Source organism: Diadema antillarum, unplaced genomic scaffold, assembly GCF_040938485.1.
Source record: "Diadema antillarum isolate AM-2024a unplaced genomic scaffold, OU_Dant_1.0 seq00000248_RagTag, whole genome shotgun sequence".
NCBI classification, from domain to species: Eukaryota; Metazoa; Echinodermata; class Echinoidea; order Diadematoida; family Diadematidae; genus Diadema; species Diadema antillarum.
The window spans coordinates 2,484,226-2,628,404 of NW_027271292.1; the positions used below are offsets into that span (position 1 = coordinate 2,484,226).

Genomic DNA, 144,179 nt, shown 5'->3' on the forward strand with positions numbered 1-144,179 from the left:
ATGCTTTCTTGTGGATATGGTAGTACTTAGCAAAGAAAAAAAAGAAGAAGAAGAAGTATATGAGTTTGACTTAAGATGCCCAGCATTCCCGAGGGGAAATTTCATTTGGTATCAAAAGCGAGCCAATCTTAATAAGTGGCGATGGAAGTGCAATGACTCAAAATTTGATTAGAGCTGTCCATTGCGACACGTCACCAACTTGCGTGTGTCTGTCGGCACTCACTTAAAATGAGCATTCACAATGTGTACAAAGCTGTGTGAGTTGATTTTTTTTTTTGTACTGTACTTTTGAGTAGAACCTGTCTTTTCCTAGGCTGACTTTAAGATAACAGTTTTATTTATGCCATCTCTTGTCTGGAAATGAAACTCTATGGTATCATTGCCAATCAGATGTGTTCATCATGTGTAATACTACATCATAAATTTGATTTTTTAAAGGAAAATGTTTTTTTTTAAAATTCAATTTAGCATACAATACATGTGCAATTTTTCCATATTTGAACATAAAAATTATTTTGACTTTCAAAGTATTTCTTTTTTAAGTATGATTTTGTTTTTACTGTGCATCAGTATGTTTGTAGATCTGTCTGAGGTAGGCAGCCCTGGTATGGAAAGAGAGAACTGCTTACCTGTGAAAGATTTTATCTTTAACCTTTCATGAAGTGGAAGAAATGTTAGGGCAATAGGGCCATCTTTAAGGCGCTGATCCCCCAGTTTATTTTGGAGCCTAATATCACTAGAGGGCGTTGAAATGAAATTTCTTCTGTTGTAAATTTGTCCCTAGGGGCTCAGAGGTGTCTGCACTTAGTGGGTCCATTCACACAAAGAATTACTGCTTTTTTTGATCGAGATGCAAAAATCAATGTCATTTGCCCCAGTTCACACATTGGCAGTTCAAAAGCATTGTCGTATGTGGCTGCAAGCAAAGCAGTTTAAATCTCCAAACTGCGCCTGCCTAAACAATAATTGAAGCATGACCTCGGTCACCTTCACCTGAACAAGTTGAAGGTTCCAGGGATGAAACAAATTGATTTTGTGTTGCTCTTCACACACACTGCAAAAAGCAAGTTTTTGACCGATTTTAGCATCACGGCGGGTATCACAGTAGTTTGTGATTTGTGTGTCTACACTCAAGTATTATCTGTTTTTGCATAGTGTTAAAAAAATGAATTAAAAAAACCAACAATGCTATTTTTCGGTGTGTGTGAACATGCCCAGTAATGGGTTGTTTGTCCCCGCCGAACGAGTTCGAGCAGGGGACTATGAAACGGGCTCCGTACGTGTGTGTGTCCGTGTGTCCGTCCGTCTGTCCGTCCGTCCGTCCGTGTGTCCGTGTGTCCGTGTGTCCGTGTGTGCGTCCGTGTGTGATCAAAATCTTCAATTTGCTACTTCTCTGTCATTTATGAGCCAATTTTGATTCTGTTTGCTTTATATGATAGCACTACATGGGAGCTTTGAAACTTCTACACAGAATTTCAGTCGTGACCTTTGACCTTGACCTTTGACCTATATTGTACATTTTGCTACAAAATGCTACTCCTTCGCCATTTCTAACCCGATTTCGATTCCGTTTGCTTTATGTGATGGCACTAGGTGAGGGCTTCAAAACTTCTACACAGAATTTTGACCTTTGACTTCTTTGACCTTTGACCTTGATTTTTGACCTGTATTGTACATTTTGCTACAAAATGCTACTCCTTCGCCATTTCTAACCCGATTTCGATTCCGTTTGCTTTATGTGATGGCACTAGGTGAGGGCTTCAAAACTTCTACACAGAATTTTGACCTTAGACTTCTTTGACCTTTGACCTTGATTTTTTGACCTATATTGTACATTTTGCTACAAAATGCTACTCCTTCGCCATTTCTAACCCGATTTCGATTCCGTTTGCTTTATGTGATGGCACTAGGTGAGGGCTTCAAAACTTCTACACAGAATTTTGACCTTTGACTTCTTTGACCTTTGACCTTGATTTTTGACCTATATTGTACATTTTGCTACGAAATGCTACTCCTTCGCCATTTTTAACCCGATTTCGATTCCGTTTGCTTTATATGATGGCACTAGTTGAGGGCTTCAAAACTTCTACACAGAATCTTGACCTTTGACTTCTTTGACCTTTGACCTTGATTTTTGACCTATATTGTACATTTTGCTACAGAATGCTACTCCTTCGCCATTTCTAACCCGATTTCGATTCCGTTTGCTTTATGTGATAGCACTAGGTGAGGGCTTCAAAACATCTACACAGAATTTTGACCTTTGTCTTCTTTGACCTTTGACCTTGATTTTTGACCTATATTGTACATTGGCTACAAAATGCTACTCCTTCGCCATTTCTAACCCAATTTCGATTCCATTTGCTTTATGTGATGGCACTAGGTGAGGGCTTCAAAACTTCTACACAGAATTTCGACCTTAGACTTCTTTGACCTTTGACCTTGATTTTTTACCTATATTGCACATTTTGTTACAAAATGCTACTTCCGGCGGGGACATATGTTACGCACCGCGTAATTTCTACTTTTCCTTGTTTTAAATGAGATTATTCTTGCATGAGATATGATCGACCAACATGGTGCAAAAGACATTGAACTATAGGACAATTTTAAGTATGCTTGAATATGGAATCCCAGTGTAAGCTGTCTGCCATACAATTAAGGAACCTGGTTACTAATGTGGTTCCAAATTAAAACTAGATGCAAAGTGTTTAAAGCCAGCATAGATGATTGATAATACAGTTTGCTGGGTAGACTAATATGAAATAATCTACCAGGTATAGGCCTACTGGTATACCTGAAAGCAAAAGAGTCTTATCATTTATCATTTTATCTGCGCAAATGTCAGAAAACCATGTGAACAAAGTTTTCTATACTTACAATAGGCTATGTAGTGTTGAGGAAGGTCAGACTTCAGAAAATCATGTTGTACAGTACATGATTTATGAGGATTTCAGAGGACTTAAGGGAAATAGAGTAGATGGTAAGTGCTGCTTTTTTACTTCCCTTTCCTATCTCCCTCTGTGTCTTGTGCCATCTCGTTATCTCCCCCCCCCCCCCCCCACCTAAAATCATCTCCACTTTTCCATCTACATCTTTCAATTATGGCTGAGGTGTGTGATGCTTGCCTTTATTGCTGGGCAATCAACACATAACAACTTCGGTCCAAATGAGGACCCGTGTAGCCTGATTTAATGAGCTTGTTAATGGATGCAATTTGGTGATGCGTGAGGTACGGAACGATCTTGTTGTAGAAGATGAAAGCAGGATAGAAGGTTGATTCAGTCTTGGGCCATGATCACGTAAGATCTATCTAGTGGCAAAATGAAGATATCTAGTTTTCAGCTCAGTTGTTGATACGAGATTTGACTTGGGAAATGTGGTTAAGGTGAGTTATTTTGTTAATATGCATATTCTACAAATTTGATGCAGTTTTATGGATAGTTCTGTATGTTATTATCTGTTATGTAGATGATTTAAGATCAAAGGACATCTGTATTCATCATATAGAGATCTTGCTGTTGTTTGTGCAATGTAATTAGATAAGCAAGAATGATATGTAACCTATGTTGTGCTCGAGGAATTGTGCTGGAAAGGCAAGAATAATTGTGCAAGTGTTTTGAGGTGACCCATGAGACCATGAGAAAAGATATATTGCTAGAATATTTTCACCAAAGCTTTCTCTCAAGATGGATTGCAAAATGAGCGTGATATTGCCAGCTATTTCTGGCACGGGCCAAATATTGCACCATGTGTTCAATATGACATGCCAAATGATCAGTCCCAAAGGGCAATATGATGTTATCTGGTAGGCTTTCATCAAATTCACTGACAGTCTCTGTTATTGCCAAGAGCGTATTGACCAGGGGTAGAGGGGGAGAGGGAGAAATGGCAAACCAGGCAAGTTGTGTCTGCCATCAGCAAACACCATTTAGCGGAAAGAATGAGACATCCTTGCTACCGTCTCTTTATCAAATTCAGAAAATTGAGTTTGGCGGAGGAAATCCCGATTTTGACGTCACTCTGTTGGCCTCGGCCATACAATCTCACTTGCCCCTCTAAATTTGTCACCGACATGAACAAACTTCAGGCGCCTTCAATGTTGTATAAAATTAGTATGTACTTTCAGTGAACTTCACAGAGGTACTGTAAGAGATCATCATTTGATGTGAAGTCATGTTGTTTGTTGCAAATCAACTTACATTGCTGTCATTGGGGGAGTAGTGGAAGTCCCAGTCTTTAATTTCATGTTGGATTTTACCTGTAATGACTTGACATCACATTCATCACATAAATCCTTTAGGTCATTTTCAGTTCAGTTCAACTCGTCTAAACAGTCTAGCATGTGAATGTTTATGAATTTGTCTTATTTTGTCCTTTTTTGTATGCTGAGATAGATAAACAAAGTCTTCAGTTTGTATTGACATCATGATTGATTGAATGGCAACCATGAGAAGGATTGTCTTGAGCTACTCTCAGTATCTTAGAATGTGTCTTCAGTCTTTCTTTGTCCATTAAATTTTTAAGAAGATTGTAAAGGACAAGACAGCCACTTATTTTTGAGTATACTTCATATGTCACTGTAACATTCACAGGTATGGTATGATGTAGAAAAAAATACTCAAAGGTTGCACAAGTATATTTTGGCAAAAGGCTTAATTTCATAACACCTTCTCACTGTTCATTCTCCATTTTAGCAAAATATGCAAATGAATCGGAAATACATGTAATTGAGATCTTTACCCTAGAGTGATTTAGTTTGAGACATTCTTCATTTACATTTTACTGAAATTGCCATTTATACAGTGCAACCCCAGTCTGAATATAACAACTCCTGTGTACGTCAATATTTTGCAAGTCGAAATTTTTGTGATTCAGGGATCCCCCCGACGATTTCGCGAGTGGTTAGATTAGCGATGGTGGAGTCCTGTACTGAACAGAGATAATGTACAAGTGTACATCACATCCACATGGGGATCAGAGTCAATATTTTTGCGTGTCTTTAATTTCGCGAATAGCACCTGACTTGGGAAATTCGCGAAAATAGAAACCTAGTGAAATATTCAGCATATACAGTATGCCAATTAAGAAGCATTAATTTTGTAACCATGAGCAAGTGTTGATTGTAAAAAAATCTGAAAATCTTGATCAAAATTTTTATCATGAATTTTGCAAACTTCCAAAGAACTTTTTAAAAATTGTACACAGTCACCAGAGAGACATAGCAAAATATGCACACATACTCATACACATAAAGATGGGTATATATTAAAGTAAAAGAAGAGAGAGAGAGAGAAAAAAAAATAATAGTAATTATCCTAATGGATGTGTATTTGCTTCTCCATCATTCTAGTTTGAATTCTTTCTATTTGGGACCATACAACTCACACTGGAGTGATTCACGTGCCGTCAGTCATGCAGTATACTGTACGAGCTGAAATTTTCGCGGACAGATATTTTCGCGAATTGCTACTTGGAGGACATTTTTGCGTGTTGTTAATTTCGCGGTTGCAAGGGTCTAACTGAACCAAGTTATTGGCGCGTTGTTATTTTTGCGTGTTGTTATTTTCGTGGTTCAAAGGCGATTCGCGAAATTCGCGAAAATAAAACCACCACGAAAATTTCAGCTCGTACAGTATTCATTTTCATTTACTTTTTGGAAAACAAGTTGGTTGGTCCCTTTGTTATTTCCTGCATACTGTGAGGTACGAATGTTCGTGAAATTACCAACAGAATTGTGAGAAAAGGACCTGATTCGTTTCTCAGTACCAGCACAATTATATGATGGTCAATAATAATGAATAATATTGTGCAGAGGATAGTTTTCTCTGATGAATTTTCAAAATGAAATTTCCTTTTTAGTTTTGGTGTTTTTCCCATTAAGCTTGTCCATTCATGTCCATGTGCTCTATTTCCTCTGAAGTTGTAATCCAAAACAATTGACATTTTTTTTCCAATATAATGTGCAATTAGCAATGCTTTGCATACTTAAGGTTTTTATGTGTCAAGAGTGTGTAACTATTACCAAAATATATTTTTATTTGCAATTTTTACTCAGAGTTCTGCTACATCATGATTTTATGTTATATCCGTTACATTACATCTTTTGAAAGTGTGCTCTTTTTAATATGAATTCAAATATTTAAAGTAGTTGATGAATTTGTACAATGTGGACAATTATACTATAAATAGGCTAAGACATAGTATAATTGTCATCATCAGTAGAAAGATTACTTGATTGTAATAAGCTTTTTCTGTGAGCAGTATTCTCTCTTAAAATGAAAGGAAATACAATTCTGGTGGTAGCAAATGTATGCAATGACCCTTGCACACTTCCATCAGTTTATAAAAGTTTTATTCATCTTCCACTATGGGAAATGTATTGTAAGAGATGCAACATTTAAATTTGTTCACGACGTTTCTAGCATTTCAATGGTCTATATTCCTGAGGGTACGTGCCAAACTTGCCCTCCAAAATTTATGAGTTGAACGTCGCCAGGAGCTGGGGAGGAAATAGATAATCATTTCCTAATCTGAGATTGACATCCGTTTCCAGGACAGATGATCTCTGGTTTCTTTACACATCCCTCACATTCTCATCGGCTGAGGTGTGACCCAAGGACAGAGTAATATATCATTTCACATAGGGCATTCACGAAGTTAGATGCACAAAATGATTATACTACCTCTTAGAGGGCAATTGCTACACTGCTAAGTTTTATGATACCATATAACGTTAACCATATGAGTAAGACAATTAAAAGTGAGCGCTAAAATTAAAGGATCTTTATGTCTTGCTGACAAGCATCACCAAAACTTCCTGCAAGCTACACTCTCTTGTTTAGCCCCTCGTTATCCCTCCATCAGACTAGGTGATTTATACTGATGTTAAGCCTCTCAGGCCCACATCCTTGAACTTCCATTGACAACTTTAGTAGTTGCCAAAGTAATGGGAGAGTTAAACCCATTGACAACAGGTGCATCATAGCTCAACTGCCAGTGAATATTAATGTTACACTACAACGTGTTACAGGAATATGATGCATTTGCATCCTGCCTGTTCCAAAACAAAATAAAATCATGACAAAAACAGCATGAGTGTACAGAACATGCGGAGAGCTTGGTGTTGGGCAGTACTGGGTAATTTCATTTTCTTCCTGTCTTGCTGACTTTAATCAAGGGACTTCCCAGGAGCCCAAGTTAAGGTCAACTTGAACAATTTCCTCAAGATGTTGTCCAGATGTGTCAAAAATTATTGATTGACTTCCAGTCAAAGAGGTTTGTTTAAACCCTGTTTGTGGTTTAAAAAGCTTCCCTTACAGTCATCGTGAATCTGCAATTTCTTTCAGCACATCACTTTAAAGTTTGTTTTGAGCAGAATTAGTTATACAATGTGTGAAGAGATTTAAAAGCAAGGTAGGTATTCACATTATTTCAAGAAATGCAAGTTTTCCTCCATCAGTTTCATAACTGCATATTCCAAGGAGTTGAACCTTTGGTATACAGCTCACATGGACAGGTAATCCCCTTAGAAATGAAGAAGAATGTTAAAAAGTATTAACTAGAATCAATAGTTGTGCTGTATTTCAAGATAATGTGCCTCAATCTTAGCCTTATTCATTGGTTTAGAGAGTGGACATAAATACTGACCATGCCTTATTGGATACAAATGTCCATCACCATCTCCCTGCCAATGGTTATTTAAACTGTAACCCGTACATCAGGGTAGACTCAAGGGATCGCCTCATAGTTAAATAACTTGCATAGGTACTGTTTACCATTGGGGGCAGTGATTTAAAAAATGTTCGAGATATCATATTTGATGCATATATGTGAAGGTCAGTTGTATCATAACACATCCTACCATGTAAAAATTTTGTAGTAAAGCCTAAGATATTAACAGATATCTCTATTTTTTCCCATAAACCCTAACTGTAGACAGTTTAGTCTAGAAACATTTTTATTTCAACTATTGTTCACGTTTTGTACATTCAACTGATTCAAATTTTTACATTACTTGTTTCTATCCATAACTCAAATTTTAAAACTATTTTAAAGCTCTAAAGCAGGGTTTTTATTTCATCTGCAAATGGTATATTATGCCTTTTAAGGAGTGGAGTAATGTGCTGCATTCTGGCACTGGTCCAAAGGTCTGGGACTAGCAAAAATCACTGTTGGACCAGTAATTTTTTTCAGGAATGGACTAGTAAAATATAGAAAAACTAGGTAGAGTATCCTACCTACTGTTTTGACAGGGACAGGTCAGACCAGTAAAAAAAAAAATGGGTTAGTGTGCAGCCCTGTAATGATAACAGTTGTCATGCTCCTCAGAGCAATGAGACTTTCTGCAACAGATTGGCATGAAAAATAAGCATTGTGCATAGCCATTCTAGATTGTCTTTCTAAATTGAATTATTCCTACTGGCCATAATGTACCAAGTATCGGGTCATTCAGAGTTTCTTCAACTCGGTACAACCATCATCTTTGGGACAAACGCATGCTTGGAATGTCACGAAATGTCGAGCAGACCGCTAAGCGATTGCTTGTTGCGGTTTGAGAGGTGTCGTTTGGTAGAGCGCTTAGCACTGTCGTTCCTAATTGGCCAACGATGCATCTCGTATACACGCTCTGTGATCACCAATTACGGCCTTCTCTTTGATGGGCCATGATTACCGAAGTTGGCTTTGTGGCGGTGGTGATGGAACAATCACATTGTAAGTGGTTAAAGCTGTGGGTTATGACTGGTTTGTAATGAATGGATTGATTTCTTTCTTTCTGTTTTTAGTCGTCATTTGAAATTTCTCTTCATTACAAATGATCAGTCCATTCAAGAGGAATCAAACTGAATGGAGGGTAAAATAACCTTTGGAAGAAGGTGATATAGATGTCTTTATAATGTCGCAGATCATTTCCATGTTGATGTAGATGTAAATTTGTTCATAGAAACAAGATTAGGATAGTGACAATCATTGTAAGCAGAATGAGAATTCAGCAGCTTTTCTTCTGTGTGATATTATGGAATGTTTATTTCATTCTTTGCAGGAGTTGGATATTCAGATTTGACTTCTTTTTTTGTTTGATTCTTGCTTTATGTTTCCTATTATGGTTACCATATAAATGTTGGATATAAGGTAGTCCACATGTCAAAATGAGTAGATAATGTAGCTATCACAATCTGTTTTTCATATATATGGTGAGAAAAGCTATTCTGCTGTAAACACTTCAGAATTTCCACCTACATGATGGTAGAATCTTTAATTTCCTGTATGACACAATATTCACCATCCTCTTCTCTCAAGGATATAATCAAAATGTCTTGAATAATTCTTGCCTGTGATTCAAGGAGGACAAAGAAGGGATTGTGTGGCTTTACTCATACTATACATGGCTCTGCTTTTGTGTGATGTTGTGTTAACATTTTCTGCAGTATCTTTTATATCCCACATGATTCTACTGTAAGTCACCAAAATGCTAATCACCTAGCCCACAAGAGCTTATTGTGAAAGTCTTAGTGCCAAATCTCTGAGTGCGCTGTACAAATATGATAACATGAAACTCATGATAGATCGTTTGTGCATCCAAGTTGATATGCTGGGCAATGCCCTGCATAATGTGTGTGACAAAACAAACTTGACAAGCAGTGCATGGCAAATTTGAATTTTCTCACATGAAGTATATTCAATCTCAATCAAAGATGGTGGCTTTAAACCACTCCAATGGCTCAGGAGCTTATTAAATGCTATACTGGGCACACTCGATCTCGGCTGATTTCCAAGTACCAACGTTGACACTTCTCTACTTTGTGCTCCATCAAGCACATTACTGTGTATTTGTGGTTAGAAACCAACAAACATTCAATACGTTGAATTCGAATGAGATCTATCAATAATTTCTCCAAGGGAGCCAACATGCACTACAGCAAGTGAGTGTAGTGTATGGACTAGTGTTTTGACTTGCAAAAATAAAATGAAATAAAATAAACAAATAACCAAAGAGAGAAGTAACATTGAAACTGCTGTCAAAATTTGGTGCAAGCCAGTAGTACAAATCTCACACACATTAACTTTGTCCTTCTTAATGCATTTGAATATTTCAAAATGCACTGAAACACAAGCTTGCCTGAGATGTGCCACAGGAAATGAATTAGCAAAGATGGAATAGTCCTGCAGAACATCATCGCATAAAGAAGTTTTTGCCAAGAAGTTGTCAGGTGCTCATGTTATTTCTTCAGACAATTCTCTTAAAACGCAGTGTAATTATGTCTTTATGATGATCAGATTAAGTCGTTGAATGTCCATGATTTGTGATATTGTGTTGGCATAATTTTTAATGATGCAAAGCATTTGTATGGTACTGTATGCCATAAGATAAGAGAGTCTAAGGGTATTGCTGTCTACAATTCATATTAGAGTCAGTTCGTGTGTATATCTGTTGGTCAGTTAGGTTCTTACACATCCCACTAAAAAAGAAAGAAGGTGATAAATTGCTTCCAACTAGATGATAAAAAAAATTTGATGACTTGAGAAAAGATGGGTTGAGTTTAAGTTTCTCAAAGAGGCCATTACATACATTGTACAATGTACATTCATGCAATCACATTTATGCGTGTTCAGGTTTTGCTGAAATAGTAACAGGTCTGTCTGTTTTTCTTGTTCTACTGCTAGAGTCAGATATTAGCGTTATTTGTTTTGTTTTATGTTATTATTACTATTGTTCTCACTATTCATATCTTTACTCTCACTTTGTTTTGGAGGGAGGGGGAGGTAAATCCTCCAGTGGTTATACTTTTGATATATATATGATTATAAAAGGATATTTCCCCCAAACTAATACATGCCTTTACCTGTGCTCACTAATTTGGGTTATCCATGAAAATTCAAAAGATAACACTCCAACGTGACAGTGGATTCTTTGTAGCTGCCGACCTGCTTTGTATTCGCACTGCCACTGCGTCTGTGTTCTTGAAATATGTCGCGTCATGCTCATTATTTTTGCACGCCGGCAAATCGCCCCCTGAGATAAACCGTCTGTTGTCTTAGAGCAAATGAACAAACACGAGAGCCTCCGTAAGGTGGCGCCTTTTTCTTCTCCACGTATTGATCTCCTGTGCCCAGTGTCAAAGCACAGAAGTGTTGTTTTAATTAGTCCCTGGAGCATTTTCAGAGATCAGATATTAGCTCTGAGAAGCAGAAGGGCATTATTTCAAAAGGTTTTGAAAGCATTAATGCCCTTTTTGGTTTTCAGTTGGCAATTATATCTACAGAGAGATGACATCTTCGGCTGTTTGTCTCCTTTTAATGGAAACTTAGTTTGCATAGTAAGTAATCAAATTGGGATGAAACTTGTCTTATAGGGGAAGATGAAGTAATATTGGTGCAACCTATAATAGTTTTAAATAATAATTTTGTCCAATCAGGACGTTTTAATTTTACATTAAGTTGATTTACATACTTAATAGCAGTGAGGGTGGCATCTTTAAGGAATGAGTAAAATCTTCTTTGAATCTATCCCTGGAAGAAGATAAAACATTCTCCTTTCCATACCAAGAGTCATTCATTATATAAGTGATCACTGTATTAACCATTATCATACAATAAGTTGAAGAATCCTTACTTGCAGGTGATTTTGCAACTTCAGATGCTGTAGATTTGTGATATCAACATAGGAAATTCAATTCTTATTGGCCCTTGATCTATTTGAACAGCCATCTTGTCTCGGATTAGGTGATGTCCCTTCTACTGAAGATGTGATATCACTATGGTAAACATAGGTCATGTGACCTTAATATTGATTAGAAAGTTAAGCTGTATGTACGATGGCACTACACTCTCCTCGTGTCTGCGGACAATTGATAGGGCCAGTACACATGTGGATATGGTATCTGTAAACACACAATACAGCAGAAGGTTCTGGAATCTTTGAGCATAGATTCACGTGGCACTGTAGACAACTTGTCATTAGCATGCTCTACTGTTTTGCAACAGCACATGGCACCATTTGTGGATAGTAGTCTGCTGGCACAGACCCATTCAGCAAAAAGATGTTACATAAGATAGAAAAATGAAAAGGAATTAGACAGTCTGCATGGTAAAGGCAATCAATATTCTTGGTAGAACACATCCCATAGAAAAGGCAATTTTATATTTATAATCAGGCAGAAGGAAATGAGTGAAATAATTAATATTATGAAATATGCCCATTAGAAATAAATCATGTTTATAGTATCAGTACATCACTTTTTATATTACAGTGTCCTTCTGGGACCTTCAAAGACTCATCAATTCTTCACATGACTTCATAATGTTTTGCATACAATACCCCTCATTTTTTCCTTTTTTTTTAATTTCTTGGTATACAATAGGTATAGGTCCTGAAAAAAAGCATATAATCTCCGTGATTATCTGTATAAGATAAAGGCCATTTTGATCATGACATACTCATCCACCAGAACAGAAAAGGTCAAGCCTTTGTTTAGTCAGTATTATACATATGTAGGCCTTGTGTATATATTTTTTCTCTGTAGCAAAATGAAAGTGGACTGTTATTCCTTCAGAACATTATGTTAGATACAAGCAATATGACAACTGTGAAATCATTGTTTGTATCTTGCTTCAATTTGTCTAAATCTGATCAGAGGCTCCAGGTTTGATTACCTTTGAACATTAAAACACTTTTTGAGAATAAGTTTTTCTAGTATTTACATGAATACACAGGGTTTTTTTTAAAATACTGTATATGTATATATATGTATATATACAATTTATGCATAAAAATGTATTATGAAATTATATATACAGAAACACACATGCACACACACATTATTGTATACAGTTATACATGTTATATGTGACCCGCTACAACAAAATGATCCTAAAGTCGGGCGAGGTCGATTATTTGAAAATTGTATGACACAATTCCCTAATCTTTCTGATTTAAATTGATATATAACACATCTTATAAAAATAATCAGCTGCGGAGATATCGATGTTTAAAAGAGAGCATGTCGAGATGTCTGGGAAATCAATGTTTCGAGAAAAGCGCCCTAAAAGTTTTCCTTGCGACGTAATCATGGTCAAGGGACACGCAGGTCAGTATTCACCTCCGAACAATAGAAGGTAAGCCCTAGCAACTCCCGAAATGCTCATTCAAACACATCGTCGGCGATCTCCTCAACGACCAATCAGTGACCAGGATGCCAGGAGAAGCGGCTGGGCATAGCGCAACCCGCCAGCACGCACCAGTCGACTGGGCAGTGTGCGAACTTCACGCTTCGGTTAGCGGCAAGCAGCAAACTGACCAATGAGATCACTCTGGTCATTGTTAGGGGCGGAGCCTATCTGTGGCGCTCAATCCAAATGTTCGAACCAGTTTCTGCTTCGTTGAAACGCCAAAAAACATGGCCCAGAAAAACGCTATTTTTTGGTCTTTCCTTTCATCATTTTGCTTCAAAATTTCAACAGATGATAGAAGACATGTCATACTCTAATAATATGTCAAATTCAGAAAATCATAAGTTTTGACCAATTTTGATGCTCTGACTTCAAACTCGATTTTCAAGGCTTCGACCGTGCGCAACTTTAGGACCATTTTGTTGTAGCGGGTCACATATTCTCTCTGTGTATATAATGTGTGTGTCCACTTGCAGTATCTTGTTTATTATAGCTATTCTTGGGTGAATATTAAAGACAGGAGTTGATATTCAAGATACTAGTTATATATCACTTGTACTAGAAATTCAGCATTTGTGAATAGCTTCTAAAGTCTAATTTTATATATAACCATAGGCAATAAAATATGTTATTTACAGCAAATACTGGTAAACAAGTGAAATAAGTGTATATCAGAGTGACATACACTACCCTGTCACTGATAGCTTGATAATGAAAGGTGTTATGGGAAAGCAGCTCTGAATGAATTTCAATTGTAAGTGTGGTTGCAACAATGATGATGATGATCATAATAATAATGATAATAATAATAATAGTAATAATAATGAGAATAATATTAATAATGATAATGATAATAATGATAATAATAATAATAGTAATAATAATGATAATAATAATAATAATAATAATAATAATGATAATAATAATATTAATAACAACAACAACAACAAAAATGATAATAATATTAATAATAATAATAATAATAATATTAATAACAACAACAACAAAAATGATAATAATGATGGTAATAAGAGTAACCTCTTCAGTGTTGCCACTGCTCTACCACAGGGCCCTGCCATTCTTATTACCCTAGCGTTGCCAGGTACCCATTTATACACCTGGGTCGGGAGAAAAATTGTGGGTAAAAACATCTTATCCAAAGATGTAAGCACTGGGCGGGGATCGAACTCGGGTTCTCCGATCGGGAGTCAAGAGTCTTATCCACTATGCCACGGAGCCCCCATTCATACTAACAATTAAGTGCCTTTCGTGTGCACAGTGTGATGTAATAATAAATCTGTCACTGCTGTTGGGGTGTTGTATTTCTACATCAGTCCATGGTAACTAGTCTGTATAACAAATTACTGTATGCACTTTTTTTTGTATACAGATATTTTTGTGAATGAGGAGGTTATAGGCATTTTTGCGTGATGTTGTTTTCCCAAATTGATACAGAGGCCATCATATAGGTTGTAAGTGCATTATAACTTTAGCGCATGGTGAAATTTTGGTGTATAGTTAAATTTGCAATCCATCTGTGATTCACGAATTGCACAAAACTTAAACCCATTGCAAGAATGACAGCTTATAGAGTACATCAATACTCCTTTATTCATTACTATGTTCAAGCCAAGTATAAATTCTGGAATGAATCAGACAGGAGTTAAAGTGATAAAAGGAAATAGCATAAAGACAAATCATGCTCCAGTTTCTACAGAAAATCTTTCTTTCTCACCTTGATATATTGTGACTTAATGAGAGTGGATGAAGAAGTAAACTGTATCACAGATGAACAGAGAGACATTCCCAGTGTCACCTGAATTGTTTAGAGTGGATGCCGCCTGCTTGCGTGCAGCTGGAAGGCCATGGATCATTATATTCCAGAAGCATCAGATGAAAATCTGATTCGTATCTTTTCTCCCCTGGGTTCCATAATGAACCACACACAGCTCCTCTCATTCACTAATCATTGCTGTATCATGGGATGGTGATCGCTATGTCTAGCACAATTAACATCCTCCATAAAAGTCTATGGCATTGCTGCAGTCTTGGCTCAGATTCATTTTTATGAATGATATCATGAATGTGGGGGAGGGGGTTGTGGGAGAGAATCTGTTGGGAATTTGCTCATTGAGCATTGTATGAGAGTTTATTGCACCCTTGCGATTCAAAATTTTCCTTGTAAAATCATGATTTACTGGCCTCTCTGATTTTACTGCGTGACTGTTTGAAATCACAACAGATAATTGGATGATGTTCATGAAACAGCACAGGAATACAGCATCAACGCTAAAGTGTATCATTGATCGTCAAGCCAGTTACTGTATACATGGAAACAACTGCAATGCATTCGTTGAGTATATTTAATATGGAAACTGTGTGTAGTATTGAATGGAGGTGAGGGTGGTGGTAGAGCATTTGCTTTAACCACCTGTAATGTTTTTAGAGAGGAAATCCTCGTTATTGTTAGACCCACTGCTCAATCAGTTAGGTTATAATTCTGATGAGTGTTGCAGCCACTCAGGAAAGCCAGAACATGTTATGGTGATTGTCTTGCAATCATGAGACGACCATTGACTCACCGTGATTTCCTCCTTCTTCATGACATTCTCTGCTTCTGACAGTAATCTATTGGCGTTGTGCAAACATTTTATTGAGACCATATACAATTTTACTGATTGTCAGTCCAATTGGTCTGAGACTGATCTGTGCGTATTTAAGTCTTGATATGAAATCCACAAGTGCACACATTCCTGGGGGGGGGGGGGTGTTTTATCAACGTTTGTCAGCGCTGACAATTTCAGCAAAATCCTTGGTTTTGATTGGCTGAGATGCTCTGGTCACTGACTGTTACTATGGTGATTCAAGTTGTCAGCGCTGACAAACGTTGATGAAACACCCCCCTGGAAGTTGTCAATATGTGTGTTTACATACATGTACATGTGCGGAAGGTAATGTAGTGTCTATGTATGCAGGGCTGCACACTAACCCATTTTTTTTTTTCAGGTCGGACCAATAGGTACCCACTTTTTCCATGTTTTGCTAGTCCATTCCTGAAGAAAGTTACTGGTCCGACAGTGATTTTTACTGGTCAGGGACTGTCAGACCAGTGCCAGTGTGCAGCCATGATGTATGTCTAAGGGATACACAGTGAGTTCTAAAAGGATGTTGCAATAACGGTGTGCAAAACTACCCATTTCAGCTTGGATTTTCATGAAGACATGGCTCAGCTGTAATCAGATAACAGTCATAAACATCACTGTCAGACACAGCCCTGTCTATTCAACATGACATTGGTGTATTAAAAAAGCCAATTAAAAATGAATGATTTTTTGTGTACCGAGTCATTGTTATTTTTTTTATTGCAACTGATTGGGTAAGTGTCCTTTATTGATGCAAATACAAGCACCAAATAATTAACTGATTTTTATCAAATACGTAATAACCACAGCATGCTATATGGATCAGAAGTTCAGTACTGGCTGTTGAACAGAAGCTCTGTAGTCTAGTGGATATGACACCTGTCTAGTAATCAGATGATTGTTGGTTTGTGTCCAACCTGAGTATGTATATAAGCCCATGATTTTTTATCATGACTACTACTCATGCTATACTGCTACTACCAAAACACTCACTAATTGATGTTTATATTGCACATTGATGACAGGCAATTTGTCAAGCAGTTACAATGCATTACCAATATCTCACTCTGATGGTTGAACTAAAAAACCACTGAGGTTGCAAAAGAAAAATCAGAGTTCCTTTGCTCTCTGCAATATAGATTCACTCTGTGTTTTGAAAGGAAAACTTTGAAAGAAAAATTTGAAAGGAAAACCATGGAGTATACGTGATAAATAACATATTTCCTATCAACTCATGATTTTAAATAATATAACTATCAACTTTTATACATGTAGGTTTCCCTGTCAAATCTTTATCAGCATTCACTCTGGTGTCTTCTAATTAACCATATCGCACTTTCAAACTTTGTTCTTCTTGTTTTGGTGTGTGTGCACCTTTTTTGTGTGTGTGGTGTCATCTGTTTTACCATATTTCAGTTCCTAGCATCATTTTTTTTTTGGTGTGTGTGTATGCCTTTTTCTTACTTTCTGGCATGTGTTGATGCATCTGTCATGCTCTTTGTTTGATAAAAGGATGTCCGGCTCCGTAAATGTCCATATGTGGCACAGCCAGAATGTCTGTTTGGACAATAACAGTGCCTTTGCCTCGACTTCCCGTGTTTATATTGATGCCTAAAGACAGTATACCATAAAAGCATGGCCTTAATAAGCAGATGAGATATTCACATTTGGTGAGAATGATGATTATATCACATGTTTATCTTTTGAAAATCATTTCTGCAAATAATAGCATTCCTTCTTCTTACATCCTTGAGATCTTGACAAGGTAAAGTAAAAGCAAATTGCAACCAAACAACACTAGAATCTATCACCTGCAATTTACCTTAGGGCTGGAATTCTTTCTCATTGTACTCTTAAAACTTTCCATGGTTTCTTTTTACGAGTCACATAACTTGGGATTGATCACCTGAGACAGTGAGACACATATAGGTGAAACCATTCTAGATTCTGCCCCTAACTGGTGAATACTGAAAGGAATGATCACGTACTGACACTGGAGTGAACAGGGAAAGACTCCTGAATATGGTGAGGTCACAACAATTAAGGGTACTGTAACTTTATAAAGTGTCTCCTTACCAGAGGAAGATGTCTGAGGTTAGGAAGTGACTGAACTTACTTAAAGATTTTTTCACAGTAGTCCTGGGATCCATCATGCCAACAATAATTCTGGTTTCTCCTGGTTTATCTCCCATCTCTAGAGAAGATGAGTGATGATGGGAGTGAGAACCAACAGCGTTCGGTGAGAGACATGAGGACCGAGTCGGATATCTTTGGTGTCCAGCTTGAGGTAAGCTCAAATGGGGTCACTGGACTGACTCTTACCAGAAGACAAATGGTATTCAAAGAACAATAGTTTACATTGGTCATATAATTATGTAATTATCAAATAGGTTAGATTATCAAAATGAAAAAGGAGGGATTAGTGAGAGTATGTCTTCAGTCCATCAGATGTTCTATATGCTATAGAAATATAAGCTGATTAAAGCTGGGTTTAATTGGTCCCAAAAGACAATCCTTTGAGCATGGCCTGTCTCTCCATTAATAATTTTTTTGGTTTTGGCAGATCTGAATTCCTCAGATGTTAAGCTTTAATTGATCTATAATTTGCCATTACCTTATTCCATGGAAAATGTTTTTAAAAGGAATTAAAAAATCAGGAGACTGTAAGAGTTATTTTGCCATAGTCGGCTTTGCACGCATTTTTCTTCTTGATATGATATCCAACTTTACACGGGGTACATGATGACGCACAACATATTCAGTTTCTGTGAAGATGACATTACAGTGTTTGCACAGGCCTGAACCTGAAGGTGGAAAACTGTTAACAATTCAAATTGTGCACTCACAGAAAAGAACTGATGATGATGATAATGATAATGACAATGATGATAATGAAAATGAAAATGATAGTGATAGTGGTAATAACAAGAGTAGTATTGTTATCATCATTATTATGATACGTATAATGATTAAAAGCATAATTATGACAATAGCAACAGTAATCATAATGATATGATACTTAGAATGAGGTTACAATAATGATCGTAATCAGAAAACAAATATTCTTCAATGTTTCTAGTGCATAGTATTATCATCACACACTCACACGCTCATGCGTACACACACACACACACAAACACACATACAGGCACACGACTATATGCAGATGAAAATATTTCTTTATATAATCTCCACTAAGTTCAGTTTGACAATCACTAGCTTTGATGGCTAATATCCTGGACAGATCATCACAACCTTGGAGCTCTATCAATGAGACACAGAACATGACAGAACAGGGCCTTGAGGAAGGGGGGGGGGGGGGGGGGAGTTAACCCAGACAGAGCCCAGGCTAAAGAGAGCTTCGAGAAGATATACTCACGTATAATCGCATCTTCCTTACATTGTCCAATCATTCATCTATTCTCCATCAGAAATTTGTCTGCTAAAAATTAAAGTGACAGTAATATCCTCATGTGATGTTCAACCTCCTGTACTCTCAATGAATCAGTGGTAACTGTTTATTGTTTGGGTTCTGGTCACACTTACATAGAAATATGTATCATATGTGTGTTTGTGGTTTGTATGTATGATATAGTTAAATGTTCCTGTCAGCTACAGTTTGTAACATTAAATAAACTAGGCTCATAATCAAACCTTCACATGCCAAACATTTCACGTAAGCTCATTAAAAAAAGAAATTGCAAAAGTTTTTGCGTTCCCTAAATGATTGCAGAAATCACTAAATCTTCGATATTGCAAACAAATATGTAAAGGCCTCTACAAATCACAAACATTTAGACCAGAGCCATGTTTAGTGAGAACTTTGAAGTTATCCAGAAATGAGTGCTATTTCTGGATGTTTAATTGAGAACCAGAAAAAGAAAAAACTCTCTGGACTCTAAACAGTGCTTCTGTCCATCTCATTACAAAGTGACGATTTTTCATGACAACTACAAATCTCCATTGTCTCTGTCATCCATTCTTGGCGTACATAATATATGTGCTTGCTATCTCTTTTCCATGGTGCTGATGTGAAACGTTGAAGTGCAGCCGCAAGCCGCACGACACTAAGGATTCGATTTCTCTCAGTCATCATCTAAGGATTGTTAAGCCGGGATTATTCCGTCATTAGTGGCAGATACCTTACCTGATGAATGTATTCCTTACTAAGCCACATCTGCCACTGGTTTTGCGTGACAGAAATTCCCCACTTCCTGAATGGCTGATATATGAACAGGGACTGGAATGCGCTCCCTTCTCTCAGCATCCAGAAATAAACAACCTTCACTTACATCAGTCAAGGTGAAACATTCTGACGAATCTGAATCTGCATTCTCCCAGAAATGCAAAGTTAAAGGCATTTTTTACCATTTGCAGTTGAAACAAAACCCCAGGTTTACTGCTTTGAAGTAGTTCTAAAATGTGAGTAAGGGATAGAAATAATGAAAGTAAAAATTTGAATCAGTATAATTAAATGTTAAGTATTGTTAAATTTACAAAATGTGAACAATAGTTATAATGATAATGTGTCTTGACTAAACTGTCTACAGTTATGGTTCATTGAGAAAAATAGTGATATCTCTTTATATTTTAGGCTTTATTGCAAAAATTTTATGTGGTAGGATATTTTGTTGTGATACAACTGACCTACACATAATATGCATCAATTGTAATATCTCAGAACACTTGTTAAATCACTGCACTCCCAATGATTAACGGTACCTTTAAAGTATGAAGCTTGCTCTGTTTGGTGTTTACATTATTCATTATGTTCGATGCTATCAGGCCAGAAACTGAGCAAAATAACAACAACAACAACAACAAAACATTCAGGCAGAAACATTCAACTTTTGTTTTAAAGTTAAGATCACTCAGCTTTAAATCCAAGTTTAGTAACTGAGATTCATATTTGGTTTTTTTTCTGCTGGTTTGGAGTACAACTAAACATGCAAATTAAAACAAGCCAGACATGCCTTTCTTTTAGTTGTCAAAGCGTGTACCACTGGCTACTGGCAAAAAGCTGTAAATAGGATCATTCCACCACTGAGTAGTCAAGGTATCTGTGAATATGTTTCAAAATTGATAGAAAGAGAGAAAGAAAGAGAGAAACATACAGCAAGAAAAAGAGAAACAGATAGGGGAGAAAGAGAGATATGGGAACAGAGAAAGAAAACAGACAGGGGAAGGGGGGGGGGGGAGAGAAGTTGAAAGGAGCCAAGTATACCTTATCAGACTGTCATCACTTTCATTGTGGTTTCTGTGATGTAGATGATCATGTAGGCTACCAGGGGCTATTGACCCCATCATGTGACTTTGTGTCATGTGACTTAATTCCCTTCAATCTTCAACCAGGCAACACTTATGATTGTATCCATGGAAACGGAACAGAGCAGTGGCAGGGAAAATTTCTCTCACTGCCGGGAAATATTTCTATATATGTCTTCAAACAAAGGAGAAAAACATTTCTTGAGGACTCATTCTGCGTACTGAATACCTTCTGTTAATGTATGTTTGTGATGGAATTTGTCCATTTCATTTATGCTTTGCAATCTTTTGGCAATGTGACCAAGGCTTATGTAAGGTACAGTTCTTGACTTCATGTTGATGTTCATGAGATTTTGGTATTTTGGGAACATCATTTTCCCCTTCAAAAGGAGCTTATTTCATATCCTTCCCATGTTAACTGCTTGGTGGAAAAAGAAGATTATAAGGGTTAGAATTGTCCTTCACCAACTACAGCATGTCTTGTTAATAGGTGACTTGAACAAGGAGATGATCTTATCACATATTACATCATGGGGTCAAAAGTAAATCTTTGTGCTGAATGCATGCATGGACAGCGGTAAGTGGCGGGGGGGGGGGTGGGGGGTGGGGGGGGGGTTAGGCCGTGAAAGCTAGAGAGTGAATGATTTGGTATTACATTTTGGCAGACAATTCATGAACTACAATGTATGTGAAAATGTTAAGTCAAAATAATAAGGGGATACAATGAAAGACAAGATTTAGCATTTCATTTGTGACCTGCTGCCTTCGAAGTCAGAGTTCAAAGGTCAAGATGATTGTTTCAACAGAAATTCAGTGTCTAAATTGTGAATATCGGGGGCAGACAAATCAAGATGGTTGAATTGGGTAAGTTTATGTTGTATAAAGGAAGGTGTCAAACTGAATCTTTCAGTCAGAGAGTAGTAACTACTTAGAATAGCCTTTGTGCAGAAGCTTTTGAGGCGAAATCAGTTAACGTCTTCAAGTCTAAGCTCAATGATCAGTGGAAACAGAAACATAACAACTTTAATCCAGATTGCATGAATTCACCACCCCATGGATACATCACATGGAACTCCTCAGGCTCAGGATTGGATCCTTTGAATGGCCCTCTACAAGTCTTTGACTTTACTGGGTATCATCATAGGTAATTCAGGTAATATCCATGGACAGTTGGATGGTAAAGTTGCCTGATTTCAATACTAGATCCATTTTTCCCATGCCAATCACATGTCACAGCTGATAGTTAAGATAAACTGCAGAGATTGAGCAAAAAATCTCAGTACTGTATCATGAGTCTCCCAAGAGACAGTATTCATTCAACCAGAAAACCAACTCTCATCTTCCATGTGACTGAGTGCTGTGATTCACCAAACTGAGGCTGAGGCAGATGCTTGAAACATGAGAAAATGAAGCCTCCCTTTATTGACACCAGTGGTGTCTGATGCATTGAAGAGGAGCATAGAGCAGACAGACTTAGTGCTGTCTCCATGGCAACCGCATCGCACTGTTCCTGCTCTGCACAGAAGGGCTTGAAAAAAGGCGAACCCATCCAGCAGCAACATCCTTTATACCTCTCTCTGTTTTTTGAGTTGGCCTGGGACCACAATAATTGGGTGGATAAAGGACCATGATTCATGCCACATTAGCATTCACATCCTATCCTATCTCTTCGTCAACTGCCTCATTTGGAGAGAAAAAAAGAGCAGTATGCTTTCCACTGAATTTTTCCTTGTCTGCTATACACTCCTTGGACCATGGCACAAAGTATAGTGCTGTATGATGTAATCATGTACAGTCTATCCTTGGTTATCTGGTCATCACTTTTCCAATTTTTTCTGTTATCCGAACATGGACTGGCACATGATTGCCTTTGAAGATTCAGTGCAAAACTTTAAAAAAAAACCAATAATTTGCATGCAAATATAAGGAAATGAAGAAGATTTGAAGAAGAAGGAAGAGAAGAAGAAAAAGAAGAAGAAGAAGAAGAAGAAGAAGAAAAAGAAAAAGAAGAGGAGGAGGAAGGAATGTATGTTTGATTTAATTGTTGACTTGGAGTCTTGTGTCGTACAGACTTATTCTTGAATGTTTATCAGTCTAGGATTGAAAAAATTGTCTCAATTCTCCTCGACAGGCTATCATCTCGTAAAGCTTTTAAAGATGCTTTGCTTGTTTTCCTACAGCTGTGGAAGCAGAATGATGTTTTTCATGGATCTCTTCATGTAGAATGAACCTCCAAACCACTTTTAGCAATCAATCAAAATTATGAATGAAAAAGTTATTCTTAAATGTTGCTACTTCTGCAGTAGTAATTGGCTCGTTATACACACAAAATATTAGTCCGTTATGAAAAATACAATCATCTCCCAAGTTTTTTTGTTGTTGTTGTCACTGCAAGACAAGGGACTTGATTAACTTGTTATCATTATCCAGTCCACACTATAGGCTAGAGGGAGGGATAAAGTTTGAGGAAAGGGGGGTTTACCAGGCTGCATACTGTTTTTTTTTTCCTGCCTGAATGAAACAACAACTCACAAGGCCAGAGTAATCAAATGTACTCATTCTCTGAAAGATCCAAAGACCTACTCACATGTAAAAATTATCAATCCAGCGATCTCGTCACCAAATCTCAAAAATTCATAACTCTTGAGCAGATCGTCTGATTTTCCTCAAACTTTCACTGATGTATCAATGCTGATATGGCTGCATTCACTCAATCTACATGAATACTTGGGGTCAATTACCCTTTAATGAAGAAGAGACTCGCTAAAGTTACCACGGGCTTTATGACTAGCCCACAGCATGCATAAACAGCATTTCCCCCCCTGACTCCTCCAATGTAGCAACATTCTACGTAGAAAGAAAGGGGAGACATGTACAGACCGCGTGGAATTCCTCTCATCAGTGGGAAGTCTTAGCCACATAGAGACCTGATTACTCTATAGAAAAAAAAAAGAAGAAAAAACAGTAATTTAAATGAACATATCAATTTCAGTGGCCATGCATTATGATTATTTTCAATCACCTTTTGGGAATATATTCATATAACTTTGATATTTCAACCATTTTTTGGTTTTCTTTTTTAGTAAAACACAATGAAGAGGAAATAGATGACTGAAATTGCACACAGGTGTATCTTAGCAGCAATGCGCAGGGTGAGGGATTGTCAATAATCAGCTTATTATTTTACAAATGAAGAAGAAATCTTATGTTCTCTCGTAAGATTCATCTGAGATTGATCATTCTAACATTTTTTTTTTGATGTGAAGTATATCATAACCATTCAGTCACAGATTTTAATTCTTTGGAAGCACTCTTTCTTATATATTTCAACTTTTAAACACGGTATCACAGACCCTAAATATTAAGTAGAGTCTCACAGAGCTCTAACATTTTCAGATGAGAAATATCGTAAAATAGTGCCTTAAAGGTAGATCACAGTACCTTGCACTGTGAAAACCTTGAAAAGTCTATTGATTGCATCCTGTTCCCATCAAAATTCATCAATTTTTGTACAAGAAGAGCAGAGAATGGACATGTGAGGATTTGTGATTGACATCCTTTAGATGACAACACGTATGATGACATGACAGAAACTGTAATGGTTTTGAACCAGTGCCAAGTAAACCACAAAATTAGGTTGGAGTTGTTTTTACATCAGCTGGCATCCGTGCAGACTAGCAACCACCCAAAAACCTGCTGCACAAAGTCAAAACAGGTAATCAACCTATTTTCAGCTAGCACGGATAAATTTGGATCTGCCATTTTTTTCCAACCATGACCTTTTGTGGCATCCAGAGATTAACAGTTTGAGGCTGTTTTAAAGCCTCTAATTACACTCGTGTAACCACATTTTCCTTGTGGTGTAAACCATTCTCTGCTCTTCCACACTTTTGAGGTCCTTGTCATCCCTAGGTTCTAAAATGTCTCTTTTTGATAGAGGCTCAGAGACCAGGATCCCTGATCTATCTCTCTCATCAGTAATTAGTTTATTACATCCTGACAGAGTTGTGATATAGCCGAGTATTTGAATTTCCACTTTCCAATGGCTGTGAAGAGCATGCGGTTTGTTTATTTGCTCTATGTACATCACCCCACTGACTGCCGGTAGACTTGTCTCTGCAATGCCTTTAACTTTTGTCTTTAAAGGGGTGGTATAATTTTGTTTGAGATTGGGCTTCAGCTTTCCAGCTTTTTTGTGAGATAATAAGAACCTCTTATGAAATATTCAAGAGCACTTTGAACTTTGGGTCATTCTTCCTCGTTTTTGGAGCTTATTTTAAGTTGTCATAATGGGGATGAGATTTCATCATTACCATGACAGAAATTTTGCTAAAAATGATGAGAACAGAGAAAACAGGAGGAATGAGGTGAAGGTAACCTTTCATTCCCTATTTTCCACCGTGTAGTGGATACACAGAATTGTTTTTATCTTTTCCAGGTGTGCTCTGTTACAAAGCCTGATATGATGCAAAGCTAGGTCATGTAAAACATGCAAATGACATTTTAAAACATAAACACAGATCAGCTACACGTATAATACTGTAGCAATATTTGTTACATGAGTCAAGTCTTATGACAAAGATATATACTAAGAAGTATACCTCTGCTTATATTTTTGTGATGTTATCTCATGTCTGCAGGAGGGGTTGATGCCAGATTACACAATTGATATGAAAGTTTGACGATGATCATAGAAAAACAAATCAATCATTTTCATATCTAAAGTCTCTTTTTCTCTTGTCTTCTTCCGTAGGTGACCAGCCGTCTGCTGGATGCTGAGAAGAGACGACTCCAGGTTCTCTCCCGAGAGCTCCATCACAAGCAGCCTGATGTCATCCAGGATGCACGAAAGGTGAAGTAGCTTCTCTGGGGGGCACTTGCAGACATGCCGAGATATCATGTATTCAAACCATGCATGGATATATGACATTCTCATATAAGACCATCGAGGCACAATGTCCCTCTATACGATAATCGTATGGCAACATTCAGACCTCCAGACTGTCATGTTTTATGGGGAGCTCATGAATATGCACAAGTCTTTCCCTCGTGCAATATAAAGTTTGCCCTATATCTTCATCACACTTTACATTGGATTCATCTGGTAGTTTGCAAATAAGCCCCACCTTCTTATACGTCATATGGATATGAGAGCATGTAGATACAATATGCATAGTATATGATTAAATGTGATGAATTAACAAAATATGCTCAAGTCGTAAATGTGATATACATTGCATCAATGTATGGATATTCAGACACATAAATCATCCTGCAAGTGAATATCCATATGTCATACTATCTAAGACCCTGTTTACAGTGCGAGGTGAGGCCGCAGCTCGGCCGTGGCCGAGCCTGCCTTCATTTCAGTGTAAACACGCAAAAGGCTAAATGCGGGGCCAAAATTGGCCGCGCATTTGGCCACGCTCTGGAGGTGGTCTCGGCCGCGGCCAAGCCCGGCCTTTTCTCAGTGTAAACGCAAACTGGGCCAAATGCGCGGCCAATTTTAGTCTGGCTTCCAAACCCTCTGCCCGTACTATTTCGTTATTCAGGATATTAACCCCCTCAACGTCGAAAAACTAGTATAGTTTAAGGTGGTCGCCATGGTGTCGCCATGGAATCCAGTTGGCAAAGGGTCTGAAAGCCAAACTATGCCAAATTGCGTTTGTTTACAAGCAGAGCGCGACAACGACAAAATATTGAAAGGTTTGAATTAAAAGCGCGGCCGAGCCCGGCGGTGTAAATGGACAAAATTGCAGGGCTCGGCCATGGCTCGGCCCAGCCCCGCACTGTAAACGGGGTCTAAAGCTCTCTAGTCTAAAGGGGGGGGGGGAGGGAGTAGATCAGAAGGGTCTGATGTTAGAGATTTCACAGCTGTATATAATGGTCATTGCTCTTGGTGGTGGTCTGTATTAATTGTATGATAATCATGACTGATTTGCTGTGCAAATGGAATTCAGAAACCCAGAGGGCCCTACTGACTTTTTTTTTTTCTTTTTTTATGGCCGAGAAACCGTTGACGATCCGTAACGAGTCTCATTGCACTGTTATGGGAGATTTGATTGATAACAGTGGGAGCATACTGTGATTCATCAGTTTTTTTTGTAGCCAAATTATGATTTTATGCATACACCTCATATCCTTGTGATCTTTTGTTTCATTGTTGACGTATATCACTGGCAAGAGATGTATTTCCACACCTTCCACAAACCTACAACTTGTCTCAATCTATTAAGCTTTATATTCATTCAACTCTTTGTAATCTCATTTAAAAGTCACCTGAGTGGAAGAGAAATGTTCTCACTGAAGTTATAAATATCTCAAACATGTTGATTGCTCTCATTTCTCAGTCTTTTTTTATGAGACATTCTCTGGTACCGGATATAGACTTGAGCTGATTTTGTAAAAACTTTTATTTATTTATTTATTGGCCAGTATCCCCGTCATATTGTTAGATTCCTTTTGAATAGCTGTGTATTAAACTTCACTGATGAACAAAGGCTTTATGGCATAGGTTCACTTCAGAGTTAATGCGAATATTAAATTTCTCACACCAGAAATATGGTCTTGTCTCGCTCATGCCACTCATGTTATGGGGGTTGAATTAACAGCATTTTTTTTCAATCATCATGATTTCATGCTATGATTGATTAATTTCAGCCATCAAATTTATTGCTCCAAATATTGATGTTGCCACTCTGATGCAAATGAGAGAATTGCTGCATCAGTGTCATTTGCATTGCCAAGTTTGGGCAGCATGATTGATATGAGAGTCAAAGTCCAATGCCCGGTGAAATCACATCAATCTATTTTCACGGCTCATCAGTGCACAACATACGGTGGGGTGTGAAAACTTGCCGTACTCATTAAACGTGTTTCACTGGTTAACTATTAGCGGTATCCATGGTAACGAGCATGGAGTGTTGGTGAATATTTCACCATCTTTCCCCATCTGCTATATCACCTACTCCAAGAGGACACATCTTTTATCATGCGATGCTCACATTGTGATTCATGCCAAAATGTGATGATAGGAGGGCAGCCTTCACTCTTTATCCTTTTTTTCCAAGATATCAGTGTTTGATTTCAACATTCCAAAAGGAACACACAATAGATATATCTGCAAGTATACATACATGTTTTCAGTATAATCACTATATCAAGCATGTACTGAATTTTGAATACTGAATATTATGACTGTGTAGGTTTAAGAATACAGTCCAATGAGGACACTTTTTATGCAAGAGGAAACTTTTTCAAATAATTCTATTTACTGAGACAAGTGCACACTTTTACAAACTGAGCAAAATAGGCATATTGTTTTTATCTTTGATTTTCTGACATACTGTTTGAATTGGATATGGAAATTAAATTAAATAAATTAAATTGAATTGATTGAATTGAACTGAACTGAACTGAATTGAATTGAATTGAATTGAATTGAATAGAATTTAATTTAATTGAATAGAATAGAATTGAATTGAAGACTTGCCATCTTATGTCATGAGATATAATGGATAGGTAATGCATAAAAGTCAAGAAAAATACAGTTGTCAAAATAAAGTATCAGAAATACATTAAGTACTACCTACTGTCTTCCATAAAACACAGCGCAAAATTTTAAGTGCCATAGTTTGCCAGCGTGCCTTGTTTTCTTTTATTTTTTTGAAAGTCGGTTGTCTTTTAGTTGAGTCACCCGTCATCCTTGGCAGAATTGTTATCAGCTCGCATCCATAAGGAAGCGTAGAGAGGATGAAAATAATACCCCCTCTGTCTGAGCTGTGTACAGAAGTCACCATGTTCTGATTAATCCCTTGCATGCCACAGCTATCAATTGTTACACCTGCCGTCCAAACGCGTGGCTTTCGGTGAGATGCGCTCTTCTTCGCTAGACTGATGGATCCAGTGATATCAGTCTCAAGAGATTATCTTGTCAAGACATGTTTGTGAGGAGGAAGTTTTCTAATGTGAAAAGTTCAGCTGCTTGATTAGGCACAATGCAGCATTCCTCAGTGAAGACAGAATAAATTGTCTGCAGTTACGGAGTGTTTGCGGTTTACAGTGAGATTCAGCAATGCCTTTATTAGTGCCGTCAAGAGAAAATTGACATTTATGTATACCAACAAACCTGCCAAATACTATGTAACTTTATAAGCACTTTAGGTATTAAAGGGAAATATTCAGCTCCCTTATAAGTGTATGCTGTCAAGCGTCTCGTTTAGTTTGTACTGATAAAAGCTCATGAATTTGTTGACAGTGTAAACTTTAAAAAACGAAACAAAACAAGGTCAAAATGTTTGTCCTCCTGCTCACTAACTTGATGGTAATGTGACTTTCATTACTCAATAAATGTAAATGGGAAAGTGAATAAAACATGTCACTATTATTAACCCGATGAAGACTAGTCCTGAATATACTAGGGTACCTAGGTAGGTGTTTTGGGAAATGTTGATGTATCATAGCAAAATCTGCTCATCCTCAACATGTTAGAACTGTGAAGTTAGAAAAGCAGTCTGTTTATTTATAAATCATGCTGAGTAATCACTGAAAATAAGACCATAAAAGAACTGTCACCATCAAGAAATGCAGCATGTTAGATTCAATGACTTTAAACCTCGTTAAATGCTCTACCTCCTTCTAGGCATATTCCTGAACAGTTTCAGATGTCTAAATGACTTTATTTCAAGTAACACCACTTGATTAATCCACAGATAGCTTGACACATCCCGTGGGTCTTGTCAATAAAAGCCAAATTAGCTGATAGACCTAACGATGCCTGATGAGGTCTTGAGAGAGAGGTGTTAATATGTCAAAGTCACTTAATTAGTCTCAACACACGGATGAACATGCACAGAGACATGCAGAGATACAGACATACAGACACTGGCTTACACACACACACACACACACACGCACACACACACACACACACACACGTACACATGCACTGACGCAAAATATTGTCTAAATAATATGTTGTAGATCCATATGGCTTTTACATTCCATAGTATGTTTGATTTGACCTTCTGCATTTACTGGAGACACATGTACTTTGGAAGAATTTTAAATGGGGAAGTACTTTGTGACAAGCCAGAAATGGAAAAGAAATAAAGTTTAGTTGGACATGTTTTACGAACGTTGCTTAGTTTCTGAACAAATGCCCATGCCAGTGAATACATTCATTACAAAGCATCAAAATGGAAAGCTCTAAGAAATATCCAACATTTTATTTTTTTTTCTTCTGTTGTGATTGAATTGTGCATGCACATTGCTAAGTAATAAAAGCTAAAGAAATGTCTGACTTGGATTTCCTCTTTCTTTATCTTGTTAAATTTCAGCAAAAAGACTTTGAGAGGCGGAAATCATATCTTGCGTAAGTGTATATACTTGTCAATGAGTACTCTGTGAAGATGAATGTTATTTTCCGTTCTTTACCTTCATAATTTTTCATGTATCTCTTCATATCTTGCAGATTATGTAAGCAATATAATCTAGAAATGGAGTTTTTCTTGTAGTAGTGCATAACAACACTCTGCATCTAAATAGAGTGTTTATTGGAATGTAATGCTAAATCGTTTGATGTGGTATATGATAGTATGCAGTGTCCAAATGAATGGAGATATTTGTAGTATATAGACAGGAATAATACCAGATGTAATATAATAATAGCAGGTTTGATTTCAAGTTTGTAATTTTTTTTAATCATGTAAGTTATGCCTCTTTGGTTGATATGTTGTTTTGGTATTTTATAATCCATAGAGAGATATTAAAATGATAACAATCAAATTTACCTTTTGCCATACTTCACCTATTGAGAAATTTGCACTGATGCGGATTCTTCTTTTCAACGTTGGTTTTGATTGTTTTACAGTCGTCTCCAGCAGCAGCATGATGTTCTGGAGCGCGAGTTCCGGGATGCGGCGCTGGGGATGTACAAGCGGTATCACTACCGAGGAGCAAAGGTGAGATAGATCACCCATCAATGAAAAGATCCCCTTCCGTTCTATGAGATGCAGTGAGAGAAAAGTTACCAGTCCCTGTCTTTGGGCCTCTTGACTGTCTTACAAGATATTCAGATTTACTGATCTATTTTCAGTATTGAAAGGAAACCTGTGGAGTGCTCCTGTGTAGTTGTACTTCTTTTTTCTCTATATGCATCATTATTTCATAATTTGTTGAGACTAAACAATGCTGATTTGTCTGCCATGTTTTCAGTTTTCTTGCAGATTTCTATTTTAAGAAAAACATCTGAAAGGATTATTTGCATGGAGATACACAGAAAAAAAAAATCATTCTCTTTCCATCAGTACAATTTTTACTCCAGAATTCATTCTTCTCCTTTACAAAAAAGAAAAAAGAAAAAGTATGGTTGACAATAATGGAGTAGCATGGTTTGCATAGTAAGTCGGATATGGAACAGCTATGCGAATTATGTGTGAATAGTATTACAAAAAGAATCAGTATGAAATTGTTATAGAACCTTGTGAATCATTGATTACAATCACTTACTGGTGTAGGAAGATGTACTGACAATGTAAAGAGATTTAGGAGTAGGAAAAAAAAAAACCCAGACAGGTATGAAAAGGGAAAGACATTCTATAAAAGAGAGAAAGAAAGATACGGAAGGATAGATATGAGGAGAGAATGAGAGAGAAAGAGAATGAGAGAGAGAAAGAGAAGAAGAGTGATTGACAGGTAGAGAAGAAGAGAGAAAGACAGAAGAACAAGCCCTCTTTTCTTTTTCCCTCAACCATTTCCTTCCGTAGAGGGACATAACAATTTCCTTTCCATGAGCGGTACTCCTGCTTGTAGTCAGATAGTAGTCATCAGACTTTTAACCTGTCATAGTGCCCTCTGGTGTCAGACATTGGAGAAGGGGGGACTGACAGCTACTACAAACAGTGCATTTGTTTTTGCGATGCAAGGTGAATTCTTATCAGTTGGAAAGTGAGTGTGATATTGTTGTTATTGTCACAAACACAAGTCTTGATTCCCAATAGTGTTAATGCAAGGTACACAAGTCTTGATTCCCAATAGTGTTAATGCAAGGTACACAAGTCTTGATTCTCAATAGTGTTCATGCAAGGTACACCTTGTTTCCCAGTGGTTACGGGTAAAACAATCATGTTCATGACTGTCATCACCGTGTATGGATGACATGATCTTACACCTTTCCTCCAAGTTGGACAAAAGCATTGTCTTCAAACATAGTCAGTCAAGCAAACATTTCAGGTCTTTTCACCTTAAAAAGGCTTTGTAGATGATATGCAAACCTGCAAATGAGTGTGTTTGCCTATCTGGAGTTTAAAATTTAGTTTATATGAAGGTTACATCAAAGATCCTCTGAAATAGTTTTGGAATATTGATTGGATGACATACTTTTGCCCAGCACCCTCTCATGGCAATCAGTTCAGAAGCTATCTGCATACAATTGTAGTGTAAAGATTACCATAGGGCAAGCTGCCTGTCTATTACACCAGAATAAGGCAGAGTTTGATCTTTGCCCGAGATCCACAGATTACAAGAACGCCCTCTATAAACCTGATTATTATATTTGTTATAGCATTTTTCATGTATTGTAAACTCGACCTGAGTTCTGCGCGAGCCATGAGGGCAGGTAGGTTTAGTTGATGATGTCTTCAGTTTGTGAGTAAGGGAGCCCTCTTGTGACAAAATTAAGTTAAGCCCTGGTTACTTTTTATTCTGTTAACAGAGACCACTTTCCTCATTACTTAACCTGTTGAAGACTAGTCCCGAGTATACTCGGACAGGTGTCTATGGGAAATGAGCGCTATATCAAAATCTGTTCATTCTCAATGGGTTAAATAAAAGATAAAAGACATTTTGCCTGTATGGAGGTTAACTGTCCTGGGAGAAAGTTCAATATTGAATCAATGATTTAGATTATATTCAGTTTTTCTGAGAGTAATATTTTAGACATATGAGGTGTGGAGTATGGTTCGCTATTGCTGAATTAATCATAGACGTCGCCCTTCAGGCTGGCAATTTTGTCATTGCATATTGCCGTCAAATGGACGCAATGTTTATTTTGTAAAAAAGACTATCCTGCTTATTAAACGAAACATAGAGCACTATCATGAGTTGCATAGGGGATTCTGTTTTTATTGTAGTTGCTTTATGTGTTTTATATGTACCAACGCTTGAACCCTTCCCACAAACTGCCACATTGCTTTATTCAAATCGGCAAACCTGGTAACAATCTGCACTCTTTGGAAGTCGAGACGAATACATCACCTGTCGTCTTATTGTAGAGAAGAAAGCAGAAATGACGTGTCTCGCCCGTCCAGAGCATCCCTGAGCTGCTGCGTGATGCGGCTGGAGTCGGTTAGAGGTGACAGAACTTCCTTTGGAGGTTGAGTGGTTGTTGGAGATGGATAGACACCAGTGTACTTCCGGATGTCCCAGACCAATTGTGACTAAGGGAAACCTCTCCCCGCTCTCCTCAAAACTCAGTTGCACCTCTCATTGGTTGTCAATGGTAGTTTAATTGAGCACCTATGCATGCTGGATGAGCATTTACGTATGTAAAGAAGTGTGCGGGCATGCCCCTTCCTAATGATTCATATACGAGAGGGGAAAAAATCCCTTGTCGGGGACACAAATTGGATAATAATCCTGACCAATTCTCTGTTTTGTCTGCTCTGACTTGAGTTATAATAGAGTAAGGAAGCTAGAGCGAATAGATTGCTCATCCTCCACAAGGAGTCATTGCCTGCCTGATAAGTTGCCACAATGCGTCAGGCGATAATGAAGGGTGCCTTTATCAGTGTTTTAGTCAATAGGAGGTCTACACTAAACTTGCAGAAAATGCTTATCTTACCCCGACACTTTTTGGTGATCTTGACCCAAGTTATTTGTTAGTGATAGGTCATTATGTCAATTTTGTGCACAGCATTCTTGCTGCTATATATTCCCCTGATATTTCCGCGCTGTGTATTCTGCCGTTATATTTTCCCCTGATATTTTCCGCTACCAAATTGCCAATTTATGAGGTTTGTCTATTCATTAAATGAGTACAGTTAGGATGATTTGATTATTTTCAACTTTGGTGCTGTAGGATGAAAGCAAGATATGGTATTCAGTAGCATGCGAACCACATTTTTTCTCATAATCAACAGAAGTAATGCATTGCCCTTATTTCATTGTTAGAGACATCCTTGTAAAGGTAGCTAAGATTGTTATGAATTCCATCAGATGAAATTGAAGAACTTTGAAAGTCATAACAGAGAGAGAGGGAAATGAAACTCTACATTGTCTTTTTTTTAAAATGGTCATTAGGATTATATGTAGAAAGTGGCGCAGCTCAACCCTAGGATATCTTTATCTACACAGTACATTGCACAAACATATGCAGAGAGAGAGAGAGAAGAGATGGAGAGAGAGAATATATATGTAAAGAGAGATAAAGAGAGAGAGAGGTATGCATAAAGAAAGAGAAAAAGCCTTTTGTAGATATGTACCACAGGTGATGGGGAAGAAACGTTTTCTGCATTGCGTCATGGTCGGGCAGTTCTAGTTGCCAAGGAACCTTCAGACAATATATCCTCCATGGCAACTCATGTCACATGACAGATTTAGAAAGACACAGGTGAAGCCAGTTCTGTGCATGATGATGAAATGACCCCAAATGAGGACAATGTATTCATTTCCATTTAAAATTGGCACAGTTATATCTTCTGTCTATAAGAGTTGGCACTTTTATGTCTTCAACTATAGGATGGTATCATGGTCTCTATTTATAGATCATTGTCTCTTATCAGTGTATGTTTTTACTTATATCAATTATGAGATGTTCAAGACATTGATATTTTGTTAATTAGGAAACAACAAATTAAATAAATCCTTCACTTTTTGTGACCAAATCAGTATAAGATATACATACAGAAACTACCAGTCAAATTATTTTTCTTGCTGATGATTTATTTTGAAAGAATCATGTGATGCAGTGTTTATGTGTGGCATTCAGCTATATCTTGTTCAAATTTTGGGATTCCCAATATAGACTGGCAACAGCCACACATGCCTCGTGCCATTATGAAATGATTTTATATCAATACCTGAAATTATTTTTGTCACTGTTCTTTTGTGTTTGGTCAAGGCAACTCGGCAGTTCCATTATTTGCCTCTGAAAAAAAAAAATCCAATAAATTGACAAATTGAAACCGAAAACCATAAAGAATAACACTTAAATTCAGCTTAGTAAGTAAAGAATCAGGTTTCATGTGGTGTATACAAAGTAGGTGCATACACAACAATCAAAGATTAGTGTAAATATCGTCAAATTTGCCTATTTTAATAGTGTGAACATTTGTTTTAAATGCTCTGAACAAATGGGCATATGCCCATAAGTGAAATGTGTCCCCAGTTGCCTGCAGTGAAACACTACAATATCCCCAATTGAAGCTGTTTGTGAGAACATGCACACACACAAACACACACCCCCACACAGCTGAATATTCCCACTAATTTCATTTCATTTCATTTATTTCATTTCCAACAACATTTTCATACACAAAATAACACAACATCAATACAATGTCGTAACAAAGAAAAATACATGAAGTTAACAATAATACGCATGAAAAAAAGCAAGAGAATATTGAATCAAAACTAAAGTTGCAGTAATAGAATGATTGTGATGGCAAAAGTTATAGATGTTTGTTTGGTATACAGAAACATGATTCATACATAGATAAATAGACAGACAGATAGATAGGTAGATACAATGTATGTGGAGATAGATGGATAGATATTTGTAAAACATGATGGTTCATAGATGGACAAGATAGCAAGATTGATAAAATGATAGATACACACACGTAGACAAAATAATACAGATAGAATGCATTTCATGAGACATATGATGCATAGTGGTGCAAAAGGTTTGGAGGGAGAAAAGGAAGGGAAGAGATAGAGGAAAAAGTGAGAAAATGAAATACAGACAGAAAAAGACAGACAGACAAACAAACAGACAGACAGACAGGTGGTATAGGATCTCAGCCAGACAACACTTGCGAGTCAGAGGATATCTGGAACAAGTGCAAGGACTCCAGTCAGTAAATGAAGGAAATATGCAGACCCATATGCATTGAGTATCTATTGAGGACAAGTGTATCTTCCATGACAGCTAGTTTGGTGCAAAGTGGTTATTGTTGTTGTTTTCTGGGGGGTTGGAGAGGTAAGGTTACGCATGGTTTTGATTAAGTCTGAACTAGATAAAGCTGTGGTTCAGACTTAAATGGCAAAATGCACTTTGCAAGCCTAATTTTGTGACACCTGTGCTTATTATTGAATTTTCACCGTGATTCATACTTTTTATTCCACTAAAGCCAACAAAAGAGACCAACCACTGGGTCTGTATATTTTGGGTCATGATGTCATGTGCAGTAAGTGTTAAAAATCAGGCCTTTGATATGTCAAGTTTTGAATCTCTTTGTTAAAGGACAACGTAGGCTTTAAAGCTGTCAGAATTTCAACCTCTAAAGCCGAATGTTTTGTGCATAAAAATGACGTTTCTGTTCAACATGAATATGTAAATACTTGATTGATGAATGATACTATTTCACAGCTCTGTAGATTCTTTCTTAGTATTTGTAAAATCTAATTTTTAAAGACTGAAGAAAGAGTGGCAGATAAAAGTTAAGTGTGTGAAATCAGACTTTGAATATCACTGCAATATAGCTACACTGAGTTTGCATTCTATAGCAGTATTTACAGCAGGACTAGACTAATGGATGTAAGGGAACCATGGGGCTCAGAAGGATCTGGGTGAATGATGATGTGATAATGGTCATCATGAGGGGTGGAAGAGAGAGACCCTGGGGTGCAGCAGGTTGCCAAGTCATGCCACGCCCAAGGCTAGATTGGGTGCTCACTCATACCTCACTGAGATGGAGGGGGAGGGGAAGGGGGAGGGGGAGGGATAAGAGGGGTAATTCTGTATGAGCTGAAATTTTCATGGTGGTGTTATTTTCATGAATTCTGCAAATCGCCTCTCAACTGCAAAACTAACAACACACAAATATAAAAACATGCAAAAACAACAATGCATGAAAGTATCATAAAAAAAAAATAAAGCCCTGCAAGCACTGGATCGCACGCAACTGGCAACTACACTGTAAGTCTAGCACTTTGCATGGGCCGTGCTTAAACGTAGTGATTTCAGCAACAGTGCGGTAGATTGATAGATTGATTTGACGTATTGCAATGGCCAGACAAGAGTCTTAGCTCAAAGCCAGCACAGACCAGTACAGGAAATTCATATTGCCAGTTCAGAAGGCATTTCATAAATATATGTTCCCTCAAATTGTAACTGCTGAACAGCAATTCTTGGCACTGAGGTACACTGAAAATCAAATATATCAGATTTGCCAGTGGGGACTAGATTATATTTTGATTGGGGTCCATCTGAATCATACCATACTGATCCACAGATTAGAATCCATTTTTTGGAATGACTTGTGCATCTCGTTTCTTGGCAAAAAAGTGAATCAAAACCTGGAGAATCTTGGTTTAGCAAATTCCAGTGGATTTCCAGAAAGATTAAACAGGCTGGATGAGTAATCAGTTGGATTTGAAGCCATGTTCCACTTCACAGACATACAGTGTCTGAGCATGTGTCTCAACAAGTTTGAGAGATTTATTTTCCATTTTTAGGCAGTGCAGAAGATGGATTATATTAAATCAATCATGCTTTATAATCACTCATCTATGTACACGTACTGTACTCTAGTCTATGAAAACCTTGAGAAACTTATTCTGATTGAAGCACTTTAACAACATTTTGAGTATCTTCAGTTGTATTTCATCTGCAGCGCAGACTTCTTTTACAACCCTGAATCAAAATGTTCTTGGAAGAAAAACACATCTGTGAGATATGAATATATGACATTAGCGTAACAGTGTTACCATTGTTTTCATTTCAGAAGGCCTACTTGTTTGCTGAGCTCTCAGAACCACAATTATGTGGATACCCTAAGGATGCAGGGGTCGCACTTAACTTTTTTTTTAACTAGCCAGGCGGACTACTTAGAATCAATTTTGACAATGAAGCAATATTTTGGCTAGCCAGACGGACTAGTAACTTCAGAATTTTATGATTTTTAGCTAGTCCGACGTGATTTCGGGTGGCCAATGGCCAGCGGACCATCGCTAATTTCGAACCCTGGGATGGGTAAAACGTGGAGAAATAAATAGTGCAACAAGTTCTCTCTGAAATTGATTTAGGGAAAGATAGATGGATGGATAGATGGATAGATAGATAGATAGATAGATAGATAGATAGATAGATAGATAGATAGATGGATAAATAGATAGATTAAGAGAGAATGGGAGCAAAGGAGAGAGAAGAGAAATGGTAGGGATTACAGCATTTGAATACACAGAGGCCAAAGCATTACATCTGTTACATCAGATTTATTAGAAAACTTTCAAAAACTCATATTTTGATAGATTTACTGCAGACTCTTTCTTCTCACACTATCAAATTGAGAATTCATAGTTCAATTTCTTGATCATGAGCTTTCTCTTGAAATTAGAAGTAGTAGCCCTTACAAAAAAAGTTGTTTCTTTATTTGAGAAAAAAACCCAAACTCTACTGTAATGATAGCAATATTTCCTTAATAGAGATAATAGGCTAAAACAAAAGGACTTTCTTTCTTTCCAAAAGAGGAAATAGACAATAGATGCAAGGCACACCTGTTGCCGACTGTCAGACTGTAAAAAAAATGTCCTCAAATTGGTTGTCCTTTCTTGGTAATCACCCTTTCGATTTGTGGGATTAAAATAGTCAAATCACTGTGCTCAAAAGTCTAGACATTGGCTGGACCGTGGGATTTGAGGATAACTATAATATTCATCACTCCATTCTTTCCATCATGGGTGTTGGAAACGGCAGTTCTCTAATGAAACATTTTGCTCTAAAATTTTAAATATGGTAATACTAGAATGGTAACACTGTCCATTCAAATTTTCCAATTGCAAATAATATGTTTAATAGACTGTTTCCTATTCTGTTTTGTCATGTAATTGTCTTGAAGTAAATTGGTAAACATTGTTTTCCTTATCAATCCTTCTGTGTATCTGCGTGATGCATGTGTATTGTTTGATTCACTCTCTAGTCATATATGTGACTTGTGTATTTCATGTACATGATATGTTCCTTATATTTTAATGGTGTATAAATACATATAAAACTGCAGGGCACCTTTGGAAAGCAGTTTTGTGCAACTGAATAGGCCAACCCTGCAGGCTGACATAAAGAAAACAATTGTATAAATTGAAAAATAAGTCGGTAAGAGTACAGAGATAATGATGATAAGAATGATGATAACATGAATAATAAGAATTAGAGCCAGAACAAGAAACAATGATAATTACGATATCAATCATGATTATGTTAATTGAAACATCAGTAGTAGGGGATTATACAGTTTTAATAGTAAAAATGATTTTAATTGTAGAATGATATTCAATGCAGCATCAATGGCATTTAAAGTTATTGTTATGATAGACTGATTAATTGTGAAATCTATTTCATAAAAAATAAAAAAAAGGAAAGATGAAAAACCAATGCAGGAACTTCACAAGTAATGCTCCACTTCAGATCAAAACTTGATGGACTTTATTTTCATTAGATGTGCTTATCAAAGGTGTAAATGTATTCCATTATCTGGCTGACTAACAACCATTAAAACCAGACAGTTCTGACAGAATTATGATCTGTAGAAAGCCCTTTCCTGATCATAGGCTAACATCATTCTGTTCTGTTCATAGTGATAGGTTCCTGTTGATACTTTTTATGTCATTCTTTTATGATAACTGCTTTTCCCCAGATCGTTTAAAATGCCAAATATGGTAAAGATCCCATCTACAGGCTCTTATCATCGTTTGTTTATTTCGGTACCTGTCCGTAGCACCTGTATATTGCTACGGTGAGGGAAAGGAAGAAGAAATGAGTTGATTTGTTCCTGTGGTCTAGAAGGAGGGACTGGAACGATAGAATGTTTGCATACAAACATATTCCTAGCAACCTCTACCATCGTGAGTCGCTTTCCTCTCAAAAACATTATCTGGATTCAATCTGTCGTTGGCCGTGGCATTACTTCATCGAAACCTTTGTCTGAGGGGCACAATTTGCCCGTCTGACTCACACAGCACTGAGTGAAGGAAGAAGTTGAGAAATTTCTCCCTTTTTTGCACCAGTTCCAGCCGCTGTCGACATTGAAAATCAATCTTTTTGGTTTCAATGGATCAACGAGTGCGATATCTATATAAAGTAACTTTGCTGTCATTACAAATTGAATGATGCATGAAAATGAAAGAAGGTGTAAGGTACTGACATTAGAAAAATCATGTCCAAGATGATCAAATTATTTATAATTATCAGTTGTCGTAGATGAGACACATTAATCAGCCAGGTATAGATGGGCATAGGTCAACAAAGGGTAAGAATTGCTTCTCTTTCTTTTTTTTCTCTTTTTTTTTTGCTGCTCATCAACTAACCCTACGTGTCAGAAATAATTGTTAATTTCTTTACATCCTGTTGACCAACCCATTACATTCATAGCTGACCTTTGACCTTAAAATTTGCCTGTTTCACCACAACCATTTATATAAATGTCTTTATGTTTCTTATCTTCCTACCAAATGGCATTACCAATGTACACTTTCAAACAAAGTGACAATGCCATGTTTAACTTCAACAACCAAAGTTCAGTGAATTTTGACTTTTGAGCTGGAATGATTTTTCCTAAAATCTACAGCTGTACCTCGTGTAACATACCTGGACCAAATACTAAGCAAATCCAATGCATGGTACACTGTATGTCCCTGATCATGATGATAAGATCTAGGTTGGACAGACAAAACAGATGACTCAAAAACATGGTGTCTACTCTACTCTGGGGCAAAGATATAAAAAAGAGATTTTTTTTTTGTGTGTGTTTTGAGTACTGTATAGAACTCTGTAAGCTCTTCCTCTGAAAATTCCCCAAACAAATGTTATTGAAAGAAAACTAACAGAAGCATGGTATGTGAGCTTTATTTAGCCAGTCTATTTTGAGACATAAGTGTCAAGGCACAACAAAACATGTTGCAATCCGCTACATTGAGATGAACTTGTGTGCAATGTATAAACAAGGACAGATTTAGTATTTACAGCAAAAAATTGGAAGAATTGACAGAGACACTGCATACCTCAGTGAAATATCAGGGAAAAAAAATAATGAAAGCAAGCCAATTTTTTTCTCTCTCTCTGTTGTGGTTTTGAATAATTGTTTAGCATTGAAACTTATTCTTGTCTTTGTCAGTGTCTGTGTGTACATGTATTCTGCCACGGAAAAGGCTGTTTTTTGTAAGACACGTGATGATAATGTTCTCTTTAAGACAGTTATGAAGTAACAGGGGATTAGGCCTATACCTACGTTCTTCTGGAATATTTCGTCAAACTTTCTAACGCTCCTTAAAGAGCTCATCTCCTTTGCTTTATTTTTTTTCTTCTTGATCTGCTGAAATTTTTGTTTTCAAAGATAAAGATAAAGTGTCACAAACTTTGAATGAGATGAGCCTGACCTGAAGTGCTTTCATGGATGAAATTTATGGAACTTATAAAGCTTTCCCCGTGGGATAGTGTTTCATCTTCAAGAATGATGTCATGTATTTCAAATTCTGTTTTTGGCTTGACTCAAGACTAGAGTATGTCAAACACAATTCTAGGTCCCCATTCTACCATGGGGCATGCCAGGTGGGTTCTGGGTCTTCCAGCGCTATCTGGGGAGGCCGCCACTTCCTGTCTGATGGGTCAGTCAGGGTCAATAGTACACATGTTGCACGGTCAAACGTCTCCTTTGCAAATGTAAACAAACAACAGAATACCCCCCTCACCTGGCCAGCCCTGGCACAAGCCAAGGTTGCAGAGATTAGCATCTTTTAACATAATTATGCACAAATTTGCAAGTGGTTATTGGGCACGACACCAAAATTGTATGATTAATATTCCTTGTCAAGCAAACATGGGGGGGGGGGGGGGGAGTTGTTGGGGTATAAGAGGGACTAAGTCTGAACTGACTGGGCTTAGGATGTCTCCAATATCACAAGTAAAACAGAGTAAAATTAGAGGAAGCTATGCCTCAATGAAATAGGAACTGAACATCAAGCTGGGCTGTGACTCACTTCAATATGAATGGCACAGACCTGGGATCACTGTTTTCTTGCTTGCTCTGTCTTTTTTTTTTTTTTTTTTTAAACAGAACAAGTTTGGAATACAGGTGTTGATCAGGATTTGCCCTTTAAACTTGTTCCATACCATTAGCTACTGTAATGTATGAGACTTTGATGGTTTTTCAAAGTAACAGTCCCAGAAGGCTTTACATGAAATATAAGATCAAGGCTGAAAATAGGTCCATGTATCACAAACTTCAGTTTCTACTTAAAAAGAGAATTATAACATCTTTTCAGTCAATACTGCCCTTCAAAAGTTGATCTTGAACTCCATGTACACAAAGGCAGATACAGTTTTTTAAGTGGTCACACTGAAAAGGCACATGCTTCTTGTACACTCTATTTGCAATAAAGATTTAAAGCCACTTGTTAGCATTTATGGAAAAAACCCCCCACAGCTTTAGTATTTAGAGATAAAACAACCAACAAGAAAGTGTTAATCAGAAATATCAATGTGAAGTATTGTTAGATATACAAAATGTGAATAAAAAGTTTTATTAAAAACTGTTTCCAGAATAAACGATCACCATGACAGTTTGTTGAGAAAGTTAGTGATACCTCCTTGTGGCTTTATAGTGCTTTTATTGCAAAATTCTTGTACGGAAGGGTGTTTTGTGATAGGAATGAACGTGTGTACAATATGCATCAAATATGATAATTCGAACTTTTTTTTTTTAATCATCGCTCCCAATGTTAAATAGTGGCTTAAATAGAAGTTCTAATGTAAATGAAAATTGTTACTCTGATCATGTTTCTCTGAATGAATACATGCACAAGTTGTGAAAAAGTGTCTGCCATGACAGGGTTGGCAAGTAGATGTGGCAAATGAAATTACAATGAATCAGTTGCACTTGTAGAAAAGTGTCAGTCAGTACGGTAATAAGTCCATTGCTATTTGAGATTTTTATGATTCATGCTGAACAGGACTTATGTTTAACAGTTGCACTAAAAACCAATGTCAAACCCTCTTTGGATCTGTTGACCAAGTGTATGAGATTGTCATTACTTTGCAAAGTTAAAGGTGTTTCAAACTTTATCTGCTGACAGTGAAAGGTCATTTTGATGTGTTGGCCATGTCATGGATAACACTGCATCACGGGAAACACGAAAGAGGCGTGATGGCGCACGACGATAAGAACCCGACTTCAGGAGAGGGCAAATTTGCTGCCAGGGCACGTATCCTCACCCCTGTCTATTCAACCCTTTCCTATTCTTCCAACCCCCCTCCCACACCCTGTCTTTATGTTAGCATTGACTTGGTTTATTGCCACAGGAAATTAAGAAATGTTGCATAGCCTCATGACTAGGAATAATACATGTCATGTATGAGGTTGACGAAAGTAACAGAAGAGTGTCATGTGCGTACATGAGTAATGTTAATGTAGAAAACAAGAGGATGATATAAAGATCAAAGGAAATTCATTGAATTTAGATGCAGAAAGAGGAAAAAGAACAAGGCAAAATGATATGAAAAGAGAATGCATTATAAATGATGGAGAAATAGAATGACAAAAAGAATTATTCATGAAAGGAAGAGAAATACAACATTTGTAGGGAAACAGGAGAAGAATTTTGAGTCACTAGATGAGTTTCAGGCACATGTAAAGACTCCCAATTTTCAACACTCAATCACTTGTGACTTTCTGTGATTTTCAGGATTTACTCGAGTGGTCTGACACTTCCCTCTTGCTTAGAACACAGAGATATGCCATAGCCTAATTCTCTTCAGAAATCTACTTTTATTGTATATTATTGATATTATTAGTATCATTATCATAGCTTTTATTATCATTATCATTATTTTTATTATCATCATTATTAGCAGCAGTTTTATTGGCATTAGTAGTAGTAGTATTGTCATTGTTATGATACAGTCGTTATTACTTTTATAATCAAATCATATTTAGTATGTCATAGCTGAAAGGATGCATAAATGAAAAACTCCCCACAAAAGTAGAGAAGAAAAAAGAGTTAGTTAAAGACCTTGTAGAGTTTGGGGAATATGAGAACAAACACATTGATTGTTGTATTATTTCAAATTAAAGGCATAATTTACCATTTGCAGATGAAACAAAAACCCAGCATTAGTGCATCAAAATAGCTCTAAAATGTGAGTTAGTGAAAGAAACAACCAATGTAAAAATTTGAATTAGTGTAATTAATGTTAAATATTGTTAAATATACAAAGTATGAACAATAGTTCTAATAAAAATGTTTCTAGACTAAATCGTCTACAGTTATGGTTTATTGAGAAAAGCAGTGATATCTCCTTATATTTTAGGCTTTATTGCAAAAATTTTATATGGTAGGATGTTTTGTGATACAACTAACCTACACATATGCATCAAACGTGATGTCTTGAAAAAAATTTTAAATCACTGCTGCCAAAGGTAAACAGGACCTTTAATCTAAAAATCACTGTGTATGAAAAAGCCATTAGATCTGACAAATTTAGTAGACTGTAAACATGTTCCTGTGGGGCAGAAACTCTCCCCTTCCATCAAAGTGTTTCTGACAGAATGAGAAATGATGTCAGGAATGTGTGGCAATTTCATTCCGTATTTAGCATAGGGGGATTGGAAGAATATTTCTGTCACACTTCTTTCCTCACTTTTGGAACTGCCACATTTCACATTCATTCAAGTTAGTTTTCTTATCCTCAAGTGCACTGCACAGCAACCTGATAGCGACACGAGGGTTTCCAGGGCTGAAGGACGGTGAAGGAAGAAAGTTGGGGGCGTGTTTCATTAGAGCTTTCCCACCTTGTTTTAGAATAGCGTGATCCGAAGGTGTCTGGCAATTCGATAAGCACGTATGCTACCTGCCGCGGACCGTGGCTCCTAAGAAAGTGTAAGAGTATAACCTGTTTCCTTTGATAAAATGTGCTCTTAATTGGTGTGAAGAACTTCCTTGTTCTCGTCTTGAAAAAGGAAAGGAAATAGGGGGGAATGTTGCTTGATAATGGATGCCAGATTAATTGCATGCTTAATTTTAAAGAAACCAGTGATTGAAATTAAATTGGAAGTATAACTCGTAACTTTACTACGGTGAGTGCTGCAATTTGTATACATATATTCACACGCAAATACATTGAGAGATGCCCCCTTTTACAGATGCTATGTATACTGTAAAACAAGGAATGTTTGTGTGCATTTTAATTTCATGAATTTCACAAAAGCCAAGACTCGTGAAATTAAAATGCACATGGAAGTTCTTGTCTACACTACAACAGTTGTATATGCTTGAATGCCGTGGTATTCACAAAAATTCTATGCCACGAAAAAGGGCATCTGGGTCCAATTCGAGAAAATTTCATGCCGTGAACATGCCATGTTTTACAGTATCACAGTTGTGGTAACTTCTGCTTGAGTGAATTGATTCAGAATGCATTAAATCCACTTAGGAGAAATCAATAGTGGCAACTTTTGAGTGTAAGTAGAATGTATCATCCAGAAGGCTCTGATTTTGTGAAGCAGAAATAACTCGTTGTGTCTGTAATTGGAGTCATTTTATTCTGAAGCCTTGGTCTACACATGCTTTTCATCATTGACAAGTGATATTTCCACTGATGCAGAGATAGGATTCTGAAGCAGCGGGAGTGTGCTGAGTTGTTACAAACTTCCCGTGGTACAATACCAGACTGACAATAATTCTGTGGTCTTTATAACTGCAATAAAGTCCGATACTACGTTACTCCAGTCTTGACTTCTTGTTGCCAGGTCCCAACAGAGCAAAATCACCAAAAGCCATAAAAAATCACCAAATTTGGAAAAGCATACACTGTAGGTAAGGCTTCAATTTCAAGGTAAAATGATGTCAATAAACCTTTATCAAACACTCTGCGCGTGTCTCTGTGCAATTTACAGCGTGCCGTAGTGACACACACTAAATGCAAAATTTGTACGATATGTGTATGGATATATGAGTGTTTGTGTGTGGTCAGTGGTGGTGAGTGACAAAAAGGGGCACATGTTATGTTTCTACAGGAAATAAGGGGAAAACTTTGGGCAAAATGCATTTTCGTTTTCAATTAGTGTGATTATTTTTCTTTGGTCTCAAAATCACCAAAAAATTACCCAAAATCACCAAATTTTGATTTGGTTACCACTATACAGGCTAAAATTTTGTAACCAAACAACTTAAAAAAACACCAAATTTCACCCTTTTTGGTTACCGAAATCACCATCTGGCAGCACTGTAAATCTTTTGTCGAGAGTATCACATTAGCTGAAGCCTTGAATGCTTCTAATGATTCTTGTCATCAATAGGCCTCCCAGTAAAGGTGATTGTGTGAACATGAATACTGTTACACATGTAGATCTGTCATCCTAACAAACAGTAGAAGGCAAATTTAGTCATTTTTTGTATATGATTGATTAGTCCTGATGCTCAGAAATTAACCATGCTATTGGAAAAATGTTTGAAGACAACTGAAGGGGCCCCAATAGTGCATCTGTTTGACTGCAATGAACTTATTTGTTGGTGTTTCATCCTAGAGCCATTCAAGCTGCCAGGGAAAAATCATGACATTACAAATTGCAACATCTGGATTTGTGTTTGCTTTACTGTATTCAGTAATTTGTAATCATAATAGAAAAATAATACTACAGCTGTACTGTCTTTTGTTGTTACAGGACTGATTCTTGAATTGAGCACACATGTAACTGCCCTAAAGTTTGATTAGTTCACTCTTTAACCCATTGAGGACGGACTGATTTTGGTACAACACACATTTCCCATAGACACCTGCCCGGGTATACTCGGGACTCCTTCCTCAGTGGGTTAAAGTCAGCAATGCTCCTAGCCACAAATTTCTTGCGGTTAGGAGATGCACAAATTGATAACATGATGAGTGCCCCTGTTCACAAGCATATCGTAGATAGCGGCCGTGTGTATGCTGTTTACAACAAGCTCTTGGCTAGGCTTGACCCCTATGACCACAGAATTACTTCCTGTATTGGGACACCTGCACAAATGCTCAGTAAGTTCACAAAATGGGGGTCACTGCACGAGGTGTATTGCATTTTCGGGATTTGATCATCAAGTGTTGCTCGTTGTTAACCCATTGATTATGGTTTGATTTTGCTAAAACATGCATTTCCCATGGACACTTGTCAGACTATACTCGGGACTCGTCCTCAACAGGTTAACAAAGCACCATGCCAACACAACTCATAGTTGGGAGCTAAATTGCCTATCATTGATGTGAACATGGCTTCTGTGTTTATGCACTTCTTTTGCTTTTTAATTTCTTCTTGGCCTTCTTAATGAACCATCTCCTCCTTAATTCTCCTCTTTCTTTTCCTTTTCCTCTTCCTTTTCTTCGCACCCTCCATATTCTTCATCTTCTCATCCTGCGTCTTATACCTCTTTCTTGCGTAGCAGCTTTTGCCCGACATCTCCCAGAAACTCACGGGTGATGCTGTAGCATGAAGGGCATCATGGGTAAACTTCTATGTAAAATGCAGGTTGACTTTTCAGAAAATTTGAATTAGCCCTGGTAAACTCCCATTGTCCCTGTGAACCCTTGGGTTACCCTGTAGCGTGAAAGGCATTGTGGGTAAACTCCATGGTGAAAAGAGAAGGGGTCAGCATACCAACAATGTCTTGCGGTCCGTTTCACACATTTGCCATCATGTGCACTTGTCCTGCAGAAGAGCGGACAAGAGGAATTCAACCGGGAGCTCGTTTGCTAGCACGAAAGAAATTTTTTGTGGGTGTTCCACAATTGATTCCCTGGTGAATCTCCTGAATGACCCCTTTAGTGATTACATGAAAGGATCATTAGCACTTTTCTATGACTGGTCTACACTCAAACCAGTGCTATGACTACTCGTGTGATGCAGTGTCTGCATTTTGATATAGCATCATATTTCATTATTCACCAATTTTTTGAAATTCGAGACGGTGTCATCGAATATTCTGTTGTCTGCATTGCTATACCAAGGATTCCACAAAACCCAATCCCGTACCCCTCAAATAATCCTCTTTTATAAATCACGTGCCACTGAACTCTTCCAGAGAATAGTTCCCCAATTCTGGGTCATGATACACTTGGTAAGCTTGAGGCCCTGTAGACAAAAGGCTTAGGGAAGGGGATAACGAGTTCAGATTTCTGCCATGTTTTCTGCCACTATTTTTAGCCAAACATTCAATTAAAAGATTGTCTAGGATTAGCCCTGCACTTGCTATGAACAAGTGCTGAAAATAGGTCCAAAATGACTCAATCAGTAATTTTTGTTTGATTGGAAAGTCTGACTGAAAAAAATAGTATGTTAGGAACTTGACAACTATCTTACTTGTTTTACACATGAATGGTTGAAGAGGGGGTTAATGCTTTTGTTTTATAAATATGAATGGCATCACACATTTTACATCAGTGTTACATCTACAGCAACTACACATCTTATAGAGATATAATGCATACCTATTTCTCAAATCTAAACTGCAGAAAAACTATCATCCAGTAACATTTCTTTATTGTCGTAATAATCATTGTTATTATTATTATTATAATTATTATTATAATCATAATTATTATTATTATTATTATTCTTATTATTTTTATTATTATTATTATTATTGTTATTATTATTATTATTATTATTATTATTATTATTATTATTATTATTATTATTATCATTATTATTATCATTGTTATTATCATTTTCATTATTATATTATTATCATCATCATCATCTCTATTATCATAAGCATTCTCACTATCATTGTCACCACCGTTGACATACTGGTAGCAGTAGTTTAAGTATTCTTAGATAATCATTATTACTGCCATAGTAATCTTCACTGTTAGGACTATCTAATAGTCACCAGTATACAATTGTTGTGATTTGCCAGTGAGAGCACCTATACAGTAGGTTCACTGTGGTCATAAATTATCTTAATTAGCATGTATTAGCTCTTTCCTGATCCTTCTTTAGAATGTGTAATTCTTACGGTTGAAGTGGGCAATGAAGGCAGTCATGGTTTGTGGAAGTCTTCTGAGATTATCAGCAGAATGCAAGGCTGACCAATATCCAAGGTCCCAGAATATGATTGCATTGAAACCTTGAGGTTGTAGAAGGAGTAAGTAAGTGCAAAGATGCAGAGCAGAAAGGGTATGGGAAAAAGTGAATTTAAGGTAGAGAAAATTTGAGGGAGACCGCCTATTAACCCATTCGATACTGAATCCTGAAATCCCCATAGACTTAATACACAGGCCACCAGGTTCCTTTATGGAAATGGTTAAGACAGGGAGAGGTTCTCCATGCCGAGATTTCTATTTTAGGAACAGCAGAAAGGCAACCACTAGAATTTCCTCTGCGCATTACGGGACCACCTACCTGAATTTGTTTCTTCCCTGTGGTAGATTCCCCTTCTCCTCTCACTTAACATAGCTGCCTTGATGACCTGTTCTCTTCTAAGGATATTATCTCTCTTTCCCTCCTTGCGCTTTACCAACATTTCTGCTCAAAATGTGATCACGCTGCCCCATGACGTAGCCTTTCAGACGGGATACTTTTGAAAGTTAACTGATAAACATCAGAGTTTTGAATTATGCTATTCTTGATCGTCTTATCATAATACTATCATACCTTATTACATCTAGAGGAAGGAAAACAGAAAATACATGTCACTATTCCGAGAGAAGAATCTGATGTTGCAGGCTATTCTGGAAGTAAGAGTGATTTAACAGATAAAAGGAGAAAAATAAGAAAGGAAACTGACTGGAGCCTACTGCTGTGAGAGGTGTCACTGTAGGCGTCAGATCTTGACAGAATATGACATGAAATTCACATCTTTATTTGACCGTTTCCATTGCACTAATTTATTTATATGATAAAATTATATATCTCTCTCTTTATCTTCCTCTCTCTCTCTCTCTCTCTCTCTCTCTCTATATATATATATATATATATATATATATATGTGTGTGTGTATATTCATCTCTATGAATATATTTGTTCATTTTTCTATAGAAATCAATAAACAAAAGAAGTTTTGTGACTGACTTTCATTTGCCAAGTATGGTGTTGATTTCCCCACATGTCACCGTTGGTTCTGCAGTGTATCTCAAAAATGATCTACTGCAAATGTGATATTCCCAGCTGGGAGAAAACCAGTGTCCTTCCCATGCTCGCTCCCTTTCCCGTGGAAATTGTCGAGAAATCCTTAATTGCAAAACTCCGTGACTCGCCGTCTGCCGCCAGCCCCGCGAAGCACCTTCTCTGTCAAGGGACGGGGGCACTTTCTCTCTCTCTCTCTCTCTTCTCTCTCACTCAGTCTCTATCTCTCTAACTCTGTCTCTCTCGGCTGTAAAATTGCCCCCATTTTCCCCCCATCCGTCAGTCCGCCCGCCGAAGTCTGGGAGGGAGCGCTCGGGCTGCTGCGAGAGAGAACTCTGCCGGCTTGAGCTGTTGCCACGGAGACCGATTTTTGCGAGGGTACTCCCAAGAATCGGCGCTGGTTAGCTGGGATTGCCAGAAGTAATCATTAAGGGAAAAAGGCGGCCAAGAGAGGATCTGCTAGGGTTCCGAGTCTGAGCTTGCTGTCAAGTGTGTCGCAATTCCTGTGAGCTTATACTGTTGACACTTGAAAGTGATGCTTCCCTATCAACATAATCAATAAATTGGAATTTACACCTGCGCAAATTTAACTAGAAGTACAGGTGATACCTCAGATGCTTTCCTTTCTCTAGCAGAGAACGCTTGCCAGTGTGCGGGATTTGTCGCTTCTCAGCCATCCACTTGGTATTTTCTTTTAAATGCTGGGATTTCATTGTGGTTACAGAAAAGGAAACGGGTATATCTGTGGTATGGTGAAGCTAGCAGTATTTAAACTGTCACTGGAAGTCACTGGCACGGCAGACCTGTGGTTGATGCATGAAACCTCGCATTATTAGACAGTTATTTCTATCATCAAGTTTCCAGACTGATTTGTAAGTGTTTGAAAGACCAGGACCGAGTTTGCCAAGACCTGATCGAGGTTGGTGTAATGATGGCATCCCATGCTCTGTTCGTGTTCGTTGGGAGGATGAAGCCGAAGCGATCTAAATCGCAGAGCAACAAACATGCACCATCTTCAAAGAAGTCAGTTCCACAGGTAGGCTGGGAGTCTAGGGCATCACAGTAAAATACTCATTTATGAGTACACAAGATTATATGTTGTACGTTTCCATCTTTATATATCCTTTCACTCTCATCTCTTTCTTTCTCTGTGCTAGCTCTGAGGAGCATTGTAATTTCCTCCCAATCTTTCAAGATATTGTCCTAAAATTCCATTCCTATTGCATATGATTACATTGCACTTTGGTACGGTAGGACTAAATGACAACAGACCAATGACTTTTTTCTTGTTTCATGGCCATATAGACCAAGAACTTAAAATGATGGAATGTAATATACAGAGTTTCTTGATACAGATGTAGAAATAATGCCATCATATGAGATGGGCATAGCATTATTGAACAATACATGTGTTAGATAAGCAAAGGCTATTATGCTCATATTTCTATAGTTGATGAAATGATATGATTTTTTTTTTTTTGATACAGCAAACAATATCTCCATAGCTGCAAAGGAAGAGCTCTTAGCTGCTTATCTGAGTTTCAGTAGTTTACTGTGATATGTGCAGTTACCAATGAACAGGAGTTTCAAAATTGATTTTTTATTCAACCAATGAAAAATGTATTTTGAAATGCATAGTTTGATTGTACAACTATTGATTTTAAATGTTTAATGATAAACCTGCACTTATCTGATGTACATTAGATGATGACATGATTGGTGTAATATTGTGAATTCATAATATTTCTCTCTTTTTTTTCTGAGACATATTTGTTATCAGTATATGTGGATATAAATTTATAATTTGCAAACATTGATCCTTCAATTTGAAACAATCTTTCCAGTGGAAATAAAGATGATTTTGGAAAAGAAAATTTTCCAGGTAGTTAATTCTATGAAATGATGGATATGCCCTGTGGTGAACAAGTACAGATCCCAGTGCTGACCTCAGCCACAGTGAGGACACATGGTGTGGTCACTTAATTTGACGGGTGTTGTGCAGGTGTAAGACCAACAATTTACCTCAGTATAAGTGATCGGCATTATGCAGGTGTGAAGACCAACAATTGATATGAAAGTGACAATGAGACAGATCTCAGATGAGCCTGCTCGTTAGCAGCATAGCTTTGTTCTTAATGCATTGTGGTGGATTTTGCTGATCTTCATTTAGGCTATATTTGGCCATTGAGGATGTGTGGCTAAGTTATCCATAGATTTTGGGTTAATTCTGCCATCACCACTGGCAACTAAAGTGCATAAGATGACTGGAATTTTTAGATTAGTGGTGTGTAGAGGAGTAAGACACCATCAGCCTGTGGCATGAACCCATCGCCTTTTCGTGTGCTTACATTCCTTTTGCAGATAGAAGTATCTTATGTGTTTATCATCAATAAAGGAGAGATTTTATTCATTGCGTGTGATGTTAAAATGAAACCCCCATGATAAAATGGACCAGTATAAAGGCAGTGAATAAATTTGGATGCCTTTTTTTATGTCACAGTTTGTTGCACTCCCCCTTGTAAGGGCCTCGGAACTTAGACCAATCCATCAAAAACTTTTCGCATCAGTCAGGCATGTGGTTAGAAGTATCAGACCGATGTTGTCAGTATGGTCATGCCAAATAGCACCATTCCCCCTTGAGGTGATCTAGTGGGTGCCAAAATTTGTAGGCAAATAGCCTCAAATCAGACTTTTTGCATTCTGAATCTCTAAAAGAAAAAAATATGCAAGATCAATTCAAGATCTTACTAAGATCTTCTTCAGCTTAAACCTCTCCAAATGTCACATACTCGTTTACATGATATATGAAACTCACAAGGAGGCAAGTCAAATGTGCTGGCAGAATTCAGCCTTGAGCAAAGATTTATTTATTAGGTGTTTACCCACTTGTAAAACTGGGCAAGTCGGAATGATATATTGTGTAACATTTGTTTCCGCATTTTTCCAACCAGTGTTTTCCCAGGGTAGTCTGTGCTGTATTCCAATTGTACGTTGAAATGAAAAGAAGCAGGTTTGATGAGTTTGACTAAAGATGTTTGCTGGTGTATGAGCTCTCCTATTCAGTTTGTGGCCAAGTATTGCAATGGACATGATCAGAAATGCCTATTTGCGAGGCTAGACCCCTGACAGTAGAGTAGGATGGCTTGCCAGCTGACACCATTCCAGGTCTCTTATCATCCCTCTTTCCACTGTCCCACCTATTTATTTCAAGAAATGTGTCGGGGATTACTCATGTCTTTAACCTTGAAACATGGAAAACCGGAAAAGGGAGGTTTCATCCTTAAAATTTAAAGTGCATAACGCGATCGTCACGCTGTCAGCTAAGCCATTGCTGATCTTTTATGGGCAGAACTACATATCATACTTTCACTTGAAAGTTATGTTGCAGTCAAGCGTCAGAGAGAAGAGAGAAAAAGGGTGTTACCAGGCGTTGAGGGTAACAAGACACCAAAATGCTCCATTATTTAGCAAACTTTGTTAACATTGGTCTCCTTCTCTTAAGGTGCTTCATTTACACAAGATTCTTAATCTTATTGAATTGATAGTTCTCGTGTGGCTAGAAAATTACACAGCTTCTTCATGTTCTTCTTTCTTGGAGGAACTAAGTATGGATGGTATATTACTTGTGTGATTTGAATGTTTTATATAAGTAGTAACCTGAAGTGATGCTATAATGTTTTTTTAGTCAGTTAATTGATCTTCCACAATTTCCACAAAAATATTGTCATGGAAAAATAACACTTAGAATAAAACTAAACAGATACTAAACTAAATTAAGTTAATTGAACCAAGCTCAACAAAACTGAACTAAACTAAACTAAACTAAACTAAACTGTTTTCACTTTCATGAAATAATTATTAAATTGAGTTAGGTAATAAAACAACAATGATATTGAAGTATATTTCTTTTCTCAAAATGAAAGCATTAATGGAACCTTGACAAATGCAGAGAGAAACAAAATGAGCAATATCAAGATATAAGAAGTAAATTACCCACTTTACAAAGCACATCATCACCTACATACTGCAGAGTTTGTCATACGTATACTGCTCCAGTAATATGAGTACAGTGCATTCTTTTTCTTTTTTAAAATTTCATTAATGATAATTGGAGCATTTAGTCACAAACTGTGAAGTAACGGTGCTTAGAAAAAGTACAAAGATGAAGTATATGAGTTATAGGTAGTATAGGAGTTTCTATAGAACAGAAAGAGTTGGATTATCTCTTACACAAGAGAGCAGATTTTTATTTGGGTTACAGTTTTTAGTTCTTAAGGTTCATTATTTTGAAGGTTCTTTAATCTGAAAATGAAAAGAGGTTCAGTGTTCCAAAGGTTTGTGAATCTGAAAATGAAATAAGGTTTGTAATTTCAAAGGTTGTTTAGTATGCACCTTCTTCTTATTTTCACACTAACAAACCTTATTTCATTTTGGGATAAATGAATCTTCTGAATAATGAACCTCACCCATTGTGAAACAGGTGCAGTGTTGAAAAAACCCCACCCCAACAACAATAAAATGGAGGATTTGTATCATAACAAGAGAGAGAAAGGCATGGAGGGATTTACTCAATTAACCCGTTGAGGACAAGTCCGGAGAATACTTGGGCAAGTTTCTATGGGAAATGCATGTTGTATCAAAATCAAACCGTCCTCAATGGGTTAATGAAAACTGAGGCTCTCCTTGGATGTGATGATGAACTATCTTGTTTAGAGCCTCAAAACAATTTTTATACTCAGTTATGCTTAAAATTGTCAACAACATTATCACTTTTTCCATGTTTGCACTTTAGGTAGCTGTTTTATTTTTGTGAATGTAATTTCTCAAACTAGATTTTCTTTGTTGAAAGAGTTATTAAAAATTAGAATCTTTCCATCATACCCAGGTACTTACAAAGAATTGTTATTCATCTGTCAGTTTGTTGAGCTGGCTGATACAATTTATAGACACTGTTTTAACAATGCTGCCAGTTAGAAAAATTGGAGCGGCATGGGCCTTCAATGTACATACATACTACCAGATTATCTCATATCATGTACATATTAGGCTCTGAAAAACAGGTCTGAAAACAGTGGTGAAAGCTTCAAAAAATTTATAATCATTGTGGGACTGGATTTCTTGTACACAATAATTTCCACAGAAAAATGGTATTACAAAACCATTTAGTAAATTATTTATCAGTGTGATGACATTGGTTTGTAGATCTCTCAAAAGTGATAGCATAATTCACAAAAAATTTGTATGCTTTTTTAATGCATTTGAACATCATCACAAAGATTAGTCAGCAAAGTTTGACAAATTTTGATATTGAGCCACAACAATGTCCACGAGCCTGGATACACATATACATTTCTGAGAATGTTGAGGGGGTCAAATAATTCTAGCTACCCCTTTAAAGGTCATATGTCCCTTTTGCAAACATCACAAAACTTTGGAGGGTTGAAGAATAATGTCTCCCAACATCCTTTGTGTAATCTTACTGTGACACACTTCAGATCCCCCCCCCCCCCAAAAAAAAAAAAAGAAAGAAAAAGAAATGAAAAACTAATCAGCACATCACTCAAAAAGATGCTCCCCTTTTGTACTGAAATTAATGTTGGATTTCTTTTTGGGTCTGAACTTAAATTCAAGGGAAATCTATATTATACTTTGCCCCTCCATCAGAAAGAAATTTCCATTTTTATTATTCTAAGGAGAGGTCTGAATTACCTATTGTTACAACATACACATGTACATTGTACCAGCTTATGAAAGGAATCTAATTTTCAGAGTTGCAAAAAGGACACATGAACTTAGGGAAATGTTTCTGTGTTTTAACTCAGTGAAATATTAACTTCTTTCTCCGAAGCAGTTTTGATATTTGTATTTTTTGGGATAATCTGGAATTGTTGTTGCTTTGCATTATATGCTCTACATAATCTTGGTGATTATGCTCGTGAGTTATTGATTTGGGATTGGTTTTCTCATGGCGCCAAGTCACATGACAGACAGACTTTTTATATAAAAAAAATAATGCAATTATTGCTTGTCACAGTCCTTTCCATGGGCTGCCTATATCTCTGTGAATCGGCTGCGTTCACACAAGAACCAATTTTCAATGAAAAGGCAATGTTCTCGCTAGGTTTTTTTTTCTCTGTCTGTTTCTCTCTATCTGTGACCAACTGTCTCGTGCGGCTTTGGGCCTCTGGAGGTAAAGATTTGCCAGGGACGTCAAAATGTATCAACCAGGGATCATGCTGCCTCTGTTTGCAAGAATAATAATTTTGGCTGTGTATGGGAAAGAAATAATGAAAGCGTACACTTGCCCCTGTTGCAGGGATGATCAACAATTATTTTGCAAACACTGATGCACTTAATATTTGCATTGAAATGAGTGTTGTATCATTACATGCGACAAAAGACCAAGTGCTGTTTATGTGTTTACACATTGTTCATAAATTTTGTTCATATGTTGTGACCAAGACTTTGCCAGCAGTGTTAAGATCAGATGACCTTGCTAATATTTTTGAAGAATTTGGACTTGTGATTGTTTCTGGCAGTATTTTTCTTTAATGCCAGTATCAGGTAATGTATTATAACTATGATTAGCACATTATTTCTATTTGAAGGGAATCTTTGGTAACTAGAGGAAAATGCAAAATCTGAGTAATGTTTTGAAACTGTCACAAGTTCATTGCTTGATTTCATTTTCATTTTTTCTTTCTGTTCTAACCAACAGTCCCAAAGGAGTCTGCCACACCTTGGGATCAAGCAAACAAACAAGAACCGGGTGAGTACCAACAATCATTCCAAACCCAAACTTTGCCTTTGTGGTTCCACATTCCTGTGACACTCCTTTTTTCTTCTTTCTTTTGAGCAGGTTTCATCAAGATTTCCAATTTATGCAAGTTTTTATATGCAGGTTTTATCATCAGAGATTATTGCCTTCATCAGTGAACATTTTCTCTGTCATGGAAAACTGTGTATTTTCATTTTTCATTGTCAACTAACATTGCCATGTTTTTAGTTTGTTCTCATGACAGCTGTCCTCCATCTTCTCAAATCTTGTGTCATAAATTCTGGCTCCTGTGTTTATTCGCAGGAAGATTGCACAGCTTCCGGAATGAATTTTCATGAATGTCACAAGATCTTCCTTTTGCGACAGTGGATGAGATTGATGTTACAAAATGTTTAATGTTTGTGATGCTATAACATCCTTGTATGCAATACATTCTGATTGCATGCATACAAATGTAGCTCACTCCAGCGACATGTGTTCAGTGAACGGACTTTGGACCATTACACATTGGGGAATCCTGATAAGGTAGGTCAAGTGAGAATATGTGGTTCCAAGCAGATCAACCAACCACTTGCTTTCTCTGTGGACCTATGAGTCATTTTATTTCGGAGTGACATCAACTGATTTCAAAATCAAGACAAATCGTACCTTGAGCATGACATTACAAAGTTGTGGAAGTCATGTGTATGCGCTTTTCGTGTTGTTGTTTTTGTTGCTTCGTACCTCAAAGGTTCATGCCAAGATACATTCTTTATACCTTATGCCAAGAGTGAAAGGATTGCATCATTACCAAGGTGTCATCATCATCCACCAACGAGTCAATCACCAATTTGAATTTTTGCAGTAGGCAAGAGGAGTCATTGGGACTCCTCAATGGAACCTGTTGGATCTCTGGTATTCCACCAGATACCAGCACATAGAGTCATATTCATGGAGTCATATTCAGTGACTTTGATGCCACCATTACATCAAGATCATCCTCATCAGCACCACCTGCTAGTGATCGGCAGCCAGTGATTGCCACACCCTTTTGATGGCAGATGTCAGTTTGTCAATCTGGAGCCAGAGACAATGAGAAACCTCTTCATTCTGCTGCGGTAACCACTTGAGGAGCATTATCATTCGTTTGATAGCACCAAGAGGGTGATATCTGGAACCATACACGAGGCAGGAAGAATCCCCAGAACTCACTCCACACTCCAGATAATCTTTCTGGAACTATTTGGGATTTCTTTTAACGTGACAGCACTACTTCAGTTCATTAATGGAGTGGACTGCTTCCAATCACTCATAAAACCAACATTTTGAGTTGGTGGTGCTGAGAGAGGTTTATACCAGGAGCAGTTGAGTTTGGAGAACCCTCTTCAAGGTTGCTATGGCAAACATCATGGACTGCATCAAAGAAGTGATGCCCTCATTAGTATGAGGTGTTTATCACATTAACAAGAGTGGCACAGACCTCTTTTGAAAGTACGACTCTTTGGGTTCTATGAAACATCACTGCACATGTTTCAACTGCTTAGCTCTGCTCACCATACTAGTACCACACCTTAACATCTGAGACTCTCTACAGGTGTGGCTCCCTCAACCCAACCTCTCTCTCCTCCCGGATGCCAGTGTCCCACCCTTGCACCAGAAGAAGCCCCTTGCAGAGATCCAAAATCATCTGTATGGCTGAATCTTTCAGTTCTGCTATACTAGTAATGACTCTCCCAGATTTTGGCATTTTTCCGTAAGTATTGCGTGAAGACATCAAATCTTCCAAATTCTGAGTAGACCCATCCTATCAATTACACTTATTTATGCATTCATTCAGAATAGTTGATACTTATGGGTGTTAGGTTTAGAAGAAAAATGTGTCCCTTGAGTGATTATAAGTTATCACATGCTTGCTTAAACACGTTCCATTATACCTTTCCAGTTCCCCAGGGACCAGAACAGTATATGGTCTACAGGCTTTGAAATGCTATTATCCATACAGTTTTGACATTTGTTTCGTCGTTCATGTGAAAAAGAAAATGTAACTGGCACACATGGCATTTCTTCGTTATGTATATGGCATTTCTTTGATATGTACAGAAAACAATGACAACGGAGATGTCGTGCATTTTGAAATGCTTGACATTTACAGATTGTGAATATCAGCAGTTGCAGCAAGACTGAGGTTCATGCATATATGCATATCTCTTGTTTTCACTATTGCTTTTATACATAAAATACAGTATACTGCGGTTCATGCAGATGAATATCTTGATTTTGGCATTTCTGAGATTCCCATCACTTTGGCAGCATTTGCATCTAAATTAAGGATAGGGACAACTGAAAGATTCTCCAGGGTAGAGAATAATCTAGAGCTAGATGATCCTGTCGATATCCGTACATCAAGCCTCCTGTCTCATCTCTGCTACTGACTCTTGTTTTTGTTGTTGTCGTCGTTGTTGTTCTGTTTAAAAGCCAGCATGAGGAGGATGACAAAGAAATAGAATACCAAGTTATCTGTTGCCTTGGCTTTAACTAACTTGTGACATGATATCTGTTTCATTATAAGTCTAGACGTTTCAACTCTGCTTGCCTTCTTTCTGACTCTTTGTGTGAAGAATTTAATTTGCTGCAAAACATATAAAATCGTAAGTTAATAAAGACGTGCACTCTGTTTCCTAATTCACTTACACCAAGCTTTATGATTTCAAGTTGGCATAAATGAAGCGAGGATGATTTTTACGGTACAAAGGGGCATGATTTCACTGATTCATGCATCAACAAATTGGATTTCAGTCATTTAGTTGTGGGGCTTGTGGGTTTGCGGGCTTAATTACATATTCCTCTTTTGTTACCAAAAGTTTGTTGACAAACTTACCATGATGGAGAATCGGGGAAGCAGGGCAGATGATCCGTGTCTGACTTCAATAATCCTCTCGTTTCCCATGTGTAACTGAGTTAGAAGTGAAATTTTGGTGTGCTTTTCCCACAACAAAGAGAAACTTAAGATTGTCTCTCTGAAATTCATATGTTTCTCATTGAGTGTGAGTTTGACCTGGACCCAGTGTAAATACAACACAAGTTTCAACTGAACTGAAACAGAAGAATTCTGTGTGTTTGGTTGCAAACATACAATACTTGCCATTGATTCTGAATGCTGGATTCTGATTGGTTGATAGTCAAGCTCTCTTTGATCAATGCTATTTTCAAACAAAACTATGTATGCCGCATGACCCTGATGTAGTACTGCAAAGGAGATGATCACTTTAATGAAAGTCATTATGATAACGCTAACATGAACACACTTGTAATATGATGGTGTCCATCATGAATAGATGAAAGGCAGATAGAAAATATGAAGAGAGATATGAGGATAGGGAGGATAGGGATGCGGGAACAGTTGCAAAAATGCATTTTCATGGCTGTTTTGTCCATTCTTAATGGAATTAAACTTCACTTGTCATCATTAAGAAGAATAAAAACAAGCCAATGAGAAGTAAAGGTTTCACAGAGATTTTCTGCAGAACTCTGTGATTTGCTTGTATACAGTTATTTAATAATTCCTTCTATAATTAAATACCTATATCCCTTTCCCCTTCACAAAGTCATCATTGCTGGATGCAAATCAACTCTATAATAATGTAGCATGAAGGATGTAGGGGTAAACCTGCAGTGGAATTTGTGTTTTTGATTTAGGATATGATTCCAGATCATTGAGCAATGTTTGAACACTCATCCTTTCACTGTGGAATTTGTGTTTTAAGTGGAAAATAATCCCAGATCATTAGCCAAAGTTCAAGCATCATCCTTTCATGTTGTTTGTTATTTGCATTGTCTTTTTCATGGTTAGCTCAGGTTCCTATGAAGTTGTTTATCTCCAAGGAATGTCTGGGAAGACACATGGTAGAAAGTCATCATCTTGGCCCTCTTGGATAATCCAGATCAGTTTGCTATTTAGTCACCCCCTCCCCCACCAGCACTGATATACTGCTCCCTAAAGGGCTTTTTACACTTGTAAATTTTTGCTTAGCCCCGGACCAACGGTGGGGCTAAGGGGGGGCCTTAGCCCCACCGTTGGTACGGGACTATCCTTAGCCCACTTTCTGTTTACACTCGTTTTTGCCAAAGTGGGCTAGCCCCACCGATAGTACGGTACTATCTGGCCCTGCAAAATAGCAGGGGTTAGCACCGCAATTGCGGTGCCAAGCAAGTGAGTGTAAACAGAACGAAAAAATAATCCTGGGCTAAGCGACGGAGACGAAGTGCGACCCTCACTGACCAATCAGAAACGAGGTAATCAAGTGCTGCCGGTGCGTGCGTGTACGTGTACAGTACACAGCGTAATTATGAATATTCATGTGGTTTGGAAAGTCCGGGGCTAAGAAATACGAGTGTAAAAAGGTCAGTTTTCTCCTTAGCCCCGGACAAGAGATAGTACGGGACTAATTGGCGAGTGTAAAAAGCTTAAAAAATTGGTACGGGACTAACGATAGTCCTGGGTCAGAGAAAGTCCGGGGTTAAGAAACACAAGTGTAAAAAGCCCTTAAGAAAGAACAGAAAGAGAAGGAAGGGAGTTAGAAAGAGGGAGAGGATATATGCTAAGAAGGCGTTGGTGTAGACCTGCAGATGAGTAATTAGGAGATGTTTACAAAGTGCATTTTTTCTTCATGTGACTACTAGAATTTTCACTTGGGATTTACAGTCTGTGGCTCGTCTGACCGCCTTATGATTGAAAATCTTTGTTTATGAAACTGACAGAGTAATCTCGTCTCCTCTACCTGTCTCTTCTCCTAATCTCTTCCACTCCTCTTCTCTTCTAATCTGTTTGTTTGGTTTTTTTTCTAGTTAGGAGAGGTCAGCACTGTAGTGTATTTGATCAGGTTTGAGCACTGATTTGAATGGAGTTTGTGCATTGTCTTTTTATTGCCAAGTTATGTCAAGTCTGACCATTAAAGGCATAATTTACCATTTGCAGACGAAACAAAACCCAGCATTAGTGCTTTAAAATAATTCTAAAATGTGAGTTAGGATAGAAACAACCAGTGTAAACATTTGAATCCATATAATTAATGTTAAGTATTGTTAGATATACAAAATATGAACACTAGTCATAATAAAGATGTTTCTAGACTAAACCGTCTACAGTTATGGTTTATTGAGAAAAATAGTGATATCTTCTTTAACTTTTTAGACTTTGTTGCAAAATTTTTACATGGTATACCTATGATGTTTTATGATGCAACCGACCTACACATATGCATTAAATGTGATATCTCAAACATTTTTTAGATCACTGCTCCCAGAGGTAAACAGGACCATTAAAGCATTGTCAGTGATGACATGTTTTGAATTAACAGTATCTCAGCAAAGTGAGTTGAGCATTTTACATCATGCAGAGAGATTATAAGGAGTCTTGTGGATCATATTGAAAACTTTCGGTCATCTGCGAAGCCGCGCTTCCGCGCGAACGCTACAACACGTAAAACGGGTCAAAAAATCGACGCATTTTTCCACAAAATCTGCCATAACTTTTAAACTATTTAAGAAGCAAACTTGGGGCGCCCGGATTCTGAATGTAGACACTTTAGGGATTATTTATGTGTTTATATCATTATTGTAACATTTGTAGTCGTGACGCAAATTTGATCAGAAAAGTACCTTATGAGTAGATTTGTCTATGGCGAACAGTCCAAATTTGACGAATTTGAGCGTATTTTGCCGTCTTGCAATTCTTCCACACGGGATATCTCGAGAACGGAAAGTCGCACGAACTTGGGGCGCACGGTTTTAGAAAGTAGAGATTCTGCCCATTTTTGTGATATAAGAATCTTGTTCATTGGTTGAGCAGTCCTGACGCAAATAAGCAGTAAAGCTAGACTACCCAGTCACAATTGCTGTCATAGGGAACGTGTACAATCCACACAGAGCTATTACGTGACGAGACTACCAACGAAAATTTGAGCCGTTGACCTTCACTGTCTGCCGTCGTCAGCAGTGTGAATTCCTGTGATTTCAAGCTTTTGTTTCTCGCTAAATATCATTTTCAATGCAATAACAAGATACAGTTGTATGTGAGACATTATCTAGATACGTAGCAGCCTTATGAGCAACATAACTGCTAAGTTTGGGAGCAAAAACAACCAAATATATTTCACATTCCTTCTCATTTTTCGATGATGGCTCTAGTCGGACTGGTGCATTTTCTTCGGAGGTGGTAATAACGTAAGTAGGTGCAACGGTCGCTTGCCACCTGCTGTCTGCAATCGGGTGCTTATATACACGTGTTGTGCACAGGTAATCAACTGAAATAATGTTGTGAAGGAGTGATAAGGTCCTAGATTATATCTCAACTGTAGATTTAACCCGATTTCTGCCGCCTACACACAACACACTACGCGTGAAATTATGTGAACATGATGTCCCTCCACGCACGGTGCTGCAGGCCACCCCCATTAATGTGTCGACTAGCCACTCGCCCCACACGCACTCACTTTCTCCAGCGTCTGCTACGTCGGATTTTCTGCGTGAATTACGGCGAAAGTTTTCAATATGATTCGGCACTCACCTATACAAATCTGTAATGCAGCATGCGTACTGTATTTGAATCATTTTTCTCTTTTTAGATGGCATATTCATAATGAGGAAACAATAAATGTAGTATTTTCCTGTATAATCCTACATGACATACATATGAAAACATATATACACTCAGCAAAAAAAGTAAGTTCCCCCCTAACATTTTTGGATATATCTCAAAAAGTATTTTACGGATGTTCATAATTCGAACGGGAATGGATAGGGAATTTCATTACTCATAACATGAATGGCATATCATTGCCACCAGATATCATTATTGGTGTAAAAAAATCGCATTTTATGTCAAAATGCATGGGAAAAAAAGTTGCACTTTAGGCCATAGAGAGCATATTGTATACATTTCCTATGTAAGTTATCAAATGATCTTTTTAAATTGTGTAATTCTCAGGAATTTCTTCAGGTACGATGTGCTTCCCTATTAAACAGATGGTATGCATACTTTTTGAACAATAGGCCTTCTCAATATGAAAATATTGGTAGAAGCCATGTGATTTGTAATTCCAATTCAGGTTGATCACATTAATGTGCCTGTGGGCATTTTGCATCATGCCCTCAAGTTGTAGATCAGTTTGCTGAGGGAAATGGCATCGAACGTATGGAGTGGCCTGCAAGATCCCCTGACTGTAATCCAGTAGAGAATCTTTGGGATATCATTAAGTGGAAAGCGAGCAAGAAGTTGAAAGATGACACTTCACTGCAAGAATTTCAGCGCATCTTGCAGAGAGCATGGACCAACATTGAGCAGCGCCAAGTACAAACTTTAGTTAACAGTTTGAGGAGGAGATGGCGGCTGGTCATTGCGGGTGGTGGACATATCAATTATCAAATACTTCACTATATGCTCATGAAAAGAAAGAGATAGAGAAATATGCAATAACCCATGCTTAAATGTTCAGAATCATGAGTGATTGTTTGATTATTTGTGTAAAAGTCATTGCAAATCACTAAAGTGCAACTTTTGTTTCCATGCATTTTGACATAAAATGCATTTTTTCACACCAATAATGATATCTGGTGGCAATGATTTGCCACTCATGTTATGAGTAATAAAATTCTTTATCCATTTCCGTTTGAATTATAAAAATCGGTTGAATACTTTTTGAGATATATCCACAAATGCTAGGGGGGAACTTACTTTTTTTGCTGAGTATATATATATATATATATTTTTTTTTTTTTTTTTCCAAAGGGATGACTCAGAAAGATGATTCATCACCATGAATATGTATACATAGATATACTATAAAAGTGGAATGGAAATTTTTGTGGGGAGGAAATCTTTGTGCATTTCACGCAACATGAAACTGGCGTAGTGCAGAAATTAAAACATGCATGTCTTTTGTTTGTCATACATAATGTTATTTCAAATCTGAAGATTTTAAGGTAGGTATAGTGTAGGGGTATATCTGCTTTGTTATTTGTAGTTTTCTTCATGTTCACTAGTATGAGTGAATTTGCTGTTGTCAATATGCAGACTGGTTACCGTTTACAGGAATACAGTATGTTCTGGCAAAGCCCTTTAACCGTCATGGCAGCTGTTTGACATGCTTGCTCAATAGTCGTAATCTCCTGCAAAATAAAAATCATATGAAATTCATCTTACCTGGCAGAGCGTGACAAATTGACTCGTGAAAAGATTTCTACTTTTACAGTATTTGATAAATTTGAGAAGGTCTATAATCATTTATCCAAGTCTTGTCAAGTGTAATTTTACATTTTTATATTTTATAGCACTTCTACAATGATACGAAATTCCTTTTTGGCCAATTATGTTACAGATCTACTTCCTTCAATAGACATCTAAAAGGTACTTTGCCTTTTGATGATGAAGTTCATAGGTTATCCTTTAAACTTTGCTGAAAACTGTTGAAAATGACTAGCAGAAAAAAAGGATAAGAAAAAATGTAGGTCTGTAGGCAGTGACCTGAGATATCCCTTCTTATGGAATGTTTCGAAATAATCATCTCCGTCCCCTATTCCTAAATCTGTCATTATCAAAGACAAAAAGAAAGATTTATTTATAGCCAAGCCTGCATTCTCAGTGGGAAATAGGTGTGTAATTCTACCTCATGTGAGTAAGTCTGCTGGGCTTTACGGAGCATTACTATCGCTTTTCCACATGCCTCCCTATGTGTTATTCCCAATTAGCGATCATCATCACCTGGCAACACGCTGACATGCGAGGGAGCTCTAATCCCTTGTTGATGATACATCGGCAGCATTGAGTGGGGATTAGGATTTTGGGCTTCTCGAAATATGGCTTTAGAATTATTGCAAAATTTGCGGGCATACTACAATTTTAGATCCATCTTTCTTTTTTGTCATTGCTCATGTTTGTGCCCACTTGAATTCCACTGACAGAGGCTCTTTCAGCCAGTTTCCTCTTAAACCAAGTCTCCTATTTAAATCCATGAAAAAGCATGCTGCCATTTATCATTGGATGTCCTTGGTATGAAATGTTAGAGCAATTCGTCCCAGAATTGCACTAAAGCATTACATGAAATATACACATCTTATTATCAATATACCAACAGAAATGACTTTACCCAAAAGAAATAAGCAGCTGAAGATGAATTTGAGATGGAATATTCTCTTCATAGTTAAATAATAAAAAGAGAGAAAAAAGTGACCTCACCATGAGGTACTGTGCAGTTGACGTTTTGGTCAATTTTTGTGTCCATTCACAACCTTGGCCAATGATTAAACACATTTCCGGGAATAAATCAAATTTTTCCCTTTTAGATCCTGTACTTTCCACTGCATTATAGCCCCATAAGGGTCCCCCCTCAATGGTCGTGCATGAGGGAGAATCCGTTGACAAATGTCATGATTTAAAGCCATATTTCCTCTCCTCAATATACTTTTCTTTCAACTGACCCGTTATGTGATAGTTGCGTGCCCAGCCTCACTCTGATCACTGGTGACTTCTCTGTACAGTTGCCCTTTTACAATCATAACTCTCATCCCCTTTGCCCTTTCTGTGATGTCCAGATTGACCTGTGAAAACTTTGAAGCAAACACGTGTAGATTCATCATCAGACAGATCAAATGGCTTGACAGGTCCATCATGAAAAGCCGATTTGTCAGATTCATGCTGTCATGATCATATTTATCAGCCAGCATTGATATCTTATCAATGAGGCTAATCTCCATTGTAACTTAAAGTCTTTATGGATTAAAGAATTTACGAGTTCCCTTGTGAAGAAAAATTCAAGTACCGTCATGGAATGCTACAACCAGTCCTCATAGAGCATTTTTCAATTACAAAATCTGCCTGACGTTCTATTTATGTGTAGGGCCTAATGTATACATTCATATTTTCCAGTAATCATAAACATTGATCAGCCTTAGAGAATGTTAGAAATTGATCTCATCTGCATTTTTAATCTCTTGATTTTTGTGTGCAAATAGTGAGTTGATGTGGGTTTCAAAGCAGTGATGGATTTATCAATGATGAAGAAATAACTGTAAAAGTGATATGATTTGGTCATAGTATTGATAAGAAATTGAATCTTTAAGAGGCTATTTTGTGTAAATATAATTTGTTTGATCCATATGTTTAAATCAATGCAATATGCCTCAATTGTTATAACAAAGTCTTCAGAACCGGCAGTTTTCTTTTGTATATATTGAAATTTTGTTACAGCTGAACAATAAAGTATACAAAGATAAGATGAAGACAATAATTTTGGGACCCAAATTTTTACTTCTTTACAACAAGAATTTCATTATAGCTGTGTTTGTTATAATGGCATTTGTTATGACTTTATTTGTAATTGCGTCTTTATGTCATTGTCATATTATCTATAGGCCTACCCCGTGTTAGATGGCTGACAAGCAAAGCTGTGCTCTGTGGGTGATATTTTTTTTTTTCTGGCTCTTTTCTGCTAAAAATTTCTATTGAGCGGAATGTGAATTATGCATGCATCAAATTGATTTTATTGCTGATCTCTGGTTGAAAAAAAAAAGTGGGCTTTGATGCGTGGCAAAAACTCATGTGCATCAGCAAGAGAATAACCCCTCAATGCCATATCAGTGAAACATCCACACCGCTGTAACATTTGCAAAATCATGTTCATGCTAAGACGTTACTCATCATTTTGTCCGTGTTGTCTCTTTTCTCCTCATTGACAGAGATGTCCTTTGGAGTCATAAAAATGTCTGTCATAATACTTTCCCCTGAATCATTGTTCTCAAGGACCAAACTGGTTTCTCTGATGCCCACTTGTGGGTGAATCATGAAAAGAATCACCAGAAAGTCACGTTGCCCCTGCTATGCTTCTCATCTTTTCTTGATAACATTAGCTATTATAGATAATGATTGTAAATTTAAAAAAGAAACAATAATTCTAATGATGTTTGATTATTCCTTCTCTCCAGTATGACTGTTGGTTTGAAATTCTGAGTTTTGAAAAAAAAATTGTAGATATTTGAAGTGATGACAGCTTTCCTAGGTGGGACTTTAAATGATACATGTAAGACTGAAAAAGAAAAGACATGCTTCTTTAATGTACTCAAAACATTGTACTTGATAGTCTTGCATTATTTTTTCACAGCATGCTGAGATTATTTGTATGTAGAAATCAAAGGGAAAATGTGAATGCCTAAATCACCGATTTTGGTTGTCTGTTTGTACAGAGTTAGGAACATGTAAATTGAACTCTTTGCAATATCTGAGTGCAAATGAGTTGCAGTATGGGTTTGGCCCCCAGAAATGAGGACGAGTTTATGAGTTCATATTGAGGCACTCCTTTATCAAATTGCTTGAAATGGCATCCTGCAAAATTTTGATTACTTCACTCCACACTTTAAAAGGCGGGGCTTACCGGTATTATATATTACCCGGTGTCACTTTTTGAGATGAAGGTGGTGCTGAGATTTTTTATGTATTGCAGTCTGAAGCAAAAGACTAGTAGAAGGTCAAGCAAACAGCAAGGGAAACTGCCCATGACTGGCCAGTTAAACATGGCATTCAGGTCACACTTGACTACACGTGGCAAGGGGGGGGGGGGGGATTTGTCATAGGGGTGGGGAAGGGGTGCAATAGGGATGGGGAAGGGGATGGATTTTATGGTCTTCCCAATCTGTGGGGGGGGGGGGGGTGATGTCAGCCCTGGGCAAGATTTATAAATCAATTTATCATCAATACGGTGGAGTGCTGTTGTTTTATTTGGTGTGTTTGGTTTTACAATTAGCCAATATATCAATTGTACTAGGCAGAATTCATGGTGCACTTGGGGGACATGGTATATTCTATATCATGGTTTGTTGGATCTTTTGCTCAAGTCAGTACATCTGATGTCATAATACGACAAGTTACCATCATTGGTAGATAGCATGATTCCTAAAGTCAATTGACAGGATTCGTCATAACAATATAATGAGTCTTGAATTTCCAGCCAATAGATAAAAACCTGCATTTTGATGAATATCACCACTGTTACCAATAAGCAGTCTGTATTATTGAATTGAATCAAATTGATGTTGGTTATTCATTGAATGTAGCGGTGGAGAGGCTGAAATACATTCAGTTTACAATAAAAAAAAATACTTAAAACCAATGGGCTATTTACAAGTTACAAAATGTACATAAAATTTTACTTACAAACTGACTATAACAAACTGTTTTGATAAGATATGAAACATTAATGAATGAAAGCACATACATTCATAATTAATAACTTTTGCTTTGATTTTTAGGCATACACATTTAGATGAGAAAATTGTATGTGGTTGGATTCTTTCATGATAGTTTCTTCATGCATCTTTTTATTGCTGGATTCCTTCTTGCTTCCTTCATATTCCTCTATTGGCCAAGAATGAAAACAAATCAAACCGAACCAAGGAAATAGAGAATGAGTTTCCCCTACTTATCCCCTCTCCTAAAAAAAAAAAAAAAAGAAGAGAAAAATCTCTCCTTGATTTGCCAACACAAAATTGTTTGTCTGAATGCGTGGAATGCTCGCCCACGTCCTGGATTCCTCTCCAGGATTCCTGTCCATAGGCAGCTAATCTGTTTCCAGGCCATGCAAGGGTGTGAAATCCATCTCGGTATATTTTTAGTCAAGGTGTGGAGTTCTATGCATATCGATCTGTATGGTGTAATGCCCTAAAGTATCTAACGAATAGAAATACAAACAAACAAACAAACAGTACCTTTGCGTACAGTTTTGATTTACCTCATTGCTTTTAATTTTAACTCCCATTGCATAATATTTGTCTGGGTGGTAAGTATACATTTGATTATTGAAGAGCCAAACTTCTTATGAACAAAAATGAAAAAGAAAGAATGAATGAAAGAATGACTAAATGAATAAATAGATAAGTGAATGAATGAATATTAATGAAGATTAGTCATACTATAGACAACACAGTAAAGTAGGTCACTAGATGTAAGTAAACCAGTCAATGTATATAAGCTTGCTTTATATTATTGTTTTTATTCTTGTTCACAGTTGATACACACACATACATACAGTGTATGTGTACAGAAATGTCATTATATAAATGAAAGCACAAGTGTATTTTTACAGGATTAAATATAATTAGCTTTAACCCATTGAGGACGAGTCCCATTTATACTCGGGCAGGTGTCTATGGGAAATGCATGTTGTAGCAAAATCAGTCCGTCCTCAACGGGTTAAGGAATATAAGAAAGCTTGAAGAGATTCTCACTCCATAAAGTGTTGCAGTTTAGTTTACTATCTTGCACCAGAGTGAGAGATTCTAGTATGTACGTTTTTAAAAAAATCAAACTATGAAAGTAACAATTGGGTGCTTCCTGTGAAGGTTGTCTGTTATTTTTCTTTGGAGATTAAAAGGACTTTGCTTGTGGTCAAAGCCGCAAGGTGTTTGTGTGTAGAATTGAGGGATATATATCCAGCCCTAATCCTGCAAAATTTCTTGAACATATGATCAAAGTGGTTCTTCCTTGCTCCACCCTTTGCAGCAAAACATCAAGGGTAAAGTGTGAATGGTGATAATATAACAGATTAATGTGACAAATAAATATGATACGGTAGGTTGTATGTACTTGTACGAAAAGTGAATACGGATGCATCTTATCAGGTGTGCCTATTGTGCAACTTATTGTGATTGAATTCCATCCACGTAAACTGGGAAGATATGATCATAGAAATAAGCTGCAAATAGTGCCAGACACTTGTAGAAATAGACTGCGTGTGGATGGACATAAATCAAAAAGAAAAAGATAAAATAACAGCAATAAAGCACAACTCACACACAGTCATAGACACACACAGACAAACAAATACAGTGAGATTTACATTATTGCGTGGGCAGTGATTTGCCAGGATTTGAATATTACCTCAGATTGTTGTTGTTGTTGTTGTTAGTTTTTTTTTTGTTTAGTGCATTAGGGAACTGTGTTTTCTTTGTATGTTACTCTCTCGGCAAATTAAAGGTTAGATTTATTGCAAAACATATTTAATAAGCTTGAATATCAATGCATATGTTAATAAGAGTGTACCATGAGCTAATCTTTTGATATGCTGAGCAGTCGGGGGGGGGGGGGGGGGGGGGGGGGGTGTTACTCAGATGATCAGGTTCAATGGACGAAGGGCCTGTGAAAGTCAAATTCAATTTAGTGAAAATGAACCATTCTGCCCTAGATCAGATTCTGGCTTGGCCTTCAGAGATAAAGGTCTAGGGCCCTATTTGGCAGAACAGAAGAGGGACTAATTGAGGCATAGAATGCTGTCTCATGCGGTAAACATGTCACGACCTTTCATTCACGGTCATAATAATGTTGGGAGGGGACAGAAGAGAAGTCGACTAATTGTGGCATGAGATGCTGTCTCATTGCGGCAAACTTGTCTGAGGCAGAATTTGGGACTCTGATATCTTTCTCTTGTGAAAGGAATATGTGTCCACAGAATGTGGAAGAAATCCAATCTAGGCATTTCTCCTTGTTTGTTTGTTTGAGGTTCACTCACTGAGTTAAATACTTTTCGTTCTCAATGTTACCTACTTTCAAATTCAGTGGGGTGTCATCATGAAAACCTGAGCAATTAGTGACCAAACTCAAAAGATTGTTAAATCCTCCAACTGCTGAGATTTGATTGGGGGATTGACAGTTCAGAAATGTTAGAAATTAAACATTTCTTGCTTTGAGCAGCGGTAGATTATCAAAGAAGAATGATTAATGAAAAATATGAATGGGAGCACTGGCACACAGAAATCATTCTGAAGAGTAAAATTATTGTTTGGCCCTCTGCATATTGATCAGAAATGATCATGAGAACCAGGAAGGTGCTATTGCATTCTAAGATTTGAGTAGAGATTAAAAACAAGACAATCAAATTTCATGATATAAAAAGTACCATTTAATCAAAAATGGGTAGATTTATAAGCATCGCTCCAAATATGGGGTGTAAAAGCAGCCGTGTGGTTTTGACTTTTAATGTTTTACTGAGAATGAAAATAGTTTAAAATTGACACCATAATGTAGAGGAGATCGAGCTCTATAACATGGTACCAATAATTCAATACCACCCAAAATTACGATAACGGCCTTCTCGTTCTCGCCCAATGATATGAAGATGTGTGCATGCGCATAATATCAAAGCTGGAAATGGTGACATCATGGCAGACGTACCATCTCCTGGGAGCTATTGTCACCTGCCTTGATGGATATGTCTGGATCAGCAGTGATTGTCAGCAGTTGTTCCTCCTCCAGACGATGCAGTGGGGACGATGGTTCATCTCCATAGTCCCACCTTTCACCAGTACAATCCTTGGTCTCAGAACGATTATTGGGGGGCAGAGTGACAGGTCGTTGTGAGCCTTGATTGCTCGATCCTTTCTCGAGTTGCTCAAAATGTGGTTTGGTTTTTCTTCTAAGCCCTCCTGTGTGTGTGTGTGTGTGATGGCAAATCTTGTCACATGTCAGTCAAAATTTGAGTGGGATGAGCAGTAATGAAGCTCATCTTTTCACGGTTTTTCCCCCATGGCTTGTTTTTTTGATTTGTTTTTACTCCTGATGTCAATCTCGTTAACTGTCAGACAAAGGAAAATCAGAAACCACAGAAACATATTGTGAAGTTTGAAAGTTTCTTGCTCACTTCGGTATGAGTATAACAATTGATAATACCTCATTATGCATTGAATGCTAATAACTATATGTTTCATCTGGCAAAGATTGTAACAATTTTTTAGCTTGTGGACAGAGTTTGAATGAGGCTTTTATGATTGCATTATTTGCATTGTATTGTATGTTCCATCGTAAAAAGATGATATGCAAACAAAAATATGTTAATAATGGTGAATACTTGTAATGGAAGGATGACTGTACTCAGCGCTGTTTGACAGAGGGATGGGTCCCTTGAGATGAAAATAAAATCCGAGCAGTATGCGATCACATGACAAAATAACGAACTACATAAATTAAAATCAATATATCAGATGAAAAATACTTATAACTATTAACTTAGATAATAAAAAATAGCATGCAGTAAAAAGATATCAGCAGGATAAATGGACTCTTTGAATGAAAAATGTTTGACAGGAAAATTATCATCATACAGGCTGGAAAGCACCTGCACTTGGTAGGAGTTTCTTGTGATATATATTTAAAAAAAAGTACTTTTTAATTTTCTCCTTTTCATTTTCAAATGTGTAAGGTTAAGAATGTTCGCAGTATCATTTTGCGTGAAATTCAGCTTTCACATTTGAAAAGCTGTCCATTTTTACTGTCTATTGAAATTCGGTCTTGTACTTTCTAGAAAGAACATATCAAAGCTTTCACATGTGAATTTACACTTAAGAGCAGTGCCAATACTTTGTGTGTGTTTGTGTTTATTTCCATTTGTCTGTATGAGATTATTGTAACAACACTCAGTCTTGTTTGTTCCTGTTGTTTCACATCTATGAAATGCATTTTGCATGACACCTTATTCATTCCAAAAGGAATCATGATTTGGTAAAGTGTCTAGAAAGACATTGAAACGCTCAAATCCATTTGCAGTCTCAAAGGAAGCCGGACCATCATTAACTTAGCTTCTTATCTTGATAAAGCGGTGTAGATCAGAACATTGTGCACGAAATTGGCACTTTAAATTTTTGCATCAACGTCACACCTTGCATTGATATTTCACGTCCTTATCCCTCCCTCAAGGTATTTAGTCTTCAACATACTCCCCTGCTTTGAAGTTGTTGAAACAAAGAGTGACATATTTATTGAATTATGCACAGCACAACACATTACCCTTTGCCACCTGATGGGGTTCTCACTTTCACTTTTCTTGTGGGCCCGCTGAAATCCTCCCGTTTTCCTGCGGAGAAAAACTAATTCAAGTCATATCTTATCAGATCAAATCTTGCCTCCCAAGAGATGGTGTATGTGCGTTTTGCCCTAAAATACACAGAAAAGTGTGCATATATGCATGCGTCCATGATTTTTGTGTGCGTGTGTGATCGTGAGGCAGCCTCCAGGTTTAAGGGAATGATATGGAATAGGAGATATTCAAAGAAAAAGATTTTGTTATAGTTTGTTGCTGGACAAGGGCATAACAATTTGCTAAAAAAAGAAAAAAAAATCTCTTTACTGATGTTATTTACAGAGAAAAATTCAACAGTCCAGAAACTTAATGAGTCATTGAGATCAGTATCACATTTATAAGATGTTTTCAATGTCTTAGCATCATCCTCCAAATTAACATCTCATGTAATATATTTGACTAATTATATTGTATTGTTTAACTTTGAATAGATGTTTTATCCTTAATACACAATAAGAGACACACGAAATTTACCATTGTAGATTATCTCCATTCTCTTTGAGCTTTCCACATATGGTACTTATTATAAATGTTTACAGCAAGCAGAACAGTCTAAAATGGAAGATGTGTTCGTAGTTTGATGGTTAACTTTTGTTTGTATTCATTTTCAAAAATCCTAAACGTTGTTTTAATACTAGTCATTTGGTTTTCTGGCTTTGTTCTTTTCAATAGTAAGGATGAGATCCTAAATGGGTAATGACCGGGTGACAGTGAGGTACCCTGCTCGCCCCTCTCTTGTTTGATTGGTGCCCTCCAGACACCTGTTAGTAGCCCCTCTTCAGTGGTCCTCTGTGACTTCCCCTCTCCTGCCTCATCTCCTACACTCTCATCAGAAAAACTCCCACACCTATTTTGCCCCTCTTGTAAGCTCATCCCTCGTCCTCCTCTGTTGGCAGATTTCTTATCAGCCCCCCTCCCTTGCCAACTTCCCCCAGAGATGGCGCTCTCCCCAAACAAATCACAATGTCTTTTTTGTTTCATTTTTTTCTTTTTAAATCTCCCTCTCTCTGTCTCGTCCGTTTGCTGCATGCTGATTCAACTAGACACAGGAAGCCGTGAGTCAAAGTGTTGGTGAACGCCATCAGAGAAAGACTGCACAAATTACCTCTGAACAGTCCGTAGGGAAATTGGTTTTCTAGTTTGTTGAAGAATTTAAAGGCAGTGGAGTAAGAGCCCTTGCTTGCTTGAGGAATATCGCAATAACAACAAAAATTTAAACTGAGAAAAAATGTGAAATCTTACTTTACCCTGATTTCTGAGATAGAAATGGAAGTTGTTATATTTTACACTTTGTCATATTTGATTGTTTCATTGTACTCTGTTTTGGGCTGTTGTTAAAGGGAAAAAATGCATGTGATGTCTTGTTGTGATTGTGACAAAGTTGGATAAGTTAAAGCATATAACTATTCTGACTCCATCTACATAGTTTTGAGTGAAATACACAGAGTTACATATGATCATAAATTACAATTGTTTAAAGACAAAGCAATTGATAATGATATTGTCATTACTATTATTACTATCTTCATGATTTTTTAAATTCATTTTTATATATTTTTTCCATTTAATCATTTTCTGCATTGTGCTGTTGCTTGAGAAGGAAAAGCTTACGATTCATTTGTTGAATGTTGTGAATCGTATTGCTTGATAGACACTACTTTTTTTTTACTCTGACTGAATAATTTGAAAATGATGTGTAGATATATGATAATACTTTTTTAAACTAACAGAGCAGTTGCTAATGATTCTGATTATGATATAAAGAAAGATTGTAGATGATAATGCTGATGGTGATAATTATCATTATAATTTCAAAATAGAGTCATCTACTTTCAAGAAACTTCACAACATTTCACATGCAACATAAACATTTTGAGACACTTTACAACATTTCACATACAGCATAAACATTGTGGTTATGCTATTTTGACAATTATGAATCTATTCCTATTTCTTGTGTGTCTCCGCAGGCTACATCCAGTCAATGACATTAAAGTAATACTTTTGTAATGCCGCAGGTAGCTGTCAGAATGCTGCTGATTTGACACATTAGGGTTATTGACTTCCCACACTTACCCTCTGAATACCATAAAGAAAGAAAAAAACAGTCATACACAAGAAAAATATTGTAATATAATTTTGGCTAATTTGTTAGGATGAATCAGAAGACATGTATGGAATGCCAGGGGAGACCCAGAACGTTTTGCTGTCTTAGATCTGTCATGTTGCATGAAGTCTTTTTACCCCTCCTGAGAATGATGAAAAATGACTGGAGGGAGAATATGTCATGCATCTTTAGTCCCACCTGTGGCTCTTCCTGTCGGTGACAGCAAGCCGGCATTCTCCCCTTTGTGAGTTTCACTATTTCATCTCAAATTTCCCTGCAACCTCAAGTAGCCTTCCTGGTGGAGTAACCCACTTCTCGTGGAGAGCACGGGAATGCAAAGAGCGGTATGCTGAAGAAAACCACGAAGGGGGAAAGAACTTAAAGGTTATTTTTGCCAACTTGACATTTTATTGAAGGCAGCATAATGATGAATAGTCAGGATGCTATATGGTCAAGGGAAATGAAAAGCAGAGAAGCATTGAAAAGAGTTGTTCAAAGTCACAATCAAGGTTTATTGCTCAGCTGTGCCATGTTTGCCCACTTGCAAAGTTGAAAGAGACAGGCCAAAGCTGACTTTAATCTTTGACAAGAAATGTATAGTTTTACTTATTTCAGTAACGGCTTTTTTCTCCCGTGCAGAATTAGCCACATGTGTGTTACACATGGCAGAATTGAAGCAACTGGATTAATTTCCCATTTAACCTGGATTAAATTGATTGCTTTGCAATGTAATTTAGCTCCTGGGATTTGAGATGTACAGAGGTATACACTTGCACTAGTGACATGTTAGACATTAATGTTGACTGACCTTGTTAAGCCATTGCGAGTCCTTTCCTGTTGTGAATCTGGTAAATGCTATCAGCTGTGCATGCTTTGTCGTGATTTAATTCTTTCCTCTTAGTTTTTATTATTGTTATTATTTTTTTTTTTTTGCAAAAGGATTCAGATTTCCTTCCTTTTTTTCTTTAATTTTGAATTTGTATTAGGAGGATGACACATTTACAAGAATGGCACATATGTGTGTACACACACACACACACACACACACACACACACACACACACACACTCATACATGAACACATCCAAGGACAGAGAAGGAGATAGGAAAAGGGGAGGAGCAGAAAATGAACATGTGCAGAGTGTTTGAAAGCAAGATTTCAAAAAGGCATGAAAGCTGAACTTCAAGAAAAGCCTTCAAACTTTCTGTTTCAGCAAGGATTATGCTGATGACCTCCTTTGAAAAGTGAGATCAATTTGACAGGGGCTTTTTTTTTAATTTGTTAGTGGGGGCTGAGGGTTTTTAATGATTGGTGCTCAATGGCAATTTGTAGTGTTATTTGAAATAAATGCATGTGTCAAAAATTATGTGTGGAAATACCTGATTACCTATTGTTCCATGGCATATTCCTGATGCTCTGCATTGGTAAAAAACAACAACAACAACAATAAAATTATGGCACATGGATCTCGAAGAGTCAAAGTTTTATGTAAAAAAAAAAAAAAAAAAAAAAATCGAAGAGTGTCTGCTATTGATTTTGTGCCCTTGGTCCTAGTTTTTCTGCCGTTTTTTCCCCTCAGATTTCAAGATTTACATAAGCCCAGCTTCTTTTCTGTGTGAAGGAGGAAGTTTGAAGTGACAGAGACATTTTTTTTTTAAAAATGGAAAAAGCCAACTTGGATTTTGTTTGTTTCCTCGAATCAACTCTACACCGTTTCCATTTTACCTCACTGTTGGTGTACTGGTCATGATTCTATGATACGTGAGCTTCCTCCCAAGTGTCACCTACCCTGATGGTTTTACCTTTCTTGAACTCAGGTGAACCCAGTCTGTGAGGCATTGTATCATGAGGGATAAGAGGACCATGTTGGTATTCTCCCCCTGCTACCCTTGATCTTCTCTTCCCCCTTTTCCTCCACTTCCTCCTCCTTATCCTCATCCCCATCCTAGGTCTCCTCCCCCTCCTCCTTCTCTTCCTTCTCCTCTCCTCTTCCTTACAAATTCCCCTCCTCCTCCTCTTTCTCCTCCTCCTTGCTTCTTCCCTCTCCTCCTCGTCCTCCTCCTCTTCTTCCTTATCCTCTTATTCTGCCTCCTCCTCTTCCTGTTCCTCATCCTGCTCTTCATCCTCTTCCTTTCCTCTTCTTTCTCATCCTCCTCTTCTTCTGCCACTTCCTCCGCTTCCTCCTCCTCCTTCTCTTCCTCTTCTTCTTCTTCCTCTTTCTCCTCTTCCCCTCTTTCTCCTCCCCTTTCTTTTCTTCCTCTTTACTTCTCCTCTTTATCCTCCTCCTCCTCCTCCTCCCCTTCTCCTCTTCTTACTCCTCATCTTCCGATCCCCTACATCCTCCTCTTCGTCCATCTCCTCCTCTTCCTCCCCCTGTTTCCCTGTTTCCTCTCCTCCACCTCCTCTTATCTTTTTCCCACTGCCCTCACCCTCATCCCAACATGCCCTTCAGCCATCTCTTATTGTTGAACTTTCATGGCACTACTCTCCAAGGATTCATGTTGTACGTTGTGACATTTCTGCCCTGAGTAGTTAACTGTTGAAACTGTGATGCTGTTTGAATGGTGTGATGTCAATGTGGCAAGGAGCACAATTAACTTAACCTTTCAAATTGTGGCAGAGTTATTTGTGTGAAGGATGTGTATTTTAAAAGACTTTATCAGACACAGATGCTGTCGATCTGACTGCATACTTTACAAGATGCTAACATTGATAACAGGTGCATGGATAATATTCTGACAAAATTGTGTCTGATTTGCATGTCATTATTTTCATTTACTTTACGATTAGCGGAGTAGATTAAGCCTCATAGAATATTGTCATTTTCATTTCTGTCCATCCCACTTGTAAATGTAAAGGTTGTCTCTTTGGTTTTGCTAGTCCGGTTTCAGAAATTGTATCATTATAGTTTATGCTTGTACATCATAAATCATGCATACAAATTAGAATTCTGGTAGTTTACTGAATTGGCTCTGTGGATCACCCCTGTTGATGATGAGACAGCCTCTGAATTTAACCCTTACACCTCAGAGGTATTTCAATGTTAGCATCTGCTCCCTGAGTAAAGCAATTAAGGTCTCTCTATCATTGGATATTAGGATGCAGAGTGGGTTGATTCATGGTCAATGTGATTCTGGCAGAGAAACATCATCATCATCATCGTCATCATCGTCATCATCGTCATCATCTTCATCATTGTCATCATCATCATCATCATCGTCATCACCATCATTGTCAGTATCATCTTCATCGTCATCATCATAATCATCCTCACCATTGTCTTCAACATTATCACCATCATCATCATCATCACTATCACCACCATCACAAGGCATTGACTACTTGTCACAGTTTTATCAACTTCCATTGTTTCGAAATTCTACATGGAATGTATTTGAACCCATTCTTGTAGAACAATGTTGCAGCAATGTTGCAGCAAAATCTTTCCATGGGAAGTACCAGAGAGGAGGTCATGATATCTCTTGGTTTTATAAATAAATGCAAATAAATTCGAGATATTCTCAATGCCATTGTCATAAATTTGTTAACATAACTTAAAGAATGAGCGATTCTGTACTAACTGTAACAAAAGTGACCTTTTAATTACCTTTAGCCTTCTATTTTTACCTTTGATCAAGAAGGATCTATTTTTCAATTTTTTTCTTAAGATGGTAGCTTGCTAGACACATATTTTTGACAAGACTTTTGTCACAGCATTTCATTGCCCTCTCAAAATAGACTCCCTGCATACTTGGAAGTCTTTAATAAGTGGCGGTGGAAGATTTCCCGGTTTCACAATTAGGAGTAATAATGAGACGTTGAGGGATAAAACGCTCTCAGCAGCCGACCCCCTTAGTGGTAGGGAGGATGTGCGCATCAGAGTTTCACATCGCAGGAAGCGTTTCTATCTGGTAAGTCAAAGAGTAGCGTAATTTTGTTAAGGGTATCATCGCTTTACATCATTTCAGTTATATCAACAACTACAAATCTCTGTCACTTGGCACATGCAGAGATTGTGTGTTACAATGGGAGGAGTATCAAACACAAATTTCAGGTAGGATCCACTGTTTATTCATGTCTGCTTGTGTGCTTACTGATTCTGTCTATGAATGATATACCAGTACTCTTTAAATTGATATTTTGAGAGAAAAAAAAAGAAAGAAAGTAAAGGCATATTTCTATCAAACTTCACTAGTAACAAACTGTATGTTCATACAGTTCATTCATCGTATGCTATTCAAGCAACTTTTTATATGTGTAACCCACCATTCTCTACTGCTATATTTCACTATCATGTCATGATACACAGGGTTGCAAACATTTGCTTGAAAATTGTGGAATATCCCATTATTTTGTAGATCATTATTGTCCATGGGAGAAGATGGACCAAGCTGTATGACTGTGGTCAATAGATGGCGCTGCTACAGTTCAGACTTACTGTACTGGTAACTACAGATATATTGAAGAAAGGAAAGAGCTAAATTCTCTGCTGATACATCAAGACATGTAAGCCCAATCTGTTTGAAAGGGATGGGGTTGGAGAAAGTACTGTACAGAAGAATCTTACTGGGGGATTTCAAGCATCTGTTTACTTGCTCTTCCGCTGGATTTTTTCTTCAAATTTCCACTTTCATCTGATTTTGTGTCAAATTGCATATCACTAGTGATTATGTGATGATAGGTTGGTCTCTTTATTGGCTACTCAGACTTATTGCTGAAAAGAAAGAAAACAACTCTCCGGAAAATGAAAGCTGTGTAGGATTCACAGAGGGCCAAGGGATTTGCCACCATGCATCAATGAAAGTCTTAGTTGTTTCCTCTGGTATTACCATTCTTCTGGTCACAATAATGATGCTTGCATTCTACTTTGGTGTGATGTCATAATGTCTTTGTCCTGCTAGTCACTATTACATCTTCTAAGGTAAATGAAACACCCACAGGCCCTCCTATATCTCCCCCTTTTCTCTCCTCCTCCTCCCCCTCCTCCCCCTGCCCCTCATCCTCCTCCTCCTCCTCCTCCTCCCTAATCATCCAGCGTAGCTTCTTCTCTGGTCTCTATGCCACACCCTTCTAATGTTGCATTCAGCTTTTAGCCTTGTCACTGAGTGCATCACCGTTATGTAGAGAGTTGCATTTCTTTCTGGATGTTGTTCAGATTTTCAGGAAAGCATGTCTTGGACTGGCTTCCTATCTTCCAGAGATCAGCAGTTTGAGGCAGATGGAGCAGTAGCATTCCTGCGATTGCATCTTTCACTCTCATTTACCGGAGACTGTTTTTAGATTCCGGAGGTTTTGAAGGGGACTGCCTGGCATGATGCTCTGGTATGGGAAGGAGGATGTAGGATTATCGGGATTGGCTGTCAATCATTTGTAACATTCCTGAGGGCTCTCTGAAGGGATTCCAACTAAAAGCTGACAATGACGTGAACATACGTAACGATAGAAACACTAAAATAAATGTATAGGATCTCACCACATGCTTGAATTGCATGCACTTGTTTGTTACAAAACAAAACAACTTTGCTTAAAGGGATTGTATAGTTTTGGTTGAGACCTAATTTCGGGTTTCTAACATTTTTGGAGGGATAATGAGAAACCTCTTGTGAAATATGAAAGAGCATATAATTCCATGAGGAATTCAATGTTTATTTGATGAAAATTGGTTTTGAAATGGCTGAGATATCCAAAACAGAGCAACTTTGAATTCCTCTTAAAATGGTATGCTCTGTACTATTTCATAAGTGTTTTCTTGGTATCTCGCAGAAAGTTAATAGCCCAATTCTCATCTCCACCAATACTGTACCATCCCTTTAAGGCTTACAGAGGATGATGATGATGAGGATGATAGTGGTGGAGATGATGATGATGATGATGATGGGGAGGAGGAAGGTGAGACGTGAATAACATTCCTGTAGAGGATAGCACTGGCTGTTGATAGAAAGGATGATTTGAACATTGGCAGGAAAACAGAAGATGCCATAACATGGTGGTGACAAAGTGAATGTGGTACAATAATGGCATTGATGGTTAATCATCATCACCATCACCATCATCATCATCATCATCACCATCATCATCATCATCACTGTCATCTTCAACATCATTCGCATCATTCTCATCATCCTCATTATCATCATCATCATCATCATCATCACCATCATCGTCTTTGCCATCACCATCATCATCATCATCACTGTCATTATCAACATCATCCTCATCATTACCGTCATCATCACCATCATCACCATCATCACCATCATCACCATCATCACCATCATTACCATCATCACCATCATCTTTACCACCACCATCATCATTAACTCTGTTGCTATGGCTTCCTCCCCAGAGATTGTCATTCATGTTGAAGTGTGTCAGCAGCATGATCTTGCTTCTTGTTTCTCCACCTCCTCCTTTTCCTCATTATCACCATCACCATCATCATCACTGTTACCGTGGTGACCTGGGCATCACAGGATGTGATACACAGCCTCCCTTGCTCATTCATCATTGACCTTCCTGGTAATCACCTGGGAGTCAGCTTCTATGCCAAGAATCTGATCACAAGTAATAACAGGATGTAAATCACATTGCCTGTTAGCCATGTCAGTCACGCACGCATATATGCACATACCACGGATGCACAACTGGCATTTCGTTCATAGTTTTTATCAGCTGACGAATCTCCAGTTGATGCAGAATGAATGACAATTTGTGCCGGAAGCCAGACTCTCTAGCAATTAGCAAACTAATTAGTGAACTATTGATATATTTAGAAGTTCAGTAATGTATTACTACATTATTTATGGATCATATAAAAAATGATTAAATGGATCGAAAATAAAAGGTTCCTTGGAAGATAGTTTTCATACATTTTTGAAGTTTAACAAACTAAAGCCTCTATGTTCAGGGGATTGCCCCCAAGGAACATGTACCTTGTAATCCAATAGAAATCTTTAATCACTCACAACAGCTTTTGGTCAGCTCCTAATGGTCCTGATTGTATGGAGGTAATGTAGTGCTCGTCTCTGGTCTGTCATGTGGTTGAAAAGAAATAATATGTCCTTGTGCCAGAGATGGCTATCTGTTCTTGACCCATCTAATGAGGTTGGTTTAGATTCTGGACTCTTGCAATTAATCCTCTGTGTTAGGTTGATTTAAATTCATTTTGTACACTTCAAGTCATATTTTTGTTTTACTTGCATATTCTCCCTCACACATTAGTTATTATTTTCTTTCTTCATTCCTCGTGCAAGTAAGTTTACCACTTCATATGATGTGTCAGAGTTGTATATTGTCTGGACAAGCAGATTACCACATCAGAACAGACATCAGCCCAGGCATTCACTGTGGTAAATCAATTTATAACATCTTTTGTAGGAATCAGCTTATTACCCTTTTGGAAAGTGAATAGATGCCATCCATCCTTTAATGATCTGATATATTTCAAAATGATTTATGCTTAAAACATTGCATGTTGTCCATGGAAACCAGTAAATGACTCACTTCTCTTTCATATTTGGTTGAAATCCGGTAGGGGCAGACAAATGTCAAGATTACTTCAGAAATGTCAAATGATGAGAGTTGCTGCCAATGACCTCTTGGAGCTCTTGCAGACATTCTTTTCAAAAATCAAAATAGAAAAATTATAACCTGATTTTTAACCAATCAGAGTAAAGCATTTAAGTTTTCTTTATCCTTTTATTTCATTTCAGACAGAACTTTCATGCAGTGGTGCCAAAACATGACATTAACTGTTTTCCATTGTGCCTTTCTTCTTACTTGAGAAGGATTGAATCAGAACAAAAATTAAACTTAACTTTGGAAAATGTTCACAATGTCCTGCATGATGTATCCAATAATACCCAAACAACTCTGATCGCTCTAAATCTACCCTATTTGTGGGTAAACTCAGCCCCTCACGTCCCCATTACAAGGGGCCGAGTTCACCCACTAATATGATATTCAGTCTTAAAACACTGTAACTTATGTTGGCCATAACTGGGGGGCTTCAAAATAAGAAGAAAAGATATTTTAATGGTTTATGCAATGAGTCGGGTGTATTGCTATGTCAGTTCATAAGTATTGATTATTGTGAGATGCAAAGTTGCTTTGAAATGCATTTTTAACATGGACCTGCCCATGCAAACCACTGTCAACTACACATTTCTGCTCCTCGAGTCAAACTGTGCAATGTAGCTTAGGCAGTGACAAAGTCTCCCAGTGGACTCACGACAGAGTTGATAAATGCAACAACTCGAAAAATGCAATCCGAAAGCGATTTGCAAATGCATTTTTATTTGGTGTGGGAACCCATTTCAAACATGGGAAAGTTGATAAACACAGCCACTGTTTTCATTCATAAAGACTGTCTCTTTCGATGATGTAATCACTGGACTCTCCTTTCATCAATCCTTCCATCCCTCCATCCCTCCATCTGATTTCCTCCCAGTTCTTCCTCAATCATCATCACAAATGCAAAGTCATCCTGATGGCCCCACCCCCTCACACCTGTCTCTTACCTGTGGCCCCCATCCCCTTTACATCACTTGGCTAGCTCTTAAAGGGGGTAAACAGTAGGCAGTATTGAAACTATTGTATATCCTCTCGGAGGTGAATAATATTCCCTTTTCATTCAGAAAAAAAGGAAGTAGAAGCTAAAAGCAAGCAAGGAAATAAACAAACTGAAAGTAGAGTAAGGTAAAAAAATGAGATGCTATAAAAATATTCCTCAGTACCAAACCCAAAAGTTCATGCATCACAGACTCGGGGCAGTATTGCGTACAGACATTACATCATTCATGTGTCCGAAATCAGTCCTTCAAACAAACCCTCAACCACCCCTCCAAACTTTTGAAGAAGAACTCCTATCATCAAAATTCCTTTTGAGAGAGATGGGGATTTATCATTTCTCTTGTTGTGAATCAAGAGGGTCATTGTCCCGGTCATTGTCCCTCTCCCAACCTGTACTTCCTTCCTAAATAGCATAGGAAGTAGACTCTTGAATATGATTGGTCAGTAATGGCATACAGCTGGTACCAAACATTATCCTGGAGTTATTGTCTGAAACTAGGTTTTCACTGACTATTCTTGTGTAATTGTGTCCAATCAAGAATAATGTGTTGTTAGAAATAATTTCAGACTTTTGAAGAAAACAGTAGAAAACTTGTTAGATGAATACTAATCCTTTAGTACACAGTTGCAGTTCGATGAGAGTCATCCATATCTCTGACGCACCACTCGTCAGGGTACATGTAATTTGGTATTAATCTTTTGAACAGGTGAACTTCAAATATTAGATCTTCTAAGTGGACACTTCAAACTCTTGGTGAACCAAGTCATATTTAGCAACTGATGCATTTATTCTGAGTTTGGTTAGTGCAGTACATTCTAGGGACACCAAACTTGAAGTGACCCTTTAACTACCCCCTTTCACACTTGAAACATTCACACATCATGAGCGCACATGAGTGTGTGGTTCTTTCCACCAATCCCTCCCCCCCCCCCCCCCCCCCAACCATCTCGGCAAAATGTCAATGACAGCACTTTGCCAGCAGAACTTCAAACATTCCCAACACATTGTGACACAACTCAGCAGTGAACCATCAATTTGCAATTCAGAAAAACTCTCTGAATGATCATGGGGAGAGAGAAGGAAAGAAAGAGGGAGAGAGGGAGAGAGGAAGAAGGAGAGAGCAAAGGAAGGCAACCAACTCAAGGGCAGAAAAAAAAAAGATAAAAAAAGAGAGAAGCAACAGTTTGCTTCCCACTCCGCAGCAAATTGACAAACTTTGATAATGGCTGTAGGAGGGAAAAGCCGCAGAGGAAAACAGATTGAGTAAAGCTTGTAAAAGAGAGAAAGGGAGAGATAGAGGGGGAGAAGAGAGAGAGGAATAAGAAAAAGAAAGGTAGCATTAGAACAGTAGCAAACCCACATGCCACTAAATTCCTTGGCCAGGTTTCAGCGACCCTTGTTATAGTGTCAGGCTGAGTTCTGCTGTCATATGTGCACTCGCGGGGACTGATATAGCAGCAGGTCCCTCCCCTACCCCACTGCCTTGGTTCTGAAGGGACACAAGCTGTGGGAAACCTCTCCGTCCAGTATCTCTCTGATGGGGTGTATGTACTACTTTTGATGTGGTGGACCTTTCTCATCCATTTGCTGAAGTAAGACTTTATTGCTTATTTTTACCATTCCTGTTTCTTTAGTTGTGTGGTTGGAACCCATCCTGAACACTGCTCTTACAAGGTAGACAATGATATGGATGTACTGTATGTGTTATCAAACTAATGATTGTAGACCCTTTGATGCCATTTACAAGTTTTCTCATGTTTGTTTCATCATTCAATTTATATTCATGCCATACATTTTATGGATGAGGCTGCTTGTCATCTGTTGCTAAGCAACATGAGGATATACTGTAATGCATCAGGGATTCTGAAGAATGCGACCTCAGATGGATATTTGACCTACACTTGTGCAGTACTTCATCATAGAACTTTTTAAGAAAGTAACTGGAAGGAGCTTTGGTCAGTTTACTGCATACATATGACAGTGCACCTGCACTCTTGAGCAATGATTCCAGTTTGACTCATCTGAGCTCCTTGGTTATACATGCTCTCATCCACTAGAGTCTCTGGTATTGTGTGAAGGTGAAGCTATGAGTAATTCATGGTTGACAAGAAATACCTATAATTCCGTAAAAAAGTGAAAATATGTCAGAGATCAAATTTGCCATGCTCCATTATACTTCCCATAGATAGTAGTGTTAGAATAAACCACTCAGGATACAGTTTATTAGCATGTTGATTTTTTTTTTCCCTATAGCACTGTAGTTCTTAAAACTATTTGCATTTGCCGTGCATTTGAAGATCATCGTACAGCTCATTTTAAAGACCTGTTAACATGGGATTCAATGGGTGGCCTGATTCATTCACAGTCCTCTGGGGTACTTTCCATACCCAGAATGTATCGGTCAGCGAATATGTGCATCGTAGCTTACTCTTGTTAGTAGCAGTTGACTCTGGTCAAGATTCTTTGGCTTTGTTTGATCAGTGATAAGCTGTGATATTACACACGTCATTTCGGTGATTCTTGAATATATCTGAGCGGCCTGTATGTAAACAGTGTTTGTAACCATATTTACACACAGGCATTCACAATTTTATTTTTCTGCGTTCACACATACATGCTGGGTGGGACAAATTGTCAGGAGAATGAAAAAAAATGAGAAAGAATCAGCAGTGACAGAAAGGTGATCTGGGGCTTTTAATTGTGCGGATCTGCTGAGGTGATCCGGGGCTTTTAATTACGCAGACCTACTGTGGCGAGTTGCATAATGCGATAAAAAAAAAATGATAAAGTCTCTGCTTGCCATTCACACACTGTGCAAGGCAAATTGTTGAGATGATATTTAAAAAATCAAGCGCAACTGATATTTGCATTGCGTTGTGGATCGCGATAATTACCGATATATTTTGTGTCCATACGTGAAGTAACAGTTTTTGTATTGGGTCACAAAACTTAAATTTTGAAGCCTCGTTAACTTTAGGTATATGCTGCTTTTAACTCTGCAGTGTGGTGGTCTCAATGTTACTGTAGATAACAGGCTGTGAATAAATGATTGCTTGTAACCTCCGGGAATAACAAATCTACTGTTGCATTCTGGGAATTATGGCTAGGGGAGAAGCGTTATTCCATCCGTAGGTAGATCGATCTAGCCATCAGGGTAGAAGTGTGTCTGGTGGAGACATCAATTATCAATTCATGATACTTCCATTTCGGTCTGAAGTAGCCTGTGGGATGCATGTATGCGCGAGATGCACTCCACTTCCTCCGGAGTTCATGTTGAGGCTTGGTTACATGAGAAACATGACTCATAGTGAGTTGTACGACAAAAACATTTCAACCATTTCAAAGTCGTGTGCTGTAGTGGTCATTTGAAACCCGTAATCAGATAAAGGGAATGACATCAGCATCTTTAAGTCTCCTTCTGGTTTGTGCATAGCTCTTCAGAATCACTTTTTAACTCGTTCCATACGGGAACCTGGTGGCCTGTGTATTAAGTCTATAGGAATGTCAGAATTCGGCACAGAACGGGTTAAAAAGGGAATTCAGGGAGATGTGACCACATCCTCCACACAACCTTATTTTAGAGTTGTGATTTGGCAATGACCCTCTAAAGCATCAGTTTTATTCAGCTCTAAAATTATTGGCACACACCCCAAAAAAGATATCAACAATATGACGATAATGTCATCCACACTATTGGGAGAGTTTTGAAGTGCTGGTATTACCACTCATCTAAATCACTTGTTTGTTTGTGACCATCATCATTTTACTATGAACTTTTTATTTTAAAGACTGTAAAATAGCATTATCTATCCTTACTGGGCCTGAGTATTTATGCAATATAGATCACAACTTTTACTGTCTTATTTGTGGGGGTACTCTCTTCTTCATGGAGTCAACTTGTCTATGCATATAGTTGAGTTTAAATCTCCCAGACATCTTTCCATTGCTGTCTATTATATTGCCTCTATGCCAGGTTTCCATATATAATAGATCTATTACATTGACTCCAGAAAAAGGTTTTATATTCCTAGGAAATATTTTAGGTTTTTGCAGGTACATTTAATTTTGATTGTGTTTTTACATGAAATGATAATAAAATGATACTGTAGGATCTTTTGAAAGATTTAGCTGGCTGTTATTGGATAGATTATCTCTTTTTTTCATTTTTCACATGCATTTTGCAGATGCCGTATTCATTCAAAATTTCTGTTCCTTTGCAGTCAAGTAAAGGTTTTGTTTGTACGTCGTAGATTGCAGCCGCGCCTGCAATGTGCCAGATGTCTCTCCCCCCCCCCCCATATTCTACCTTCTTAGTCCTAGTAAAATGATTCTAGCTTGCCCATGAATTTGATGTTTTCCTGTTTTTTTCTTCAGTTAAATCAAGACATTCCCAGAGAGTTAATCATCTGGGAAAATTCAATTTACAGTCAAACACAAGAAATAGCTTACTTTTTGCGGGTGAGCATAAGTTAGAGTTCAGAACTCTATTTTTTTAGTCATTATAATTATTTACAACCATTCTTTAGAAAAGTTGGAGCACTGAGTTCTTCCAGAGTGGAAAACAGACTATAAGCTGTCATACATCATGGTAATCTGCTATTAAAGGCATCTGATACATGATAATTGTAACTTTATGACTGGTATGAGTGACATGAACAAGTGTGGTTGTGCCAATGGTGTATATGGGTCTGCACCATCAGAGCTATGTTCGGATTGGAACCACATATGGCAAGAATGCAATGAAAGACTGGCATCTCTCTATCACATGGTTTCCTTAGACCCTAAATGCTCCCATTTTTTTTTTTTATTTCCTGACCTTTCGATTGATATATTTTTGCAGTTGGCATCTGTTGTAGGGTCAAGCACATTAAGATATCTGTCTCCTGTATATGGGTGCATTCGAGTGCTCTAAAGCGAACCAAAGCGAACTGAACCAAAGCATACCGTACCGAACTGTGCCAGTTTTGGAGCGTTCGAGCGCTCTATCGAGAAAGTGTACCTCACCAGTTATTTTCAGAAAAGGTCACGCTTGTTTGTAGCAAGAATGTCATCCACCTGGCGCTTGAACTACTTACAGCTGTCCCGAACAAAGAGAATGATGTCTTTGCATTGTGATGTATGCGCATGATACGCGCCTGCTTTACAATGAACTTTTGGTACGCTTTGGTACGCTTTTGGAGCACATCGGGAAGTGGTCCACTTTTGGCTCGGTACAGTACGGTACGGAGCGTTCGAGCGCTCCTCTGGCGCGGCTCTGGCGTGGGTACGGTACGGTACAGTTTGCTTCAGGAGAGCGCTCAAACGCAGCCTATGTCACCATTTGTTGTTTTCCCTTTTTGGAGACTTTTCTATCGGTGCCTGATAAGGACTGAGAAAATCTCTGAGGAAAAAAACCCAACAACAACAACCCACAAACAAAGTGAAACCCACTAATTCTAAGGTGTGATGACAAGGTTCTAGACTGCTTTCATACTTATTCATACTTGTCACCTGAAGAGGTATCATAGCTTTAAAATTAAACATACATATGATATATGCAAAAGTCGAAATAAATAGGAAAACCTGTATCTCTAACTGATTTTTTTTTGTGTTACAATAACCTAGTAATCATGACAGTTAAGAAGAAAGATTGTACAAATATGCATGATATTTATCATATCATAGTGTGCTATAACCTGCATAGTTTTCTAACATTTCTCGTTTTGATAAATATTTTCCTTGAAATGAAGTTGGGCAAATTATCTATCAATTTAAAGCTTACCATCTGACAAATTCATATCTGACAAAAAAAAAGAGAAAGAAATAATATTAATATCTTTTTTTCTGACATTATATTGCTTTCGTGATGACACATCACATATAGTCATGGCCACCATGACTGTTCCTTGAAGACATGTGAAATTTTCAAAAGCCGCAAGCTTTCCTGGTCTGATTTCAGTGATATTTCCACTATTCTGTCATCTAATCCTACTCTAATCATTACAAGCTAACTTAAACATTATGTAGAATTGCATTCTCAGTGAGCCAGACAGCTTATTTGGTGGCTTTTCTTTACATTGACTGCCATTGGTCCCTTTCACATCACATGATAGAAGTTTTCAAGATATTTTGGTGAATTTGTATACTTTTATTGATTTTTTTCTTTTTTGTTACCATGCCCCCTGGAGTGAAAGCAGAAAAACAATCATTTTCAAACTCACATTACAAATTACTTTTAGACTCCCCTTGGTGGCTGTTTCACAACTGTCCCCCTTGAGGGGGTAACTTACACTACCACAGTTCCTTTAGTTGTGTCTCATCAGGTGTTTTTGAAAACTGATGACTAAGAAGCAGATAATGGTTTATGCTGGGTTTGCCACTGTCGTGCAATCAGCTACACATGCCAAGACTGGCCATTAGTACCCTTACGAAAAAGTCCTGTGGTACTCCTGTGGTAATTACCACAGGACGGTACCACAGGACAGTACCACAGGAAAGTACCACAGGACAGTACCACAGGAATTGTCCTGTGGTATTTTGGGACATACCACAGGACAGTACCACAGGAATTCCTGTGGTATTTTGGGACGTACCACAGGGCAGTACCACAGGAAAGTACCACAGGACCGGTACCACAGAACAGTACCACAGGACAGTACCACAGGAATTCCTGTGGTATTTTGGGACGTACCACAGGGCAGTACCACATGACTAGTACCACAGAACAGTACCACAGGAACTGTCCTGTGGTATTTTGGGACAGTACCACAGGACAGTACCACAGGTCGATCATTACCACACAGCATTACCACAGGGCAGTACCACACAGCATTTCCATGGTACCACAGGAGAGTACCACACAGGATAGATCGAAAAAAAAAAAAATCTGGGAGACTTTTAGCCACATTTCAAGGAATATAGGTGAGTGATGGATTTTAGGACAAACATGGCCCTACTTAATAACCTGTCCTACTCCTAACATATAACCTCAAACAAGAGTCTAATGGCCAAGTGCCAATCTAGTCCTATAATAGATCTATATAGTCATATTCTATTCCTAGGTAGCCATCGACCCTATCAGTACATATATATATGGCCGTCTATCCGTAAAGCATTAAGGCATGGTTACTCACTCGATTATACTTTATAAACAAGATATGAAATTACACTTTCATAACAATATCTAGGATGTTGGGAATAACATAACATAATTAGACAATCTTTCATAAAGTTCAAAGTAAGTTCCATCATTAATACTTTGACTTTTTAAGTCATATATGTATTTTCTAAAATCTAGAGTGCTTTTTATGAATATTCATGAGCTATGTAAAAATTTGTACCACAGGAGTACCACAGGAGTACCACAGGAGTACCACAGAAGTCCTTATGAAATTTCTCATGCTTTACATCAGCACTTTCACTAAATAGGTAATACTGTAGGAGTATAGGACAGGATAAGTAATGGCAAATCAATTGTTATAATTCACAGCATAACTCATGTATCAATTAATTGAGGAATATTAATATGGGCTTTTTTGTTTGTATTTTTGTTATAAATTTCAGTTGATTCTGCCTTACAATTTTCCTGTGTGGTACTCCTGTGTGGTACTGCTGTTTGATATTCTCTTGATGTGATAGTCCTCTGGTATAAAATGTTAAGAAAAAAAAAAGAATATCCTCTAGCATTTTTCTGTGGTACTTACGAATTTAATTTGCTGTGTGGTACTTCTGTTTGGAATAGCACCATATTATGATTTTCCTGTGGGATTTTGGACAGTTCCTGTGGTACTCTCCAGTGGTATACATCGAAAATTCCACAGGACAATTCGTGTGGTACTGTCCTGTGGTACGTCCCAAAATACCACAGGACAAGTCATGTGGTACTGTCCTGTGGTACTATCCTGTGGTACTTTCCTGTGGTATTGTCCTGTGGTACTGCCCTGTGGTACTGCCCTGTGGTACTGTCCTGTGGTACGTCCCAAAATACCACAGGACAAGTCGTGTGGTACTGTCCTGTGGTACTATCCTGTGGTACTGTCCTGTGGTACGTCCCAAATTACCACAGGACAAGTCGTGTGGTACTGTACTGTGGTACTATCCTGTGGTACTATCCTGTGGCACTGTCCTGTAGTACTGCCCTGTGGTACGTCCCAAAATACCACAGGACAAGTCGTGTGGTACTGTCCTGTGGTACTATCCTGTGGTACTGTCCTGTGGTACTGCCCTGTGGTATTGTCCTGTGGTACTGCCCTGTGGTACTGTCCTGTGGTACGTCCTAAAATACCACAGGACAAGTCGTGAGGTACTGTCCTGTGGTAATATCCTGTGGTACTGTCCTGTGGTACTGTCCTGTGGTATGTCCCAAAATACCACAGGACAATTCATGTGGTACTCTCCTGTGGTATATCCCAAAATACCACAGGACAAGTCGTGTGGTACTGTCCTGTGGTACTGCCCTGTGGTACTGTCCTGTGGTACGTCCCAAAATACCACAGGACGAGTCGTGTGGTACTGTCCTGTGGTACTATCCTGTGGTACTTTCCTGTGGTACTGTCCTGTGGTACTGCCCTGTGGTACGTCCCAAAATACCACAGGACAAGTCGTGTGGTACTGTCCTGTGGTACTATCCTGTAGTACTTTCCTGTGGTACTGTCCTGTGGTACTGTCCTGTGGTACTGCCCTGTGGTACTGTCCTGTGGTACGTCCCAAAATACCACAGGACAAGTTGTGAGGTACTGTCCTGTGGTACTATCCTGTGGTACGTCCCAAAATACCACAGGACAATTCCTGTGGTACTGTCCTGTGGTACTATCCTGTGGTACTTTCCTGTGGTACTGTCCTGTGGAACTGCCCTGTGGTACTGTCCTGTGGTACGTCCTAAAATACCACAGAACAAGTCGTGTGGTACTGTCCTGTGGTACTATCCTGTGGTACTTTCCTGTTGTACTCTCCTGTGGTACGTCCCAAAATACCACAGGACAATTCATGTGGTACTGTCCTGTGGTACTGTTGTGTGGTATACATCCCAAAATACCACAGGACAATTTGTGTGTATACTGTCTTGTGGTACTGTCCTGTGGAACTTTCCTGTGGTAATGTCCTGTGGTACTGCCCTGTGGTACATCCCAGAGTACCACACGATCCTGTGACACAGTACCACACAGTTCCTGTGTTAACATATATTTGTGTGGTACATTGTGTGGTACCAACCAGTACCACAGGGAGTATCACATGAGCCTGTAAAACAGTACCACACAGTTCCTGTGGTAACATTTATTTATGTGGTACATTGTGTGGTACTGACAAGTACTACAGGGAGTACCCTACAAGCCTGTGGTACAGTACCACACAGTTCCTGTGGTAACATTACAAGTGTGTGGTACATTGTGTGGTACCGACAAGTACCACAGGGAGTACCACAGGACTTTTTTGTTAGGGTAGTTGATTGTGGAATTTTTGTTTATGTCTATCACAATGTGTACCGTGATTGAAATTGTGGTCTGAATCATGGAGTAATCGTGGTGATCATGTCAGATTTTATCACATCTTTTCAGATCTTGCTAGGTCAGTTGTGGCAATCGAGATGATCGTAGAAAAGTTTTGGATGTTCAAAAGGTGTCTACGATCAACACGATTGCCATGACTGACCTCAAAATCTGGAAAATATCTGATTCGATCACCACAATAACTCCACAATTCCGACAATGATTTTAATTGTGGTGTAAATTGTAATAGGCACTTAAAAACCCCTCAATTAGTTACTAATGGCCATTAGTGGTATGCATAGTAGGTAACACGACATTGGGAACCCAGCATTAGGTACATTGTCAAAGTTATCGGTTTTGAGTGGAATAAGTTTTTGCTCAATAGGATGAAAGCAACTTGTCAAATGAATCCTCCTCCTTGAGTCATATGAAATGGACGTGGGAATAACTGAAAGAGTCATACTTTGAATGCTGAGAAAGTCACAAAACTATAGGTAACACTACAGTTGTTACTAAACTTTAAGGCAGTTTGATTGGAACATTTGGCCAAACTGTGTGGATATCTGTCCGTACCAAGTTTTATGATCTTTATGAGTAAGGGAAAATTAGGTATTTCTTTGAAAATAACATTTACCATTTGAAACACTGCTTAGTACTTCATGATAATGAGTAATGCCTGCATTTCACTCAATTCTTTTTTTTTTTTTTTTGGGGGGGGGGGGGGGGGGGAGGGGGTAGTTCTTTTGCTTTTTTCCCCAGAATGCTACAGTCAGTTTTATTGCTTTTGATATGGTATTCATGTATTCAAGAAAACTATCACACAGATCAAAAGCTGTAAGATAGTCTGTCAAAGTCAAAGTCTGTTCATCACAAGAACACAAGATATTGAATATTTTGTCCACAGTATAGGCCCTATATTATATACACTGTATGTTATATATCATTATTAATGTGTGTGATATTACGAGTCTACTAACCTTTTAAGAATTCAAAAGCAGAGAGAAAAATGTGTGATAGTACACTTGTGGCTGATGCAAGAAAGAAAATGTTAGCCTTAGGTTATTATTCTGAGTCACATTGCAAAAAAAAAAAAAAAAAAACCCACACACACACACAAAAACCCCACACATTTAGAAGACATTAAATCATGTGGTTAATTCTGCTTTCATTTCTCTTCAGGGGAGACAGCTAGGGCTCTTGGATTTCTTTCCCCCCCTAATTTTACACCCAGGGTATGAAAGTGACTCACCTGAGATTTAATTACCTATTTTTTTCCCTCTCTCCCATATTCATGTGAAATCAAGCTGTTATGGGGCATTTCATATGATTCAGACCTGTTTGACAATTTTAGACGGCAGTGGCCGAAAGCATGCATACACAAATAGAAAGTAGATTTCCAAATAACAGGAGCTGTATGGGGAATATTTTGGCTGTGCTTGCAAACTGGGTTGGGATGGGGGGGGGGGGGATGGGGGGGATGGGGGGATGGGGTGGGATTGGAGTGACTCATATGGAATATGTACCCATATTTCTCACCTCACGTCTTATTGTTTGCTATAGTGGTAGGGTGTATTTGCATTGTGCCTACCATTCTGCCTGATCGCTCAGTCTAATTTTTTCCTCCCTGTTATTCAAAAGCCAGGGAAAATACATATCAACTTGCAATCAGTCCATGTAAAGATCACAAATTAGTTCTTGTGTGTGACGAGAGAGATCGAGACAGACAGACAGACAGACAGACAAACAGAAAGAGACAAAGAGAAAGAGAGGGAGAGATAGGGAGAGAAGGATACAGTGAATGAATAAAAGGTGGATATAAAAGTTGGTAATTATCCCAGCATCTACCAAGGTAGCTACATTGTACTGTAGTATCAACTCCTTTTCATGATGTCTGCATATTGTATTATACTGCCAAGCCTAGAATGAATGGTGTGCTGCATTTGTAGGGTCTCAGTTCCCTGCAAACCGGCTACATGGTTTTATCAGAAACTTTTTTCTTTGGGATTCTTTGAGAGATGAATGTTGTAGCCAAGGTGATAAAAGAACAATGAGCACCGTAGCTGTGTGACTCATCCCGCGATAGTACCATGTGATTATCCCCCATTCCCCCCTCTGGACCTGCTGTAGATAATCATCGCTACAAGACCATCTTTTCGATCACTGAGGGTAAGCATTGCTTAGGACAATGGAAAGGTGGTATGAAGTACTGGAGTACTAGTATAACAAACTACTTTCTTCAGTTTGAATAGAGCAAATTGCTGTGTTATGACTGGTGGTTGTTTGTTTATTTTTTGTTTTTGCTATAGATATAAACAACATTCAGCATATAGTGAAGAAACCAACCTTACCACTCAAACCAGTTTGTATCAAATTTTATTGAAAGTTGTCAATTTCTTTGTGAAATAGTTATTCACTCCTAAATCCTTTAGACATCAAATCAATGATTCATTGTGCAGTGATAAATGCTGTAAGAAGTTTTATGAAACTGTCTGTCAAATATGATTTAAAATTGTGGGATAAAATTGCATATGGCATGATATGGTAAATGATGTTTTCGTTTAGTAGAGTTGATGTATAGAGGAAGCATTTTTTTGTACATAAAGGATATTGCTTACTAATGGTATTACAATGATGCGGTGAAGATTTTGACTAATAAGTAAATCTGTAACATGTCGCATTGATTCGTGAAAAGTGCTTTTTCCAGACATTCTGCGGTCCCCATGACGACAGAAATTCTGCTCCCGGCTGAAATCTGAGCCCCGAATATTGTGAATGAATTATAACCAGTAGAGGATTCGCAAGGCTGGAAGTGGCGACTCTGATTACGACTGGATAAGGATCATCTTGGCTGAGATCAGGGGATAGGCGCATCGCTTTCTGGCAACGAAATCCAGTGGTTATTTGAGGATGGGGAGAAGTGTTCGGTGGCGCATGGAACTCTCCGCTACCAGGAAGTTTTCATGACTCCCGCTGCTTCCTGCTCGCGGAGAGGAAAACAGTTTCCTCGTGAACTCCCAGCACGCCAACAAAGTCGTGAAATCTGAGCATCTCATCCTCCTGGTCCAGTGTGTGTCCTATAATATTTACTGGAATTGCACTAAAAACTGGTTCTTACTTTATAGTGATATGCATCCTCTGCAGTGTTTTTTTGGATTTTGAAGTATATGGAAGCTGTTTCCTTGGGGTTCCTGAGTGAGAACGTGTATGTCCTATGAGTTTTCAAAGTTAGATTGTGTATGTATTCTACTACCATTTCACCTGGTCATGGATGTATCAAAATAGTAATTCCGACGTTTGCATACTGTAGCTTCCAGGGTATTCTCACGTACATGGATGTGCAGTCATAGTAGCTTGTAACAATGAAATCATTGTAGCTTGCAACAGTAGGATCATATTGTCGCTTGTTATGAGGGATTACTTTATCATTGTATTGTGTCTTATTAGTGGGAATTCTTTGTTTTTGATTTACCCTGAGGTCTAATTACAAATGTATTATTGTTTCCACCTCATGTCATAAGCAGTAAAAAGATACCAGGAACACCCATAATACTATAATACTGTCAAACCTATCTCAAAGCAGCAGATAGCCACTGTCATGCTTAGTACTCATGTAACTATCATGTTAAATGCTATAGAAGAATTATTTTTAGTGTTTTTTTGTGCAAAATGTAGTATACTAAAATGAGAGTTGCTCATGGCGTAATGCAACCAGTGTTTAGTCTCAGCTTGTTATTTGAAATGATTAAAAAGACAAAAATAAGAACCATCACATTATGAAAATTCTGTAGAATCAGTCATACAGTCCCTTTTCTTACGAAGAATCTGAATTGTCGAGATTATGTGTTAAAATAGAATAAGAACTGCTCCAATTCATTCAAATCAATATTAGTTCCTATGGTACAATATTAGAAGGCTTAAAGTCACATATCATAAATCATCATATTAGTACTCTGGCAGTATTACTTATGTGCTTATGTTCCCCTTCAGGTAGATCAAAATGCCTAAATTAATTGATTTGTGTGTGATTGTGAAATGTTGTGTCGGCACTTAATTAGCGTGTTTCCAGCACGGCAATTCATTTAATAGTGAAAACCCCAGGAGAATGATCAGCATGGCAGAGCTGTATGCAGGGTTCTTTTCCCAGCAGCCCTCCTGGCGATGGTTGCTGCCTTCCTTTGAGGCCAAAAAAGTGTAATCCAATGAAAAGGATGCAGCAAAATTGAATTTCCTTCAGTCATTCAAAGGTGCTGTATTTGGAACCCACGACTCCGATGGCTGGCTGAGAGTCTGCATTGTTGGATCCCCATACAGCATCCATTCAAGACGGCGAGAACATGACAACATTTCAATCATGATATTTTATATCAGTTTAGAAGGGTATCAGCTGGGAGACTGTTTGTCTGCGGCAAACAAATAAATCACATTTTGTCACAAAATGTGCAGGGAAACGTATGAATGAAAGGAAGTGGACTAATCCTCCTCATAGCACTCCGCTGTATATGGGATGGTTGGGGCGAGATTCATATTCAAAGTTGGAGTAGAGAAGGCTTGTGAGCGTTTGCAATCATGGAAAAAATAACAATTTTAACTGCAAATCTGGGGTTTGTAAAAGAGCCAAGAGCTTTCCATACAACTTGTTTATTTTGCTAGTGCAATACCACCACTTTCTTGAGAAAGATTTGTTATTTTTTTCTCATGTACTTCACTTGGAATTGGAACGGAGGTGAAGGTGTCATCCTAGCCCCAGCTAATGATCTCATCCAAGGTTGGTGGTCTGATATGAAGGTTAAAAAGGTGTCAGCACTAGTTTTGATAGGCCTGTTCACATGCTGAAGTTGAAACTGGGATTGAATTAAAAAAGACAAAAACAAAACAAAACCCAAAATGTTGGGACCCTGGGTTGAACTCTAACTCCATAAAGAGGTTTTTCCAGTGTTTGAATGCCAGTTCAAATAGCTAGTAGGGCATGGAATACTGTACAGTCTAGACATAATTTCTGGACATATGTGTGAATGGGCCTGCCAATATATTGCCTGGTCCATATCACATGCTGATGGGCTGGTGGGGGCAATATTAAGGGGGGAAACAGGAAAGTCCAAGAAGGTGACGTAGTACATCTCATTTTCCATCATGTCACAAACTGACACCATTCACTAGAATAGCAGATGTCTGATGTTGTGCTGCTTTTTTTCTCCTCTTGGATGTGCATCCTTTCATGCAATACTCTGTATGTTTCATTACAAAGATTATTTTCTGCAGTCTGGTTACTTTCAAGATTAATTTTTCTCTTCAAAATTTGAATAGAATTTAAATATAAATAAAGTCAGATTACAACAAACTCAACATGAGTCTTGTCATAAAAGGGATAATCCAATTTATAGAGCATTAAGGCTAATATCCACAATGTTGTTGGTTATGATATCATGTCTTAAAGTAGTAAAGTTTATATGCAAAAATCATTAGTCATTTATAAGCCTCAAGCAACCACAAAAAGTCATCAGTCTCCACTTGAGGTAACACGAAGATTGAGACGTCTACAGGGGAATTCAATTTGCTCTGGCAAATTTGTGCCCTTGGAAAAATTAGCTGTGCTGGTGATGATTAAGAGATACCATGCCTTGTCTGATTCTCCTTCTGAGACATTGAAGGGCGTACTGACGTCAGGCTCAAGTTTAGTATTTATGAGGCATTTTAAGTTGTTTGTATATTTGCATCAAGGCCCTTGCACTTTATTCATAATACATCACTCCTTTATTTTCAGTTTGTGTGGAAGAACTGAAACATCCCAAAACCAAAAGATGATGTAAACTAACCAGTCTGAAATTGATTACACATACAAAAAAAAAAAGGTCTTTACATGCCACCGTGAACTTAGCAAATATCAGTGACCATGTCATGCATGATGAATACTGTAAAACGAGGAATGTTCACATGCATTTTAATTTCACAAATTTAGCGAGCGCCTAGATTCGCAAAATTAAAATGCATACAAAAGTTCTTATGTACACTGTATGCATTGAATCCCAGTGGCGCTTTACGAAAATTTCATGCCGTGAAAAAGGCCGTCGGCTCCAATTTGCAAAAATTTCATGTCTCGAATAATGTTTTACAGTAGGTTAACCCATTGACGATAAGCTGACATTGATTTAACACACATTTCCCATAGACACCTGCCCAAGTACATACTCGGGACTAGTCTTCAAGCTTAGCCTTACCCTTATGTGTACAGATCAATGAGTTAGATTACAATGCTGATATTCCTTTTATGTGATAACCAAGCCAGATATCTTATTCCACTTAAAACTCAGTCTTAGCAATATGACTGAGGTAAAACAAGGCATCAAGACCTTTTATTCTTTACTGGTAGAAAATCAAAGTATCACATATTCTGCATTACCATTATTGGTTTATAATGTGTTTTTATGTGTGTGCTGTCTCCAGTCATTATAATTTGTTGTGTGTTGAATATAGGGCATACATGCCATTCCAGGGTATATGGGACTTGTTTTATGACGAGGTTGGCATCAGTCAGAAAACAACCAATCAGTTATTAGTATTTATAAGTTGTGATGACAATTACTGCAATCATTGCAAGTTGAATATTGAAAGTGCATGCATCTTTTTATACGTAAGAGGACCCTAGAGCAGTCATGAACATTGGTGCCTTGCATTGACGGAGGAAGCTCTGAAAAAGAGACTAGATTTTTAAAACATTCACCTCCGTGATTACCATAGAATTGTGACATGGCAAGTCACAAGTGCCTGTCGCTAGAAATTCTTGTGGCTGGCCATATTTCTTCATGTTAAAAAGGAGTCAATATTTTGTGGTGGTTTTGGATATGGCATTGAAGTTCGTTTTAGAACCGGTACCCCAAGAGGGAGAGGGCCAGGGGGAAATCGTTGGTCTATTGTGCCAGATCGTTGGGCAGCATGGGGGTGAGTGTGATTCACACCATTCTGACTCTGGAGAGTACATCAGAAAGAGATTATAATCTAACAAGATATATTTCTCTCATTCATCTCTCTCTCTCCCTGACTCTCTGTCTCTCTGTCTCTTTCTCTCTCTCTCTCTCTCTCTCCTTGTTGCTATCTGCTGTCTTATCGTACACTGGTCTTATTGACAAACAGCCTGAAACTGATAGTCTAGACGGGCAATTCTTGCCGTGGAAGATTAGACCGACTGATGCTGTCGGTGATGCGACATGTCAGTGAGCCGTGGGGTGTGATGCCTACCTTGTCCGCTGAGGGGTTCCAGCTGGGATCAGCTGATTCGTACGTGTGTGTGTCGTGGAGCTACTGGCGGTCCGTCCACGTGGAGAAGCTATCCAGTTCAGGGGGAATTAACTCCACTGTCGTGATCAAGTTCGCAGAGTGATATGATGTGATGTCGAATGCTCCTTGGAATAACATTACCAGTGTGCATTGGATTAACATTCATGGGAATGATTAGATGGTATATATAGCTGTGAATCACTCTTTGTTTTATATAAAGCATTATGAGATATGTGGAGGAGAAAGATGGACAAATGTGCAGCTTTGGAGTAGTGAAACTTTTCTGCCGGTGAAGAGAAGCAGTTTTGTAAGTGGTGTTTACCCTCAGTAATATCTGTTTAGGACAGCAGAACTTTTTTTCCTACAGAAGTAACTTATGTATTGTTGATCATCCTGCAGTCTGTAATTCTTGTAGTAGCAAAAGGTGTAATGATGTTGTTATCATATGAACTCATCTGGAAAGAAGTGCTTAAAAACCAATACACCAAATCAAAGTTTTATTGGACTCATATTGATGTATTATTTAGAGCAAAATTATGATATGTTGCAAAATATGTTTCCAAAGCCAAGAGAAAGACAAAAAAAAAAAAAATGATGGAATGACATCAGTGTCATTAACATAAGGAACAAGTTAAAGGGACGGTACAGTATTGGTGGAGACGAGAATTGGGCTTTTAACTTTTTGCAAGATAACAAGAGAACACTCATAAAATAGTGCAGAGCATACCATTCTAAGAGGAATTCAAAGTTTATTTGATGAAAATTGGGTTTGAAATGCCTGAAACATCAAAAAACAAAGTAAATCGAAGCGATTGTAAAAAAGTGTGGGTCCCACACTTTCTAGAATCGCTCTGTTTTGGATATCTCAGCCATTTCAAAACCAATTTTCGTCAAATAAATATTGAATTCCTTATGGAATAACATGCTCTTTCATATTTCATAAGAGGTTTCTTATCATCTCACCCAAAAATGTTAGAAACCTTAAATCAGGTCTCAACCAAAACTATATGATCCCTGTAAGTAATAAGCAATGATGCGCTTAGGCCATGTGAGTTAAAATAAGGTTAAGATGATTTGTATAGTCAGTGAGTCATGTATCACTGCATCTTGTGAGTGTGCCAGCTGGTCAAATGGCCACATTTCTTAGCTTTAGTTCTCAATTGTGTTGTATACCAACAGACCGTAACATGACCAAAGTACTAAATGTAAGAGTTGACTGAAATGGAATGTACAGCAATACTTGAAATAACAAATGTTCCAATCTTATTTCTCTCATCTTTAAAGATGAATTTCGTTCAACATCATCTTCATTCAAAGTAATTTTTAACTTCCTCTTGTAGATCCAAGGTTGAATTTCTATGGAATAGTTTTGGTTGTTTTAGACACCTTTACTTTCACCTGAGATATCTCTATGCAACCTTTTGATGGAGGGAGTGGGCTGACGATGTCAATGTGAACGTAGTCAAATCATGCGTCGGAATTGAGGAAGTATACAAAATGGCACCTAACAAAGGAGGCTTCGTACATTTTACATCTAATAATAGGGATGAAAGGTGTTTCATGATGTAAGTAGGTCATGGTTGAATGACAAAATTAGAAGTCGTTCTCACACGAGCTGACAAAGACTCCTTGAATGGATGTGCACCCAGTATACTTCGGCACAGTTGTCACATCATTGCATCTTCACCTGATAGTATTTTGACTGTTCTCTCAGAATTAGAACAGGGAGGTGCACCTGCTTGGTATAGAGGGAAAGTGAGAATCCAGTTTGAGTGAGAGTTTTGACATGATGTTGTCATTTCAGCTCTGTTCTTTCCTCGTCTCTTTTGACAGATTTAGACAAAATATGTCGAAGTGACTCATTGGGGGTTCTACACCTTATATGCTATATTAGGCTGAGTTATATATAAATGTAAGCACAGCTAGTCATCATGTGAATGAGGGTCAGATATAAACACAGCCAGTGTGAATGCTAGTCATGCTTGTGTGGCAACTGGTGTGTTTTGATGTAGCTTCTAGTGTGTTTTGATGCAGCTTCTGGTTAGCAATATCAAGGGAAAAGCTTTAAAGTACCTTCACAATTGCGTAAACTTTCAACTATTTCATCGTCATTGCTTTTTTCATTCAAAAATCTGTTGTTGTTATTTTTTTTTATCCCTGCTAGTGGAAATGACTACTATATGATCCTGTACCATTGAAGGTAAAATATTAGATGTCTCTTTTTAAAGAGGGGGGGGGAGGGGAGTTGTTCTTCCATTATTACATAGCTAGATACCACATTAATTTCCTCAGGAAATTGCTAAATGCCTTCAGCTCTGTTTGCAGACTGTGAGATGGGGAGATAATGTGGCCTGCAAGGACCAAATGAAGAGTTTGTTCGCAAAAACCAATGAGTCCATTTTTGAAGATTTTGCAGTACGGTATCTGTCATAAAGTACAAAATAATACCTTTTAAATGATATATTGGTCACTACATATAAAGGTACATTTTTGGAGTTATGGTCAAAAGAAGCAAAAATTTTCTTATTATTCACTTTATTTTTCTTGACCTTTAATCGCAAATATCTCCATTTGGCAAGTATGGACTTATCGTTTTTTGCGAACAAACTCTTCAAATATTGTTGTAATGCTGCATGCCAGTCCAGCAGTGATATTGCCAGTCCATGTACTGTGAAAGCCGTTATTTTTACAAGGGTTTAATTTTTGCGAATTTTACAAATCACTGTTGGGGTCGTGAATTTAACATCATGCAAAAATATTGTGAATAGACAGACATTCGCGCACTTATGATAGGCTCGATGTCAATTTGCGAAAAGAACGTCTCTCAAAAATGTCTGTGACATCCACGTTTGCAAATATATCTCTACGCAAAAATAACAGCTTTTACAGTAGTAGGTCTGTAAAGATAGAATGCAAAATCCTCTCGCAGAACACCTATCTCATCACACCCCATATAAAACATTCTATGAACTTGTCTTTTTGGTCAGCTATATCGGTCTTTCAATATCGTCACTGCCTGACACACACAAATTATTGATGTCATGGGTTCAAGAGAGAAATAACAAACAAGTAAACGGGTGTGTGTATAAATAGCATCTGAGGCCAGCCGCACCATTTGATCACTAGCTAGCATACTGGATTAAGTACAAGCCCCTTGCCTGTCTATTATACCCACTTTAAATCTGCCTTCTCACTCTCAGGTAGGTTAATGATTAACCTGCCAGGTAGGGATCATGCCCGGTGAGGGTCCCCTGGGCAGGATCTTGAGATGAAACATCTTTAAGGGGGAACCAGTCCCAACGTGATGAAAAGGAGGCCAGTTGAAATGGAGGGGTGGTGATTTACGAAATATTGATTCCTGCACAGATAGCAATTGTATATATATAAATATATATAGTTTGGGCATTTTTCCAGGTTGGACATGATGATAAGGTAACTGAGTGTCTCATAGAAATCCAGGTTGGATGTGGTCAATAGACGAGGACAGTTCTTATCTATAATAAGTGCTGTCTGTGTTTTGTTGCACTTGTGGCTTGGAGCTTATCAGTCTGACCCTTTAAGAGCATTCATAGAATGGCCTATAACGATGTGAGTCATTTTTCCTGTGGTGGCTAAATGGTTGGAGACATGTCACACGCTTTCCTTCCAGTGCCAAGTGTTCTTATCTGATGCCCAACTTCTTCTCCTCTTCCTCCTCCTCCTCCTCCTTTTCTTCCTCCCACTCTTCCTCATCCCTACACTATCATCCTTTTTTGTCTATTTATCCCCCAACTTTGTATCTGACAAAGTCTCTAACCTGTGATGATCTGTGTCTCTGCCCATATTTGTCAGGCTGTTAGGCTTTGTTTTTGTTTGTGTGTTTTTACCTGTCTCTTTCTTTGCATCTCATTCGCCCTCTGTTAAATTCAATCTCTTCACATTACGATCGATGTAAAGATTACAAGATAGGAGCTCCCTTTCTCTTTTTATCATCATCTTTTAGCCCTTCTGTCTGTCTTTCTGGGCTTTTATTTCTCTCTTTCTCTACACGTTCTGTGAGAATTCATCTATCCATCTCTCTTTTTTTTAATCTGTTTCTCTGTATATGACTGTACCCATACGAAAATATCATATTATCCATTTTTTATCACAATGGAGTTTCCTGAAGTTTTAAAGAAATCCTTTCTGAACAGTTCAAAGCAAAAAAGAAAGAAAAAGAAAAAAAAGTCATCATTCACCATAGTTTATTTAGAACTAAGGTCTCCTATCTAATCCTGTTTAGGTGGTGATGTTGAATTTTGATGAGAAATTTCAAAGACAAATACTACATTGATACCTTCCCCATCTGTGTTCTGTCCACGCTTGTTTTGTTTCCTTCCGACATAGAAATATATCTCCGGTCACTGAAAATCTGTATTCAAGAGCATGTAACTCCCATCAACCAAATGAAGACAAACCAGAACAGGTAGATTACACAAGAGGAAATATTCATTACTACCAAGCTTGGCGCCGTTTGGCAGGATGAGTAACGAAACAAAAGAAAGGACAACACTGATGGTTACTGAATTAATGGTCACAGCTGGTTGAAGCCTGTTACGAGACTCAATTGGACATATCATTACCTCCTATGGATTAGACTTCTGCCATGGTGTAATGAAACATACAATAGTTACATTCATACAACGTTCCTAATCTTTAAAGGTTAGCCAGAAGTTTTAACATTTGATAATTAGCTCATAGTTTAGCCGCATGTAGATGCACTCAAAAATTAGCAATCATAAGGGTTATATAGCAGATGATTAGAACCACAAGCTTTCTTCGGGTTGACGCTCTATCCATGAGTTCCAGGGATTTAGCTTCGTGTGAACATGATAATCAATAAATTCAAAAGTTAGCATGATCTCTCTGTGAACCCCATTCACCCTTAGCTTCCCGGTCAACATCCAGTATGTGTTGTACACTACTTTATCACTGAACATCATTCATTGGGTTTCATCCTAGCACTGCATGTATGTATTTATTCTGGGTCTTTGGTTTAAATCTTACCCTTAATTATCAACCTGTTGAGGACGGGCTGATTTTGCTACAACACACATTTCCCATAAACACCTGCCCGCGTATACTCGGGACTCATCCTCAACGGGTTAATCTTAGATTTTATCTTAAAGATTAGGTGTCACGTGGACACAGGTCATAGTGTATAACTACAAGCTAATCATTGAGGTTTAAAACTTTGTTGATTACAAACTTTGTGAGAATTTAACTAGTGTTGAGAAGCATAATGTTCCTCAGATTAAATCTTTGCTTCTTGATGTCATCAAAGCTACACTTTTTGTGTATTATAGTCATGACAATCAATCTTTTGCTTCCTTCCTTGTAGGATTTGGTTTGCCTGTATGTGTTCAGCTGGAAGGAATTTGCTATAAGAATACTATGAACGTGGAATGAAGTGCCATAATCTGTAGCCATTGAACTGTGCTTCATATTTTATAGGATGAAGATAGGAAGGAAGGAACATCAACGGATAAAAATAGATATGTTTCTTTGAATGACATCCGAGAAAAATTGTGTTTCTCACACACTCAAATCTGACAAGCTGTACCTTGATTTTTATATCGTTCAATTTATTCTTGATGTAAACTACACCAATATAAGTGAAGAAAATTTTTCATAACTTTTTGATCAATTTCTCAAGACTCATATTCTGTCCTCAAGTCAAGTATTTGGACTCTGAGAAAATTGTGCTATCAAGAAATGCTCACGTAGCTGCATAATAGCATAATTTGTGTAATCACTGTGGCATTTCTTGCTTAGTATACATGGAAGACAGGACAACTTGAATTTCTGATATAAAAATTGTTGCACTCTGACAATTTTTCTAATAGGCAATTTGGCACATCTCCTGCTTGGCTCTCCAGTTTTGTCCAGTCGGGGTGGAAAGTGAACACTATCAATATCGACGGACACATCAAAAGTTAACATCAAACTTTTTCAAGCTCATTAATGTTGAGTCTCAGGTTTCATATGAATGTAATGAAATTATTGCCTTTTAACAAGCTATGTTTTGTGAAAGAAATGTGTAATCTGGCAGTCCCAATTTCTGTGATTTTATTTTGATTTGATATAAAGTGCACTCCCGTTATAAAGAACACGGTTATAACAAAGTTCTGGTTACCACGAAGTAAAAATTCAGGCTGCAACATAATCTGCTCTATGTATTTTTATTGTTTATTTGTTCAGTTATAACAAAATTTTGATATAACGAAAGGAAACTGCTGGTCCCGAAGACTTTGTTATAACGGGAGTCCACTGTACCATGATTTGTGTATCCCTCTCAAAGAAAACAACTAATAAAACAAACCAAAAATACTATGAAATATTCATGCACAGTTAATGTTGCATAAAGAATTCATGGTAATAGAATGTAATAGATCATATATTATGTAGGTAATGTGATGATACATAATACGGAGATAAGCAAAATAAAGATGTATTCAACTGTTACCTTTTAGCATATATTGATGGCTTCTGATTCTAAGAAACTATCTTTTCAAATCTTTCTCCAAACATATTTTTCTCTTTCATCATACCACAAGCGAGCTCGTGTGTGTGATAGGTAAATGATGATTTAACATTGTAGAGCGTGCTGAATGTCTTCCGTTAGTGACCACACTCCAGCCTTTTGCTAGAGCCCTTTGTCAACAAAACCATTCCCCTATTAAGAAATGCTGCTTCTTATACAGAATGCACCTGTCGGGCCATTGTGTTCCCCCAGAAAAGCATACAAAAGCCTTCAGTCTGTTGCTTGGAAAACTTTGCACAAAAGTGGAAAAGTGGAAGAACCCCGGGGTAAAAATGTATTGATGGAGAGTACATTTAGCCCCCCCCCCCCCCCCTCCCACCCCCAGTCCCTGGCATTTAAGCTAACTCATTGCCATTATCTAAGGTGTTCAGATGAATGATTTTATACTCTAGGGTATTCCTGCCGTATTGTGTACCAGTTGTGTTGCAGACGAAGGAAGTTTGGCCGTCTTAGATGTCGGCCACTTCCATAACCACGGGTGATCTCTTCCTCCCCTTGGCATGCGTCAATGTGAGAGCACTAGACAGGAATTTTTACATACAGTAGGGGCATTTACAATGGCAGTGAAAAGGTTTTTTTCCTCACATTCCAGACTTCTGTGAGATGTTGCTAGGCAACTACCTGTGCATTCCCCTGAAAGACCCAAGATGGAAAACCCATCTTCCATAGTTATAGCTTTTGAACATTCTACCAGTCTTCCGGCATTTGTTTACAATGTAGATGTTTGCCAATGAAATTTTTGGTTCTTGGTCACGTGACTTTCTCCACGTTGTCACAACTAGGGAATGATCTAGATCGTTTACATCATGCAACTTTTAGGGGATTCCCCTATCGTGGAACATCAACAACAACATATTGCACAAGAACCATACTTACCTCTATACCTGAAAGTAATAAAGGTAGGCTAATCCTGTAGATTTTGTAAATCTTTTATTTGTTTTGTCTTGTTTTGTTTTTAGGAGTGTGAACAGTGGATGTGAAAACTCAGGGGCTTTTTCAGATTTTGTTTTAGCCATCTTATGAAAGTACCTAGTGGCTTGTCACTATGAATATAATGTTCAGAGTGTGAGCTGTGTATCAAGCATGTTGGTGGGATAGATGAAACTTTGGGCCCTCAAAATCATTGCTGGCCAGAAGACAGATAGAAGGTAGGAAACAAACAGATTTTTAAACTAATGTCCAACAATTTTATATCATCAAAATATTTAAACATAGATTAACTTTATGAAATAGTCTAAAAATTTGAATGTTCATTAAAGTACATGCTACTTGCAGTAGGTTATCCAAACTTAAAAGGTATCTCAAAAAGGGAACTGTACAAGTGTCATCACATGTACATTGCAGGCGACACATGTCCATTGACTTGCCATGGCATGTGCCTAGTTGTGACCAAAGAGAGTGACCAGCTGACCACTGCTTTGACACAGGAAGGCTGGAGTGATCTCACAGCTGCTGTCAAAAGTAGAGGCATCACTGAAAACGCACCTCACAGTCTGAAGCAGACAGTAACACTCTCTGTCGACACCAGAAAGATTTGTGTGTTCTTTGTGGACTATAGTCATTGTGCCAAAGTATCAGGATGGGATCCAAGTCTTTGAGAGATCGGTCCTGACTTCTCCGACTTCCACAACATGTGTTTGTCTTCTGCACTAAAGTGTCGATGATAGAGAGCTGTTACCTGTGAGGTGTTTTCTCTTGGACATACTTGGTCTAGTAAGGTTCTACTCTTGGTGGTATTGGAAGGAAGTATTGAGAGTTTTGCTTTCATGTAGTTCCACTTGTATGAGGAGTCAAGTTGAACATAATGTGCATGGTTCTGTTTAATCTGTTTGCAATTTTTGAGGATATGTGACTGCATAAGTATAGTGTACTATCATAAACATGTAAACATTGGGAAAAGATTTCAAAGAAGCAAAGCATTGTACTATCAAGTGGATTGAAGCATTTTTATTATCGATACCTGAAAAAGATTTGATGCTGAGACATTTTATGTTATATTCGTTTCATTACATAGTGCACCAGCCTGCAGACGAGTGGACATTACATATTGCACCTGTTGTCCAAGAATATCAAGCTTAGCAATCCTTGATGACCTGTGAGCACTGAAAATGATGTCACTTCATCTTGTTATGAAGAGAGGGATATTTATTGAGGTCAGACTTCTCTAGCTGTCATAGCTGAGATGAGCAAAAGCATCTGCTGTGCATTAAACCGTAAATGCGAATGTCTCGCAATATTTGATTTTACGCACTGTGTCCGTAGCAACACGTTATCTCATCAGCTGGAGGACAATTCAGTGCCTCTCCCTCATGACCTCCTCAAACCTGACACCCCCTGTCAACCCTATCCATCTCCTCAAGAGCCTGAAGTGGAGATTCCACCATCCATTACCATGACAACCCCTCCACCTTCACCGAGCAAAGCCCCGTCAGAATCTCCCACCCCAACTTTGACCATCATGGTGGTGGAGGCGATAGGGGAGGCCCTGATCCTGCTGCTCTGCATCTTGTGGTTCCTCCTCTCCTCCTGTGTCATCTTTCTCTTCAATTCCTCCTGCGTTGTTGTTACCGTGGTGACGCCGAGGCTCCGCAAGTGGAAGCTAGCGCTTGAGCAAAGTTGGAGTGCGGATGAGCGGGAAAATGAGAGACGGGTAGCTACTGGAGAACCCTCTGACAGGGATAAAACAGGAGCAAGTTGTGGAACATTCACAACTAGAGCTATAAGTGGCATCAAAGAGGATGATAGAGACAGTGTCACTCCTGGAATGCAAGAGAAGGAGGAGGATGCTACCAGTGAAGTGATGCACTTCTCTAGGAACTCAAGTGATCATGGTGATGGCAGTGACATTCTATGTGTGGATAGGAGTGCCTGTGAGGGAGACACCAGGATGCTATCCGACCCAGTGATCACTGAAGACACTGTGGATCACAGTGCAGAGAGCAGTGGCAGCAGTGAGGACCTGCTTGACTTCAATCGAAATCTCAGGGTCAAAGGTGGTTGCCGCCGGAAACCGTTTAAGGATGGTGGACAGGGCAACATGGAGGAGACCATCAGCCAATCAGATTCTGGTATTGAGATGATGGACTCTGTCAAGCCTTCATCAGACGAGGTAAGATTTTCTGGAAAGATTCACAGTCATTATGAGTGTTTTTTTCTTCATACTTTTATCATGTGTGTAATTGTTTCACCATTTTTTAATGCATTACACCTCGTTTATATTTCTATCAGGAAAGCAGGTCTCTGGATGGATCATATCTCACCAGTATATTAACTTTTATTCCCTCCAAGATTCTTTTTTATATATGTATGTGTGACATTACATATTGTGCAGTTTTGAATTCCTTGTCACCTCATGATATTGCTTACATGTGCCTTTTTCTAAATCAACATTCATGCAATGTGATTGATGATTTCATTTTATTCAGTCTCTTGAACATTTGTCATGTATGCATGTTCCATTGTTGCAATAATGCTGTTTCTGTCTTTCCACTATTACCAGTCTTAAAAATGTGTTCTTCCGTCCTTTTTTGCAGTTTTGGACAGGTACATCATACATACTGTGATATGATAAGTTAATGTTCTGATTCCACTAGCTATGATTTTTTCCAATGACCTGTTCACCTGCAAATTGATGCATTCTTATAAGTTATTATGTCAGGAAACCAGATTACTCACAGAAACTGCAAGTTGCCCCATTTTAATACTTTGTTGGAGGATTGTCTGTATCCCTCGAGAGCCTTGATTAACATATGTACCGATTGTTGGCATAATAGTGATATGTATCAAAATGGTTATGAATAGTCACTTCAATTTGACATTTGATTATCATCAAAGTGTTCACTTTGACATTTGAATGTTGTCTAAAAATTCATGGTTGACATATATCATGGCGATGAACCGAACGTGTTACCTATGAGTATGACCGCAGGGACGTGATACTGGTAGGTACTTGCATCATAATTTGCGCTCGCGTTTGCCGTGCATTCACCTTCAGCCAAGCCATATGTTTTGGGGCTTTAGGTAATGTAGATGGATGAACATTACTAACCACAAGAAAAAGAGTGTGAGGGGTGATGGTGGTTGGGGGGGGGGGGGTGGAGAGAAGGTGGCAGGGAGACAGTGTGTGAGTAGGTGTGTTGTTGTATGGATGATAGATAATATTGTGTGATTATAACAAATTTTTCTTTATGCAGACTATGCATTCCAACCAAAAATAACATACTTTTGGAGATACAGTCTCACTTTATTACTATTTAACTTAATTTCAAGTATGCCTGCCATAGCAATCATCTTGTTACAAGACAATACATTCAAGTCTCCCTGATCCTGCAGAAGTCTTCCTGAAAACTTTGATATCTCGTCTTGTCTAGAAAAGAGAATATAAAAAGTCTCCCTGATACAAGAATTTGTTTTAGCCCATTGAGATGCATAAACCACACCACAAGCATCTCTCTGATTGCTTCTTGGAATCTTCCTAATTTTGATGTGTGGATGTTGGCAGCCCTTGACAATCTGCATCAATCCAGAATTTATGGAAGTGGGGTGGGGGAGTAGGGATGCTGGTAAAGGAACTGTCAGGAGATGATACTAAACAAATTGCTGCACATGGTGTTAATCACATTCGCACACCTGTGCTAATTGCGCAAGATTAATTTTTTGATGGCGGTTTGATGTAACAGCGATGATCATCGTAATTGAGTGAGGATGAGCTAATTAGCTTCCCAGGAAGCATACTCTTCCACCGAGTCAAGGAGATGGGGTTACGGAAACTTCCCCTACTAAGTCAAAACCTTCCTCTACGTGGGTTCAGGCTTTACACCTCAAGGGGTACAGATAATTTTTGCTTACTTGCACATTTCCCAGTAGATCAAATCTGTGATCCCATATAGCCCTCATTGCCAGCTGCGATAATTGTAACTTTAGATGACAGTGATTCAAAGATCATGTTACAGTACAGTGTTTGTGCACATTGTATAAGTCTATTTGCAATTAGGAAGATCAGATATCATCCTCTTCCAGTATATATGCAATTCAGTTCACTTTAGGTCAGAATACATGCCAGACAAAGTAGACCCTCTGCCTCCAATCAAGCCCCATCAAAATCAGTCCTAAAGAGGATATGTATGTGACTTATTTTTGCCGTTAAGCACATATTTGAAGATGGTGGTAATTGAAACTGTCAAGATAATGATATATCTGTATCATTTCTATATCTACATAGTATTTCATACTCCAAGCCATTAATATAATTGAGATATTTCTGATCATCATCTCTCATGTGTCTGCATCAACTTCTGCAAAGCAATAGTGGAGCTACACATTTTCAATGGATTTTCCTAGTAGTCTTAGTATGCTCCTTCAGGAATGAGTCAAAGTAGCTAACCAGGCTTATGTCAGTTTGTTAGCCAGATCAAAGGTAATTAAGTCATCACGGAGACAGTGATGATGATGATGATGATGATGATGATGATGAAAGTAATGATGATGGCGGCAATGATGAAAATATCTATGATGATGAAGATGATGATGATAATGGTGCTGATGAGAATGATTGATGATAATGATGATATTGTTGAAGAATAGGAGGAAGATGAGGAATATATGACAATAAGCAATATCAATAGAAAGATGTATGAAGATCTTTTTATCTTTGTTGTTTTCTTAAGCTTTGGAGAGCTACTGTCTGTCCTTTATTAATATGCACTATTGGTCTGACATAGTGATGACTCAAAAGATTAGACATGGATTGTTAGATAATCTACTTTTTGCTGGTCAGATAGAGGCTTTATCACAAAATACCACTTTACAGCTGTATGCCTGTCTAGCTGTCATTCATATGAGTTTAGCATAACAATTTAGACCAGCTTACATCAGAGAATGTTGTAGTGTGATATGGAGACGCCCATTATCCGAGAAAACGCGAGGCACCCAGCGTTGCACGGGCAACGGGTAAATATTTCCCCTCTACGGCCCATCTACTTTACACAGCGATGAGGTGATTCACACATCAGCCGTTGATTAAAGGGACTTCCGTGGTATTATGGTTTGCAATCGACTGATAATGCACGATCAAACCGTCAGTGGAATACAATTCTGTGGAAACTCAATGAAACCTCTAAATTTGAAGTAACCAGGCAGATACTTGTTCAATTACAGGCTGATAGATATGGCCATGAAACTAGCATAAGTGTTTCCTACATGTTCAACAGTATGATGTGAAGTATTTTCGGGATATGATATCTGGTGTAAGGATGATGTAGATCCAAAGTGATGCTCACTGCATCGTGTGAAATTTGTGGAGTCGTGGGAAGCCCGGAATGGAAGAGTACTCTTGAAATGTGTGTCGTATTGGTCTATTTACAGCGCAAAGGGCAGGAATGGCTGAGTTGAATGGTAATCCACATGAATCAGAGATTTCCTACGAATGCTAGTTGTGACTTCCAGACCCCAGCAGTAGAGTAAGCAGCACTTACCACAGAGACAGAATGGAGTAGTACTCACTAGATCAAAGACTTGGCCGAGCTCAGGAAATACATATCAATGTCAAGTTTCTCAGTAGTCTTATCACATGTATCTTCATTGCTTCAGTCATTAGGGGAATTACGTAATTGAATGACTGTCTTAAATGTAAACCATGTTGTGGAATCTTGAAATGTACATAAGCATGTGGTAGTCTTTTCTTCCAGACTCAAGTTTAAACTAAGAAATGAAGAATAGCTTTCCTTTGACTATGTAATTGAGTCTGCACAGCCACCAGACTAGCTCTGAACCTTCAGGACGGAATGTTAGTTTTGGTATGCATGGAATTCGCACAGCTCGCGAGCTGTCAAGCCCACCATCGATCGGCGAGTGAGATTTCAATTCAAACGGGGGAAGATGTGATGGATCTAGCAGGCTGAGTGACTCCGTGTCTCCGAGCTCGCTGTACCTCCCTCATTTGTGATAATTGACACCAATGTCAGGCGTGTGAATGAAGACATGGACATTCCGTGTCTCATAATGAGGTACCCTGTTTCTTTTTTTCCCTACCGTCTTAAGGGCTCAGTTGTAATTTGAATGTTATCTCAACTAATGTTTATCAGATGTATTATAAAGTGATATGGGGATTGTCTGTTTCGTGGAGCTTGAAGAGTCTTGTCGATATATTTTTAAAGTATAAAAAAAAAAAAATGAAGCTCAGTTTGTAGTCAGGAGCAAGTTTCTAATGATCGACAGTAACATCATTCATATTTTCCAGCGTTGAACATTTCAAAGAACCAAGCAATAAAATCAAAATTACTTTCTTAGCAGATGCCAGAGAAAGTGTTATTATAGAGGAAAAGTAAAAAAAAAAGGCAGAGTCACATCAGCAGAGAAAATTTGATAAGGGCTTTTTACACTTGCAAATTTTTGCTTAGTCCCGTGCCAATGGTGGGGCTAAGGGGGGGGGGGGCCTTAGCCCCACCGTTGGTACCGGACTATCCTTAGCCCACTGTCTGTTTACACTTGTTTTTGCCAAAGTAGGCTAGCCCCACCGATAGTACCGTACTATCTGGCCCTGCAAAATAGCAGGGTTAGCACCGCAATTGCGGTGCCAAGCAAGCGATGCATTCACATTTGAATTACCATCTCATTGAATTTGAAAGAAAGATATTGTTCAGAGGGGTGAAGGTTCAGGTGTGAGTTTCTTCAATTTGTCTCCCTGTACAAATTAAATTTGTTAAGATCACAACTGCTGAAGGAACCAGTGGGACTCGAACCTGTCATTTACTGCTTCGACACTACCACCAGGCTGTCCCTGGGATAGGGACCAACCACAGACAGCCTGGTGGTAGTGTCGCTGCCCGGAAAGCAGTAGATGACACGTTCGAGTCCCACTGGTTCCTTTTTTCCGACATGTTTGTTAATTTACAGATCAGCAGTTGCAATCTTAAAAATTTAATTTGTAGAGGGAGACAAATTGAAGAAACTCACACCATATTGACTTTGTAGGCACCATTCTCATTAGCCAAATACCATGGTTATAGCTATTACTTGGTAATGTTTTCATTCACAAAATGCGAGGGTATTTATGGCCTGAAAGTACACCAGCTCTGAGGTAAGCACTGCACACGCGCATATCTCCAACGATCTGCATCAATCCAATTTCTGTTCAATGTTGCCAATGAGGAGCGCTACTTAAAAGGACATGTGACCTACAATATGTAGCAGGCTATTGTGAATGGCTGATAGGATGACAACATGTATGATACGCCAATATTCGACTTGTCAAAAGTAGATATACTGTACCAATATCATGTGAGGGATCCAAGGAATGCTATTTGAATGAATGCTACGGTTTCCAACTCTTTGTTGTTCTGTCTTCTGTACCATCCAGATGCAAAAAGGGAACAACTGTATTGCAATATGCATGGCAACACTAAAAGGTTGTTGTCAAAAGGTAAACGGCGCCCCCACAAGTATAAAGCAAGATAGCATTTGAATATCAATTTACTGTCAAAAAACAGAAATCTCCCAGAGACACTGCTTGCTTTTCTTTTTGGGAGTTAATTATCCTTTGCATCACCAGCCTGAATCTTTACAGAAGATTCTGGCACCATTTTCTCAATATGATACGGAAGCCAGACTGTTATACATTGTATACCATCGGTTTTCATTTGTTATTATGTGAACTGGTGTATCTTTCTCTGGGTAGACCTTTCCAGGAGTTTACTATCAGTACACTGAGATTTATGATGTTTAAGGATAGTTATGATTCAAATAATAATTTGACTCTTCTGAAGGTGGTAGCAAATGAAATTCTCTATAGATTTACAAACAAACTATCAAGGAGACTAGATATAATTGCTGCAGTGCATAAACCCAAATACATCTGAGACATGGTAATAGATCCTAGATGTAATAGATGTGGCATCTGGTTTCAGTTTAAGCAATCACTTTATCTCCTGACAAATATTGGCCAATAAGATTCTGGAAACCACATTATTCCAGCCAGGGTGCTGTTGTTTATATCCAAATGAGCTAAAGAGAACCAAGGGAAGAATGATTCTGTGCAATAACAGAAAATATCATAATTTGATCTTTTGATGGCGTGAATATGATGTCATTCACTCCGTATGATCGAGTCACTCAGATTGCACCTTTAATGTATGTGACGATGTACTCAGTCTTTGCAAGTTAACCCTATCAAAACCACAGGAGAGGCCATTATGCACAAAAGCAATGGAATTTAAGACAGTGGTTAACGGGAGGGAATATTTGTTCATATACGTATGGCATGAGGTGAAAAGATATATGCCCTTATCAGCAATCGTAAAAAAAAAAAAAAAAAAGGTGAGCCCTCGTCATGCAGTATTAGTACAATATGATTATTCAGTGCTGTATAATGTTGAGAATCACAAACATTCCAGTTGCTAACAGCACAGGCTAAAACACTGTGTAATCAGATTAAAAGAGTATTGGTGAGAATCTGAACATGTGTGTCATTCTTGATAGTGACATCCCTAATTTGGCATGGTCTGTTTTTTGCTTCTCTAGTGTATGAAATAGTTCATTCTCCTTTGAAGAAAAAAAAGTGAGCCCACGAATGCCTACATGCAGAATATATGCTCTTCTCTGAAACTGGTGCGCAGGTGTTGGCTGACAGACTTCCGCCAAACATTTCCATTGATACCAGAAGTCTTTTATTTTTTGGTTGGTTTTTGTTTTTGTTTTTGTTTTGCCTGGGATTTGGGTCAGAACTACCAAAATGAGAAGTCGGTCAATATTGGTTTGTTTGTTTTTTTTTTATCTTTTTTAGGCGATCCACCAGGTACAAATATATGCCCTTGACCATAATTACCACCACTGTCCAGACCCTTGATAGTATTGAGAGAAATGAGGAGTCACTGACCAGAGGCAAGGGGGTCAAATGAGGTCACGCCTACCTGACTCTATTCACCGATGAAAGGTCCGGTATCTGTGCCTGCAAAACTGATGGAAGGAATCCACTTTTAGGACAGGATGTAGCGGAAGGAGGAAACATATCCGACTAGGATTTTTTTTTTTCTGTGATTGTGTTATTTTATTATCTCTCTTCTTTTTCCCTTATGTTGGAGAAGGTCCATGGTTGGAGAAGTGTTTGGTTGTGGTGTCATATTTGTGGTTTTTTTTCGTCCTGGTCTGCTGCTGCAGATGTGTGGCCTACACGCATTGTCTGCTTCACACGCAGCAAAGAGTTCTCCATGTGCAGTAGAACACGACAAACTTGGACTTGTGCCCCAAAATGTTACGTAATTGTCTGTGTGTACACAGACCTTGTTCTGTGAGTGTACGGGAACTTTCACTGCTCTGGAGTTTAATTGGAGTACTCTCTACCAGGCATCGAAACCTTGTTGAAGGATCATGACTCAGGTTTGATGAGATTAGCATCATGGGAGCCAGGTTGGATATGTGTAGTGATCTGTGAGACAAAAAAAAAAATCAGAAAGTTAAGACTTATGATGGGCTCTACAGTGAATCCAGCAAGAAGAACTGAAATATTGGAGACATTCATTTCATAGTAAAGAAGTGCAAGTGGTGGAAAGTTGTCGGAGTTCACATGACCCTCTAGATCTGTGATTCCTTATATATTATGATAGGAAACTGAAACCTCTCATGTTGTGTGGCGAAAATTTGATGTTTACTTGACTTACTGGTGAGAAGGAGGACAGATGACACAATCAATATCAAAACTTTTCTATGCATAGTAGTCAGCTATTACCAAGTGATACAAGTGCCGGAAAAATCAGTGTTTTAATCAGTGCAGTTCGTACATTTTTTACGTCCAAGGGAAACCATCGTTTTGTTTTTTTATATGATACAAATAATTACCTTCTGGTAATCATCTCATCTGACAGGATTAAAAGCATTTTCTTTTTTTTTTTCTTTTTTTTTTGGGGGGGGGGAATTCGTGACACCATGCCAAACTCAACAAACGCTTGGTTGGTGTAGTTTCTATAATCCAAACTTCTAGATATATTCAGAAATACCCTTTGAATTTCTTAAGCATGTTCTAGAATAGGAAACTCTTGTTGACAACCATAACCAAGGTCAGGAGGACACAAATGACAGTGGATTCTTATTTACAACCTCTGTAATCTCTTTGAGAATATCTAGTTGTATAATCATTAACAATATCAATACGAAACAAGCATATTCAGTTGACTCTTAGTGGTTTCGGCATTACATTAATTAAATAACCCTCATATGAAATGATTTCTTGAGGCTGTACATCAGGAGGTGGATTTCTGATGTAGTCTTGTTTTTTTAAATAATTAGAAAAGTTCAATTTGTGATCAATTTATGGAACTCGTATGCCTTTCAGTAATATACACAAATGGCTTTAAAGTAGTGTAGGCTTATATGTTTAATTTGCCCAAATTTTCTTCAGCCAAATTTCTCTGATTAAGTTAAAAGTTGTCCAACTTCAGAGATTTTTTGACAGAGCTTTGACTATACAAATCTCTGCCTTGATACAAAGCAGGGACAACCTCCAAAGGGAAATGCACACAGTTTGATATTGAAACGTTACCAAGATAAATGGTAAGTGTCTGAGCAGTTTTGGCGGTAGCCTCCTAACAACGGCCAGCCGTATCCTTATTGTGTATCTGTTTGGTTTCCTTTTGTGAGTGCATTGCAACATTTCCCTGTTATTACAAGCATTTTCCTATACTTGTAGAATGGTAGGCCTATATCTAATATCTGTTTCCAAACTGTCATGTCTGTGAGAGCCAAGTTCTCCTCCTAGCCTCCTCCTGGGCAGGATATTTTCAACTTGAGGTGAGTCCATGAATAACAGTGTGGGATTTCCTCATGGGGGCTTTTTGGTCATTTAGAGAGAAAATGAAAATAATTTTCTCTTTCCCTTTTCACATGGGCCTAAGGAATGAGCATCCGAGGTACAATAGAGTTTGGCTCAAATCGATACCATCTCGGCAAGCTTGAGTGTTCTGTTTTAGATGATCAGTTTTGGGGAGATTTTGATTGCTTCACATGACCAGCATGGAAGACTTGAAGTGAAGAAGAGTTCCTTGTCATGGAGGTATATCTCATGGAATTAGTAGGACGACAGGTGCGTAGCTAATAAGCTGGTATTGGCAGATCTTGTTTGGGGATTCTTGCATGTCGGTTACGCATGTCGTAGATGGTATGGCCGGCTTGGAATGTTGTATGTAGTTTTCACATTATTTTGCAGATCTTCTTGTCTGCAGCCACATGCCTAATTGTACACATGTACAGGTACAGCATTTGTTGGTTTCAGGAAGGAAATATGGTCTGGAATGAGCAGGTCTCTGGCAAGTATCATCTTCAGCGTGCATATCTTTTATCGATCATCCATATACCCTTGTTGCTATCATGGCAATGCTGAAATTCTGAAGATAGTCCATTTCTCTGGAGGGTATTCATGAGGCTGCAAAAGAACTTGAGACATACAAAAGGGCATGGTTTGACTTGGATCATTTGCATGTTATGTAAACCCACAGAATCCCCTATGTTTTGGATGTGTTGTCGAAAATTAACCTGTTGAGGACGGCTTATTTTGCTACAACACGCATTTCCCATAGAATCCCGCCCTAGTATACTCAGGACTCATCCTGAATGGGTTAAAAACTGTCTATATGATGATTTTAACAAGTAATACTTTTTGCATGAGCTTAAATAGAGCATATGTGACCGTGCACCTCAAAACGAACATAAAGTCGCACACACTGATTTTGCGTGGGGACTGAAAATAAGTGAAATGGGTCAACCTAGCCGAACTTGACTTTTTCATATTTTCTGAAAGAGCGGGTCTTCTTTTACATTATGCTCAAATTTGGTATCATAAAACGGGCAGGAAAGTGTGTTTTTTTAGCAGTTTATCTCGAACATTTTTGGTAGAATAGTGTGATTAGATGTGTCTTTAGAATTCCTTTTTCATTTCTGAAAAACCTTGTCCACACTCTTCAGTTTCAACTCTAATAACTTTTGAAAGGATAGTGCTACTACTTTGAAAGTTGGCATCAATTATGAACAGAATGTGTTAATGAGGCATATTTAATTTCAGTTTAATTTGATAATCCCTCCATTGTTGTTACTCTGGTGGTTTACTTCCTGTTTTTTGTCCCATTCATCGCACAGCCAGCCCAATTTGGTAAAGATTAAGCGCTTGAATAGACACTGTACTTCAGAGCCTCTTTTCTCAGTTCACACTTTTCCTGAGTTTGTGCTTTCTTTCCAATAGTTAGATAGGTTAGGAGAGTCCATTTGATTTGAGTTATACATCATTTTAAAGTTTAAAGTCTGCTCTTTCAGAATATAGTCTTAACTAAAAATTCATGTCTGGCGACTTTTGTTTGTTTTGAGGTGCAGGGTCACATATGTGACCGTGCACCTCAAAACGAACATAAAGTCGCACACACTGATTTTGCGTGAGGACTGAAAATAAGTGAAATGGGTCAACCTAGCCGAACTTGACTTTTTCATATTTTCTGAAAGAGCGGATCTTCTTTTACATTATGCTAAAATTTGGTATCATAAAACGGGCAGGAAAGTGTGTTTTTAGCAGTTTATCGCGAACATTTTTAGTAGAATAGTGTGATTAGGTGTGTCTTTAGATTCCCTTTTTCATTTCTGAAAAACCTTGTCCACACTCTTCACTTTCAACTCTAATAACTTTGGAAAGGATAGTGCTACTGCTTTGAAAGTTGACATTAATTATGGACAGAATGTGTTAATGAGGCATGCTTAATTTCAGTTTAATCTGGTAATCCCTTCATTGTTGTTACTCTGGTGGTTTACTTCCTGTTTTTTGTCCCATTCATCGCACAGCCAGCCCAATTTGGTAAAGATTAAGCGCTTGAATAGACACTGTACTTCAGAGCCTCTTTTCTCAGTTCACACATTTCCTGAGTTTGTGCTTTCTTTCCAATATTTAGATAGGTTAGGAGAGTCCATTTGATTTGAGGTATACATCATTTTAAAGCTTAAAGTCTGCTCTTTCAGAATATGGTCTTAACTAAAAATTCATGTCTGGCGACTTTTGTTTGTTTTGAGGTGCAGGGTCACATATATAGTTGATCGTGAATATCTTAAGTAAACTATCAGGAAATTTTGAAATGAGTAGAAAATGCATAAAAGGAAGTGAATGGCATGTGGAAAAATGACCTCCAACATGAATATTTGATGTAATTCAAAGAACTGAAAGTCTTGCTGACATTAGATTGGATGCCACTTATGTGAGTCACAACTAATTATCAAGAGAAGGAAAGAGACGAAAAAGCGTGTGAAGGTTGGTGTTTTTTTCTTGGGGGGGGGGGGGGGAGGAGGAGGGGGTATTGCAGACAGTGGTTCCTTGATACCGAGTACGTTTGTACAAGTAGTTTTGCTTTCATGGTTTCAGGAATTTCCTGTGATTGATTGGAATGGAAAACTAGCAGTGCCATTATCACCTTATGAGCATTAATCTTGCCAGGAGAACCTTGGAATTTTAATGAGAGTTTCTCAGTAAGTGGTGCTGGGAGAGCTGTCAGTTTGTGAAAGTTGATGGTAGGAAAAAAAAAATGCATTTCGCTCCATATTCCATAATGTAGGAGGTCAACGATATTGATGATGCCTGGAGTTAGGGTCTATGCATGCTAAAATTCAGGGAGGTTAAAGGGAAAGCCTAAGAAAATGTTGTTAAATTGTGACTTTTTATCCTTTTCCTTCTATAGCTCACAGTTTACATGAATCTACACTAATCAGCTATCACTAGTCAGATATAACGGAGCAGCTTAGTTGTGTCTGTCTAATCAAGGGAACAGTTCGTCATGATAGTTCTTTAATTCTGATCTCTTTATCTACTGGTATGTCATTACTATTGTTTGGTTGTTGTTACTTATTTGCTTTTGAATACTGGATGCAACAAAAATGGACAAAAGAGTAGTTGATAATGGATGGTTACAATAACTGGATACAATCATAGACTGGGAGGTATAATTTTAAGCATTTCTTTTCCATTTTAAGTATAGCATTATCATCATTCTGTTGTTGTTGGTGTTGTTTTTTGAGGGGGTGACGGATGATGGAAAAAAAAATCTCAGTTCAATAACAATTTTGTGTGGTATAACCATCGTTACATGATGCCTTTCAGCACAGAGAAGCTATTTTCAATTGTGGCACAAGTCATTGCAAATGGAATAGTGGAGAAGACTTGATTTAGGATCATTAACAGAAACAAAGTCTTGAGGGAAGCATGTGGCAGTATGTGACAAGGTAAAATGATGATTTCATAACATGACATATCGGTGAAATCTTTTTCTCTTCATGACAACTGACTTAGCTTACATTTTTAGATCATAGTGAAAAAAAGAAAAATCATGGGGCATCTTTAGAGCTGGCTCTGTATTCCACAAACATCAGAGGTAATATTACCACTCCCCCCTCTTTCTCTCTCCCTCTCTCTCTTTATTTTATGTGTTCTGGGTTTCAGAATAAATCCACTCAAGGAAAACCTCCTTCCATTTTTTGTAGCGGATCCAGACCCACATAGAGGCTGGTGCCCGGAGGAAGTAATCCAATATCGAGATGAATATTGCACTATTGTCGCTCCACTCCACTCCACTCCACCCCACTCCTCCTTTTCCTCCTCAACCTCCTCCTCCTCCTCCTCCTCCTGCCAGTATGAGGAAGCAGGCATGTAAGAATGGGGGATGAAAGGGGGGTTGAATGCCCCTCTACTTACTCTGCCCCATTCCTGTGTGGGGGGAAACCCTCGCTAATGCGCTGGCCACCGAGTGAGAAGAAAGTGAGAGAGTGGTCGAGCTATTTGGGAGGAGGAAATTTTTTCGCCAGCATCCCGAGTTTGCCCGGCGCCACTGGTTAGCGGGAAGAGCGGACACTTGCTTCATGTTCTTTTTCGGAGGTCACTGACGGTGATGGAAGTGGAGGAGCCAGATTTCATGCATGTCATTCAGCAGGGAGGAGTGAGCATCTATTTGGAATCACTATACGTGTTCATCTGCATCAATTGAAGATTGGCTGGTACACGTATCGTCATATTAACCGTGCCTGTTACTTTTACCACCTTGCAGATTCTTGTGATTGTCCCGTTGGCTGAGATGCTGAGTTCTTGTGATTTTATGGGTGGATTTCCTCCATCGGCCTCTCAGTCTGTTCTTTGTGTGAATAGTAAGCTTGAAGTGCTTTATCATTTCCTCATATAACACAGTCACTCAGCTGCGACTGTTACCCCTTTTCTGTTGCGTACAGAGGAGAGTGAATTTTGTGATCCATTCAGAGGGATGCCTTTGTGGTTTGCTTGTGAAGTCAGGTTTTGATGGGGGGTTTAATGTGATGTTAACAGACTGTGAAGAGAACACCCATCTTTCTTTTCACTCCCACGTCCTCTCTGAGGTGTTATACTGCAGTGCAATCACCCTTTATTGCCACCAGCATCCAAGAATCTTGATTCGCCGAATTAGGAGTTTGTGGTATCATAGGAACATTCCAAGATTTTGACAATTCCTTGAGGAGGAGAACCTTGCATCTGGCAAGTTGGAATAGTCAGAGGATGGATTTACATTATCTGCATCATGAGTGCAGTGGTGAGAATGCGCATGCTAAGTCTGGATGCCCAGAGAAGTGAAGCCGAGTCAGTTTGTTGTCACTTCTCTGGTGGATGTATTAGAGGATGGATGAAACAGCATCATCCCTGTGTCTTGTCAGGATAAGATTTGGAGAATGGGTTTGCCCTGTGTGTTGAGGATCATTGGTGGGGAGTTTTCATCATCAGTTTCCATGTGATGTCTTTGGGAAGGTGTCTGTAGGGACATCTTGTTTTGATAAATTTGCTCTAGAGTCAGAGCCACACTAGATCAGTTTGAGAGAAACTAAGTAATTAATGGTCACCTCACCAAAATCATTTTCTTGTACTGGGAGCTGCTAATTCTCAGTTGATTTCAGTATGTTTTCCTAAATTTTAAAGATTTTCATGCCAGATGGTGCTTAGATATTTGATCATATTCCATGACAACAAGAAATTTAAAAAGTGATAATTCTTTCAGGTTTTAATTTATGTAAGGTGTTTGATCATCAACAGATAAAGAGTGCATAAATAGTGAACTTTGTGATTCCCAGAAGGTCGATGACCCTTGTAAGCATGGCAAGTGAAATGCAATTCATTCCCTGATTTTCTAGACTGTTGCTAAAAACTGTTGAAGTGGGGAGGGGGAGGGGGTGTATTGCTTTTTGCAAGAAATCTTGTACATAGAAGCATTTAAAATTCTACTTCATTTTGATAAAATCATTTGTTCATGTATTCAAGTGTGCATAAGCACACATCCTAGTGGAAGAGCCCACATCTCCATAGAGCACTTACCATTCTTTAGATAATGCATTCAAATCAAGGATAAATTCAAATAAAGTGTTTTTTCTTTCTGCTGTTGGATAGATATACTGCTTCCATGTGGGAATATACTTATACAGTCAAACCTGTCTATAGCGGCCACCCAAGGGATACGGAAAAAGTGGCCGTTATAGACAGGTGGCCGCTATAGACAGGTAATCCAAATTTGTGTGCATTGCCTACATGTACCGTTGTATATACATGTACATTTATGTGTGTACGTATGCACATGTGTGTATCATGCATAGAACAATGCCGGTGTTTATGAAATTGTTGCACAGTACACTAGATGTAGCATGTGCACAGTCATGAATTAGTGCATTATTGTGACTGAATAAGTGATGAATGCAACGGTGGTGATCACTGAATGTTGCCCAGAAATGACTGGCACGGCTAAAAAGCAGAAAAACACCCTGAATTATCAGCTCGGCTACGGCTCCATCGGGTTTTTGGCCGCTATAGACAGGTTAAAATCTACCGCGGGAAACAAAATTTGTGGCCGCTGGCCGCGTTAGACAGGTGGCCGCTATACACAGGGTCTTTAACATGGCTTTTCTCTCGGGGGGATTTTTCAGTGGCCGCTGTAGACAGGTGGCCGCTATAGAGAGGTGGCCGCTAAGGCAGGTTTGACTGTATATGTATAGCAGGGCTCCACACTAACTTTTATTTTTGGTGGCCCAAAGGCAAACATCCAACCTTTTTTGGTGGCCCGATCAGGCCACCACATTCTTCATTTCTGAATTTTGGTGGCCCGACGTGCGTTTTTGGTGGCCCCGGACCACCGGGCCACCGTTAGTGTCGAGCCCTGTGTATAGGCCTATCTGGCAACTGTACAGCTGGTTACTAATGGTAGCACACCTGTTGTCATTATTTTACTGTTGAAGTTTTTCTTTTTCAAGCATCAAATGAAGGCTTCTGGGCAAATGATGTTGTAGACATATGATGAATTAGATTATATCTAGATGACCTCACGCCCTGCATTTTCAGATGATTTTCTGACATTAAACTCTCCCAATTTTCCTGATTCTGAGTCTGATCAGTTCTCTCAAACTTTTCCCTGTCTGTTGCTTTGATAACACCATTTTCAATCAGAAGTAGATGTTACTTTGAGGTAAAATTATATCATTACCCCATGGAGATCTATTCACTGATGTCTAATTAAAGAGTAAAAAAAGGTAGAACAGGTCAAAAAGCCATTGTCCATGTATAAATTTACTTTATAGACAGCCTGTTTAGTCAGCATTAATTGTTACCAGATAAACCATTTGGCAGACAGTGAAATCATCCAAAATTGTGACTAATTGATTTCGTACGAGACGATTCAGTGGCAAGCGTAATTCTTCTTTCGATCTCGTCTGTCTGCCTAGTTTCACTTTACTCCTCAATCCTCTGCATCTTTCTGTATTAGTTAGTATCAAGTTACACTTCATTTATACTGCAGCATCAATCGCTTTGAAGCAACCTAGCTGATACTGCCAGCTGATACTGAATGCGTTCATATTCCCAGCACATGGCATCGGAGCGAGTCTTTTCCAGGAAATCCTGTAGAACAGGAAAAATCATCAGAATCAAGTATATCCTCCACGTGCATTGGCAGGCTGTGCAGAGGGGTTATATTTGGATGCCCAGTGTACATGGTTCATGAATGTGTATGGTATTGTCATCATCTTCTACTCTTGAGTACAAATTGTAATGTGTTCTGTATGGTGAGAAGGTGAAATGTGTACAAGATGAAATTGACACATGATTCAAGAAGTGGAACTCCAGACCGAAACAGGTCCGAACTTAATACTCAGGTTCAGAGCGTCTTTGTGTGTGTGTGTTTATGTAGCCAGCCTGAGCGGCTAGCAAGATTGTGATATCGTGTGACACAATGGCTTCTAATTTCATCGTCTTAGTGATGAGGAGAATATAAACACTGGTGATGAGGCAGACATGTCTTTCAGCCATGTCGAGAAAATCATCATTGTTGTTGTCATGGGAACATGTTTTTACTTCTGAAGAGCGTTCATAGTGTTGGTTCCCTGGATTGAAGAGAACTTGCTGGTTGGGTCTGATTTTGACTTGCTCCATACAAATTGTACCTTGTGGACTTTTGGAACAAAATTTTGCCATTTCTTGATGTACGTAAAGTTTTTATGATAGTGCAGTGAGGCAGGGTCTATGCCATAGTAGCTTCTAAGCTTCGTTCCTACCATAACTATTTTATTTCTCTGTCTTGTATATCTTGGACCGGATGTCATGTGTCACATCAGGGCACTCATTTCCTGGTACACTACAAGCCACAATGCCATTAAAATGTTGTCTAATTGCCTCTGTAATGATAAATTATAGTGAAATAAAGAAGAGAAAGCAAATATAGACAAATAAAGAAAGGAAGATATCCCAATTAAAGATGTCATATTAGCCCCTACATAAACCTTTCAGTTGTTTTTACCCATGATACTACAGAGGAGGATTAAGACCGTTTGTTGATATAGAAAACATAGTGTTTTTGTTTTTTCTGTCCAGACAGGCTACCTACAATTCTGACACTTGAAGCAGCTATAGTCCTGGGAGTAAACTGATACTTCATCAACAGAACATTGTGCAGACGTGCTGAGGAGAGTCAGCCAGTGTCATTGACTCTGTCGTGTATGCTGAGTACACTATATTCTTAATCAATAATGTGAGGGAGTGATAATACGGAATCCATGTAAAGTGGGAGAAAGCGGGAACCATGCACGGAAACGGGGACTCGCCCGCACCCCTTGTGGCCTTTATTTGGGACAAAGTGTGCCACTGCAGCTCAGTAGCTTTTAACATCGGCACGGATGGGTCCTTCGCTCCCAAGCAGGAAGGCCTTCAACTGCACAGGACTCTAGTCCACGAGGATCTCCTTAGGTTTGGAGAAGCCTTTGATGTAAGTTTCTTTCATGTTACCCATGGTATCGGTCTTGTAGTACCATGGTATCATGGGTAATCAACTCTCTAACAATGCAATAAGTTTTGATTGAAGTGAATAATTATTTACTTTAACAATGATAATTTTCCTATTGTATCCTCATAGTTACTGATATCCAACATCATTGATCGGTATTATGGAAATGAATTTTACTCTGTTTCATGTTACATGGGTATTATTCTCACTAATTATGGGCTTTAGAGACTACAGTCTTTCTTTGCAAACAGTTATTACTTTTCAACATTTGTCACATCAAATGAAGTCATCTACACAAGAGATCAAGGCAGATGTATTCATTCATAATCAGCAATATATCATCTTTTGTTGGAGCAAAACACGGAAGGCCCATTCAATTTTGTAAGTGAAATGACTTTCTTACCAGAGGGGGAAAAAAACGGAACCCTCAGGTCTATCTTATACAGGTTAGCCAAAGATGTTCTTCAATGTCGCTTACAATGCTCCTGTGCACCCGACAATGCACTTTCAGATTGAAGTAATTTACTGTTACTTCTCACAGTGAGTGCCTGTGAGTATGTCCAAAATGTTAGTCAGTATTGTACTTTCAGCTCAAACGCCAACCCTCGACGGAATTGAAACCGAGTCCCACAGTGTGAAGGAATCTTTTGTAAGAGGTTGTTGTTGCCATTAAGTTGGGAGAAATGAACTCCCTCTTAGATTATGAGCCATTCCTACAGCTCTCACTCCCAAAGTGCATTGATCCTGACGGTAAGATGACCTTACTCCAAGCCCAAAATCAAAAATCTTATTATCGTGTTGGACAACGTTTTTCATTTTGGGGCTTATTAGATTGCAGTAGAATTTTCTGCAAGTTTCAATCAAAATATTTTCAGTATTGCTGTTTGTTGAGATGTGAAATGCAGTGCACAATGAATTGTCTTTCAATTATAGTAGGGCGCAAAATCTCATTCAGTTTCCTCAGATATCGTTCAAACTGTAGGTCATTTCATGATTTGGCAAAGTTTTGTAACAATATCATAGTTCTGTGACTCAGATGTGCTCATTATCTGCAAGAAACTACATTACCTGATGAAAAACAAAATTATTGGTCCTTTTCGTTCAGCAATTGGTTTTTTTTTAATATTGTAGTATTCAGTAGTTGCATTTCACTTGAGATGGAGTGAATGTAGAAGTTTAGTTTCATAATATTCATGTCAAGTATCAGAATGTAAAGAGAATTCAACATATTCACATTTTATGTGGCATTACAACAGAGCACTTGACTTACCACATTGCATTTAATGTATCATTGCTCTAAGATTGCATTGTGACCCCCTGGCAAATATACTGGTGATTGAGACTATTTTTGTAACATATTTCTTGAAGAGCTTCAGGACCTGGTGTAAAGTCAATATCATAGAGACAAAGAGCTTTAGACATAATTTAGCATTTGTTTAGAAGACTTTGCAAAGAGGAAAAGATTTATTCCATAAACTGATAGTGTGTATACCTTTGGTGGTGTAAAGAAAGCGATTTGGCACTTTCACACTTTCCCTTTACTCTGCCTAATTTAGCATGACATGCCGTGCACTTGGCTCCATATGATCGTGTTTTCGTTTTGCCCACTGCCACACAGACGCAACGTTCCGCGCAGCTAAATGCATCTTACAACAACATTGGCGGTGCCACACATGTGTTATTAATAGGAAACAAGGAAGGAAATGAATTAAGATGCAAAAACAATGCGAAATGTCCTGTGTCCGGATACAACACACATACGTCATTGCTCAGTATGATACAGACAGTAGAATCGCCCCCCCCCCCCTCCAATATGACAATGCATCACTTTAATTCTTATCAGATCAGCTTGCGGTCATTTACAGTAAAGATGAGCAATTACATAATAGAGTGTCTTATCACAGCTGTGCATTGCTTGAGTAAAGGTAACACCTGAAACATTTATGTGTGTGTGTGTGTGTGTGTGTGGTTTTTGTTCAGTAGATATAAGGATACGATTTGCAAGTTATAGGTATCACAACTTTAAAAAAGGAAGAGCTACTTCTAAGATTGAATGCAGCTATTATGTATTCCTTCTTTGGCACGCTTTCATGACATGAATTTACTCTTGATTTTATTACATTCACACTAACAATTACATTTAGTAATGAAAAAAAAAACATGTAAAGTATTCGGATTGCACTGTAAGACCTATTACCTGTGTAATTCAATCTTCTAATACAGAGGCTTCTAACTTTTCTTGTACATATTGATAATATTTTTTTTTCATTTGGTTGTTTAGTTCTCAAGTTATATATTCTTTATTTGATATCTATGTATTTGTCGTGATATATTCGTTTGTGTGTGTTTCTTTCTTTGTTTTACAGCTTGACCAGCTTCAAAGTTAGGAGACTGACCAATCACAGGAGTGTTTCTCAACATGATTCCTTATGACAAAGCTAATTTTGAATATTAATCACTTCTCCATGGCCACAGGCTCTGTGTTCATTTTTTTCTAGGTATACTGGCTGGGTGTTGTGACATCTCCCTCCCCTCCCCTCTTCCCTCCCCTCTCCCCTACCCCCTCCAGGTGGTGACATCATTATTTATAAGCTGACTGTCCAGTCTGGATCAGATATGATTTTGATGATTGATAACCTTTTCTTGATCAACTCCTTGACCTGTCGCTCTTCGTCATATATTCTTATTTTCATATATTCTTATATTTTTTCTTCATATACTGTTATATTTTTTATTCATATATTCTTCTTGTTCATATATTCTTCTTGTTCATATATTCTTCTTCTTCTTCATATATTCTTTATTTTCTTATATTTTCTTTGAGTGGTTCACAATTTACACACTTGCTTTTTAGTGGACCTCTCAATTCTTTTATTTCAATCTCAACTGAAGCATAACTTTGTATTTTGCATGTCTTTATCTGTATCACTTTGCCTTTGCAAAGTTGAATGTACATGTTTATGATATAATTCCAGATTTATTCTGTGTTATGTTTTATTGGAAAAGGAAGAATGAAAAGAAATGAATTTGATTTAATTTTTCTATTTCTCTCCTTTTTCTCTTTGTTCCTCTAGAGGATGACAAAGAACATCACAAAATTGTGTTTAGTGTTCAGGAAGCTGCTCATCTGTATGGAGCTTCTTTCATTTGAGTCATTATCTTCTTTTCTCTTTGCACTGAAGACTCATCTCAAATCACATGATTTGAAAGGAATAATGAGTTTTCTATGTACTCATTGGAATATTGATATGTTTTAATGGTGACAATGCTTGAAAAATGTTACAGCGGTATTTTGTGTTTACTTCATTGCCAGTTATTATATCATTCTCCATTCCATTCAACCAACAACATTAACAATACTTTGATTTTTGAAGAGTATCGTGTACTGTCAAAAATGTGATGAGTGCTTGTTTGATCAGCATGTCTTTTATAAATGCCTGTAGAAATAACAGATTGATGGAAACATTGATTGTTTTGTTCTGTTTCCAACTGGTTCTAATGGTGTGAGTCTATGAGGGAGGCAATGTGAAATGAGAAAGGACATACAAGAAAAAAACAAAAGAACTTGTGTTTCTGCATGGAAAATGTTTTTATGTTCATATTCTGGATAAAACCTGCAATGTATTCTGTTTTCGTTTCACCATGAAGAGATAGTTGTAGTGAGTAGACTGACAAATTTATGGGTCTATCATATGATTGTGATTTCATCTGATGAATGGAGTATATTTTCTTGCCTTTTTATTTTCATGTACTACCTATGCATCTTTGTATGCCTTCGTTGCCATGGCAACCACATCTGTACAAGGTGATAAACTTTGTCTGTCTCACTCTGTCTCGTCTCCTTCACAGCCGACCATCTTTGGCACCCTGGCAAAGGAGAAACCAAGACATGACACAAGCCCAAAGGTATGCATTACAAACAGGATTTAAAGTTTTTGTGTCCCTTTTGCAACCCCCCCCCCCCCCAAATTGGGTTCCTTTCATAAGCTGGTATAATGTAGAGGTAGGTAAGTCAGACCTTTTCTCAACATGATAGAGCTGGAAACTTTTTTATGATGGAGAAGGAATTAATGCTACAGGTTTCCAGTGAATTTACAATTTGTATTCGGACCCCCCCCCCCCCCCCCAAGGAAAAAAAAAATCCAACCCTTATTCTCGGTGCAAAAGGGGAGCTATTCTAGAATGAGTTGGGGTTAGTTTTTTCATTTCTTAAAAAAAAAGAAGCTATGAGGTGTATTATACATGTACTAAGATTTCATAAACCATGTTGGGAGACATTATTTTTTGACCATGCAAAATTTCAAGCCATTTGCAAAAGGGATACAAGGCCTTTGAAGATATTATGTTACGTGAGACTGCTGGGATATATAACATGTATATGTGACAGTGCACCTCAAAACGAACATAAAGTCGCACACACTGATTTTGCGTGAGGACTGAAAATAAGTGAAATGGGTCAACCTAGCCGAACTTGACTTTTTCATATTTTCTGAAAGAGCGGGTCTTCTTTTACATTATGCTAAAATTTGGTATCATAAAACGGGCAGGAAAGTGTGTTTTTTTAGCAGTTTATCTCGAACATTTTTGATAGAATAGTGTGATTAGGTATGTCTTTAGAATCCCTTTTTCATTTCTGAAAAACCTTGTCTACACTCTTCACTTTCAACTCTAATAACTTTTGAAAGGATAGTGCTACTGCTTTGAAAGTTGGCATTAAGTATGGACAGAATGTGTTAATGAGGCACGCTTAATTTCGGTTTAATCTGATAATCCCTTCATTGTTGTTACTCTGGTGGTTTACTTCCTGTTTTTTGTCCCATTCATCACACAGTCAGCACGGTTTGGTAAAGATTAAGCGCTTGAATAGATATTGTACTTCAGAGCCACTTTTCTCGTTCACTCTTTTCCTGAGTTTGTGCTTTCTTTCCAATATTTAGATAGGTTAGGAGAGTCCATTTCATTTGAGTTATACATCATTTTAAAGCTTAAAGTCTGCTCTTTCAGAATATGGTCTTAACCAAAAATTCATATCTGGCGACTTTTTGTTTGTTTTGAGGTGCACGGTCACATATGTGCCTGTGTGTTCTGCTGTTTTGTGTTGGTATAATATAGCCCTTTTTACACTTGTGTTTCTTAACCCCGGACTTTCTCTGACCCAGGACTATCATTAGTCCCGTACCAATTTTTTCAGCTTTTTACACTGGCCAATTAGTCCCGTACTATCTCTTGTCTGGGGCTAAGGAGAAAACTGACCTCTTTACACTCGTATTTCTTAGTCCGGTACTTTCCAAACCACATGAATATTCATGATTACGCTGTGTACTGTACACGTACACGCACGCGCCGGCAGCACTTGATTACCTTGTTTCTGATTGGTCAGTGAGGGTCAGACTTCGTCTCCGTCGCTTAGCCCGGGATTATTTTTTCGTTCTGTTTATACTCACTTGCTTGGCACCGCAATTGCGGTGCTAACCCTGCTATTTTGCAGGGCCAGATAGTACCGAACTATCGGTGGGGCTAGCCCACTTTGGCAAAAACGAGTGTAAACAGAAAGTGGGCTAAGGATCGTCCCGTACCAACGGTGGGGCTAAGGCCTCCCCTTAGCCCCACCGTTGGTACGGGACTAAGCAAAAATCTACAAGTGTGAAAAGCCCTTATGGGTGTGTGATGATTTCTGAGTGTATGTGTGTGCTTGTGTGTATGTGTGTATGTGTGTATGCAATGATTGATACCAAAGTACAGAATGCAGTTTGCTCTACCCTGTTTTCTTTCTCAAATACCCCTTTCATAAACTCAATAATGCGGATAATATCCGCATCATTCGGTCGTAAAATCGGAGCGGGGAAAGAATAATCCGCTTTTTTTCGACCCTTCTATTATCCGCATAATAGCAGCATCGGGACCAGATTTGGAGTTTATGAACGCAAACCCAAATAATGCGGATAATTGCCGGGGTGCGGTCAAACGTCACCTGTCTTTCCCACAGGAGGGACGTGTGCAGTCACCATGATGATTATCCGCCTTTTTCAGGACGGGCGCTCGTAAAATTAATGCGGATAATTTTCAGAGTTTGTGAACGCATTTTTTATTGAAATGTCCGCATTATTCTTAGGCGGATAATTGGAGGGTGAGTTTATGAAAAGGGTAAAATACGTCATTACTCTTGTAATACCTCAGAGAAATATTCATGAAATATATAAGCTTTTTGGAAATGGTAATCATCCCCGTTATAGTAAATCTTGATAAGATGAAAGAATGACATCATACATGGGGTTATGAAATATGCATGTTTTGATAAGTGAACCCCAGAAGTTCTCACCAGAAGTGATTTACAAAGTCTAGATTTGTTTTAATAAGGTCTAGAGGTCTGTGTGTAATGGCTTGCAAATTGGTTTCCTACTTTTCAAGGTTGAAGAGCTCTTTCACAAAATAATTCTGTCATTCCCATGAAAGAAATTAGGCTTACTTAAATCATGTTATTCTGTTTAGAGCCATTATGCTACAAGTGCCTACCAAAGTGATTTTCCTTCCTGATTATGATGGGGAGATGCTTTAATGACATTGCATTGATTAAAGAAAAGATGTAGGCCATTTTTTTTTATACCATTAGTCAACAATGGTTATTTGAAGTAGGGATGAGGTTGTGGGAATACTTTGAAATTAAAGTGAGGTGGGAAGAGAAGCGGCTACCTTTAAAGTGATAGAACCGGCTGAAAGATGAGAGGAGAGACCAGGCCTCAGAGGATTCGATGTCATCGTCTGCATCCAAACCTCTTAGTGATCCTCTTCCTCCCTGCCCTCCTCCTGTCTCCTCCTTTTGCCATGCTCCGCAAAAATGTTGTCACGCCAGGTTTGATAGTCGGTCGACATCAGAAGTAAGCCGCATCTGTGGTGGATTGGAGACATCTTTGAATGTCAATGTTTTCCTGTCTCTTTCTTTTTTTGTTCAGATGACCCTGACACACTCTAGATAACTAGTTCATGACAACCATCTCAAAATACATTTTTATGAGTCCTCTCTTACGTCTAGTAGGGTTGTTGTTCTCGTCTTTGCGAGTTCATTGAATCGTTTGTGGTTATCTTGGCGGCGTTTTCCAAGCACCAAAGGGTAAAGTGGTCCTCCGTGTGCATGAAATTTGAGTCATTTATGATTTCACTCTGTTTGATATGAAATTGATGATTTGCTGAGCCGTCTACCCATTTTTCCAAAGACTTTCCGTAGCAGACTGAAAACAGCTTGGGTGACCTTTAATCAGGTAGAGAGAGCTGTACTTTGGAGGTCCTTTCACACATTTAACGTTAATGGAAGGCAACATATAGTGCCACCTACTTTGGCAAACTCCTGAAGAGTGCAGGAAATTTCATTTGTGACGTACCAGCAGTGGCTTTTTAGTAACATTTGAATGCTGTGCTAGACTTTGCTGCACTGGTTTTTCGTTGTTTTTGTAATTTCATGTGATAAATGTTGTAAAATTTCTTTGATCAGTTTCTGTTGGAGAGTTGTTTAGATAGGTGATACTATCATCACTTCAAGAAATTGCCATTTGCAATAAAATGAAATGAAATGAAATGAAATGAAATGAACTGTGACCAATGTGACTGGTTGATTAAAGCATATGAAACTTTAATTTTTCATAAATTTCATCAATATATGTCTGATATGAAGAACTTAAAGGGTGATATCAGACACTGCATTCATTGAAAAGCCTAGATCCTGTAAGAGAATTGTTCGGGCCGAAGGAATTTGAAGATAAGAAAATGTAACTGCCCCAGTCAAAATCTTGAAAGATATATTGAAATAAGGATACTCAGAAAACTGATAAAACGTAAACATTTTGTTTTACAACTTGGCCAGAGATATTCTAACTCTATGGCAAACAAAGAAAAAAAATACTTTGAAATTTGTGATGCTATGTGAGACTTCACCAGTTAGGAAAAGAAAAAGCTTAGGCAAAGGAGTTTACTAGCAGCGCAGCAAAATGAAAGGTTGCGTTATCACCTTTGCATTAAGCATTGACAGATCTGTAAAACAGTTGAGTTGAGTTGTATTAGTCACTGTGGACATTAGATACAAACATTTAAACATGTGTGCAATGTTTCTTTCACACCATGTGCTGTAGTGACCTCTACATGCGTACCCTATTTCTCCCAATTTTTTTTCAGTGCCAAATGTGTTCTTCATCTTTGCACTTAGTTCAGTAAGAAGAGTTCCTTACAGCATTCCAGTTTTGATGAGCAGTAGACCCTTTTATCAAAGTTAGGAGGCTGCTCTTATCAGATATGTCCACAGTAAGAAAATTGCCCTTGGCAAAATGTGTGGTATTTTGGTAGCACATACATCACATCTGAAGAGTTTACATGACAGTAACAATCATGAGAAGACATCAGAAGTGTGGTTATATACCTCAGGATGGGACCTAGGGAGAGGGTCAACTTTCTAGGAAACGAAGTAGCATTCACAGAAATTAGATGTTGACAAATTTATTTCACAGCATTCATTCATTAGTGATTACATGAGGAAGAGAACCATAATGTTGTGAGTTATGTAACAGTGTACATACCAATTAAACTGATTTGCTTTTGCCAGCACAGAGTATTAAAGCTGTTCACAATCTAATTATGTCATATTTGTGAACACATTCACACTAATAATGAATTTTGAAACTTATTGACTGAATCACCTTAAATCTGAAGACTGAATCCAATCAGATGGTGTCCAAATGACCTCAGGGCCAATATTTTATCATTGCCCTCATCTCTTATCTTTTGGAATTGGAGGAATTTGATTTGATATTTCCTGTCTATAATTAGTTCTTAGTATATGTGCTCTCCTGTAGATTTTCTATGAAACAGGTATTCAAACTTCTAAAAATGGGAGTTTGTCATGGCCATTGGCTTTTAAACACAATCTGTGGGTGGCTCACTGTTACCTAGCTATACTGTCCTTTGCCAAAGAGGGCAGTAGACACATGGCTACAGTGCGGTCGGCTTGTCAACATGCTGTGATTCAGCTGGGACTCTGCACCTCCTGGGTGTCATTACTTACAGTGGTGACTAACGACTTGTTCAGACTTCTCAAAAGTTTTGGTTTCACAACCCTAGTCAATTCTCACCTGTCAGCCTAAAGTTTCCCTTCTCCTACTCACAAATCTTTCCTTACCTTCTGCAGCATGCAGAGATTAACAGCAATTATGTAAAAGAATTCCATCTGTTGTCGGTATCAAAACCTTCAGTGTAATTCTCCCAAGGCCATGGCTGTATATCAAATTAGGGACCTTGCACTTGAGCAAATCCAGATATGACTAAAAATCCCAACCAAACTAACTGGGATGTCCATAGAAATATGAAGGGCATCAAAGATTTAATATTTTGCATCAAAATGCTGTTCATATCCACACAAAAAAAAATATATACAGGGAAATAGACAACTCAATGGTTATGAAAGGATGTAGCTGTTATCTTTTCTACTTTCTTGCCAATACAGGTGAAATGTACTTGTACAAGCCATTCATTCTACCCATATCTCATCATGTTTTTGTTTTTCCTACCATGTTTTTCTGTATATGAAAAAAAAAAGTAGGCCTGGACATAACAAGATAAATAGTGGTGATGCATTTGTAACCTCTGACTAACAACTTGGCACTAAATGCATTGTGTTATAATTTCAAGCTAGGATGAAATGGTTCCAAAGGAACTTGCTTTCAGTTTTCAGTCCAACACATTAACAATTATCTACTGTGACTTCCGCCATCATTGGTTGTGATGTCATCATTAGGCAGGGGTGAACTTTGCTGCTACTGTCTCCAAATCCAAAGTGTAAAGGTCTTATCACAAGAGGGCGCTGTTTTTGTAAACTCATACCTACATAAAATTTTTACAAGGTGCATTCGAGGACACTGTAACATTGGACTTAAAATGTCAATGTTGTAACTTTATAGACATTTTTGTGGCACTCCCTGGAAAAAAAAAAAGCTATCTTATTGGGATATGTTGTAAAATGTGAGAAATAATGCTTCTTTCAGTTGTTTTCTATTTTTTCTCACTTATTTATCATTTTATATTGATTATTACAAAACTTTTCAAATCTAGTGTTCAATCTAGTTATCTATCAGTCTCTTGGTCTTTGTCTTCATGTGTCTCTTGACAAACATATTCTATGTCTATCTGTCTGTTTGTTTGTCCATCAATCTTCCTGTCCATCCATAACCCTGTCTTCTGTCTTTTTGTTTTCTTTCATATCAATATAAGCTTGTCAGTATATGTGTCTGTCTGTGTGTTTCCTTGCCTGTCTGTATGTTTGTCTCCCTCTGCATTTGTCTGTACACTGGTGCACCGCTCCACCCTGCCATGGCAGTTATGTGCTGTGCTGTCTGCGGTATTCATTTATGAGGAAACTCTGATGGCGAGGAAAAAGTGATGTAAGCAATTAGGCTAGAGGACGTAGTTTGTCCGAGGAATGACATCATCGGTCTAGACCCCTCTCCTCATACCCCTTCCTAAAGGCCAATTGCTAGTCTCCCTTTCCAGGACCAACCTTCAATTCACGTTCCGCACCAGCAGTCCCGGCTGTATAGATTTGGCTAGTCAGTAGTCTGTAGTCTGACTACAAGGCCAGGGGTCGGATCTCAGCCGATCTTCTGGGATTACCCCATTCAATTACTCATTTTTCAGTTGCCATGGCAACTTTATAAAGTGTGAAAATTGATGAGGAAGGAAGGATGGAAACCTTCGGTTTTGTGAATCACATTGCAGGAAATCTTAGAGTATTCGTTTCTTTTTCTTCAGGGTTTCTTAAAGATGAGTGTCACATTTAATGCAGAATATGCACAAGAATGCTTGTCTTCCTTTCAGCATGTACATGGGATTAACAACAGAAGATATAAGAAATATCTCACATCTTGCTATAGAGCAATGTCTAAATCTGAATATGTTCTTTAGTGTGGTTGCAAAAATTACCAAAGAAAAAATTTACCAAAGAAGCATTTTGGGTGTGGGGCCACTGTCGTAGGCCCCATTGATATAGAGTACTGAAGTGATGATGTCACAGTCTTTGTTATAGCTTTGGGTTGGAATTAGGTGTGAGCATGATTAGCAACTATAGTGTTCACAGATATTCGGGCCAGGTGAGGTTGTTCAGAACCAGTTTCCATGGCAATGAATGGCTATGACATCACCCTTTAATTTGATGCTCTATGGTGTGTGGCTCCGCAGGTTCCAGTGTACTGATGTGTACTCCCTTCCTGAAGCAATGTAAAGGTTAAACAGATGCAATAAAAGCAGCAAAGGTAATATATCTTACAGATGAAACTTGCTTCCCAAGAATTGTCCTAAACAGTTTCTATTTGTGAAGTTTTATTGTATAAGTCTTACCCTAGTACTATGGTATACTTGGATGTGTTTTTGTTACATGTTCGAGTGTGAACAAAATGTGCTTACATTTATTGCTTTAATGACTGCATACGGATAATCTCAATGTGAAGTTGCTTCTGACTAACATAAATCTGAATACTGATCAATTCCACTTTTCTCATGTCCTTGAAGCAAGCCTAATGGATAATTTATGTTCTGTTTGCTGCATGGAGGTCCTGTAGAGTAAAATATGGCCATGCAAGGAAATCAGAACACATGGCACATGATACATTCATGGGCTTTGATATCATCACTCCTCTAACCCAAAATGAGGGGGGGGGGATCATGAAAAGTCAGCAATAAATAAGAAATTTGTTGTTGTTACTATGAGAGAGTTCCTGTGCAAGATGAACCTCATTTGGAAACTACATTTTCTTGAAACTTCATAGAGAATGTTAGTGTGTTGGGGTAATTTAGCAAACAATTTCACATTTTGAGTGATGAAGTCTTCTTTATTTTTTTTTTTCACAGTTTGAACAGAACCCCCCCCCCCCCCCCCCCCGCATATTTTAGGACTGAAGTGAAACAAATTTGGTTACTTGGATTGGAATACGAGATGCAATGAATCTGTACATTCTTTGTAGAGATGTTTTTAATAGGGCCTATGTCTTTTGAAATGAAAAAAGATAAACTTGGGTGAGACCGCCAGTGAGACATGAGCCAGGATTCAGTCACATCACGCCAGGCGAGGGCGTACTCATACCAACCTGGTACTACTTATTTTTGTGGCACGTATTGACTGATTTCTGGCGCATGGTACCACAAACAGCCATGCCTCCAGACTTTGATTAGCCTCATAAACAGGCACATGTCTGCGTCACTGGCCAATTTTTTCTGTTGCATCAATCACCACAGGGGAGATACCAAGGGTACCCTTGGCCTTTTAAAACCACGTGCGTCTCCTTTTTGTCATCCCGTCTCCCTATCCACTGAGTCCCATTGAGACCCCAAATGATTAATGATTTCAAGAATGCTTAGGCCTATCCATTTTTACCCTTAATAGAGGATCTTACAGTACCCTTCGCCCCCCCCCCCCCCCTCCATATTCCCCTCCCCCTTTTTTCTCTTCACAAGACCTTTCAAATACCGCATCAATTTGGGCTAGAACTTCAAAGACTACAGAACTTGCCTTCGAGGAGGACAAACAAACAACAACAATCACATGCAGCATTTTGGATTGCTCGTCATTTGCCTGAACACCTGCTCCAATTAGTGACATGACCTGAAAATTGCTATTTTAAAGGCTTGCGTATATATTTGCCCAGGGACTTGAACAATGATGGTGAGCTGCAGATGGGAGGTCTGGAAAGATACTTGCCACATGACACATAATTTGATCATGTCTCTGATATCCCCTTGATTACATTGAAAAGGACAGCATGCCATAAATAATCTTGCCAGATTGCTTGTTCATGTTGTACATGTTTTATCTGTCTATGAGTAGAGTCTGTGTAGGTTGCATTCATGCTTCACAGTTCTCTTAATTCTGTCTGTTAACTTTAGCTCATTCTTTGAATGACAGCACATTTCATTACATCATAGGCACATTACCCTACTTATAAACCTTCCTTTTCATAATCATCTGTCTATTTTCAGAAGTTATAAAAATGCTATGAAAATTCTTGTGCTGGCCCCCTGACCTCCCAAGCAGATAATTGCTCCTTGGTCTGTTGCACATTGCTATTGCTGCCATGTCTGAAATGAGTAAGATATGTGTTGCATGATATAAGCTTAATCCTGGCAGGCCAGACAAGTATCCAGTAAGCTCTAGAGTTATTAGAAGTTGAAAAACTTTTCTCTTTAATAATGATGTGGATCTAGTTTGTTGAATACTGTTCCTTATTCTGTGCCCTTTTAGCCAGTTGATTTACTCCTCGAAATATGCCCCTATTCAAACAGATAATGGTTGATTTGATGGTGGTGGTTAGCTGAAAATAAACTTTAGTTTCTGAGAACCCAACCAAGTGCTCTTGTTTGCTGTAATGAGGTGTAAGTAACCTTGTATCACCTTTGCTCTCCTGCTTCTAACAAAGAAGCTGCATGGTGAGCGATATACCCAGGGATAGTGAATAATATACCCTCTGGGCTGCCCTTTAAAAATCCAAGTCTGAGGATTAGCTTGTGGTCTGATGTTGGTGATGCTGTCACCCCGTGTACAGGTGGGGCAACCGTCTGGGGGATTACAGGCAGTCTGTAACGCTGTCCTCGAGAGATGACTGGCCGGCTGTCTGTTCAAGTTTACCATGTGAATCACTCTAACTTGTCCCAGCAAATTCTGCATCTCATTAACCCAGTCATCGCCAGGGACAAGACCAGCATGTGCTGTAACATCTGGATTTTTAGGGAGTGATCTTGAAGGGGTTAATGTTCCAGCTCCTAAACGAAGTCACCTTCATCTGGGTCGAGACACTCGCTCCAGTTATGAAATTCAAATGATGCAATCCCAGGTGCAGGGATGGAGGCTGTGCTTCAGGACACTTTAGAAGCTTTTCTTCCCCGTTGCATTTCAGAACAATTGTTCCTCCCATAATCCATCTTGGTAGAAGGGAGAGTTGACACCTTGAAACAGAACTCGCTGTGGACTTAAAGTTGAATGCACTCTTAGTAATCTTCCAGACTTGTTTGTCTGACTTAGTGCAGGAAGGCAAAATGGTGGTAACCTTGATCTTATACTATAGTTTCTCTAGACTCTTTTAGTTCCAAGAAGTGTGGGGTGGGGGTGGGGGGTAGGGATGAATATGAGGTAGTCAGGAGTATGACATGCTAGTCGTTAATCCACAGGGTGATTTCATCAGCCTTGCAGGTCAGGGAGCAATATATGGTACCTGTATTTATGGCATGGGCTCTGACATATTCACATGAATTTCTCAGGCTGCATTGCAAATTTGACATTATAAGCAATATTATAAGAGTTTTGCCATGTCCAAAAACTAGCATTAGGAAAAAGTGGTTGCAAATGGAAACTAGGCTCATCAAAGAAAAAACAACTACATTCTGTATGAAAATTGTCATTACAACCTGCAGAAAAGGTACAAATGTAGGATGGGTGATCGACTTCAGTAAAGTTCGTTTAGAAAAAAAGGGATTAAGAAAATTATCAACATAATTTGCCTCTGTATTTTGTGAGGGACTTGGTGATGTCCAAACAGCTCATTATAATTTCAAACCTGAAAACCGTTTGAACCTGAAACTGTTTTCTGATTTAGAGCTGCCTGGACGTGGCTGAAATATGAAGGATCAGTGGCTGCGAATATGATGCAGAAAATGTCATGCACGCAAGGATACAAAGGACATCAGAAATTGCCAAACCATAGATGATGTCCCCATGACTGCTAAATCAGTTAAAGACTCACTTCTTGGTTTGCGGGGGTGGATGTATATTCTTGGCCACCGGTGGTGCCTTCAAGGTCATGGGATCCACACGTGCCTTGGGATTTCCTTTCTCTATCATTCGGTAACATCACTGCGGGGCAAATCAAAATTGTCTGGTGTTACAAGCTCGCTGGTGTTGTTTGAAAAGTCTCAAGTTGCTAGGGAATTGTAATCATTTTGGAAATGGTTAATTGGCCATTCACAAGGCAACCAGGTAACATAGAAACTGATATTTAGTTTCTCAGTCACGTTAGGAACAAATTTATGATATATGCACGTGTATGCAATATTGAGTATAGAGGCAGGAAATTTGATAGGAAAGGGGATGTGAATTTCATGCTCAGATATCGGTGGTAATTGACTAAAAAAAGGAAGCAATAAAAACTCTATTGTTTTAAATCCAAGGATACTTCTACTGGTACTATTACTGTTTTGATTGAAAAAAAAAATCGTATTAAAGATATGATAAAAGTTTTGGTCCCTTGCACGCTGATGATTACAGAAATTACATTTTACATTGTCTACAGGGCAAAGTTTGTTAATTAGTTGATGTCAAGGATTTGATAAGATTATGAAATAACATTGTAAGGATATTTGTTGTTAAATGTAATGTGTGTACCAATGTGTAATTGGCATAGTCTTACATACGGCAATTAGTGAGATCACTTTGTTCTAGAATTAAGTTAACGCTTTCATTACTCTGATTACATGTAGTTTTAATGAATATTTTCACATTTGTTTATAGACTTCAAAACAGAAATGTTTCTATTCAAGTGTTTGTCACAGTCTGAGGGGTGCAAATGAACATACTTGGAACACTCGACATATTTCTCGTTAAATCTATCCCTCTATCAAAGCTTCATTAGGGGAGACAATCAGCCCGCACAGCAGTTGGCGACTGCCTTAAATGGCCAATGGGAGGGGTTGGAGAGCATGAAGAATTCCCCCGCCTTGTTGGGATATTCAACGAGTTATCAGATAAAGTTGTTTACTGCTCTCATCCAGAAATTAGAGACGCCCATTAATAGTGGGTGTGAATAACTCAATGGAGGCTGAGAGAGCAAGGCGCGCGTGCCAGGGCCCTATTCACACCAGATATC

General features: G+C 38.2%; 1 protein-coding gene across 1 annotated transcript; it reads left to right on the forward strand.

The window, feature by feature from the left end:
* Positions 1 to 57,844: 57,844 nt before the first annotated feature.
* On the forward strand, positions 57,845 to 117,906 carry LOC139729663 (uncharacterized). Its single transcript, XM_071640589.1, has 3 exons — positions 57,845 to 58,893; positions 110,028 to 111,122; positions 117,847 to 117,906. Exons 2-3 carry the CDS (start codon positions 110,196 to 110,198, stop codon positions 117,904 to 117,906), a joined length of 987 nt encoding a protein of 328 aa, XP_071496690.1. The 5' UTR covers positions 57,845 to 58,893; positions 110,028 to 110,195.
* The last annotated feature ends 26,273 nt before the right edge of the window (positions 117,907 to 144,179 follow it).

Coding starts and splice junctions, on each gene's coding strand:
- LOC139729663 (XM_071640589.1), top strand. CDS start 110,196: ATGAGCAAAAGCATCTGCTGTGCATTAAACCGTAAATGCGAATGTCTC. Junction 111,123..117,846: donor TCAAGCCTTCATCAGACGAG/GTAAGATTTTCT, acceptor ACCACTGTCCAG/ACCCTTGATAGTATTGAGAG.